This window comes from Cervus canadensis, chromosome 22 (assembly GCF_019320065.1).
Source record: "Cervus canadensis isolate Bull #8, Minnesota chromosome 22, ASM1932006v1, whole genome shotgun sequence".
NCBI lineage: Eukaryota > Metazoa > Chordata > Mammalia > Artiodactyla > Cervidae > Cervus > Cervus canadensis.
The window spans coordinates 4,316,082-4,445,457 of NC_057407.1; the positions used below are offsets into that span (position 1 = coordinate 4,316,082).

Here is a 129,376-nt window from a genome sequence, read left to right on the forward strand (position 1 = left end):
TCAGCGGAACGTGCAGCTCACCTAGCCAACCAGCCAGTCAAATCAACCCTGGCAGTCAATGGGGTGACAGATGACACGGCCAGATCATCCTCACAGAAGGTGTTTTTTAATAAAAGTATTTTTATTAATTGGGCTTCCCTAGTAGTGGCTCAGTGGTAAAGAATCCATCCACCGACACAGGAGATGCAGGTTCGCGCCCTGGGTCAGGAAGATGCCCTAGAGGAGGAAATGGCAACCCACTGCAGTATTCCTGCCTGGAGAATCCCCATGGACGGAGGAGCCTGGTGACTTACAATCGACAGGGTTGCACAGAGTTGGACACAACTTAGCGACTGAACAGCAATGGTATCATTTTCTACAGGAAGAGAGCAGAAAGTCTAATCTTCCCTCAAGCAAAGCTGATACAAATTTGCTTTATATTGTTGGTAACTAAGAAGAGTTTTTTTCCAACTTCAAATCACATTTCATTATTGGAAAGTCATATACATTTAAATTTTTAGGATTGTTGTCAAATAACAATTTATTTTTTCTTAAAAAAAAAAAAGCTCTTAAAACATGTTCCAGCACATTCCGTAGCAAAGATCTACCAGTGGTACACACATTAAGAAAACACGCAGCAGGTTGGTAGTAGCTGGGCTGATTAAAACCCATACGCCTGGAAAGGTGGTTGTGCTTACTGTAGCTCTGAAGAATCAAAGTGCAAAGCGATGTAAAACAAGTCTGAAAACTTCAGAGACTCTTTAAGATAGACTTAATTTCTCGTGATTTTCCCAAAGCCAGTCATGATATTTATTTAACTTATGGTCTTCAGGGTGTACCTGGAAGAAACACAACACAGAAGACAGATGCCTTATGTAAGTTTGTCAGAAATGCATTTATTAAATTGGCTTTTTAAAGATATAGTGGTGGTGGTGGGGGTGTGTTTTCTCCGGTGGCGCAGTGGATAAGAATCCACCTGCCAATGAAGGGGACATAGGTTTGATCCCTGGTCTGGGAAGATCCCACATGCAGAGCAACTAAACCCACACACCACAACTACTGAAGTCCATGCACCCTAGAGCCTGTGCTCTATAACAAGAGAAGTTGGTGTAACGAGAAGCCCATGTACCGCAATGAAGGCTAGCACCCATTCATCGCAACCAGAGAAAGACCACACAAGGCAGTGAAGACCCAGTGCAGCCAAAAATAAGTAAGTAAAATAAAAAATTGTTAAAAAAAAAAAAAGATACGGTGGGGGAACACCATATGATGATATACCTGAAAAATTATAATAATCTGTACCCTAACAGGATTCACAAATGTTTAGAATTCTATCTTACATCAAAGGAATCATTCACAGTTTACAAGATACTTTCCAGTTTGGAAATGATCTTCCCCAGGACTCAGTGTGTGAGGTGGTGATAACGTGAGTCAAACATTAATAGGCTATTTTTCCAGAAGGAGGTTGTAGACCCTGAGAGTTTTAAACGACCTGCTCAGGTCACAACAAAGGGTAAAGCAGGGCTGGGCTTGGCCAGACCGAGCAGCTAAACGCTTCAGGACAAGTCACAGACCAAGGGGGCAGTGTGCCAGGCTCTGAGGCAGTGCCTACTGGCGGCCAGGATGCCTCCCGGATGCCTGCAGGCTGGGCATGCTCAACAGAACAGGTAGCTGACGAAGGACCCATCGTCCATACAAACTGAGACCACCTAATCCAAACCTGCCTGCTGTCCTTCAGGGGTGGGCTTGTGACGGCGAGTACGACTGTGACATGAGGAAAACAACATCGGGCCTGGAGACGGTATGTGAATGGGGACGACAGGAACAGGCCCAGAAGAGGCATACCAATGCGGGTCACTCAGAGGCCAGGGAGTCTTCATGAACTTGGGAAAACCTCTAGACCCTCTCCTGCTGTCAATAAACCCCAAGCCACCACTACCCCTCCAGCTTGGAGTGAAATTGGTTGTGACCGTAATAGTGAGTTATGTCCAAGAAATAGTTTGAACCACCATGGTGGACTTATTTTGCCCCAGAGACAAAATGTGCTGGAGCTGGGCCTTACCTGCTTCCATTCATTGACGCAAAAAATTCGGTAGGAGTCATTGCCGTATTTGCCAATCCCGTGAAGCTCGATCGGGTACCTCCACTGCTTTGTCAGATATTCATCTGAGAACACAACACCCCACACATCAGGTTAGCTTCTAGAAAAATCCTTTCCCTAAAAAGGAGAAAGGGACGGGAAAGCATGTCTCCTAATAGCCTCAGTGGTGACTGCTTCCTTCTGAATTCCTGCAGTGCCAAGTCCTGTCGGCTCTGCTGTCTGCCATGAACTCATCTCTATTGTTTTGAGCTGGGCTAACTGGACAGAGGGAACATCCCGAGGTCAGCTGGGCTTTCTGCTTCCCTGCCTTCTTCCTCTAATCTTGCTCACACGGCCTGACCCAGCGCTGGGCAAAGATCTACCTCCTGGGTCAGTGGGAGACCGTGGTTTGGGGCAGGCGAACAATTTTCAAATGCCTTCAGAGCTTGGGCAGAAAGATCTCTATTAATGTCACAACTGAAGACATTAAAATTTAAGGTACGGCCCTCTCTTAAATAGGCACATTTTTATGTTTTCTCCTTTGGGTGTATGGGTAAAGTTACCAGAGAACTTGATAATGGTTTTCGCTCGATGATCGTAGAGACCAAGAGGTTTAAGAAGTTCTGAAACATCTCTCCAGTCTGCGGTCCTTGCTGCCTCAGCGGAAGGGTACTTCTCCAGAAACTGCCAGAGCACAGGGATGGCCATTTTGCCTGGGAAGTAAAAATAAGGATGTGATTACATGCCTCTGGATGGGTTGATTTTAGGTGCAGATACTTCCTTATCTACAAATCTCACATCAAAGTGAAGTGAAAAGTGTCTCTTGCGTCTCCATTGAGCCACCTGGGAAACCAATGTCTTCTAATCAGTGGTTTAACAAGAAAGAAAGAATGAAAACAAAAAACACTCTCTTTATGAAACGTGCCCGGGTGCCTCAGATGGTAAAGAATCTGCCTGCAAGGTGGGAGACCTGGGTTCAACCCCCGGGTCGGGAAGATCCCCTGGAGAAGCGAATGACAACCCACTCCAGTATTCTTGCCTGGAGAATCCCATGGGCAGAGGAGCCTGGCGGGCTACTGTTTATGGAGTCGCAAAGAGTCGGACACGACTGAGCAATCAAGCATGAAGGAGAAGACATTACCTAAATAAACAGCAACCACTTTCAGGGTCCATACCTAACATCATTAACCTATTTGGTTAGTTGTCCAGATTATGCTGAAACCTGGCCTTGCACGATGTCAGTGTTTAAATAATCAGATCATCAGAGAACTAGTGTAAAAGCACATCTAACACAAACACGCCACTGACATTAAAGAAAGCATCCAATGAAAAAGAAGTGCATTTATACATGACAGAGAGATGAGGAATCTTAAGTAACTGATTTTCACTGATGACCAAAAATAATTTGGAAGCAGAAAATAAATGACAATTTGCTCCTTAATGCAAAAAAAAGGCTGGTAATAGAGACACAGACATAGTACTGGAAAGCAATTATCTTTCAATTAAAAGTAAATTTAATTATTAAAAAAACAAAAAAAGCTGCTGGAGGTTATCTAGTCTAACTTTCTCACAGGTGAAAAATTTGAGGATTAAAAGGAGGCCTCACCTGAGGTAAAAATCAAACCTGAGGCCAGGCCGCCTAACCAATTCTCCTCAACACACAGTCTCTACTAAAGACAAAGATGAAAAGAATCCACAAACCTGTGGTTCGATTGAGAAATATAGTTGCAATGAGGAGCTTCCATGGATCATGAAAAAGAGTTTCCTGGATGAGATTAAAAGGTGACCGCGGAGGTGTCCACTTCTTAAAGGCCTTGCGTCGTGGGGGGCTAAGAGCTAAACAAACACACTGTATCAGAGCTGAGCACCTGAAACAGATTTAAAGTCTGGCTTTCTGATGGGAAAAGGGATACCTTCTTTGTTGTATTTGCTGGAAAAATACAGGCTTGTTTTCCTTTTTTCTATTTGTGTCCGTTGGATGGTGTCTTCTGAAAAGGAAGAGTGAACATTGTTTACAGAATCTATGGTTCAGTCTACAGAAATATTCAGGACTGCAAATAACAATACACTACTACTAAAAAGCATTTAGAATGTCCCAGGCGCTATTTAAGAACTTCACAAAAATTAACCAATTTGATCCTACTAATGACCTAGGAGCTAGGCAGGTACTATTTTATCTCCACTTTGAAGATAGGGAAATTGAGGAACAGAGAAGCTAGGTAACTTGCCCAAAGTCACACAGCTAGTAAGTATCAGAGCTGAAATTCTTTTTTTTTTTTTATTAGCTATACTTCTTTGTTCTATTTAATTAGTGGTTAGAACTGAAATTCTAATCCAGGCAACCTGGCTCCTGAGTCCATGCGTTTAACCACTCTGTTATACTAGTTCTCTTTGATTTATGTTCAGAGTTCACTATTTTCAGAAACTGGAAATAATATAGAATATTTTAAATTATGATACTTGTACAATGTGGTCATTAAAATATTTTAAGACTAGATCATGAGTTTTTTCCCATGTCATTAACTTTTACGTGAAAAAAGCAATACTCAACACATGATTCCAATTTAGAAAAAAAGAAAAAATGATACCAAATAGAAGGAAATAAACCAAAATGATATAACGGTTGTTGTTAACTTTTCTTGTAATTTTCTGTATTTTTCAAATATTCTGCAGTGAATACTTTTATCAGGAAAACAACAAAAAAGGATACACATAAAACAGAACCTGCAGAAAAGTCCAAAGATTTGGACCTTACGGTACCGGAGGCCACTATCCATTGGGATGTTCAATTTAACAAAGACTCTTTAACCACCATTATTAGGCTTCTCAAGTTTCTAAAATCATCTCATTTAATAATCCCTAGAGCCATACCCTCTAAATTTGCATGTCAGTTAATAATACCTTGTGTTTGTCTAGCGTGAAGCCATCTTTTTCACTTCCCATTTTACTTTACAACATTCATGATGTGAAAAACAGGACTAGTAAGGGTTACTGCTTGTATTTTACAGGTGAAGACTCTTAAGGCTTAGAAATTAAGCAACTATCTGAACAACAGCGAGATTGACTATAGATTGGGATGTGTATCCATGTCTCCAGGTAATCAGTCTGGGGTTTTTTGCTATTCTAGCTTGAATAGGCAACTGCTGCTGCTGCTAAGTCACTTCAGTCGTGTCCGACTCTGTGCGACCCCATCCCTGGGATTCTCCAGGCAAGAACACTGGAGTGGGTTGCCATTTCCTTCTCCAATGCATAAAAGTGAAAAGTGAAAGCGAAGTCACTCAGTCATGTCTGACTCTTCGCAACCCCATGGACTGCAGCCTACCAGGCTCCTCCGTCCATGGGATCTTCCAGGCAAGAGTACTGGAGTGGGGTGCCATTGCCTTCTCCGCTGAATAGGCAAAGCCCAGTGGAAAGTAAAAAGAGAACAACGGAAACTGCTCTTACTACCTACTTGCTAATTTCTTCTGCGGATTCCTATAAGTATATGCTGTCTAAGCCTTCTTATTAATAGGAGACTAAGTTCAGTTCACTTGGCAGTTTATAACTAAGACAATGGGAAAGTCTTTACTACTCCGTCAGACACTTAGTATTACCTACAGTAAACGTATCATTTCATGTTAAGAATAGACTTTATGCATGCGATGAATAGAATACTTGCATTTTAGTCACTAAAGGATGTTTTCAATATTTTATTTGCTCATTGTACTAACAATAAACCTACATAAACTTCAAGACTTTAGGATGCTCAAGGTCTTTAATGGGCAGATTTGAAGAATTTTTATGCAGTTCCTAGGTGTATGTGGTCATCTTCTATTTAAGGCAGAGAAACTCCAGGCAGAGCAAAGACATAATAAAACCATGAGGAGGACTAAGAGAAGGAACCAAGTCTAACCACCTGCTCTACGGGTCTGTCCCACGCTGTCTCCCCATAGGACTTTAAGTAAAATTACTATTCTTCTTTAAAGGAGTTATTCATTATATCATAATGGCATAATGAATAACTAAGAGAGGGCTGCTCAAAGGTCTCCTTTTCATCTCCTATTCACTGAAGTATCATTAAGGCAAAACTGCTAAGCTCTGAACTCTGTATCAAGAGCATATTACAAATAATAGATGAACTATGTGATTAGTTTTGAATTATTTAGAGCTCTAAAGCATTTTAGAATAGCATTACAACAGAAAATAAAAATGATTGTGATACATGCAAAATTATGATACATGCAAAATTAAACTGGAAGTCACATATCAGTAATGAGTAACAAGAGAAGATAGTGGCTAATCTCAAACAGTTTATGTCTAAAAGGAGTCTTCCTCAGACCTCACAAGGGAAGCCTTTTCTTCCCCTCCAACGTTCTAAGATTACTGGCTGGACAAAAGGGAAGAAGGGAGAGAACTGTTGACGAGAGTCCCAGGTGTTGTACTAGGGAGCCACGGTAGCAACTGTCTGTGGCACAACTGTCCTCTGCTGGGGTCATCAAGGTGGCAGCCCGCCACTCCTTCTCTGCCATGCCAAAGGGCTTAAACACCAGTCAGACAAAGCACTAGGACCAACTGGTGGGGTGTATCTGATAACACGGCTCAAGAACTTCATTCTATTCCCACATCCTAACTGGCTACAGGCAGGAAGTGCAAACTCCTCCGCGCATTTAACAGCACTTTAGCGCACTGAATACCTTGGGATACTTTCGCAGACGTAGGGCTTTTCTCTGTTTGTGAGCTGTCCTCTGTTTCAGAGCCACCTTCCGAAACGTCCATATGCAAATGCTCCTTCCTCTCTCCAGCTTCTACTCTGGTTCTTATTTCCTCAGATTCTAAAACGGTGTCCTCACACTTATTGTTGGGTTCTGCTTCTTTGGCCGAACATAATTTGCTTACGATGCCAGAAGAGATCTGTTCAACATTTGGTTCCAAACACGACGATTTTTTTTTACCAAGCCTCTCCTCTTCAGTGGTCACACTGAGGGCCTGGTCGCTGGCTCTGGCATCAGAGATGCAAGTACCCTCAGGGTGACTTTCCCGCGCAGCAGGTTCACTCTGAGACTCCCCGTTACTTTGGACAGGATCTGGAAGACTCTCACAGCACCTTGTTTTCTTAGTTTGAATCTCTTTCAAAACAGTCACCTTTCTTTTGGACTTTCTAACCTTTCTGGAGGCAATATCATGAACACCCTCATCCTCTTTCAAGTTAGGTAGTTCTCCACTATCCTGCAATTCCAAACTAGCACTTGGCAGGGGAGATGCATCTTTTTTCCACCTGCTTCGTGTCCTGAGGTTCCGGTTTGAACCGTTACTTTGGTTTTGCAGTTGGGATGTCAGAGCTGCTGTGTTTCGGTCTTTACATCCTGATTTGATGCTCCTTTCAGGACGTACACTAAAATCAAAGTCTTCTGGCTTAAGAGTAGTCTCTCCACTTTGGTGAAGATAATTAACAAGTGAACTTTTGGATCTGAACTTCTGTCCCTGTGGGCTAGAAAATGATATTAAAGAACACTTACTGCTAGTAAATAAAAGTGATTTTTAAAAAGAACTGGGTCACGTTTCAGATTTTTTTTTAGTAATCTCCAAATTTTGCCATGGACATTTGCTATTTAAAATAAAAAACTGCTAAAATGGTGCTTTTAAATAGCTTCCTCTTTGATAATAAAATACAATTTTACAAATATAATTCAAGCGCAGTCTTACCAGTAACCATTCAAGGTAGGAGAAAAGGTTAAGTATTTGTCCCCAGCTCACTGGCTATAACTAACCAGTGACAATGAAGGAACAAAATCCATGATGGTTTTATGCTAAAGACAGAAAAAAGTCAAAATTTCTGCTATGCTTCCCTACCATCCGTCTAGACAAAATTATTGGCTGCACTGTCTTTACGACCTTGCATGCTCACCTGATGAAATATATGTCGTATTTGCCTGCTGTTTTCCCAGATAACCTTTGCTTCACAACTCTTTCCCATCCGCACGATACAGACTTTCGGCACTCTGTCACTGCATTCCCACCAGATTGAGCAGAAGCAATAGGCTCTTGTAGCGGGGGATTACAATCACTGCTGCTTTTCATCCCCATTTGTTTTTCATCCTCTCCCACTCTCCCTGACCCCAGAGCAACATCTTCCTCCCTGAAAAAAAAAACAAAAAACAAAGGGCAAGTGATTAGCTCATTTAAAATTAATTTGATTCTGCTTATTCAGTTTCAGTCAGTGACAGAAAAGGAACTACATGGACTATGGGAGAGGTTAGAGTCAGTATGGATCAGTCACGCTATGAGAGTATCTTCCTATTTCTCAACACCTTCCTGTCCTCCAATATGGATTAAAAAGGGTTGGAAATCACTGCACAATGAAAAACTCAAGCACTTTGCTAGAAAAAAAATTTTTTTTGTTAATCATTGAATAGCGCCATTATAGAGGTTTCTGGTGACACTTGGCATAAATTGAAACATATGAACCAAGAGCCAAGTTTTTAACCTGGGGATACACAGAAAGGCTTAAAAGAGTTAGTGAGACAGCCTCTTTCACCCTCCCCCCCAAATAAGTGAGGTAAAATTTTTAATATATGTGCGTTTTGGGGGTGGTGGGAAAGTATCTATTACTTTCATCAGAAGTTGTAGCCCTCAAAAAGGTAAAGAACTTCTGATATAGAATTTTCAAATTCTCATTCATTCTTGATCTGATAACCTTGTTAAGGTAGGTAGGATAAGGATTACTCTCATTTTATTGATAAAACTGAGTGACAGGAAGATTGTTACTTGCAGAAAAGATTCCAGAACCCACGTCTACTTAAATCTTGGTCTAATACTTCTGTTCCTGTACTACTGTCGAAAAACTTCAGTAGAGGGTATCCTAATCATTCAATCATACATTTTCAAAGTTGGATGAGTGTCTAGAGATGTCTGTCTAACCGACTTCTTTTCTACAAACAGGGAAACTAAGCATGAATCAGTGATTAACTAGGATTAGAATAAAGGTGTTCCGATGCAATTTGGGGTTAATTTGTGGAATATGGGTGGATCTTGAGAAATTTCACCGTTCAGTTTTGGTGAAAAGGAAACTGAATCCTGGTGGAAACAGCACAAACTTTAAAATCAACAGAATGGATTTAAATACCAGCTTTTCCATTTACTACCTGTGTGATCCAAGAGCAAGTTACTTAACCTCTCAAAGTCTGTTTATCTACCTGTAAAAAGGAGGTGATACCTCTTTTAAGGTAGTTCTGAAGATTATATTTGGGGCGGGGGTTAGGTAAGTCATCTTAGCCTCACCCCGCACATACACAAGTACTCAAACAATGACTGCAGCTTCCTGTGTTACTTTCTCACAGTATCCATTTCTGGGGCGCTGCTGGCTGCTTAACACATCTCCTCCAAGGTCTTCCTCGGATCCTCAAGATGACTGATGATGACTGATGACTGATGATCCTCCTGTCAGATGACTGACTGACTCCCAGGCAGTCATCTCCTTGCACCAGAAAACCGCCCAGCTCCCTCGTCCAGCCTCTGCTTGCAGGAATTAACTCTGCCGGCCTCCAAGGCTCCACACCCCCTAGCTGAGAAAGGCCCAGCCACCTTCTACTCCCCCCTCCCCCCGCCCCATTCTCATTTTACAGGTGGTGAAGCAGAGGCCCGAAAGGGGACAATGACTTGCCGGAGGTCACACAGCCGGTCTGGGACTAGGCGCTCACAGTCGACGACCGAGGGGGCAGTTCCGCAGTCCCCCAGGCTCGGACTCTCCATCCCAGACGTGCCCCTCAAGCGGGCTCCGGCGGCAGCAACAGGCCAAGAGGGTGCGTCGCTCTGGGAGTGCAGCGGAGTAAGAAGTGAAAACCTCTTCAGTTCGGAGCACTAGGCTGGAATCAACAGATGAGCGCAGTGAAAGCCTGTCTGATTCCTCTGCAGCTTTCCGGCCGCCCCCTCGACCGCAGCCACCATTTCTGCGGCTCAGCCAATCAAGTCCTTCGTCGAGGAAGACGCACCGTTCCGACCAATCGCGGACGCCTCTAGGTTCCCGTTCCAGCGTTCCAGCTCTTTTAGACATGCGCACTCGAAACCCCGTCGCGCGCGCAGCTCACTGCGCATGTGCGTTGCCGCGGTAACGCAGGTAGACAAAGTGGCTGGCCGAGTGAGGCCTGTTGCTGAGGTGGGGAGGAGGGGCCCGAGGCTTCAGGGAAGCCGCGATGAGGGCCGTGTTGACGTGGAGAGATAAAGTCGAGCAGTGGTGAGGAGCGGGACATTCCGGGAGGAGCGGGAGGCCGAGGGCCAGAGGGATGGCGGGCGCCTTGGCGTGAATCCCGGTGGTTGCCAAGGGCAACGGGCCTGAGGCCCGGGCTGAGGACACTGAGCCCCGGGTCTGGACGACTCCAAGGTAGCCCTCCCACCATTTTGCAGATGGAGAAGCTGAGGCCTGGAGTGGGAGCGAGGGGATGTATCACGTATGAGGTAGCGGCCTTTAGAGGCGGCTTCACAAGTCCTCACAATCGGATCTTGTCGTTGTCTTACTCAAAAATCCATCCAGGGCTCCTCGGTGTTTTTCCAACTTGACAACTTTTTGCCACATCCACGTGTTGCCTATACTCTTGTTTGTTTTCTCTCAAAATTGTCTGACTTATTTTTCTTTAAATATGGTTTTACATTCTACAGGGAAGCGTTATTACTCAGTATATGAAAACCAGTAGCAATTGCTTTAAATGTAAAATGACTAGGACTTAAGGCAGGGAGAAACAAAAGGGGGTTAACAAATTGTACTTAGATACTGTTGCTAGAGAACCTTTGAGCCTCAGGGGTACTGTCTTTAAAGCCGGAGATTTAGCAAGTGTGGGCAGAGAGGTGCTTGAGATGAATAGCCTCAAACCAAGACTTTGTCCTGTGTCTTGTTAGAAGGTTTGAAACAGTCTCTAAAGAGAATGACTTTCTCACTTTATGATTCATCATTGTTTAATGTCTTGTTCCATTTTTATCACCTAAATTCGTCATTTTATCACCTAAACCATCATTGAGCGGTTCTGTGAAGACCTACAAGACCTTCTACAACTAACACCCAAAAAAGATATCATTTTCATTACAGGGGACTGGAATGCAAAAGTAGGAAGTCAAGCGATACCTGGAGTAACAGGCAAATTTGCTCTTGGAGTACAAAATGAAGCAGGTCAAAGGATAACAGAGTTTTGTCAAGAGAATGTACTGGTCATAACAAACACCCTCTTCCAACAACACAAGAGAAGACTCTACACATGAACATCACCAGATGGTCAACACCGAAATCAGATTGATTATATTCTTTGCAACCAAGGATGTAGAAGCTCTGTACAGTCAGCAAAAACAAGACTGGGAGCTGACTGTGGCTCAGATCATGAACTCCTTATTGCCAAATTCAAACTGAAATTGAAGAAAGTAGGGAAAAACCACTAGACCATTCAGGTATGACCTAAATCAAATCCCTTACTGTTATACAGTAGAGGCGACAAAGAGATTCAAGGGTTTAGATCTGATAGAGTGCCTGAAGAACTATGGATGGAGGTTCATGACGTTGTACAGGAGGCAGTGATCAAGACCATCCCCAAGAAAAAGAAATGCCAAAAGGCAGAATGGTTGTCTGAGGAGGGCTTACAAATAGCTGAGAAAAGAGAAGCTAAAGGCAAAGGAGAAGAGGAAAGATATACCCATCTGAATGCAGAGGTTCAAAGAATAGCACCGAGAGATAAGAAAGCCTTCCTCAGTGATTAATGCAAAGAAATAGAGGAAAACAATAGAATGGAAAAGACTAGCGATCTCTTCAAGAAAACCAGAGATACCAAGGGTACATTTCATGCAAAGATGGGCACAATTAAGGACAGAAATGGTATGGACCTAACAGAAGCAGAAGATATTAGGAAGAGGTGGCAAGAATACACAGAAGAACTGTACAAAAAAGATCTTCATGACCCAGATAACCACGATGGTGTGTTCACTCACCTAGAGCCAGACATCCTGGGATGTGAAGTCAAGTGGGCCTTACGAAGCATCAGAATGAACAAAGCTAGTGGAGGTGATGGAATTCCAGTTGAGGTATTTCAAGTCCTAAAAGGTGATGCTGTGAAAGTGCTGTATTCCATATGCCAGCAAATTTGGAAAACTCAGCAGTGACCACAGGACTGGAAAAGGTCAGTTTTCGTTCCAATCCCAAAGAAAGGCAATGCCAAAGAATGTTCAAACTACTGCACAATTGTACTCATCTCACACGCTAGCAAAGTAATGCTCAAAATTCTCCAAGCCAGTCTTCAACAGTACGTGAACCATGAACTTCCAGATGTTCAAGCTGGATTAGGAAAGGCAGAGGAACCAGAGATCAAATTGCCAACATCCGTTGGATTATCAAAAAAGCATGAGAGTTCCAGAAAAACATCTATTTCTGCTTTATTGACTATGCCAAGGCCTTTGACTGTGTGGATCACAACAAAACGTGGAAAATTCTTCAAGAGATGGGAATAGCAGACCACCTTACCTGCCTCCTGAAAATCTGTATGTAGGTCAAGAAGCAACGGTTAGAACTGGACGTGGAACAACAGACTGGTTCCAAATTGGGAAAGGAGTACCTCAAGGCTGTATATTGTCACCCTGCTTAATTTATATGCAGAGTACATCAGGCAAAATGCCAGGCTGGATGAAACACGATCTGGAATCAAGATTGCTGGGAGAAGTATCAATAACCTCAGATATGCAGATGACACCACCCTTATGGCAGAAAGTGAAGAAGAACTAAAGAGCCTCTTGATGAAAGTGAAAGAGGAGAGTGAAAAAGCTGGCTTAAAACTCAACGTTCAGAAAACTAACATCATGGCATCCAGTCCGAGCACTTCATGGAGAATAAATGGGGAAACAGTGTAAACGGTGAGAGATTTTATTTTTTGGGCTCCAAAATCACTGTAGTCAGTGTAGCCATGAAATTAAAAGATACTTGCTCCTTGGAAGAAAAGCTATGACCAACCTAGACAGCATATTAAAAAGCAGAGACACTACTTTGCCAACAAAAGTCCGTCTAGTCAAATCTATGGTTTTTCCACTAGTCACATATGGATGTGAGAATTGGACTATAAAGAAAACTGAGCGCCAAAGAATTGATGCTTCTGAACCGTGGTGTTGGAGAAGACTCTTGAGCGTCCCTTGGACTCCAAGGAGATCCAATCAGTCCATCCTAAAGGAAATCAGTCCTGAATATTCATTGGAAGAACTGATGCTGAAGCTGAAACTCCAATACTTTGGCTACCTGATGCGAAGAACTGAATCACTGGTAAAGACCCTGATGCTGGGAGGGATTGGGGGCAGGAGGAGAGGGGGATGACAGAGGATGAGATGGTTTGGATGACATCACCGACTCGATGGACATGTGTTTGAGTAAACTCCGGGAGTTTGTAACGGACAGGGAGGCCTGGCGTGCTGCGACTCATGGGGTCACAAAGAGTCGGACACGACTGAGTGACTGAACTGAACTGAACTGATTCTTTTCTGTACTGCTCTTTTCTTGAAACATATAGCCCTTCCACTGTATCTTTCACTTCTTTTTAAGAGATTTGGAGAAAAAAAAAAAGATCTGAGTAAAAAAAAATTTTTTTAACTTATCTTTTAACTCTTATAAAAGTGCTCACAGCACAGGCTGCTGATAGCTAGCAGCTGAGCACTGGATTTGAATTCCGGCTCTAACTGCATTGAGTGCTTGCCCAGTCCACTCAGTAGCTGTTTATTTTCAAGCAGGTTAGTTAATTTCTTTTTACCTGTCTTCTCATTTGTGAAACAGATATAGGGTTGTTATGAAAATTAAGGAAGTTAACATGTGTAAAGCATTTAAACTGTGCTTTGCACACATGTAAATAAATGTGCTTAATAAATATCCGTCACTGTTTTTAAAGTATTGAGAGCACACATGTAAATAAATGTGCCTAATAAATATCAGTCACTGTTTTTAAAGTATTGAGAGCAGCCAAAATTTGTTAAAATTGATAGCAACTCAGGAGAGTGGAAGGAGGGATAGCACAGACTCTAGAGTCAGATCTGAGTTAAAATTCTGGCCCTTTCACTTCCTGACTGTGTGACACTGGGAAAGATACTTGACCTCCCTGAGCTGTGGTGTCCTCAAGTGAAAGTGAAAGTTGCTCAGTTGTGTCCAGCTCTTTGCGACCCCATGGACTGTAGCCCATCAGGCTCCTCTGTCCATGGGATTCTCCAGACAAGAACACTGGAGTGGGTTGCCATTTCCTTCTCCAGGGGATCTTCCTAACCCAGGGATCAAACCTGGGTGTCCTGCATTGCAGGCAGATTCTTTTCCACTAGCACCACCTGTAATTGAGTAGTAATTCTTACCTCACAGAATTGTGAGGGCGACATAAAATAATGCATTTGAAGAGATAAACATGAGGTATCTCTCTCTTTTTTTTTTCATTTATTTTTATTAGTTGGAGGCTAATTACTTACAATATTGTAGTGGTTTTTGCCATACATTGGCATGAATCAGCCATGGGTTTACATGTGTTCCACATCCCAATCCCCCCTCCCACCTCCCTCCCCATCCCATCCCTCTGGGTCTTCCCAGTGCACCAGCCCTGAGCACTTGTCTCATGCATCCAACCTGGGCTGGTGATCTGCTTCACCCTTGATAGTATACTTGTTTCAATGCTATTCTCTCAGAACATCCCACCCTCGCCTTCTCCCACAGAGTCCCAGAGTCTGTTCTGTACATCTATGTCTCTTTTTCTGTTTTGCATATAGGGTTATTGTTACCATCTTTTTAAATTCCATATATATGCGTTAGTATACTGTATTGGGAACATGAGGTATCTCTATGGTAAATGCTCTTAAGTAGTTACCAGAGAGTTTTTTTTGTGTTTTTGGCCACACCTGAGGCTTGTGGGATCTTAGTTCCCTATGCTTAGTCCCTCAGTCGTGTCTGACTCTTTGTGACCCTTTTGACTGTAGCCCTCCAGGCTCCTCTGTCCATGGGGTTTTCCAGGCAAGTATACTGGAGTGGGGATTTTCCCAACCCCGGGATTGAATCTGTGTCTCCTGCATTGCAGGTGGATTCTTTACCGGCTGAAGCTAGTTCCCTGTTTGCTGTTCCAGTCACTAAGTCGTACCTGACTCTTGGCGATCCCATGGACTGCAGCATGCGCGGCTTCCCTGTCCTTCACTGTCTTTTGGAGTTTACGTAAACTCATGTCCTTTGATTCAGTGATGCCATCCAGCCATCTCATCCTCTGTTGCCCGCTTCTCCTCCTGCCCTTAATCTTTTCCTGATCAGGGATCAAGCCCATGCCCTTGGCAATGAAATCTGGTCTTAACCCTGGTCCACTGGGGAATTCCCCACGGTGTCTAGTTTTGGATCACTCACAGGTACCAGGTTAATTTACCCCATGCTTAGCTTTCACAGGAGGCTGTCAGGCCGTGCTGTCTGACACATTCTTCTTGGGTCACTGGAACTAATAAAATCATCTGCCTGGGGGCATTTGAGAATCTTTGTAGTATGGCTCCAGTCTGTTTTCTCCAGCCTTATCACTTGCTTCTTGTTGCCCTGCACATAGCCATGTGTTTCAGTCAAATTAGGTTATTTGGATGTTTGCTGTTCACACCATCCTGTCTTTGGTTTTCTCTGCCTGAAATGCTGCGCTTTCTCCGTCTCCCCCTGCCTGTCTCGAAAGCCCTACCTTTTTCACAGATTGTGTTCTTCATGAAGCTTTTTCTGATCCTCTCTGAATCAGAACACTCTGTCTTCCTGCTTGGAATCCTACAACATATGCTTTAATGTATCTCCTAAAGCCTTTATCACAGTATTATTCTATACTCCAACCAATCTAAGAGGTCACTGTTTGTAAAATATTATTTTCTGTTTGATTTAAGAGAGCAAAGTATGCTGCCAACTAAACTGACACATTATCAGTTATAAGACACATCCCAGCATCAGAAGTGTTAAAATGTGAAAAAAAATGTGTGCTTTAGACTTGATGACATGTGGTTCTCTGTGAGTGTGTCTCAGCCTCACCTTCCTGCAAGGGTGGTCATTTCATGACAGCAGGGAGGGACTGATTTTGTCATCTTGTAGCTGCTAGTTCTTAACATGGAAGAGGCACTTGATAAATATTGGATTAATTGGAGGAAGTAATGATATTTTAGTAAATGTCCTGTGGATTTTCTGGCTCTCACATACTCATTTGTGTAGCCTTTATGGTTTCATGATGAGATAGTGCCCCCCACTGTTGACCCTTTGAATCGAGTCTGGCGTCTGGCTTCTGGACAAGTGCTAAGTGGGATACAGTCCTAGCTGCCAAGTGAATTGTGATGGAAGGTGTGGTGATTGAATGGAATTTGCAACCAAACGCAATTCTTAGCTATTATTTTTCTTCCTCCTACACAAGCGGTGCTTCATAATGGACATAACATTTGCTTTCCTGGCCATTAGCCGACCTCATCATTTTGGCTCCTAATTGTCCTTTTGTCTTGTCTTGTCTCCTGTAGTGTGTATGACCTCGCGTTCAAGCCCGATGGAACCCAACTGATTTTGGCTGCAGGAAACAGATTACTGGTGGGATTTTGTCTGAGTTTCCTTTTTAAGTGCTTTTTTTCCCCTCTCCCTCGTGTAAGTGCTCTGAAATTTGACCCGGTTTTTAAGATAAAAAAGGCAAGGGCGGAAAAACCAGTCATTACTTTTTAATAGGGAAGGAAATGGGCTATTTAAAACAGGTAGGTAAACTGTCTATCAGCTAGGAACCTGTGAACAATACCTCCTTTGGAGTCATTAATCTTTCCCTTTCTACCGTGAGACACCCATGAATGAGTTGAAAAATAATTAATCAAAATGCCTTTGAAATGGAGCTGTTGTCAGTTCACATTTTTGTCGCCCTGAAAAAATTCAAGCAACAGGACTGAAGGGGCTCCCTCCATGAAAAGCCAGACGGCCTAGGCCCTTCTAAAGAGTTCCATATGGATGTTGTCCTATTTTTCATATTTTCAAAGAGTATAAGCTCCCACTGGAAGCTGTCCCAGTGTATAAAAGTCGTTTTCAGAGAACACTTGAGTTTGACCTGAGAACCTTTGCCTTCTGCCCCTTCCTCCTGCATTAGCCCGCTTCCTCTCGCTCTGGCATCTCTAGATGTGCAGACGGCTTGCTTTCCACTGTCCGCTGGGAAGCCACATAATCTTAAAGCCCTGAGTCAGTTGTTCCACAGACTTCTTCTCTCCAGGGTAAACAGTCCAAATCCTTTTAGGTTTTTCCAATAGGTTATATTCTCCAACACGGATCCTTTCTGGAGGGTCTTGCCTTTATTTCTCAGATGGTGTGTTTTTTTCAATCTCCACAAAATTTATAGATGTCACACAGCTGTAAAATTCTACGTCCACATTACAGCTGGGTTTTACAACACTCCTTCCCACTTACAGACCCAGAGTCCAGGTCTGTGACTCTCAGACTCTTGGTAGCAAGTGTGAGATGCCTCTCTGTGATGTCGCAGGAGGCACAGGGTCGCACTGGCGTTTAATCCTGCTTGCGCTGGGCTCTTAGTGCTGGCTTTCTCTGGGAGGGTCTAGCTTGAATGGTCGTAGATCCAGATTCACACAGGGGAGTGAACTTTGCAGGGAAGTTTCACGGACCGAACTTTGGTTTCCCGAGCATTAATGGTACATTCCTAGCCACACAACACGCGGAATCGTGGCCTCTACTTCTTGGGTTTCTCAACTTTCACAGTTAGTCTGGTTTCTCGGTGTAGTTTTTGCTTGGTACAAACTGAGAATATTGACACGTTTTGTTATGAAAATAAAAATAGCAGCAACGACCTGCAGGAATTCTGACCCTTGGATGCCATGTGGGTAATCTGTAGTTTGGTCTCTTCTTTGCCAGGTTTATGATACATCTGATGGCACCTTGCTTCAGCCCCTAAAGGGACACAAGGACACCGTATACTGTGTGGCATATGCGAAGGACGGTAAGAGGCCGCTCGGCGTTAGTCTCTGTCGTGGCCTCACGGTCGCTCGTCTCTCTCCTTGGCTGTGCCCACATCATGTTTAGTGAGCTCGAGCACCGCGTCCAGTTACAGAAGACAGTCAGTCTCTTAGACTTCAGTCATTCAGCTTAATTCAGTCATTTAAGTGTTTATTGGAGCCTGTCTGTGTGCCAAGTATTGTTCTAGCTGCTTGAGATACTTCAGAGACCAAAGCAAAGAGCCCTGCCCTTGTGAGACTCATGTCTATGTTGGGGGAGGCGGGGGAGAGAGTATGAGGAAAGACATACAATGAATGTACTAAATAAGTAGATTAAACAGTACACTGGAAGGTGGTGAGTGTGGGGAAGAAGATACAGGGCAGAATAAGAGGGCTTGAGAGTGCTGGGCGGGTCAGGGCGCTGGGTTCAGTATGGGGCAGGGTAGTCAGGATGGCTTGTTGAGATGGGGACCAGTAAGCCAAGATTGGAGGTGGGGAGCTAGGGAAGTGAGGACAGCTGGTACTAGGGGGAGGAGAGCTCCTCGTAGAGGGAACGGCTGTTGCAGAGGTCCTCCGGTGGGTGTGCCTTCCTGGGGCTGGGACAGAGAGGCGGTGGGGAGCAGTAGGGGACGAGGGCAGAGAGGGAACAGGCGTGCTGGCTGGTTAATGTGGGCTGCCATAGGATTTTGATCCTCACTGAAAATGGGGAACCATTTCTCTGAGCAGAGGAGAAATCTGATCTGATTTCTGTTTTAAATACTGGGAGCAGCCTGCAGGGGGTGAGGGTGGAGGCAGAAAGACAAGTGAAGAATCGTCATCTGGGCAGATTTTATCACACTGGTGATGGCGGCTCAGATCCCTATAGAAGCAGAGCAGGTGGTGAGGAGTGGATAGAGCTGGGAGGTAGAAGCAGTAGGATTGGCTGATAGTCGCATGTGGGATATGAAGCAAGGAGTCGGGGTGACTCCCAGGTTTTTGACTCGAGGGACTAAAAGGATGGAGTTGCCCTCTGCTGAGATGAGGAAGGCTGCAACTTAGAGTGAAAGGTCAGGAGTTCAGTTTCGGACACGCTGAATTTGAAGAAAGTTGATGCTGTAGAGAGGGGGGAGGGAATTGCTGGAGCAGTGTGTTGAGTGAGGGGAGGAGAGGGGATCCAGGGCAGAGATGGCATGGCGGGGAGCTGGGGGTGTCGCTGCAGATCCTGGAGCAGAGGCCATGGAGTTCGGTCCCATCCTTTCAGTGAGGCAGGAAGCAGCAACATCTGAGAGCGAGGATGGGGAAGGAGGTGTCTGAGAGTTTAGGGCAGAGGAAGAAAGTCGGTCACCACCTGCCCAAGGGGCTGAGTAAATGGCCCCAGGAGGTGTCGTGAGACCCCAGCTCCATGAAAGGCCCACCCGAAGCTGGTGACCGTGGATTGAAAGTGAACTCAGCGGTGTGATGACGTCTTTTTCTCCATCACTTAAAGCTGTGTGGATACGGGAGGGGCAGAGCAAGTGGAGAGGGGGGTTTTACCAGAGTGGTAGGTTTACGGGCTCCTCTTGAAGATGAAGTACGAGGGCAGGGGCAGAGGATGTATGCAAAAGAGTGATTATCTACATTGACCTTGAACTGTTGCTGAGTCATAGGGGAGAGAGGACCACAGGACTGAGGGGCAATGGAGAGGGAGGTTTTAATGGAGTTGAAGGGTCATTGGAATTAGGGCACCAGGTGGGGTGAGGAAGTAGAGAGGTGGTCCTCATACCAGCTGCGTGAAACTGATGCGGAGGGTTAAAGTAAATCCATGCTTCCCCAGCTGGGCGTCTGGGGGAGGAACATGGGCTTTGGGATGAGACAGTTCCAGCCCAAAAGCTCTGTGAGTTAGAGGTGGTGGTTGACTCTCTGAGTCTCACCTTCCTCCTGTGTCACGTGGACCTAGGATTAGAGACGGGCCTCTCTGAGCGCTGCTGGGAGGGAGCAGGACCAGGGGTGCAGGGCGCGGATGGACCGTGATCACTCAGGCGCCAGGGTTTTCACTTCCTTTAGATGACGGACCTCTTTGAGAATCTGATGAAAGCTACAGACCCCTCTCTAGAAAAATGCACATACTGCATGTATACGTGCCATTTCACGCACCCAGCGTTAGCCTGACCTAGTCCATCCTCTTCACGTTAGACCTGCATAATGACCGAGCGAAGTCACGTGAGTTTCTGTCACATGACAACAGGTTAGCGGCAGAGACAGTGCTGGCTCTTGCCTGGTAGTCAGGTGTGCTGTCCCATGGTAGTCCTGTTTTTTTATATGCCAAGTTCTCAGTGATAACAGGGAGTGACCTGTGAGGTCTCAGAATTTATAAGTCTAGGGCCTCTGGCCTGCGGCACCATGACGGCCCTTGGGGATGTCAGAGCAAACTCTGCGGTCAGGGGCATTTGTCAGCGTTTTGCAAAGTCCTGCCATACGTGTCATCTCACTTGATCTCCCAGTAGCCTCTGAAGCAGGCAGGGAAGGGGTGAGAAGATAGGCTTGGAGCCATTACACTCCACTGTTCTTGCCTGGAGAATCCCATGGACAGAGGAGCCTGGCAGGCCATGGTCCACACACCACAAAGGGTCGGACACGACTGAAGCGACTTAGCGTGTCACAGGAGACTTGGCAGGGCCGGGCCTGACCTGGTCCTCTGGCTGCGGAGCCCGCCTTCCCCGTGCCTCACGCTGCCCCTCGGAACACTTGGGTAGTGATAACAGTCCCTCCCCCTTGGATCTAGAAGTAAAGATACACTGAATTATGGTTTTACTCTTTAAAATATGATGATTTCGCTTGTTTCTGGTTTCTCCCTTAAGTTTACTAAATACTTAATAAGCAGCCATGATACACAGGTGTGTAAGAACTAGTTTTATTTCCTCAAGGAAAGCAATACAAGATGATGTGAGGAAGTAATAGTGATAATAGTAGCTGATTTTGTTCAGCATCGATCCCAGGCCAGGCCCAGTCCTAAGCACTGTAATCTCATTGCCTCCTCACAACAGCCGAGGGGTAAACACTGTTGTTGCTTCCGCTTTTGCGATGAGGAAGCGAGGGCCTGGAGATGCTCAGTGGCTCCTGCCAGGTCCTGCAGCTGGCGGGTGACGTCAGGGGGAATTCCGGCTCAGACTGAGCCCAGAGCCCACTCTCTCCCTCCCCTGCTGCCTGCCGGGGTGGGGGAGCAGTGACAGGAAGAAGAGACAAGAGCCGCTTCTCTGACTTAGTATTTGTAGCGGTGCCACCCAGTCAAAGTGTGAGAGCGAAAGCCTCACCTGGCCCTCATTTGCTTGAAGCCTTTCCTTGGGACAGAGAGCAGGGTCTTAATGTGGCCCCGAAGCCCCAGGAGATCCCTCCACCACCCACCTCGCCCTTTGCCCATGATGTTCCAGGCTGGCTGCTCTCAGCCTGCCAGATGTGCAGTGTTTTCCTGCCTCAGAGTCTTTGCACATCTGTTTGACCCATATGGATGGGCCTTTCTGCTCTCTTTGCACCTGGCTAGGCTTTGGTCAACCTTCAGGTCTTTTGTTTGTTTTTCCTAATAATTATATTTATTTATTTTTGCCTGTGCCGGGTCTTTGTTGCCCTTTGGGCTTAGTTGCCCTGTGGCGTGTGAGATCTTCCCAGATCATGGATCGAACCCAGGTCTCCTGCATTGGCAGGCGGGTTCTTATCCAGTGAACCATCAGGGAAGCCCTCAGCCTCCACGTCTTAATGAATGATCCCATTCTCAGAGAAGCCTCCATCACCGAAATGAGGTCCCCATGTATTCTCTTTCATAGAGCTGCTTTTTTTTCTCTCCACATTGTGTTTGAATTGGATTAATTTAACTTAATGCCTGCTTTACCCACCAGACAAACTCTATGAAGGTAGGGATCACGTATGCTTGAATCATGACTTAATTCTGAGTGTAGGACGTGATGCTGGCTTGCGACAGGCTCTCCATACATCTCCGTTAGTGCCAGACAGAACTGGAAATGAGCTCAAACTTCCTGACTCCAAAGTGCTGCCACCCAGCACTGATAAGAAGGGTTGCAGAAGCAACTGATACTTCCTAGGGACCTTAAAGAAGCAGCTTTCTAAGAAATACTGTCTGCAAAATGCCAGCCTAAAGAAATGTGAAATTTATTTTCTTTTTAAAAACGCTTTCAGGCAAACGCTTTGCTTCTGGATCGGCCGACAAAAGCGTTATAATCTGGACGTCAAAATTGGAAGGCATTCTCAAGTACACGTAAGTGATCGTTTAGGGGCACGGTATTATTACTTGGCCTCTTACTGAGCAACTGAAGCACAAACCCCTTAGAAAAGAGATCAGGAAGGACTTTTTTCCTTGGGATTGAAGTTCAGTTGTGGGGCTGTGTGCTGAGAAGGTTGGGGAGTGAGTTAGTGAGGGAGCAGTCTTGAGCTCTGCTGGCCCGGCCGGCACTGGGTGGTGCTTCTGTGTAGCTCAGTTCAGTTAGTCTGACGTTGCACATTCTACCCCACCCTCTGGCCCCCTCCAGTGTCCCCACCTCAGGGAAGGACCCCACATCCACCCAGGGTGGCCAGCCCGAAACTTGGGCTCCGTGTGCTCCAGGCCGCTCTCTGTGCCGAGGTTCTGCTCATCCTCTGCAGATCTCAGACGTGGCTTCTTCTGAGAAGCCTTCCCTGCCCCTCTAGCCTCCGTCGGGTCTCCTTCATGGCGTTTCTCACAGCTGCACTTTTATTTTGGGGGGTGGGGTTCGTGCTGGGTGGCATGCTGGATCTTAGTTCCCCGACCAGGGATCCAGCCCGGGCCCCCTGCAGTGGAAGCGTGGAGTCCTAACCACTGGACCGCCAGGCGAGTCCCTCACAGCTGTAGTTTTACACTTACCCTGATGACTGATCGATTCCTCCCATCAGCCTGGAGGCTCCATGGGGGCAGACACTGCCTGTGTTTTGTTCACCATGTGTCTCTGGTGCCCGGTGCCTTGCCTGGCCCATTGTAGGTACTTGACAAGTGATGGTTTTCCTTTGAATTGTGGTGAAATACACATAACATGCAGTTTGCCATCCTGAGCATTTTTAGGTGTGCTGGTCAGTGGTGCTAACTAAGTACATCCGTGTTGTTGTGCACTGAACCTCCGGGCTTCTCTGCATCTCGCAAAACTGAGACTCCTCACCTAAAAACAACCACCTCCATCCCCCTTCCCCAGCCCTGGGCACCGCAGTTCTACTCTCTGTGAATTTGACTCCTCTGGGTACCTCATATGCGTGGAATCCTACGGTATTTGTCCTTCTGTGACTGGTTCATTTCACCGAGCCTAATGTCCTCCAGGTTTATCCGTGCTGTAGCATGTGTCAGAATCCCCGTACATTTTAATGCTGAACAACACCCTAGTGTGTCTACAGACCATATTTTGTTTATCCATTCATCTGTTGCTGATGGGCCTTTGGGTTGCTTCCACCTCTTGGCTGGTTGGAATAATGCTGCTATGAACATGGGTGTACAGATCAACATTTGAATGAGTGAATAAATGAATGAAGTAGGTCACGAGTGGAGTAGACCTGAAGGTGAGGCGTCACGCGTGGGACACGGCTCCCTCAGCCTTCACGGTCATCTCAGGTGTTTCCAGGTCTTGGTCTATGACAGTATCTTCATTGTACCTGCATCCTGTGTCAGTGAATGTATTTCCAGGCCTGCACAGAGCATAAGAGGAATGGCCATTCATACGGCGCTTCCAGTGCGCCTGGCGAGGGGCTTCCCGTCATTCTCTTACCAGCTGACACCCCAGAGCCGTTCAGCGCGTTTATCTTGGAGGAGGTGGCCGGCCTGGGGGGTGGGTAACGTGTAGAGAGGAAGATGGTGGCTGAGAGGCACCCGAGGAGGGGGGCGTCCACCCCCGTGCTTTTCCCTGGCCGCTGGCAGCAGGGCTCCCGGGGCGGAGCAGAGAGGCTGTCTGTGGGCCCGTCGTTACGGCCTGCTGCTGGAGCCGCTGCAGTGTTTGTGGTCTGCCGTGTAATCATCTGCAGCTGTTTACTTCCAGGCACAATGACTCCATCCAGTGTGTCTCCTACAACCCCATCACCCACCAGCTGGCATCCTGTTCCTCCAGCGACATCGGTAGGTGCTGGTTCCCAGCGTCTCGTCCTGGAATGACTGGAAATTGGGAAAAAGTGCTGGAATCCATCCAGAATGTGGTGACGAGTCAGTGCGCCTTCTTCTCCCTTCAGTGGCTGAGGGGAGGCTGAGACTTGTCTTTAAAATTGTGTAGAAACCAAAGGAGTGAATGAGGCCATTGAGTCTGGTCAGAAATGGGTGGGTAAGATGGCAATTTGGGAGAAGGCCCTGGGAAGGGAGGTGGGGAGAGGAACGGGAGAGCCCCGGCGTGATTGGCGTTGCTGCCTCTGAGAGGGGACAGTTCAGTTGTCCCCACCTCTGTGTCCCCCAGCATCCGTGTGCAGCGCATCCCCCTTTACTCGTTCCGTGGTTGTGGCTGTCCTCCCCGAGGAGCACACCCGCCCCGCACACGGCACTGGTGGGGTCCCGGCATAGAGCAGAGGCCGGGAGAGCGGGTGGAGGCTTGCAGGTTCAAGGTCCAGTCTGGCTTTCAGTTCGTCAGTTCTGTTTTCCTTGCTGGGAGATAGTGTGTACACAGAGCAGCCATCACTGAAGTCAGGGAACAAGAGATCTGACTCCTCTGTTTCCCTTCCTGACCTAAAGTGAACATGTTCTTTCCGTCCACTGATAGAGTTCAGAGGTTCAAAAGAGAGGATGGGATTGAAAGCACGTTATGTACATAAAAGGGGAAGGGACTGTCATTAATGAAAAATTTAGCACTTTCTCCATGTGAGGCACTGGTTTGGGTGCTTACTTTTGGGGTGAAAAAGACGGTAGAAATCCTGCCCTCAAAGAGCTTGTGGTCGGGGGCAGGTAGGGAGGTCGAATTTGTAAAAATACACTATGAAGTAATAATATTTGTTGAGCGTTTGTGACGTGGTGGGCGCTGAGGGTGTGTATGTGTGCTCAGTTGCTGAGTCATGTCTGACGGTTTGCCACCCCATGGAGTGTAGCTCGCCAGGCTCCTCTGTCCATGGGATTGTCCAGGCAAGAAAACGGGAGTGGGTTGCCTTTTCCTCCTCCAGGGGATCTTCCCGACCCAGGGATCAAACTTGCATCTCTTACATCTCTGACGCTGGCAGGCAGATTCTTTACCACTGAGCCTCCAGGGAAGGCCAGTAGGCACCGTGCCAAGGGTTAAATGAATCCCTCTGTGAGCTCCGTGGCAACCCTGAGGTCAGGTAGCATTCTCATCCTTGCTGTGCCGATGAAACAGAGCTGGGGCTCAGGGTGGTCCAGTGACGTGCCTGAGGTGGCCCCGCTGGTAAGGGATGGACCCAGGCCATGTGATTGCATCTAGCGCCTGCTCTGGACAGCACTCCCGAGAGGCCCCAGAGGGAGGGTGCGGTGAGGGGAGACGGCTGGAGCACAGGCGGAAATGCCGGAGGAGGCCTTCCAGTGCCGGAGACCAGGGAGGCAAATTGCTGGATGTTGCATCTTGCTCTGCAAATGTATTTCTGCCCTAGATTTTCCTTCTTGGCCATGCTTCGTGGCCCAGACCCAGAGCAGAGTTTGGTGCTGTTGCCCAGACATAGACCTGTTGTGCGGCACTGAGTCAGTGGCAGGAGGGAGCAAGTCCAAGGCAACCAGCATGTGGGGACAGGGCACGGCCCGGAAAGCCTAGGAGCAGAGGCTGGGTTTTTAGGAGGCATCATTCCTTACTTTGACCTCTAAGTTGTATCCTGGTTACAGTGTAATAACTATGAAAGTTACCGTTTCTTTGAGTTAAAGGTTGGCTAGAAATTCACCAATGTCTCTTCCTCTCTTTTTTTCTTTTGAAGTAGTTATAGACTCACAGTGAGTTGCAGTAATTGTAGACTCACAGTGAGCTGCAGAGATAGTAGAGAGGTCTCAGGTACCCCCCTTCCTCCTCTCTCCGCTGTGGACACGTCTCATGTAACTGTCGTACAAGATCATGATCAGGAGGCTGGCCTGGCACAGTCGGTGTGTATAGATGAGTCATGTCATCACCTGTGTTGGTGACCATCACCGCAAAGATGCTCCTTTGTCATCAGCTTCCCCATCTCCTGTGGGCTTCCCCGGTGGCGCTAGTGGCAAAGAACCCGCCTGCCAGTGCAGGAGACACAGGAGACTTGGGTTTGATCCCTGGGTCAGGAAGATCCCCTGGAGGAGGAAATGGCAACCCACTCCAGTACTTTTGCCTGGAAAATTCCATGGACAGAGGAGCCTGGCGGGCTACAATCCAGGGGGTTGCAAAGAGTTGAACATAACTAACACTTTCTTTCCCATCTCCCATTATAGCTAACGCCTTGTGCCTGGTAACCATTAATGTGTTATTCTCTATATGAGATGGGCTCATACAGCATATGACCTTTTGAGATTGACTTTTTAAACTCAGCATGAAACCCTAGAGATCCATCTGAGTTGTAGCGTGTGTCAGTAGCTTGTTCCTCTTGGTTGCTGAGTAATATTCCAACCACCGATGCAATTGACATGAACTTGGGCAAACTTTGGGAGATGGTGAGGGACAGGGAGGCCTGGTCTGCTGGAGTCCATGGGGTCACAAAGAATCGGACACAACTTAGTGACTGAACAACAACAATAGTCCAACCCGTCTCTCGTTCTTATTTTGCATTGAAGGCTTATGGTCTCCTGAGCAGAAGTCTGTCTCTAAGCACAAATCCAGCAGCAAGATCACCTGCTGCAGGTAAGTTAAGGGGCAGCTCTGAGGGTGGTTTTCTGTTCCCCTGCTCTTCAGACAGACTCAGAATGTGGTTAGTTCACACAGTAGAGAAGGTCTTATGCTTCCTAGTTGGTCTGGGCCCCATGTTTCCTCTCTTCTTCTCTCGTGGCCTCCTTGATGGGAAGAACCCGTGTCTTGGGTGGTGGAGCGAGAGAGCACTGCAGGTGGCTTTTGGGCAGCTGTCTGGCAGCAGGCGTCCCTGCCTCAGCTGTGCTCAGGGCAGGCTCTGGGGGCGCCAAGCTCGCCTTGTCTAGGTGGCACAGCGCTGGAGGAAGCACAGGCTTTGACGTTAGATCTGGATTCAGATCCAGGTTCAGCAGCTGACAGGCTCTGTGACCTCAGGAGGTTCCTCATTTGATAAATGGGAATTAAGATGATAGAAAGAAAAGAAAATATACTAAAAAAAAAAGAAATTTGATGTTTGCAGTAACATGTAACACTTCAATATATGGAGTCATTCACTCACATTTTTTAATTTTAAGCTACAATAAGTGCTTTTTCCAAGCATCAGGATATTCTCATTTTAGAACAGAGTGGAGGTTTTTAATGAAGAAGAATCAGTTGTTTGTAAAACATAGAAAAATGAAAAATATATTTCAATTTTGTATGTAAGGGAAAAAAAAAAAAGACGCCGTCTTGATGGGGCTGTTGTGAAATGCACACGAGGTAGTGAGTTGAAAGCAAGTGGCTCCTGCAGATGGTAGATGCTCCCAAAGGGAGGCTGTGCTCGCCGAGCGGCTTCTCAGCGCAGCCTTCCTTTCGTTCAGCAGCTGGCAGGCACCTGCCCGGGAGACTGGCAGTCACCGAGATGCAGGTCCTGTGCTCAGGGGGATCTGGAGGCGGGGGGAGGCTGACACGGAGAGCAGGGAGTGGGCTGGCCCCGCCAGCAGCGCAGGCGGAGCCTGGGGCCCTTGGGGCGGCGCCGACAGAGACCGTGGGCGCCCAGAGGAAGGTGTTCCCGCCGTCATGTCTTGCCCTCCGCGCTGGGAAGCAGTGGGACTCAAAGTGTGGCCTCCTGAGCTTTACATCAGGGCCCAGGTGCATCCGGCTGTGGCTGCCTCATCAGGCGGTCTGAAGCCGGGCCCCACCCTCACTGCGTTCACCTGCGTGTTCCCTTTCCCCGCCCCACGCCCTCTGGCGGTTGTCTGAACAGCTGGACCAACGACGGGCAGTACCTGGCCCTGGGGATGTTCAACGGGGTCGTCAGCATCCGCAACAAGAGCGGCGAGGAGAAGGTGAAGATCGAGCGGCCGGGGGGCTCCCTCGCCCCCATCTGGTCCATCTGCTGGAACCCGTCCAGGTGACCGGTCCGCCGCCCTCCTCCACCCTCCTGCTCCTCCACCATCCTCCTCCTCGGTCAGGAGCCCTAGGAAGCCCTTCCTCAGCGCGCTGGGTTCTTCCTCTCCTCACGAAGGCTCCCTGATTCAAAGGCTTCTCAGCCCGTGTGACTGATCCGTTTTGGAACCTGTTCCATTTGAATGGAATTTTTAAAAAGCCCATCTTGAGTTTTGGAATGCATCCCAGAAATATAGCCGAGCAGATGAGCTATCTAGGCCAGCCCAGAGTGTGTGTGTGACAGAGTGTGCATGTGACACAGGAGAGCCACTCCGTTTGAATCAGTAGCTCACCTCTGTGCCGTGGCTTTATTTTGGTCTTTTCCCCTTTTCAGTTCTTCCCTCCAAGTCCGAACAGAACACGTGCTTTTTCATGAGCCCTTTTTGCCTTTTCATGAGCATTTTTTGCTGCCCTTGGCCCCACAAATGTCAGTATTAAGTATAAATATCCCCAAAGCCTACAGCTCCACAAACAAGTGGCATCTACCTTCTCCAACCTTACGCACATTTTCTTTACTATGCTCATGTGACTTTGATGGGGGCCTAATAACTTTAGATCTCCTTGTATAATCCTATAACATTATTAAGCCACCACTATTCCCCACAGAGTCCTCTGAAGGTAAAGGACTTAATTGTTTACCAGCCCAATGTCATTTTAAAGGTGGGACCTACTTGATTTAGAAGGCCGTTTAATCTCACGGCCTTTCTGACATCAGATGATTATGCTGCTTCTTGAATAATTTGGTCCAGCCCAGGGCTGTGGCATGCATGTCTGATGGCTTCAGAGCCCATTAGCCTACCCCAGAGTTCCTGCTGTTTGCTTTTTGCGGCCACAGATGACTCTGTGGCTTCGGGGGCCCATTTTTAATTCATGAGATGCAGGATGCCTGGTGTACCTGGTCGCTGTCCTCTTCCGGACAGGGGGCAGGGGCTCCTTGACAGGCCTTGAAATTAATAGCCCTAGTGCAGTTCTAGGCAATGCGATTGAACAACCCCTTACCGTCTGCAGCCGATGGGAGAATTTCTGGATGAACATAGAGATGGAGGATGCTGAGGAAGTCACTGTCAGCAGATACTTTCAGGAAATCCCTTCCAGTCTGAAGTCCGCAGTGTACAGTAGTCAGGGTAGTGAGGCAGAGGAGGACGAGCCTGAGGAAGAGGACGACAGTGCCGGGGACGACAGCCTGTGAGTGTGTCCCGAGGAGCCGAGCCCGTCCCAGAAGGGCCCGCCGCCAGCCTCGGCCGGCCGGGCTCCCTTCCCAAAGAGACCCGGGGGCATTGTTGGCGCAGGCTCCTCCCGCCGGGGGGAGCACTCCCCTGAAGCTCGTGTGTGGGTCATAGGACTCTTCTTAGAGGAACTCTGGCAAACACTGAAAAGTCCAAAGGAGAAAGTTCAGCTTTTCTGTAAAACCCCATCCCCAGTGGAAACCACGGTCGGCATCTTAAGTGTATTTCCCCTCAGTCTTGTAGCGCATTCATACTATGAACCAAACCATATCCTACTCCCTTTTTGTCCACTTAGCATCACAGAGTGAACTCTTTACAGTAACATTTAGGGCTCCTTTGAAAAACATGACATTGAGCGCCTGCCCGCGTGCCCTGGCCTGGGTGTACCGTAGTTCATCAGACACCTCCCCTCTTACTGGACACCTCTCTTAGCCTGCTCCCACACCACACCTCACCTTGCATTTGCTAGGACACGCATCGGAGAGGAGCTCCCCCGTCTTACCCGCAGTCCTCACGTCAGACCCTCGCTGTCCAGTCGTCCTTCCTCCTCTTCAGCCCAGATTACCTGTAGGGAAACCACTGCAGGCTGTGCTGTGGGAGGCAGGACATTCTGATTGACGAGTCCTAAGCTAGGTCACTTCATCCAAACCGTTGTGTGGTGCCCGAACTTCCTTGGGAAAAGAAGGTGGGAGACGGGGGGCCAGGAACGGAAGAGAGGGTGGGCTTCACGTCCCAACCTGTGTTCAACCAGAGCAGACCCTTTAGTTACTAACACAAGTTTTTGTTTTGGTGAAGAGTCCCACTGCCTAGGGTTTGTGGCGGGGGGGTGGTAAAAGGGGGAGAAAGGAGGTTGGAAACCACCCTTCCAGCTCATGGAGGCTGAAGCCGACCCAGAGCTGTACGAGGTCTCCCCAAGAGGGCTCGCCGCGGCCTGGGCCCCTGGGTCATGTTTGTATGTCAGTGCTGACCACACGGAGCTCACCTGTGGGCCCCTTCCACCCCCCTCCAGCGTCGTCTCTGTCCCCTTGGTTCTCGACTCGTCCCCGTGCGAGTTGCCATCTTGTCACCCTTGCCCGGGTTTTGCTCATAGGGCTGCACCGTGCTTTGCCTGAGTGTCTCATGGTGCTGTCAGATGACCCCAGGGCCTGGGCTCAAAACGCTGGAGTTAATGAAGAAGCAGCAAGGTTAGGTGGGTTCTGGCCAGTGCCCGAGGGCTGGGAACCTCTCTCGAACTCGGCTCCTGAGGAGCCCGATCCGCAGCTTTGGCCGAGGAGGTTTCTCCTGTGCGGCTCCTGCAGCCGCAGTTCCAGGACGCTGATGCCACTGGGCAGTCGGTTTCAGAGACAGCGGCTGGTCGTGGCAAGCCACCTTTCTTTCCTGCTAGGTCCAATCAGAAACCATTCCACCTGCGCAAGAACCCCAACTGCAAGGGAACCGAGCTTTGGGTGTTAGTTTCCTCTTGAGGAAGAGCAAGCAAGGTTCCCCTCTGTCCATTAAAAAAAGAATCAGACGATCCATGCCTTCCCACCGTCGAAGACACGTCTCTCCACCCCTCCCCATCTTGTGTGGTGTGTAAGAGAAAGTACTCTCGGATCTCCAACCTCGCTATGTTAGCTCTGCTTCCAGGAAGCTGTGAGACAAGGGGTCTCACCTCTTCACGGTGGCAATGTCCCCGCACCATGAGCACCCGCATGGTAGGGCATCCTGTCGAGATACAGATCCCGGGAGGGCTGACCTCACCTTCCCCTTCCTACTGGACCGGTTGATGGGTAGGCCCACGTCACAGCCCTCTGGCCTCTGTCCTCCTGTCCGGCACTTGGCAGTCTGACCGCCTGACCAGGGCTTTCTCTTTCCTGTTGTTTGTTAAACCCTTCAGGCCACACTCACCAGCAGGCCTTGGACCCACGTAACCTCTTTTGTCTTCTGTTGATTAGAGAGGAACGTAATGACATCCTGGCTGTAGCTGACTGGGGACAGAAGCTTTCCTTCTACCAGCTGAGTGGAAAACAGGTATGCGGGTCTGTGCCAGCCTGGGGGAGGTACCGGTTTGGTCACGCCTGTTGGTTTTAGTCTGTTTCACGTTTGGAGATTGCATTATTAGTAACTGTTCATTATTTGTGTTAGCTCCTGTTCACTGAGCGTTTCCTATGACACCACGTTCTGGGCTCAGTGCTGTGCATTCTTTATTTCTTTTAATTCTTACAAAACTTTGCGAAGTCGGTACTCTGATGATCAACTTTTTACATTTATTGAGCCACACTGAAGGCATGTGGAATGTCCTCTTCTAGGGATAAAATCCACGCCCTCTGCAGGGGAAGTGCAGAGTCTGAACCGCTGGACCGTCAGGAAAGTCTGATGGTCTGCTTTTTAGATATGAGCAGACAAGTCTCGGGGCAGTGGAATAAATATTATGCCCAAGGTCCTACACTGCCAGTAAATGGTCGAACTGAAATGCAGCTTGGTCTGTAAAGTCTTTGTCTTAGTCGTGACCCTGCCTACCTGTATTTGCTTTATTTACTCCACATTTATGAGCGGCTGCTAGGCTAGCCCTTCAGGCCTTGGGTGAGCAGGGAGACATGAGGATGTGTCCTGGAAGAGATGACACCTGGTGGAGAAGAAGGGGGAAAGGACACCCTTGTCTAGTGCTGGGGTGCTGTGGAGAATGGCTGGAGGTTTGAAAGAGCATGGGCCACTTAGGAAACTGTGAGAGGCTCATTTCGACAGAGAAGGATCTTGGGAACCAACCTCAGGAGTGTGACCTTCACCCTAGAAGGAGAGGCGGCGCCGTCAGCAGTGACGAGACAGCACACGGAGTGGGAGAGAAAGTTTTCAAGTCGTTTAGCTGATAAGGGGCTTGCATCTTAAATATGTGAAAAAACTCTTCAGTTCAATTGCTCAGTCGTGTCTGACTCTTTGTGACTCCATGGACTGCAGCACGCCAGGCTTCCCTGTCCATCACCAGCTCCTGGAGCTTGCTCAAACGCATGTCCTTTGTCAGTGATGCCATCCAACATCTCATCCTCTGTCGTTCCCCTCTCCTCCTGCCTTCAGTCTTTCCCAGCATCAGGGTCTTTTCAAATGAGTCAGTTCTTTGCATTAGGTGGCCAGAGTATTGGAGTTTCAGCTTCCGCATCCATCCTTCCAATGCATATTCAGGACTGATTTCCTTTAGGATGGACTGGTTGGATCTCCTTGCAGTCCAGGGGACTGTCAAGAGTCTTCTCCAACATCACAGTTCAAAAGCTTTGATTCTTCAGTGCTCAGCTTTTTTTATAGTCCAACTCTCACATCCATACATGACTACTGGGAAAACTATAGCTTTGACTAGATGAAGCTTTGTTGGCAAAGTAATGTCTCTGCTTTTTAATATGCTGTCTAGGTTTGTCATAGCTTGTCTTCCAAGGAGTAAAAAACTCTTACAAGTCAATAATAAAAAGACAACTTAATTAAAAAATGGAAAAGAGATCTGAATGGACATTTTTTCAAACAAGAAATACATGTGGCCCAATAAGCAAATGAAAAGATGTTCGACATCATTAGCTACCAGGAAAATGCAAATCAAACTTACAATGAGACCCACTTCACACCCAGTAGGATGGAGAAATTGGAATCCTTGTGTACTACTGATAGGAATATAAAATGGTATACCCAACCTCTTTTTAAGTAGTTACTAAAAGGTTAAATGCTAAGTTACTATATGACCCAGCAACTCTACTAGGTATCCATATCTAAGAAAGATGAAAACGTACATCTGCACAAAAATTTGCATGCAAGTATTCATATCAGCATTTTTCATAATAGCCAGAAATAGAACCAAAATGTCCATCAACTGATGCATGGAAAAATAAAATGGGGAATACCCATACAATGGAATATTCCTCAGCAGTGAAAAGGAATGAAGTACTGATGCATACTGCAGCAAGGGTGAAGCGGTCACAAAAGGCCACACGGTCTGTGTTTGCATTTATGTGAAATGTCCAACATGGGCAGATCTATAGACAGCAAGTAGATTCGTGGTTGCCAGGGGGTGGAAAGAGAGGGGGAAGGGGATTGATTGCTAACAAGTACAGGGCTTCTTTTTGGGGTGTTGGAGTTAGTGATGATGGTTATACAACTCCAGATGTATTAAAAGTTAATGAAGTGTACACTTGACATGGGTGCATTGTATGGTGTGTGAAATACCTCAATAAGGTTGTTCTAAAGAGAAATAGGATGAGTGTAGTTTCAGAATAAAGAACAATTGTCGAAAAAGAATGGACTTAGTTTTGTGAAGTACTAAAAAAGGAAAGAAGGAGGGAAGGAAAAGAGAAGCCAAAAGAAAAAGAAATTTCCTTCAGGATTGAGGGAAATCCTGAAGCCACGCAAGGGCTGTGAGCAGAGGGGGAGGCCTAGTGGGAGAAAAACCATCTGGGGTGTAGATTGGCTGCAGAGCTAAGCCACAGCCCTGGGGCCGTTGGGTGGGACTCGGGGAGACCCCGGAGGGTTTGTCCGTGTGGAGGGGAGAGGGGTGTTGTAGAGGCCTGGGCTGTATTCGTGATGGCGTCAGTCACACCCGGAAGAATGCTGGCCAGCTCTCCCCAACCTTCCCAGCTCCCCGTGTAAAGGACAGAGGGAAAAGCCCTTGATTGTGTTGCAGTGATCTTGAATTCAGCGTGGATCTTCCTTGGTGTGTTCTCTTTGTTCAGATCGGGAAGGACCACTCCCTGAACTTTGACCCCTGCTGCATCAGCTACTTTACTAAAGGGGAGTACATTTTGCTGGGTGGGTCAGACAAGCAAGCGTCCCTTTTCACCAAGGACGGCGTGCGGCTCGGCGCCATTGGGGAGCAGACCTCCTGGGTGTGGACGTGTAAAGTGAAGCCCGACTCCAACTACGTGGTAAGAAGCGGGAGTTGGTTGGTTGGGGCACCGCCCGAGTAGTCAGTGAACGTCAGACGTGTTTAGCCAGTGAGATCGCCGATGTTTGTTCCTGACAGGCAGGTGGGAACGGTCTGTCTCCACAGCAGGCTGAGAACTGACATGCTCGCTCTCCGCAGGTGGTGGGCTGCCAGGATGGCACCATTTCCTTCTACCAGCTGATTTTCAGCACGGTCCACGGGCTCTACAAGGACCGCTACGCCTACAGGGATAGCATGACGGATGTCATTGTGCAGCACTTGATCACCGAGCAGAAAGGTGCGCGTCAGCTGCGGCCCCTCTGCCCCCAGATGCTGGGAAGAGGGGCAGGTTGACAGGGCTGCTCACAGGGCACATGAGACGGTAGGGCGTGTTGCTCCTTGGTGTTCTGGACACATGTTGGACCACTGGGTCTTGCTGTTTTGTGTGGTGGGAGCGTGGAGAGGATATAGATGTCTTTGAAGCAATAAACCCTCTCTCCCAAAAAAAAAAAAAAAAATTGCAGCTAATACTAAGGGGAAGTGGACTGCCTGGCTAAGGGAGGGCAGCATATAACAAGTCAGAGCCGGGGGCTGGGGGACCTGCGTGGTGGGTCTCTGCGGACCTGTGTCCTCTCCGATCACAGTCCCTTCTGGGGTGCTTCTCCCCGGCTCTGTGTCCACTCACCTCCTAGCGGGTGCTCCCCCCAGAGAGAAGGGGGCAGTGGGTTGCACGGGCTTGGTCAGAAAGCCAGGGTTCCAGGCCTCGGGTAGCCAGTCCCTTCCTCTGTCCACTCAAGTGGCCATGCTGGTTCAGTGGGCTGAGAACCTGCTTATTTCAAGGGCATTTGTTTGCAGGTGTCCCGGCCACAGTGCACTACGGGGGCCTGTGTGTAGGGGTCCAGGTCGAGGGGTGTCTTGGAGAGTCAGGTGGCATCCTCTGGTCCCCTGCCTGGGAGCACCTCTGATTGAAGACTCCACCTGAGATGCTGAGGGCGCACCCGGCCGGGCAGTTCCCCGCCATCCTTGCTGAGGGACTTTCTCCACGTGTAGCGCGAGTGTGAGGCCCTGCTGTGTGCCAGAGACTGCCTTCGGCCCCCTGTTGGCAAGAGTGCTGGGTGGCGAGTGTCCAGGGCTGTGGGCAGTTACCCAGACGCGTTCCTAATCATCAGGGGCTATTAGTGCCATTCAGAGGAGATTTATCTTCAGCAAGCGATGGTAGCACAAAGACTTTCACTTTGCAGACTCAGATGTAAGCTCGGGGCCACAAAGATGGTATGCAACTCAGTGTTCAGCAGGGTTGATTGCGTATTAGATACTCTGTAAAGGTGTTTTGATGAGTGTGTCTCCTTTAATTGCCACTAGCATTAAGTAAATGATGGCTTTTAATTTCTCTGCCTTCTCCCTTACCGAATAGCCTCTTGTTCGAGCTGGTTGTTTTTTTTTTTTTTTCCTCCTCTTTGACAGTTCGGATTAAATGCAAAGAACTTGTCAAGAAAATTGCCATCTACAAGAATCGATTAGCGATCCAGCTGCCTGAAAAGATCCTCGTCTACGAGCTATACTCTGAGGACCCGCTGGACATGCGCTACCGGGTGAAGGAGAAGATTGCCAGGAAGTTCGAGTGCAACCTCCTGGTGGTGTGTGCCAACCACATCATCCTCTGTCAGGTGGGCGGCAGGGGCACGGGGGCGGGCTGCATCCGCTTCATCCCCCCTCCGGGAGCGGGGTGCCCACCTCCCGGCTCTAGAGCTGGTTGCTAGGAGAAAGCCCTTATCCGTCAAGCTCAGTGGCTGTTGCTTTCATGCTTGTTGGCATCTGGACAGGTCAGACTCTACCAGAAAACCATGGGCCGTAAACTGGAGAACACGGGGACTACCCTGTTGGTCTTCCCCGGTGGTGCTAGTGGTAAAGATCCCACCTGCCCACTCAAGAGACACATGTAAGAGACACGGGTTCAACCCCTGGGTCGGGAAGATCTCTTGGTGAAGGAAATGGCAACCTCCAGTAATCTTTTCTGGAAAATCCCATGGACAGAGAAGGCTGGCAGACTACAGTCCACGGGGTTGCAGAGTTGGACACGACTGAAATAACTGAGCCCTGTTGGTCCAGTGGTTAGGACTCTGCACTCTCGCTGCTGAGGGCCCGGGTTCAATCCCAGGGAGGGGAACTAAGATCCTACAAGACTTGAGGCCAAAAACAAAAAAACTGAAAAATACATTTTTCTATTGCACAAAGCACTTTGTTGAACTGGGGTTGTATATATTTTAATGACTTGAAGCATACACTGATATCCCACAAAACGAAGATCAATGTCATTTAGGTAAACGTATACACACAGAAATTTATGCTCACTTTCAGTTAAACAACAAAAGAATTTATTATATCAACTCAAAAGAGTAAAGGAAGTTTTTACTTCCTGAGAATTTTTTTGGCAAAACAGGATTTGTCAACTTAGGGCTTCCTAGAAGATGTCTAGGTTGATGCCAGGAAGGTTTGGGAAGACAGTAAGAGAAAGCCAGCCCAGCTGCTTTCCTGGAAGTAGAGGTGGATTTGGTTTTGCAAAACTAGGCCCATTGGAAGTGATAAAATGAAAGGAATCCTTTAGGAATCACATATGTAAGATACTATTAAAAAAAAAAACAACTCTCTAAAAATCTCGAATTAAAGCAGTTGAGGGGTTGTTGTTGTTATTTAGTCACCAAGTCATGTCTGACTCTGTGACCCCACAGCCTGTAGCCCACCAAGCCCCTCTATCCAATGGGACAGTCCAGGCGAGAATACTGGAGAGGGTGGTCGTGCCCTCCTCCAGGGGATCTTCCCGACCCAGGGATCGAACCCACGTCCGTTGTGTCGCAGGTGGATTCTTTACCACTGAGCCACCTGGGAAGCCCAGGGGTAGGGTACCACAGGCTGTAGATGTGCTTCGGTGCTGCCCCTGGCTGTGGCTGCCCCGAGGTCTGTTGAAGATGGAGGCTGGGCTGGGCTCCGCGGGGAGGCTTGTGTGAAGCTGCCAGGCACAGGGTCTGGATGGGGTTCAGTGGGTACTGAGTGTGGAGGTAGTTTTCACCCTGCAGGCAAAGGCAGAGCTCCTTGGGCACCCGGGCACGCCTGTCCTGCTGGCGCTCACCTGGAGCTGCGCTTGTTTTCTAGGAGAGGCGGCTGCAGTGCCTGTCCTTCCGCGGCGTGAAGGAGCGGGAGTGGCAGATGGAGTCTCTCATCCGGTACATCAAGGTGATCGGCGGCCCCCCAGGAAGGGAGGGTCTGTTGGTCGGCCTGAAGAACGGACAGGTGAGTGCGCCCTCGCGTCTCCCATTAGGCCAGTCATCTGCAGGCAGACACGGGCAACCAGACTAGTGGTGACCCCGCGGTGGGTTCCCGGGGCAAGAAAAGGACTCCCCCGCCGCACCCCCACCCCTCGCCCCACAGGCACGTTGGAGGGCAGCCCAGGATCCTGTTTTATGGGGACAGTGTCAAGCCAAAGCCGTGGTGGCCTCCACTCAGCATGCCACGTTCTGGCAGAGCTGGCTCTGCAGCCTCTGGGCTGCCATGGAGGCTTCGTGGATTTAACGTCACCCAGGAGGTGGGAGACTTGGAGATTCAGTTTCAGTGTCTTCACAGAGAGGGAGATGGAGCTCATTCCTTAGATCAGATGCCTGTTAGAGCAGTGAATGGATCAAGTAATGTGTTCTAACTTGCATCTCAGAGGATGCTAGTCCTCAGGCTGTTACCAGGTGTTTCAAGGAAAATGGGCCCTATGCTCAAATAGAGGTGGAAAATCTAGGTTACAAAAAGTTGAACAGACATGTGTGTGTGTTCTTTGCGCAAAAGAAGAAAGTTCTAAGTGGGTTACATGGAAATTTGAAAGGGAAAATATAACTGCATAAGCCTGAGAGCCAAGCTGTCTAGCAGATGGCTGTGGCTGAGGCTTCTTAGGCCTTTCCTGGGGCTGAAAGTCGTAGGGGATGAGATTAGCAGAGGCTGCAGAGTGTCAGCACCACAGTGAAGGAGAGCTGGCTTCTTCCTTGTCAACTGTCGCTTCCAGTGCAAGACTGGAGGGCTTGGGCTCTGTGGGCAGGTGATCCTGGGGCCGTGTGCATGCTTAGCAGCTCACGAGCTGTGTGATCCGGGCAAGTGCCTTCACCTCTCTGAGGCTCAGATTTTAAAATGAGATTCCCACATGGCTCACCCGCATGTTTCGCAGCCCATGTTTCATAGGACTGTCAAACACAGTCAATATATAGTAGTTGTTAACATCCTCATCCTCCTCCTCACCATCCTCCTCACCGTCCTCACTATCCTCACCATCCTCATCCTCCTCCTCACCATCCTCCTCACCCTCCTCACTATCCTCACCATCCTCCTCACCATCCTCCCCATCATCCTCACCATCCTCCTCTCCATCCTCACCATCATCACCGTCATCCTTACTATCCTTCTCGCCATCATCCTCACCATCCTCCTCGCCATTGTCCTCACCATCCTCCTCGTCATCATCCTCACCATCATCCTCACCATCCTCCTCAGCATCATCCTCACCATCCTCCTCAGCATCATCTTCACCATCATCCTTGCCGTCCTCCTCCCCATCCTCACCATCATCCTCACCATCCTCCTCAGCATCATCCTCACCATCCTTGTTGTCATCCCATCATCCTCACCACCCTCACTATCATCCTCACCATTGTCCTCACCATCATCCTTGCCATTCTCACCATATTCCTCTCTATCCTCCCCATCCTCCTCCCCATCCTCCTCCCCATCCTCCTTTCCATCCTCCCCGCCATCCTCCTCTCCATCCTCCCCATCCTCCTCCCCATCCTCCCCGTCATCCTCAACCATCTTTCCCGTCATCCTTCCTATCATCTTCCCCAGCATCCTCACCTTTCTCTTCACCATCATCCTCCCCATCCTCCCCATCCTCACCATCACCCTCTTCTTGCTGTGGTTACACCAGAAGTCTGTCACTGTTTACAGGAGCCTTTTCCTGCGTGAGTTGGTGACTCAGCTCTTGCTCTGTGCTGTCTTCTAATCCTTCACTCTGGGTGATGTTGTTGACTGTCCCCAGTCAAGCAGACCTTCGAGTGGGTCGGTCGGGTCTCGGGGCCTGTCTTTACTTAGGCAGCCTCTGTGGACCACACTCAGTCCCCTGTGGGGAACGCCCTCTCCCTTTCCTCGTCTCCACAGAGCCTCTGGTGCAGTTAGTGGCGATGGCGCCTGTAGAGCACGTGGGGTTCCAGCAACCTGCCGGTGTTCCAGGGTGTTGTGGCCATGGTTACTCACACTTTGCCCTCTGAAATTTTGCCAGATCCTCAAGATCTTTGTGGACAATCTCTTCGCCATCATCCTGCTGAAGCAGGCCACCGCCGTGCGCTGCCTGGACATGAGTGCCTCCCGCAACAAGTTGGCTGTGGTGGACGAGAACGACATGTGCCTGGTGTATGACATCCACACCAAGGAGCTGCTTTTCCAGGTGACCCCGCGGTGCCCAGGACAGGATCCTCGGGCTAGAGACCCTCCCCTCGCTTCCCAGTCCCGCAGGAGGGGCTCTGGGGGAGCAGGGAGGTGCAGAGGCACAGAGTCTGAGAGCCCTGGCCCAGCCCGCCCCTCATACACGAGCTGCAGGAGCTGGGTGAGCCCTGTGGGCGTTGGCTTCCACACTGGGGAAGTGGGCAAGTTACACCTTTCTGATAAGATTACTGTGAGCAGTAAAGGAGTAATAGTAAGTCGCAGTGGGGCCCGTGTGGGCTCTCCGTACATCTGAAGAAGCAGAAAAGTCTGCTTCTCACGGACCGGAGGCCCGCCTGTATCTGCGATTGCCCTGAGACACAGTCAGGGAACAGGACCAGTTTTGTCACCTGAAAGGGGCGAGGGGGGAGTCCTCCCTCAGCCATTTCACAGGGATCCCCTGGAGCAGGCAGATGTGGGGTATTTGGGGGAATAGGCACTGCTTACACAACGCCTAGGCTGGAGGACGTGTCAGCGGAGAAAAGGGCCCCCAGGCTCCATGCTCAGTGCTGGCTGGCTTTCTGCGGGACTGGGCGCTGCGCTTTGCCTCTTGAGGGCTTTGTAAGTGGTCAAGGCCATTTGCCTGAAGCGAGTTCCGCGCAGAGCTGAACCCTCCCCTGACTGGCTTCCTCAGCTGCTGCGGCTTTCCCTGTGTGGTGGGCAGAGTGAGGTCCCTTCATCAGGGCGCTCTGTCCTCGGCAGCGGCATTAACACGGCAGAGGGGTGCTGCCTCGGGTTGGGAAGGGGATGCCTGGCTACCGCTGGGCTGAGGCCATTCCGTCATAGCTACTCGCCCCCATCACCGGGAGCCAGAGTGGTTTTGAGGAAAGAAAGAGCACAAGGCTTATCTTCAGACAGACCTGCCTCCACCCCTGCTTTCATCACTTACTGTGCACTCTCGAGCAAGTCAGTGACCATCTCTGAGCCTCGATTGCCCTTTACCTCTAAAATGAAACTGGTACTTGCCCCTCACAGAATTGCTGCAGGGCTAAACAAGGTGCCATAGAACCTAGCTCAGCGCCTGGCACAGAAGAGGGCCCTCAGCGTTATTCTCTTCTCCCCAGACTCAATGCCCATGGCTGGAGGTGTTACTAGGTTAGCAGGGCCCCAGTTGTGAATCTGCAGCTGAGCCTCAGCAGGAGTGGAAGAGCCTGTGTCCTTCCCAGCCCTGCTGAGGGCTCTGCAGGAGGCCAGGGGAGGTAATTCTCCAAGTTGCCAGAGACATGAATGTTCTCAGCTATCTGTTTCTCCTCTCTGCTGCCCCGGCCCCCTGCAAAGGAAAACACTTACATTGATTTTTACTCATTATGAAAGTAATCCATGTTCACTATAAACATTATAATGTTTGTATATTATAAACTCAGTCATTATAACAGGTTCTAGCAGAAACGTATGAACATCTACTGGTCCCTGGGGCTCCAGAGCTGAGCAGAAAACTTTGAGGGGAAGTGAAGGGCGGGGGTGCCTCCTGGGGTGACTGTAGTTTAGTTGTTCAGTTGCTAAGTTATGTCCAACTCTGTGATCCCACGGACTGCAGCACCCCAGGCTTCCCTGTCCTTCACCATCTCTTGGAGTTTGCTCAAACTCAGGTCCTTTGATTCAGTGATGCCATCCAACCATCTCATCCTCTGTCGACCCCTTCTCCTCCTGCCCTCAATCTATCCAGCCTCCGGATCTTTTTCCAGTGAGTTGGCTCTTCGCATCAGATGGCCAAAGCATTGGAGCTTCAGTCTGTCTAATGAATATTTAGGGTTGATTTCATTTAGTATTGACTAGTTGGCTCTCCCTGCTTTCCAAGGGACTCTCAAGAGTCTTCTCCAACAGCACAGTTCGAAAGCATCAATTCTTTGGCGCTCAGCCTTCTTTATGGTCCAACTCTCACATCCATACGTGACCACTGGAGAAACCATAGCTTTGACTAGATGGACCTTTGTCGGCAAAATAATGTCTCTGCTTTTTAATATGCTGTCTAGGCTGGTCATAGATTTTCTTCCAAGTAGCAAGTGGTGTTTAATTTCATGACTGAAGTCACAATCTGCAGTGATTTTGGAGCCCAAGAAAGTAAAATCTCTCACTGTTTCCATTGTTTCCCCATCTATTTGCCATGAAGTGATGGGACCAGATGCCATGATCTTAGTTTTTTGAATGTTGAGTTTTAAGCTGACTTTTTCACTCTCCTCTTTCACCTTTATCAGAAGGCTCTTTAGTTCCTCTTCACTTTCTTCCTTTTGAGTGGTATCATCTGCATATCTGAGGTTGTTGATATTTTGTCTCAGCAGTTTTGATTCCAGCTTGTGCTTCATCCAGCCTGGCCTTTTGTATGATGTACTCTGCATATGAGTTAAATAAGCAAAGTGACAATATAGAGCCCTGATGCACTCCTTTCCCAATTTTGAACCGGTCTGTTGTTGTAAGTCCAGTTCTAACTGTTGCTTCTTGACCTGCATACAGGTTTCTCAGGGGACAGATAAGGTGGTCTGGTATTCCTGTCTCTTTAAGAATTTTCTACAGTTTGTTGTGATCCACAGGCTTTAGCATAGTCCATGAAGCAGAAGTAGATGTTTTTCTGCAATTCTGCCTTTTCTGTGATCCAGCAGATGTTGGCAATTTGACCTTTGGTTCCTCTGCCTTTTCCAAGTCCAGCTCGTACATTTTAAAGTTCTTTGTTCATGTACTGTTGAAACTTAGCTTGAAGGATTTTACATGTGTGGATTGTCAGCGCAGAGACAATATATTATTTTCTACTTTTAAAATAACTCACTGTTCTCTTTCTTATCATAAAAAACAATAGACATTCATGACCAAAAGGAAATTTGAGGCAAACAAAAAAATGTAGAAAATAAAAAATTACCCACAATCTCAGCTACCCCCAAACAATCAGTGGTAATTGTTTGGGATCTATCCCTTTAAATCTTCTTCCATGACTAGCTTTGTTTATTCATTCTTTAATAGAACTAGATCCCACTTTGCTGATTTTCTCACTTCCTATGTAACGATTAATCTTTGGGGATAATAATTTTTTCAGAAGTGATGCTTACCTGAAGAATTCCAGCACACGCAGTGCAGAGAGGAGCTTGCCCCTCCTCTGTGCTGTCCATTTTGTGTCTGATCCCTTCTCTCCCAACCTTCCCTCTAACCCATGTTAGCAGCTTAGTGTGATGCAGGCTTTAGGGAGCCAGTCCCTGGCGGAGTGTAGGACTGGAGCCGTCCCCTCACCGTCCCTTGCCCGCAGGAGCCGAACGCCAACAGTGTGGCCTGGAACACCCAGTGTGAGGACATGCTCTGCTTCTCGGGTGGTGGCTACCTCAGCATCAAGGCCAGCACCTTCCCGGTGCACCAGCAGAAGCTGCAGGGCTTCGTGGTCGGCTACAACGGCTCCAAGGTCTTCTGCCTCCACATCTTCTCCATGTCGGCTGTGGAGGTGCCACAGGTAAGCTGGCAGCCTGTCGGCCCCCAGCCGGGGCAGGGCCTAGGAGCCCGGGGCCGCCAGGGAGGGAGTGGAGAGGAGACAGGGTGGAGAGACGGGCGTGGCAGCTGCAGCCGCAGTCCGGCGGGAGGCGCTCTGGACCTGGACCCTTCGCAGCCTGCGTGTCTGTGGGCAGGCAGCTCAGCCTCTCTGAGCCTCCATGCCTTTCTGACCCCCTCCCCGGGAGGGACAGGGGAGGTAGGACGGTCGTCTGGTGGCAGACCGCGCTTCACTGAGAGCCGTGCATGCGGCTTGTGAGGCCTTAGTTCCCCAGCCAGGGAGCCACCCTGGGCCCCGGCAGTGAACGCGCTGACTTCTAATCGCAGCTGTGCTCTGCTTAGTCGCTCGGTTGTGTCTGACAATGATACCCTTGTTACTTACTGTTACTTACTGTGACCCCGTGGACCGTAGCTCGCCAAGCTCCTCTGTCCATGGGGTTCTCCAGGCAAGAATACTGGAGTGGGTAGCCATTCCCTTCTCCAAGGTATCTTCCCAACCCAGGGATGGAACCAGGATCTCCCGCATTGCAGGTGGATCCTTTACCAGCTGAGCCACCAGGGAAGCCCTCTAATCACTGGACTCCAGGGAACTCCCGGGAATCACTCTTTTATTTATTTATTCATTTTTGGCTGTTCTGGGCCTTCATGGCTGCGTGAGCACTTCTCTAGTTGCGGCGAGCGAGGGCTGCTCTCTAACTGAGGCGCGGGGGCTTCTCTTGTTGCAGAACATGGGCTCCAGGGCATTTGGGCTTCAGTGGTTGCGGCTTCCAGGCTCTAGAGCACAAGCTCAGTAGTTGGGGTTCACAGGCTTAGTTGCTTCTCAGCATCTGGGATCTTCCTGAACCAGGGATTGAACCCATGTCTCCTGCATTGGCAGGCAGATGCTTTACTACTGAGCCACCAGGGACGCCTCCTCCCGAGAGTCATCTTAAATATTGTAGAATATACGCCCTAGGCCATTTCTATATGTATATATAATAGACGCATGATACACACTTCTGAGTATATGATTTTATGTAAACATTTTGAAGCAAAAGTGGAACCATACTGTAAATACTGTTTTGTGATTTTTGTCTCTAAGTATTGCTCCTGTAGATGAAACCTCAGCTTTACCATATTTTCACTGAATGCAGATTTTAAATAAGAGAGAGAGACTTGTAATCACCTCCCCTCACCTCCGTCTTCTAGTTAACCTAATCTTACATGTTTGCAGACCCATCACTTTGTAGGCGTTATTGGCCATCACCTAGTAGTTGGGCTTTTCCACCCAGCGATCTACTGGAAACACGGCTCCACATCAGTAAACATGCTTCTCTAGCATTTAGAATACTGAGGTGATTGTACTCGGAGGAAGTCAGACGGACATCTTTTGTAACCACTTGCTGAGGTGACCTCACTGGTAGCAGTTTGCAGAACCACTGTACAAAATCTATTACTTGGGTAGCCGCGCGGCAGCGGCACTTCCAGCTCACGAGGCCCAGTGTTGGGTTGCCCTTTGTTATAACCACACCGGCTTCCCGCTGCCCCATTGGTTTTTGTTTTTAATTTAATTACTTAATTTTTTCTGTCTGTGTGGGTCCTCGTCGCCGCGCAGGCTTTTCTCGAGTTGTGGAGAGCAGGGGCCACTCTCTAGTTGGCAGTCCGTGGGCTTCTCATTCTGGGGGCTCCTCTTGTTGCGGGGCATGGGCCCTAGGGTGCGCGGGCCTGGCCGCCGTGGCTCTCAGGCTCTAGAGCACAGACAGGCTCAGTCGCTGTGGCGCACGGCCTTAGTTGCTCTGCAGCATGTGGGGTCTTCCCAGGTCGGGGATCGAACCCCGTGTCTCCTGCCTTGGCAGGCGGATTCTTCACCACCCATCCAGCAGGGAAGCCCTGCCCCCTGTTTCTGATGCTTGCTTTCTGTTCTGTCGCACAGTGTCCACGATGTACTCAGCCAGTTGGACAGTCATGCCGTTTATAGCTTCTTTGCTCCTGTAGGTGGCGGGCATCTTCCCAGCCAGGTCTTTGCACCAGTCGCACTAGAGCTCACTGGTATACATTCCTCGGAGTGAAAATTGCTGGGTCAAAGGTCACAGCCATGTGGAGGATTTGTAGACATGTCTCCAGATCGCCCTTTAGCTGGGCTCTGTCCTTCTGCACCCCCTCCAGACGTCTCACCTTCACTCACGCTCCCTGCTTTGGCTTTGTTTTTCTTTTGCTGTGCCAGGAGGCATGTGACATCCTAGTCCCCCCAGCCAGGGATCAGACTCACACCCCCTGCCCTGGAAGTGCGGAGTCTCAACCACTGGACCACTAGGGAGGTCCCTTGGCTTCTTGTACAGGGCGGGGCTGGGGTCTGCTTCTCCCTCTAAACTGACGATGATACCCTTGTTACTTATTGCTTCGGAATGAATAGAGCCTGACACAGGGCAATTATTCAGTACATGGTAGTGGAATTCAGATCTGAGGAAGAGGAGAGCGCAAACAAGAAAGCCAAAGAAAGGAGGGGAGAGATGGGTGGAATCGGGGCAGGAGGAGGGGCAAGAACTGCTCCCCCCACCCCGCAGGACCATTTCCCCGCAGCCCTCGTCTGCCCCCCAGCCCACGCCCTGGCCCCACAGCCGCTAGAAACTCAGCCTTCCTCCATCGAGCAGACAGGCCGCGCTGAGCTCGAGTTTTCCTCCAGCGCTGCCGCCCTGACCTCGAAGATAAAGGACAGTTCACTGCTCCCTGATTGTGGCCGGCCCAGAGGAGCTGGAGGGGCAGCCCTGGGCACCTCTGCCAAGCCCTGCAGATTCAGGAGCCAGGGCCCCCGGGGCCGCACCAGGGCCGTCCTGCTGACGCAGCAGCTCGGAGCTGCCAGGGGTCAGGAGAGGCAGCCCCAAGACAAAGGCGATTTATCTGTCACCCCTGCCTCCAGCCAGCCTGTGGTTTTGGCCTAGAGGCGAGGGAGAAAGCAGCAGGCCCGCTCTGGGGATTTCTGGTTTCCTTTCGAAATTGACATCATCTTGTGCAAGAATGGGTTCGTCAGGGCTGCCAAGTAGAGCGGCGAGCCCCGGGTTGGGCCGGCTCCTTGGGACGGTGGTGACTTCATGCTTGGAATGCGACAGTGAGATGGAGCAGAGCTCAGAGGGCATTTGTTCGGTTTGAATACTTTTAAAGCGCCTGTTCTCAGATGGCGCCTCCCAGGCCGGCCCGTGTCTCAGCCACGGCTTCCGTGCTCATCTGTGTCCCCGTCCCACCCTCGTGGGGCTCCACCTGGGGGGCCCCTGAGGGGAGACAACCAGCTTTGAGTTCTGACCCTGCCCCCTAACCAGCCCCGGCCTGGAGCAGCCCCTCTCCCTCTGGGGGCCTCACTCTTCTGTGCAGTGGAGCTCAATGCGTCCATCTTTCAGATTTTGTCTGGTCCAATTCCTATGATTATTATTCCTGATCTTTAAATAGCAAACACTACAAAACAACTAAATTGGAACAAAGGTGGTCCACCAGAGGAGTTTAGAAAGGAAAGCTCCTTGTTCTCGGGGAGTTTGCAGAGGCTTCTGTGAGGCGGTGACGCTTGATCTGAACCCAGGAAGGCTTGGAAGGACAGAGGAGCCGCAGGTGTGTTCTGTGCTGAGAAATGCAGCTCGGGAGGGAGCAGGCTCCCTTTCTCCCGGCACCTTCCCATTCTTAACGCGCTGGTCGCCAGTGGGCTGGGCAGGGCATGGAAACAGAAGCTGATCCGTTGACCCCAAATCCCTCAGCTAGGATGTGGCCTCGCCAGGCCAGGATTCTAGCTGGACCACTCCCGGTTTCACGCCCTGCTGCCAGCCTCCAGGGAGGAGAGCTGGGTGGGGCCGCTGGGCGGAAAAGGTGAGCGTTCAGAGCAATCTTGCTGCTGTTTCCTTCAGTCTAAAGCTAAGAAAACAGGCCAGGAAATTTCTAAGATAAAGGCCGGGAATGGAGAAAACAGCACTTCCAGCCCCACATTTGGGAGTGATTAGCACAGAAGTGCTGGCTGATTGATGTCCACTGCCTGGGAGGCCTGGGCAGGGGCAGCGCCTCAGCCCACTGACTGGCCTTTTGTTGTGGAAGCCACCAGGGCCCAGTGTACACTTGTTTTCATGTGCAAGAGAACACACACACACACATGAAGCGGAGAGGGGCATAGAACCTGGTCAGGTTGCCCCCAGTCCAACCCCCAGGCTTCCACGCTCCACTTCTGGGTCCTTAACAGGTCACTTGAGCCTCAGTCTCTGGGCAGTAATCAGGGGATAATGACACCTGAGCACCAAAGAACTGATGCTTTCAAACTGTGGAGAAGACTCTTGAGAGTCCCTTGGACAGCAAGGAGATCCAACCAGTCAATACTAAAGGAAATCAATCCTGAATGTTCATTGGAAGGACTGATGCTGAAGTTCCAATACTTTAACCACCTGATGCGAAGACCCGACTCATTGGAAAAGACCCTGATGCTGGGAAAGATTGAAGGCAAGAGGAGAAGGGGGCGACAGAGGATGAAGTGGTTGGATGGCATCACTGACTTAATGGACATGAGTTTGAGCAAGCTCCGGGAGATAGTGAAGGACAGGGAAGCCTGGCGTGCTGCAGTCCATGGAGTCGCAAAGAGTCCGACACGACTGAGGTACCGAACATCAACAACACCTACCACCCAGGGCTGTGGGACTCCAAAAGCACTTCGGAAACCTAAAAAGAGAAGTTGTTAGGAACCATTCACAGGTGTCAGGGCAAGGCAGCCCTTCCCAGGCGAGGGATGGGAGAAGGGTTCCCAGCGCCAGGGATGAGGAGAGGGCAGCCTTTCTTGGGATCCGCAGGTTTCTCAGCCGCCTTCATAGGAGGCCATCCCAGGCCCCTTCCTCTTGGTAATGTCGTTCATTCCTTCAGCAGAGTGAACAGGCATTAGACGGAGACTGAGGGCCTGCTGGGGGAGGTCAGTCAAACGCCGCTGCCACCCTCGGGTTGCGCAAGCCTTGAGGGCACAGGCTGGTAATTAAGATAGAACCTGAGGTCGGGACAAGGAGAAGACCTCTTTCCTTGAGGGGTCAGTGAGGACCTTCTGGGAGAAGTGACATTTTAACAGAGCCTGTGAAGTGACTTGAGCTTCCCTGGTAGCTCAGATGGTAAAGAATCTGCCTGCAGTGCGGGAGACCCAGGTTGGATCCCTGGATCAGGAAGTCCCCTGGAGAAGGGAATGGCAAGCTACTCCAGGATTCTTGCCTGGGAAATTCCATGGTCAGAGGAGCCTGGCAGGCTGCAGTCCATGGGGTTGCAAAGAGTTGGACACAACTGAGTGACTAACAAATTGACTTAGGTACTTTGCAAAGAATGAGGGGGGCAAAGGCAATCCAGGTGAGGGTGACATCGTGTAATGAGGCCCCCCTCTCACCCCCGACCCTGGAGGTGGGGGCAGCCAGTGAGGGTGGAGGGGAGGCGAGCGGAGGCTTGTGCTGTGAACACGATGCTTCAATGGCTGTGAACAGAGGGGCCGGACGGAAGGCTGTCAGCGGGGCCGGGGGGAGGCCTGAGCTGGGTGCGGCAGGTTCCTGCGGCCCAGCTCTGCAGGGTCAGGCTTCGTGTGCCTCTGACTCTGCGCGTTGCTCTGAGAGCAGTCTTCTCTCTGTTGCCGAACCCTCCAGTCCGCGCCGATGTACCAGTACCTGGACAGGAAGATGTTCCGAGAAGCCTACCAGATTGCCTGCTTGGGCGTGACAGACACCGACTGGCGCGAGCTGGCCATGGAAGCCCTGGAAGGACTGGAGTTTGAGACAGCGAAGAAGGTGAGCGTCCATCCACACAAGCCAGGGCCCCTTGTGGAGGCCAAAGCCTGCTGTCCTGGGCTCTGGGCTCAGACTGGCCTGTGCCGGGGCCCCAGCTCAGCTGCTCGCAGCCTTGCTGAGGTTGCTCATGTGTTTGAACTGGGTGACCACAGGCCCCCTTCTCACAGACTTGTAGGGACCTATAAAGCCCGACACAGAGGGGCATCCTCTAGCGTCTGCCGTCAGCCTTGTTAGCGCTCATCCGCGCCCAGCCAGTGCCTGCCCCGCATCGGCACGCAGTCAGAGGTGGTAGAGCACTTACCGGTATTAGGCCGTTTATTACACGGTGTGGTTCTTCTCGGGGCTCCGCTAGGGCCACTGGACGAAATGGTCGAGTTCTCTGATTCTGACCCAGTGTCACTCCACAGACACCTTTCCTCTCTGGTTCACGGCCTCTCTTCACGATGGTGTTGCCTGGCTAAGCCTGTTAAAACTCCAAAAATGCTTGAAGACGTTTGCCCCCTTTCCACACGTTAGAAAAAGCCCGGCCACGTCTCTGAGACAGGTTTTCATCTGGAACCTGAAGCGGGGGAATGGGTGGCTTCCAGTCGTGTCCCTCCCCTTCCCCCTCCCCTCTTTTTCTTCCCACGGTCCATGGACCAGGTCCTCAACCCGTACCCCCAGCTGGCGGGCAGGGGGCTGCAGAAGAGGGTGGTGCCCGCCCTGTGCTCGGCTGAGGCTGCTGCCCCTGAGAAGAGAGTGGACGGAGATCGGGCCGGGGCTGGGCGGGCGGGCTGGGGGCTGCAGTGCCCGCGTGGGCTGGCTGGTGACTGGGCAGCCTGGCTGGGCACAGCTGTGCCCGCTCGGGCTGGCAGGCCCCAGGGAGCCTCGTGCCCCTACTCCCTCAGCAGCACGGGGAGAACACCGCCTGACGCCTGCGTGACCTGCTGTCCTGAGGCTTCACCCCCGCGTGGGAGAAGGGGTTCTAAAACTGGCAGTGGTTGGCCAAAGGCTGGCCGTGATTAAAACGAGTAAGATTATCATGATGTAGTATCAGTCTTAGATCTACTAAGTGTCAGAAAAGTGGTAACAGGAGGGAGGGCTGTTAGGGATTCTTGAGAACTCATAGGACAGAGGAGGCAAGTCCGTGGAGGGGTTTCCACCACTACCAACCCTCCCCCCCACCCCCCGCAGTCCCCTAGAAACGCCAGGAGGGGTGAAGGATGACACAGGAGTCCTAGACGGTGTTTTGTTTGTTTTTAGCCTGGATTGCAGTGAGAAGTCTTCCTTAGAGGTCGTCAGTTCCTTATGCCCAGGAGCTAGGCATCAGTTTCTTCCCAGACTCAGCCAGCACTGCCTAGCGCAATTGTTCAGTTGCTCAGTCGTGTCTGACTCTTTGCGACCCCATGCAGTGTAGCCTGCTCGGTTCTTCTGTCTGTGGAATTCTCCAGGCAAGAATACTGAAAGGGGTTGCCGTTTCCTTCTCCAAGCGATCTTCCTGACCGAGGGGTTGAACCCCCTTGAACCCGCATTTCCTGCCTTGGCAGGTGGGTTCTTTACCCCTGAGCCACCTGGGAAGCCCGCTTAGCACAGTACCTCAGACCATTAGGAGCTCAGCAGATGTTTGACTGGATAAGAACTAACCTGAGATTCCTCCCTCCCCATGTTGTATCCCCCAAACCCTCCCTGGTAATAGAGATTATTGTGTGAAGCCCACAGAATTTTAACCCTAGTCTGGAACTTGATCATTTTAGCCAGATTCCGAACCGCCAGCCTGCGATTTGCTGCTTTGCAAAGACTCCCAGGCGCTGGAGGGTGCAGGGTGGGTCCCTGTGATAGGCCAGCGCCTCCACTAGGTGGCGCAGGAGAGCTGCCTGGCCTGCCAGCTGGCGGCCTCAACAGAACTCTGTTCCCACACCTCCCTGAGGTTATCCGGGGCCTGTGACTCTGACCACTCCGACCAGGGCACCCTGACTCTGCAGAATGTGTCAGGGCTGAGGGAACTGGGAGACAGGTTTCTCACGGTGGCAAGGCCTGGAATCCCAGCAGAGCAGACCTAGACGGCCCGCAGAGAGGACCTGCTACTTTGCCCCGTCTGGAGAAAGCTGTTGGCAGCCTGGAGGTGGGGCCAGGGCAGGTTCAGGCCCCCAGCCAGGACTGAGACCCTGAGGGCTCCTTCTTTCCTGTCTGCCGCTTGGCCGGACGTTCCTGTCACGTTGCTTCTGGAAGCCCGGATCTGGACGGTGGCTTGTGAGAGCCTGCGTGGAGATGGCTGTTTTGAGCCGTCCCTCCCTTTGCTCACGTGATGCCTGCCTGGCCCCTTCAGGGGACCCCTCTCCAGGGGTGCCGTCTGTCAGCTTCCTGCCCCTCAGAGCTTTGCTGAGTCCTGCCTCCCGCCACTGCCCGTTGCCAGTCAGTAAGTCTGCGTTCTCCAGGGCGTCCAGTTTGCAAGTGTACGGCTCTTGGCTCAGGCAGGCTTCGTGGTCTCTTTCACCTGCCTGCCTCCCCTTTTAGAATACGGGCCCCTGAACTGCAGAAGGGAGCACAGGCCAGGTCGTAGCGGGCTCTGGGTCTCCAGCCCCTGACAGGACGCCTGGCCCTGCAGGGTGAAAAGATGAAGTCGCTCTGTGGTCATCCATGAGGCAGCTGGAGGCCGGATGACCTGCCCACTTCCCCGGCCTTTTAGGATGGAGGGTGTCATGCAGCTAAGCAGAGGGCGGTCGGCTGGGGTGGTTGTTCTAAGGCTCCTGGATCTGCTGCCTCCTGCAGGCGTGTGTCAGCCCGTCTCCCATGGGATGCTGCCCAGGAGCACTCCTGGGAGGATGCTGGCAGCAAAAGCCCATGAAGAGCCTCCTGACGGGTGGGCCCTGCTCCACTCCAGCCCTTGCGGGATCTGAAAGCCGCAAGAGAGGCTTAACAAACAGCCATTCTCCTGCTGAAGGCTGCCTAGAGTGTTCTGGTAGCCCATGGGTTGAAACCTCTGGCCTTACAGTGAGTCCACGGCAAGTTGCACCTGTCAGGTTTACGTAAGAGTTTGCTTCCAGGGACGAGGAGTGATTCATTGCCTGCCTCCCCCTTCCTTCTAGAAGCTGTGTCTGTTCCTCCTCAGCTCTGCCCCCGTCCCCTCCCTCAGTGCCGCCCTGTGTTTGTGCCCTGCAGAAGGCACGGCTGTCTCCCGCGCTCCGTCCCGGTCACTAGGGTGGACATGGTCTCTCCTCGGTCAGTCCCTGCCCCCCCCACCCCCCTGATATCGCTGCCTCAGAGGCTTCGTACACCTGGTCCTCCCTTGTGCATAGAGAATCCCCCAAGCCAGCCCCACTGCCAACTGCACCATCCGGGTTTTGTTGACCTAATCCCAAAGCGAGTGATGCGTCCTTTGCGTGGACTAATCCCGTGGAGAAAGCCCCGCCTCCATGAGTGGCAGAACCCTCCCAGACGCCGGGTGATTAATCAGTGCTCGCTTCTTCCCCAACCCCCCTTTCACTGGCTCACTTTCTAAAGCTCGACTTCCCGCCCCCAACCAATCACCCACTTTTGAAGCCCAGAAGGCAGCTGATTTTCTTTCATTTCTTCCCCTGTAGGCCTTCACCAGAGTACAAGACCTCCGGTATTTAGAGCTCATCAGCAGCATTGAGGTAAAGGATGAAGTGTTCTTCCTTCTCAGGGCAGCACACATGCGCCGTCAGTGGTTTGCAGGCGGTCGCCTGGAGGACACGTGGCAGGAGCCCACGGGTGTCCGGGGGAGGGCAGGGCGCCACGCGGAGGGGGCCGGCACGTGGGAGCCGGGAGTCCAAGCTGTCCCTTGGGAGCTGGGTGAGCCAGGGGGGCGCCTCGTCTGTCTGAGCTCAGGTTTCTTCCCTGGGAAATGGGACGAGACCTTCTTCGCAGGGTTGATTAAACAGGTCCTCGGGAGCTGGATTCCATGCTCGCAGTGTCTGTTAGCTCGTTACCACCCTCTCCAGGGCTCTACAGCGTGCCCGTGGAGGCGGCATTTCCCAAACGCACGTGGTCTGCGCCCACCCCCGGGACAGGCCCTGGGGAGGAGGGCTGTACCCTCGGAACACTGAGCCCTCCCCATAGCCCGCCCTCCTCACCGGCCACCCTGGGGGCCATGGGAGCCCCAAGAGGCTGGTTCCACCTGCACCATTTGCTGGGGGATGGGAGACTGCTCTCTATCCCGGTGTCTCTTCATGCCGTCTGTCTGTGAAAAGGTGTACGTATTTCTGCTTCAGAACAGATTTATTGTGAGGCTCTGGGAATGTGAGATACATTTGAATTCACATATGGAAGCCGCGAGAAATTCAGCAAATGTCTCGTCCCTCTGGCTCAGTTCAGCATCATAAACCCCTGTCGCAGGCCAGGCTGCATGCTGCGCCCCTGGGCAGAGAGCCCCGTGGAGGAGAGGCCTGCAGAGCTCACAGCCGACCCGGCCTGGTGATCGCTGCCGTTTGTCGAGTGCCTGCTCCCTGCCGCACGCGTGAGCCGCGTGCACACGATTTTGCAGCCTCACAGCAGCGTCACAAGGCAGCTGCTCTTTGTGTCCCTATTTGAGAAATAAAACTAAGGCTCGGGGGGCTGCGTCTGCCCCCCCAAGGCAGACGGCCAGGTGGGGTTCAAGCCAGCTCCGTCTTCCAGGCCCCTGCGGTCTCTAGTCTGGGCCATGTCGCCTTCTAAGAAGCTGCTCCCGGAGGTTGCCCTGCAGACCCCCGCCCTCCTCCAGCGCGTCTTCTGTGCCATCCCTACCTGCACGGGGCAGGGGGTGTTCAGAGCCGCCTACCCATGGTGGCCAGGGCTGCTTATGACTAGCAGGGGCCGCGTTTGTAGGTCAATGGTCTGGATCTAGGCATCTTAAGATGAGGCCACGGTGCAAAAGTAACTGGCCTTTGTGAGGACCAAGTCTGGCCGTTTATCACGTCTTCCTGAGATCACATGTGCAGTGTCTTCCGACGTGTGCTGAGCTGGGCAGAGGAAAGTTGGAAGAACTACCTCTGGGCAAAAAAGAGCAAAGGGCCTTTGAGCGAGGATCCGTTTTGTTTGCTTGGGGGCCTCAGTGGCTTGCTTCTAGGCATTCGCCATTATTCCAAAGAACCCGGGTTCTTTACTGGGCACCTCTTGGGTCAGTGAGCTGCCGCTGGGCTGAGAGCAGGCGGGAGAGTCTGTCCATGCGATTCTTACTCGCTAAGCCTGTGGAATCGTTTGCTCTGATCCTAGTGAGGTTCTGGGGCCTGCAACGGATTTGGCCTAAATTCCACACCCCGCAAAACCTATTTCTTTATCTCACTGCGAGATTTTAATTTATTTCCTACTATTAGGAGTCGGCTTATTTGGCTGACTGGCGTAAACTATGTACAGTTTGGGTTTGTTTGCCTTTTGGTTTTTATAAATTCTTCTCTGTCAGTGGGGAGGCTTGTTGCCTCCAGCTGTTGTAACTTTCACCAGCGTGTCTAGGAGTTTGGTTCAGCGTCTCGTGTTCCTCCTCTGCGGTGCACTTGCTGGAATACAAGCAAAGGGGAGCTGCTGGGGATGAGAGACTGGGAGCCACCAAGTGTTTACAAACAGCATGAGCTGCAGGCTAATGGCTGTCCCCCACCATGGCGGGAGGAGGGCCCCGCTCGCTCGTCAGCCTCAGCCACTGTGCCTCTGCGTGTGTGTGATCATGTACGCATCGATCACGCGTGCCGCGCGGGGCAGGCACTCGACAGGTGTGTCCTTGGGGACGGTCACTGGTCTCCGAAGGCAGGATTACGTACAGCAAAGAGCATCTGGAGTCAGATGAAGTCCAGTCCCAGCCCCGTGTGGCCCTGCCTGCCCCCTCCCGAGGCTGGGCTTCCGGCAGCGTGGCCCTGGCTGAGGGGTCCCCGACGTCTAGTGGGTGCTCAGCACCCAGCGTCGCTGACCTTCTCTGCAGTGAACGGGATGTGAGCCTCGTTATCCTGTGTTGCTGGTCTTTTTCTCAGGAGGAAATGCTAAAATTTCTCTCCCTGTCCACCATGATCATGAGTCACAGCCCAGCCAAACCAGGCCTGGGAGTTTGGGATTTCTTGGAGCTTGGGGGGTCCCCAGGAGTGGGCAGGACACCCCATCCTAACCATGCAGTCATTTCCCTGGAAGGGTATTTAAGGAAGCTGCTGTGAGGAATTTCCATTAAACAAACAAGTTTGCGTCTCTTTTGATCTTCCCTCATCTGGGCGGGGGGAAATCTGCTTTTGTTGTCAGGCATTCCCACCAGAAACGGAGGTGAGAGACACAGTAGCCCAGGAGCCAAGCGTAGGTTCCAGTAGGAAGGCCCAGGGGCTTAACTGGAAATAGCCACGGCGAACCTTTGTGAAGGGCGCTTCCTGCCACGGCTGCGGAGACCATTTCCTATGCTTCTAATTTTTCCAGGAGCGGAAGAAGCGGGGAGAGACCAACAATGACCTGTTTCTGGCAGATGTGTTTTCCTACCAGGGGAAGTTCCACGAGGCCGCCAAACTGTACAAGAGGAGCGGGCACGAGAACCTCGCGCTCGACATGTTCACGGACCTGCGCATGTTCGAGTACGCCAAGGTAACCGCCGCCGCCTCCAGGCTGCCTTCCCAGACGCGGCGTGGGACGGACCGTGGCCGCGGCCTCGGAAAGCGCGTGGGCAGGTTGGTCAGCAGGGGGACCGTCGGCAGCCACTGGGCAGAGCTGGCCCACCGCTGGCCTTGTAGGCTGACGTCACAAGGGGCAGAGCGTGGCGGTCCAGAGCCAGTGGACGGTGCGTTCTAACCAGCGGAATCCCCTTGGTAAGGGTTGGGGGTTCTGTCTCCCAGGAGTTTCCCCCAGCCTCTGTCGGAAGCCGCTGAGCGTCTGTGTCCTCAGGCCTGAGCCGGCTCTGCTGTCGTCACGGGGGCCCATGTGGTTCCCTCCGGCCAAGGCCTCCTGAGTGCCAGGTGCTGTTAGTGCCGGGCCTCGTGCAGGGTGTCAGAGGCGCCACGACGGCGGCCCTGCCCACGTGTGGGCCCACCACCCTCGTCGCGCGTGTGGGGTGGAGGGCTGATGTCCTCTGCACGTGGAGGCCCTGGTAAGCCTAGTCTCCAGGCCTGGGCCTTCCAAGGCATGCAGGGTCTTCCCGGAGCAGCTCCTGAAGGCTTGTGTGAGAATGAGCCCCCCAGCGGTGCGCAGGACACCTGCAGGTGGGCCGAGCGCAGGTGGAAGGACGGTGGGCGCCTGGGGCAGCCAGGTCTGCCTTCCACAGCTTCTCATTTGGTCACTCAGTCGTGTCCGACTCTTTGTGACCCCCGGATTTGGCAGCACGCCAGGCTTCCCTGTCCTTCACCATCTCCCAGAGCTTGGTCAGTCCCTTGAGTCGGTGCTGCCATCCAACCATCTCATCCTCTGTCGTCCCCTTCTCCCCCTGCCTTCTAGCATCAGGGTCTTCTCCTCCTGCCTTTCCCAGCATCAGGGTCTTTTCCAGAGAGTCAGCTTTTCGCATCAGGTGGCCAAAGTGTTGGAGCTTCAGCTTCCGCATGAAGGTACCCTTGTTACCCTGTCTGCCAGTAACCTCATGGCCTCAGAATGTTCAGTGAGCCATCAGCCACAGCAGTCAGAGGCTGTTCATGGTAATTATCTGGCAAGTTCAGGACGGAAAGCCCTCCGCGCAGTCCACCTGCGCTTCTGTTCCTGAGGACGGCTGCGCGCTCTTCTTCGGCGCCTCTGTGAGGCCCCGGGCGAACGGCGGTACCTGGGTCGCTGTGATGCAGCCCTGGACTTGCAGGTCCTCAGCACCTGGCCGAGCACCGGGCCCCAGCGCATCTCTTCCTTGGTGATTCCTTCATTCCATTCCTCAGGTCTGGCTGCTTCGGCTGCCCCCATATTGCCCTCCTCAACTCTTGTACCCTCCACTCTCGCGCGCGCACACACACACACACACACACACACACACACAATGTAACAGCACGCTCACACTGAGAACACCTACCTCAGCGTGTCTCTTTCTGGGGATAATAACATTTAAAGCAAGGATAGAACCTGGGAGTAAGGGAGCGAATCCCTGAGGCTACAATGTGGGTATTGGGATCTGCTGGTCGTGGTGGTTCTTCTGGGCCAGCTGCCCCTCCCGGAATCCCTGAGAAGCCCCGGTGGGCAGCCGCGGCGTCGGAGACAGTGCCTTGCACTGCGGTCCAGGGAGCGGGCGTGAGGCCCGGCCTCCCTGTGGGTGAGCTGGGGAAGGAGCTTCACTCTGCTTAGCCTCCATCTCCTTCTCAGAGGGCGACCTCACCCAGCTCAGCTCAGCAAGGTTGGGAGAACGAGCGAGGCCAGGCGGGACCACGGCGTGGTTGTCCTTCAGGGCTGCCCCCTGCCCACCCTGCCCTGCCCCTGCACGGGGGCACCCCCATCACACTTCCGGCGGGCTTCGTGGGCCTACAGTCTCCCACCCAGAAAGGCAGCCATTTACACAGTCCATCTGGTCTGCCTCTCCACGAAGGTAAATACGCTGGGCGTTGTTTTTGGTCTCAGTCTTTGGTAAAATTCCAAGTAGGATCCAAGTAGGTTGGTTCCATTTCAGCCGCCCTCCCCACCCATAGTCTGAATTTGAGAAAATGTGTACATACACATTATGTCGGGGGGTGGGGGGGCGGGTGAGATACAGTGCTTATTAACGTGGTATGTTTTTGTTTACTTGAAAATTGCTTCCCAAGATTCAATCTGGTTTTCAGAAAATTTTTAAATTACATTCCCACGTACAAATAAATTGTATGCTTTCCGGGTAAGTGACATGTTTATGTGGTGATAAAGGGAATTATAATGCTCTTAACTCTCATGTGGCATGTCCTTATCAAAATCACCGAGCATGAGAACACTGTTTAGTCTCCTTCATCACTCAGCACGGCCTCTTTCTGTCCACTCCAGGACAAAGCCTTTGCCACGGCCCCAGATAACGTGTAAATCAGCGCCATGGAACCAAAGAACCTTTAGAAGGCCATCTTGTTAGAGGAACCATTTAGACTCAACTTCAATTAGGTCAGAGCTTCTGGAGCCGGGCTGAGGGGCTGGGGCAGGCTCCGTCACGAAGCCTGTGAGTCGTGTCCCTGGCTCTGCTCCTCACCGACCAGCCAAGCTCCTGGCTCGCCCTTGGCTTCTGGCCCTTCTCACCACAGATACACCACAGTCCATGAGCCCTCACTCTGAAGGACATTTCTGTTCTCTCATGATGCCTGTTTTCTCCAGCCGCTCACCTCCTTTAACCAACCAGGTCAGCAGAGCTTCCGGCTTTGCTTTGGCATAAAGGGTCAGCGCTGTAGCTACTGAGAGTAAAGGCCGTGTCCTTAAGGGCCCAAACCAGGCGTCTCCGGCACGTGCAGCCACCGTCCTAGCCCCTTCCCCTCGTGAGCTGCAGCGAGTTGTCTGTTATTGGCGCCTCAGAGTCAGGGTCGTGACGCTCCGTCCTCCCCTTAAAAGAATCGCTCGTCTTTGGCCCATCTAATGTGTTATTTTAGAGGCTACCCAATTACCCTGAAAGCAAATGGAAAAAGAAAAGAGAACGCTAATTGTTCGAGTGGGTTTTCAGCGTACATTGACTGTACTTTCCTGACAAGTGAGTGCTAATCAGGGGAAAGGCGTGCTTTCTCAGGCTTTGTGAGCTCCACACAGCGCAGACTCCGCAGGGCACTTTATTCCCGAGACAAACCGCTGCTGAGGAGGCACGTGGGACTGTGCTCTTAAGCTCTTCAACTTCCCTTTGTGACAAGCCCCACCTTTAAAATTGTCAGCACCAAAGCTGCCTCCACTCTGGCGGCCCCCACGCACGTACTTTGGGTAACCACATTCTGAGAAGAGGTGCTCTTCTGAGGCTGTTTCTCGTGAATCCTCAGGCCAAACCCAGGGAAGCTGGGCCTGGCTCCTCAGAGGCCCGCTGTGGTCGAAGGAACACAGGCTCCGAGCCCCCCAGATCCCCCGGCCTCTCCCCCCTTCACGGGGCCTCTGCAAGCCCCTTCCCTCTGCCTCAGATCCCCGTGGCCTCCTGTTGTCCCCACCCCCACAGACCCGAACCCAGGCCTGGTTTCTGAGCATCTGGTTGAGAAGTGGTTCACCAGAATCCCTTGTGCTCCTTACCAGGCAAGCAGCCAGGGCAGAGCCGAGGGGAGCATGCCCCGAGTTCAGGGGGCAGAAGGTGAGCAGAGTCAGGAAACAGACACCCTGCAGCGCGGCGGCGGCTGAGGGGCCGTCCGGGGACTGTGGAAGCCATCCCGCCTGCGTTCAGGGGACCCTCGGCCTCACTCTGAGGCGCTGGTGGGGGAGGGGGCTCGTCCTTACTCTCTGAGTGAAGGGTCCACTGGGTCTGAGTATCTGAAATTGTGTAAAGTCACAGCTACATCAAACTCTGCGTGAAGGAGAAACAGCACCTTGACCGTGAGCCTCCCGCACCGTGGAGTCTGCACGGTGCTCCCCGAGTCTGGAAAGCGCTGTCCAGCTGAAGGACACGCGGCCGTTAGCAGGACGGGCAGGAAGCGATGAGGGCCGCCGTCCTTGACACTGCCCTGGCCCCCGCCCGGAGCACCTGTGGGGCGGCCCCTGGCCGTCCCCCCACCGGCCCCGCGGGGCCTGGCCCACGCCTGCATCCTGGCTGCCGGCCGCCACCACCTCGCTGCAGCCTCCGGCAGCTCTGCTGTCACGCTGGCAGCAGGAAGTCCTAATCCGGAGTGTTTTTGTTTGTTGTGCTTCCTCAGGATTTCCTTGGATCTGAAGACCCCAAAGAAACAAAGATGCTAATCACCAAACAGGCCGACTGGGCTCGAAACATCAACGAGCCCAAAGCCGCCGTGGAGATGTACATGTTGGCGGGCGAGCACCGCAAGGCCATCGAGATCAGCGGCGACCACGGCTGGGTCGACATGTAGGTTTCCAGCCTCGGCCGCGAGAGGCACGTGGGTGGCGGCGTGTCACATCCTGTCAGCGCTCGGCTGTGACTGACAAGGGAAAACACAGTGTTTCTCTCAGTGTCTGATCACAGGTGGCGGTGACTCGATTTGGGGGAGACAGAGATACAGCAGTCGCTGCCTTTGAGCTGCTCAGCAAGGCCGGGGGAAGGGGTGGTGGAGGGTGGGGGGCCACCAGGCTCTGGGGGTGCCATGCCCTGAGCCCCGCCTGAGCGGCTCGGCAGCTCCCTGCGGGCATGTGGTTCCCCCGACACCCTCAGGGTCGGTGTCTGCATGCCCCCCTTCAGATGAGGAAACCGAGGTTCAGGCACTGAGTGGTCGCACAGGGCCAGCCAGGCAGTCGTGGAGCAGTGCCCGTGGCCTGTATCACGGTTGGCGCTGAAAGGAACAGGAGCAGTGCCAGGCACCTCGGGGAAGGAGATGTGCATTCCCCTGGGGGGAACCGTGGCTGTCTTCTCCCGGGGGGTGGTCTTCGCCGGAAGGGCCTTTGACAACTTTCAAGTGGTGGAGGCGCAGGAAGGGAAGGGCGTGCGGGGGAGGAACAGCACAGACAGGACAGGTCGGCCGCCTTCGGATGATGGTCCAGGAGAGGGGCGGGGAGGATGCTGGCAGCAGCAGGGGCTTCCGGGCTGGTCTCATGGCCTCGGGGGCCAAACTGAGGTGTTTAGACTTGTCAGTAGGTGGGTAGGACCCCGGGTCAGGGCCGTGCTCCCACCAAAGGTGTAGGATGGGGGGAAAACTGGAGGAAGGGAGACCAGGTAGGTGTCCAGTGCAATGGGCCAGGGGGGCCATGTGGCGGCGGAGGGAACGAGAGAGACATGGGAGAGCTGAACTGGCAGGAACCGAGGCGGTGGTGTCAGGGCGGGGCCGACTGGGGAGCTGGAGTTGGACTCGCAGCTCTGGCCGGGCGGTCGGCAATGCCATAGACGGAGGCAGAGAACCCAAGCGCGGGCTTCGGGTGGAGCTGCCAGACGGAGGATGGGCTCAGTCTCAGGACCCTTTTTGGACGGGGCGGCCTTTCTCCTCCCACCATCAGAAATGGGCTTCGGGCTAACACGTGTGTGTGTGTGTGTGTGTCTGTGCACGAGTACATGCGTGCAGGCTGCCGCAGCTGGCAGAAAAGGTGCGGGAGCGGCTCCTGGGGTCGGCTCGGCCTGCGCCCTGAAGGCTTTCGGTTGCCCTGGAAACCACTCTGTGGTCCTTGGGCCGCAGTGGCCCGGGACCCAGGAGGGAGAGGGGCTGGTCAACGACTAAGTCACGTGGCTGGTGTGGTCCCTCACAGAGGGCCCTGGGTGGTGACCCACCGCCCCATCATCCTCTTGTCCCAGAGTAGCGTTTCTTGGAGATAGAGGTGCAGATTTCGCCTGTACCACCCCCCCGCCCCCACTAGGTTTTTCTCTTCATGAAAAGGGATGGGACAGGAGAGAGCCAGGCAGGTTTAGGGCCCCTACTCACTCTAGGTTTTCACGTCACCGTCATTTGCAGCTGATATGTATCACGTTACCCCTGGGATACTCAGCTCCTTCAGAAGAGACATCAAGCACGCTTTGTCCTTTCTCTGGGGACATTAGGTTTAACGGGGGGGAGGGGGCGGGGGGGGGGCTCCCAAGGCGTTGCCTGCACCAGCTTTCCCTAAAAATGCGTCCTGTCTCTGCTGAGAAGTGGTATTTTTAGAGCCATTATTCTTCTCAGTGCAATTGACAGGCCTCCCTGAGCTTGCCGATTTCTGAGATGTCTCTTTTAACAGCTGCTTCCCCATCCTTTCTCTCAAGGAGCAAGCTGGGTAGATAGAACCCCTCTCCCCCGGGAGAGCCGCTTTGGCTCCAAAGCCCGGCCTCTCCGGAGGGAAGAAGTGCTCTCCATGAGGCCCCATGTGCCCATGAGCTGTGGCAGGGCCAGGTGAACCTGTGGTCCCGGGGCACCCCCCACCCCCGCCCTGGCCCGGTCAGCACTGTGGCCAGGAGAAGAGGCGCAGATCCCCGGAGGCTCTCCCCCCAGAGCTCAGAGCATTAGCGCACTGGCCCTTCCTCCAGCGGTCCGGTCCCCAAAGGCTGCTCCCACCCCCACGCCTGCTCCCCTGCGAGAATTCCTCTAATGGTGCTGGAGAGGGCACTCGGCCACTTCCCGGCTGCAGAGGCGTGGTCGGGTGGCTCCACCTTCCACCCTGGTCTCTGGTGTCCTCATCTGTGAAATGGGAATAACAGTACTACCCCCCAAGGGCAGAGACGATCCAGTGAGATCACACGTGGGAAGGCTCACGGCGCTGAGCTGATGCGCGTAGGTGAGCCGCAGACATTGCCTGCTACCCCCAGCGCTTGCTGGACAGGGCCGTTACTCCCGGGAAAGGCACATGAAGTGGGGGATACGGTGTCCTTCACCAGGCGGCCTTTCTGGGTGAAGTACTCCCTCAATGAATAACCTCGCATCAAGCGCCAGGGGCCGAGGCACCATACTGAGCCGGGAGGGTGGTGGCCGTCAGCATGATGGGCGCAGAGCCACCCTCGGGGAGACCCAGACGCCATGGGGCTTCCCCCCACCGGCCGCCTCCCCAGAGCCCACCTCCTCCCCACGCTCTTGCGGCTCCAGGCTCATCGAGATTGCCCGCAAGCTGGACAAGGCCGAGCGGGAGCCGCTGCTGCTGTGTGCTCACTTCTTCAAGAAGCTGGATAACCCTGGCTACGCCGCGGAGACCTACCTGAAGATTGGTGACCTCAAGTCCTTGGTTCAGCTGCACGTGGAGACCCAGCGCTGGGACGAGGTGAGCGCCGGGGCCCTCCCTGAGCCCTGGGACCCGGGGACTGGGGGCGGTTCTCACGGAGAGCAGCTGCCCTTGACATGAGTGCTGGCCTAAAGGTCAGGAGACCTGCCCGCGAGTTCTCTGAGCCCCGAGTGTTCTGGAGAACACTCCAGAATGGAGTGCCTCTCCGCGCTCGCTTTCTGCCTTCACTCACTCGCTCATTCAGGAAACCCTCACGGCCTGCTGGCTCTGATACATGTGAGGGACGCTAGAGTTAACATGATAGCCCCCACTGCCTGCCATTGGTCCTGGCTGACGCGTCGCTGATACGGACGCCACACCTCTGTGACATTTAAACCCTGCTCGGTGGTGTTTTTCTGCCAAACTGTGGCGGAAAACGCCAGCCATGCTTTCCAGGTACAGGCTGCCAGAGCCATTGCAGGGGCCTCGCCCTCTCCCCCGACTCCTGTGTCCTAAGGGCTGGTAAGAATTAGCCAGGCCAGCAGGAGAGACGGCTGCAGGGGGCTGACCGTGTACTGCATGGGGAGCCGCCACTGTACTCCCCCTCTGTGGCTTGACTCCCAGCCTCTGGCTCCCTGGCTTCCTGTGCCCTGGATTGAAATCCATCTTCAGGGGACTCAGCGCTGGGCCCACAGTCCCCACCCGCTCCACCCACCCGCTGAGGTCTGGTCTGCAGGGCCATTGCGAGGCTTTGCTGCTAAGAGCCGTCTGACCCTCGTCTCCCCTCAGTGGCTCCGTTCGCTGAGGTGACGAGGTCACTGATGAAGAAGGGTGGGGCTGAAGACAGAGGCAGTCATGGCTTCTCAAGAGGCGTCTGTCAGCTCTCCCAAGCAGCAGAAATGGGTGCGTCAGGCAGGCTTTCTCCCCATCACCACATCCTGGCCCCCTGACTCATTTCTGGTTCTCCTGGCCCGACAGGTGGTTCTGGGCTCAGACGAAGCAGACAGCGGGTGCCACACAGCACCACGTCCACAGTCATCTCTGACAGCTAATAAGCAGCAGTGATGATAATGTCAATTCTGTTTCCTTAGGTGTCGCCTGCAATTAAAAGAAATCTGTTTGCTGCGCTACGGGAGCCCACGCAAAGCCTCAAAATAAAATGTTTCCGATTCTGTGCCGCTTCTGTGGTCCAGAAACAGACTGTGTTGTTATTGAATCCAGTCGCTTGCATATTGCTGTTAATTGCCTTTTGTTTTCAAAGAGCTGATTTGTTTTTGCGTTTCTGGGGGTGGCGGGGGGGGAGGCACTCCCCCCGTCTGAGTTGTCAGGCCGGCAAAATATGACATCCCTAATGGATTCAGCCAAGCGCCGTGCTTTCATGGGGGCGGCGGGGGCCGGGTTCTGAAAACTGCATTCACTCCTTCCCCTAGGCCTTCGCCTTGGGTGAGAAGCACCCCGAGTTTAAGGATGACATCTACGTGCCCTATGCTCAGTGGCTCGCAGAGAACGATCGTTTTGAGGAAGCCCAGAAAGGTAGGCAGCACGGCCTGGCACCGCGCACTAACCCTAAGCCCAGAAAGGTAGGCAGCACGGCCTGGCACCGCGCAGAAGGGGCAGGAGAAAGCGCTGGCCACGCCCACGCCCGGGAGCCGCCCAGCCCTCCCACTGTGGCCCTGAGTGACAGCTCCCTCCCGCAGGTGTGATGGGCCGGGTGGTGGAGACCGTGGGGCCGTGGGAAGGAGACGGGCTTCCAGTGGGATGCTCTCGAGCCCACCACTCACGGTCGAGCCCCAGGAGCTTTGGCAGGTCCCGTCGCCTCTGAGCAAAGCCCCGTGTGCGCCGGTGTATCATCCCGTGTTATCCTCACAGGAGCCCTGTGATGTAGGTACCATTTTATAGATGAGAAAACTGAGGTTGGAGGAGGTAGAGGATTTGTCTGAAGTCCCACAGCAAAGAGGTGGCACAGAGGGAGTTTGAGGCAGGGCGCAGTGGGGGGCAAGGATGGAACAAGAGACCTCCCGTACTGTGAGTGGCACGGTCTCACCTGCCACTTTTCCTCGCCCAGAAGAGAAACTTGGGTTCTATCTCTGGCTCAGGGAAACGGAGTTTCCTCTGCTCCTCAGTGCACCCACTGGGAAAACAGCTGCACACAGGAGTGAAAGGACGTCTAGAGCTTTAACTGGTAATAGTTTTAAATGTGACGGCCTTCTCTGTGCCAGGCACTGATGGGGCACTTAACCACATAAGCCTGCATCTCGCCTGCAGCACTGCAGAGACGCAGAGGCTGATGGTGCCCTGCAAAGTCCCAAAGCCCCAAACTGGAGAGCCAGCATCGGACCAGGGGTCTGCCTGTCTGGGAGCCTGGTTCCCCCGACTCGGGTTTGCTGCCTCTCTGGGCAGGGCTCCGATTGCAGCTGGGCGTGTCATCTTCCACAGCATCCCATTTGCACTTCTCTGTGGGAACAGTGGCCACTTCTGCACATATTTGGGGGTGTCTCCCCGCGGAGCTCCTCAGCCGAAAGGCCCCGTGGCAGGACAGTGTGTTCTCCACGGCTTCAGCGCTTCCAGAGTGCCCAGGTGCTGAAGTATGTGCATGTTTGGGCAAAACACGTCAACCTACCCATCTGTCTGTGTCTACCCGTCCAAGAATCCATCACCATAGTAACTTGGTACTCAGACAAGAGATTGGAGATGAGAATGGAATAAAGGCCAGACCTCTTTCTTCCCTACCGCAGGGAGCTTGGATCATCCCAGCGCCCAAGTGTGGGCAAGTGTCATAGCTAGGAGTGCCTCCCCAGGCGCCCCCAACGCCCCGAGACTCTGACCACATAGTTGGGAGTCTAGAAATTTCTGTGAAGTGGATGGAAGAATGGTTGAGAAATTTTTTGCTGGTTTTTACAAATGTTTGGTTGCTAGAACAAGCCAGATTTTCCAAGGTGGTCATCCAAAAGCCCTCAGTTGAAGACCAACCAAGGGCTTGCGTCGGGCTCGGTTCTGTGACCTTGGGGGTGCCAGCCTACCCTCACCTCGTGAGCCCATGTCACAAAGTCTGTAGGTCTGTTGTGATGATGCAGCGAGGGGACTGGCAACAAAAGCCCTGAGCCCCTCACGGTGTCACCTGGGGAGTGGCCAAGCTTTGTCCTGGGATGGGGCAGGGCACGCGGTGAGCGGTGCTTCGGCCCTCAGACTTTGCCCCACGGCGTGGCCCTCAGCCTTCTCTGTCTCCCATGCCTTCTCAGAGTGGGTTGCCTTTTCCCAGCTCCCCAAAGGAGTATATGTCTCACTGTACTTTTTCAGGATGTAGCCTCGGTTATTTATAGCCTTGGGCCTGAGAGGCGCATCCCGGCAGCGTGGGGCTGCAGCTGCTCCGATGAGTGTCCCACTTCTGCCGCGCCCGCACCCCCGCCACACCCTGCGAGCCCCGCAGAACCTCCCCACCAACTCCCCCGCACGGGGCGTGGTCTTGTGCCCCTGCAGCGTTCCACAAGGCCGGGCGGCAGGGCGAGGCGGTCCGGGTGCTGGAGCAGCTCACGCACAACGCTGTGGTCGAGAGCAGGTTTAATGACGCCGCCTATTATTACTGGATGCTCTCCATGCAGTGCCTCGATATAGCTCAAGGTAAGCAAACATCAGCTGGGCCCCTTGTTTTCCCTGGCCCCGCTCTGGCACCAAGATAAACATCGGAAGAGCTGGGAGGCTTTAATTAAAGCCCTGGGCTTGTTTATTGGGTGTATTGTCCATAACCCTGTCTTGCAGCAGCATAATCTCGCGTGTCATCTCTTCCCAGTTTGCCCGTCAGCTTCAGGATGGTATGAGGGCCATCCCAGGGTTACGGTTGGGAGGTCTGGGCCTGCGTTGCTAATTCAGAACATGTCTCTACCCGACTACCTGGGAGCCCATAATGAGCTGGCTGAGCACTGGCTTTTAAAAAAAAAAATGGAATTAAATGAAAAGGTGAAGAAGAGATCACTTTGTAGGAGCACACTCCGGATCCTCACTCGTCCCAGGTGGGAGGGTAGTTTCGATGTGATTTCCTTCACGAGACTTCGCATGGTGCGCCGCGGGCCTTCTGGAAGCGGACGGGGCAGGGAGATGCCGTCCCCTGGCCGAGGCCCGCCTGTGGGCGCAGGGGGCGACGCTGGCATGGGGGCCGCCAGGGGACTTGTGACAAGGCACAGTCCTTCCCCAGCGCTGCCCCCCATCTGTGGAGCAGGGGTGACCCGCTCTGCTTCCCGCATGACCGCCCAGAGCCGTGGGTATAGTTAGAAAACCATCGAGCCCTGGTGTGAGGGGGCACTTTCTGTTCTGGCCAGGGGTGTGGGCTTCGAGGAGGAAGGATGGGGAGGGAAAAGGTGTGAGGTGAGCGTGAACGCTCCTGATGTGTGCCCACCCTCCCCGCCAGGGGGCCCTGGCCTGTCTGGGTGCTGGTGATCAGCCTCTCCCACACCAGCCCTCCCCCAGGGAGTGACCCTGAGAGACGTCCTGCCTTGGTGGGCTTGGCCCGCCGGGACTTGCGCTGCCTCGGGACAGCAGAGCGCCTCCTCCATCGCCATGGCTCAGGCGGGCCCGGTGTCGGCAGAACTGGCCCAGGCTGACGCGCCTGCTCCCATTCCCCGCAGACCCTGCCCAGAAGGAGGTGATGCTCGGCAAGTTCCACCACTTCCAGCACCTGGCCGAACTGTACCACGGCTACCACGCCATCCAGCGATACGTGGTAAGGTGGGCAGGGGCGCCAGGCATGGGGCGGGGCCTGGGCACGCCTCACAGAGCAGCAGCCCTCTGCATGGGGCAGAGACCCACCCTCAGGGCGTGACGACCTGCGGAGAAGTCGGGTCTCCCTGGGGAGACAGGTTGGAACTTCGATTTTCCGCTTGTTTGACGTGCAGTATCTGGGCTTCAGAACCAGCCAGCCAGAGCTGGAGGGGGCCTTCTGGTCCTCTTGCTTCAGGTTTGGATGACTCAGGTGGACTCTGGCTTCACCACTCAGAGGGCTGTCTGTCTAAATGACCAGTGGGGGATGTTCCAGGGGCCCCTGTCTTCTAGTCAGGTGAAGGTCCAGCTCTAACCAGAGGCCCGAGGTCTCTCCCTGGCCCTGCCACTGACTTTCTGTGTGCCCTTGAGCAATGCACTTCCCCTCTCTGACCCTCAGTTTCCTTCTTTATAAAGGAGAGGGTTGGTTTGATCTCCAGAGGCCCAAACAGCTCTTAGTTACTCCCAAATCCTTTGTTTAAGCTGTTTCAAATCTGCCTCCTGATGGTAGGGAACAGGTGACAGGCTGTCCTCAGCTTCCTCGTTTGCTTATCCTCAGTCACTCAGCAGTGTGAGCGTACCCAGTGCTGAGAAGTCAGAGGGTAATAACACTAGATGAGCTTTACTGAGCACTTACTGCATACCAGGCAGTGTGCCGAGGGCTTCGTTGTATCAGCCTTTCGACCATGCTGTGAGATCCATACTGCCATCCCATTTCACAGATGAAGAAACTGAGGTGCTGTACAGAGAGATCTCACAGCTAGTGAGTAGGAGAGCCAGGACTTGAACCCAGACAGCAGCCTGACTTGGAGCCTCTGCTCTTAGCAGCCCCCACCCCCCGACCCCCGCCTACTGATTTAAGGAAGGCAGACCGCTGGCCTCGTGCCCCAGCTCAGCCATGTGACCTTGGGTGGGTCGTTTACTCCCCTCTGTGCTTCAGCTCCCACCTCTGCAAGATGAGGGTCATAACAGTGCCTACTTGACGGTAAGGATCCAATGAGTTGACACTGGGGAGCACTTGGAAGGGGGACCCTGGGTGAGGGGGACCCATGTGGAGACCTCATGCCAGCCTTCCATCAGCCTAGAAACAAGCAGTTGCATTTTAGTTCCCTCAAAGGACCTGCTTAGAGGACTAAGAAGACTTCCTGGAGGAGGTGGCCCCCAAGCCTGGAGGTGGGAGATGAGTAAGACAGGGGCAGGTGAAGAGGAGGGCACTCCCGGCAGAGGCGGGCAGCGTCTCGCGGTTTGGTGTCAGGCCCAGCAGAGCAGCTCTGGTTTGGAGGTGATGGCTCCTTTCCCAGGGGAGCCCCCCGCCTCCTCTCCCTGGGACACTTCTGAGCTCCCACACCTCATGTGGTAAAACCAGAGGCAGGCCTCTCCCTGGCTCTCACCCAGGAGAGGATGCAGGCTCAGGTTTTCTTGGAACTGACAAAGACTGTAGAAATTCAAGTGAGAACTAAGGAGAGAAGGCTGGGCTCTGGACCAGGGAACTGGCGTAAAGCGAGTCCCTGCAGATGGAGACCAACTGGGGCCCGAGTCCCGGTGGCTCAGTGCTGAGTGCGGCCCGGCAGGACCCTTGAGGAAATGTCAGTTTGTTACCATTGAGTGCTCGCTGGCAGGGGAAGCTGGCCTGCTTTCATCTTGTCATCTGAAGCAGCGTGCCAGAGTCCTTCAAAACAGGGATCTCTTAACCTCTTATAGGCCCCTCCTGATGGAACATCCCCTGCGGGCTATGTGTGGAGCTTCTGGCGGCCTCGGTACAGGAGACCTGTGCATTCAGCTCGCGAGTGCTGAGCCCCTGTCTGATGGGAGGGCCTGTGCCAGGCGCGGGGGCAGGGACATGCGGCAGGGACCCCAGTGCCTGGCATGTCTGTGGGCGTTGCCATCAGACTGCTGCTGGACGGCAGAGAGGAGGCCTGCGCTCTCAGGCTACAGAGGGTCAAGTGCCCCCGTTTACGGAGATGCTTGTATGCAGGTCACGTCTCAAATTGCCTAAAGGTCTCCCCTTTTAGAGCTAATTGGCAACAACCTGAGCTCAGGGAGAAGGAATCGTTAGCCACCCCAGAGGCAACGAGCTTCAGAGAAACACTTTCAGTGGGTTTGGATCCCAGCTCCACACCTTTCTAGCGGGTGTCGTGGGCAGATGGAGCCTGGGGGCCTCGGTTTTGCCCTCACTGCAGCGAGGGTGAAGGTGCTTCCCTCACCGGTTTGGGCTGGGGATCACGCAAGTGTGGCCGCAGGCTCCCACGCACACACAGTAGGTGCCCCCTGGGCGATCGCTCTTCTGTTGAAGTCGCTCCGAGTTCCTGGCGTCGGCCTCTCACCTGGCCCAGCGGTGGCTCTGCTGAGAAATTCGGTTCTGTGTGCTTTCCTCGCGGCAGGAGGAGCCGTTCAGCTTCCACCTTCCCGAGACGCTCTTCAACATCTCCAGGTTCCTGCTTCACAGCCTGACCAAGGACACGCCCCTGGGCATCTCCAAAGTGTATCCTTCCACCGCCGTCTGCCCGCCCCTCCCATCTGATGGCCCCAGGAGTTCTTCCAGAGCACTCTGCTGCCAGAGGCTCCCCACTCTCTGCTCTCTCCGGCAGCCCTCGGGGACGGGTGGAGGGCCGCTACTGGGGAGGCCGAGGCCAACGCCAAGGGTGGGGTAGTTTTCAGGGCTCTCTGGGCCCGGCAGAGGGTCTCTGGCCAGCACACTGGGTGGACCTCCCGTAACCCCCAGAGGAGCGTGTGACTGGAATGTAGGAAGCGCCAGGCCTCTGAGCTGGGGACCTGGGGGCGGGCAGAGCTTTGTTCAGCCCAGGTGGATGAGCACCTGCTGCATCCCCGGCGTGCAGCCAGTATCAGTGTCAGGGCCTGGTTCAGTGGGATGGGTACTGTGTCCAAGGGCGAAGGCTGGGGCCAAAGTCAGGGAAGGCTGCCTGGAGGAGGCGACATCTGTCCTGTAGACTGAGGTAACCAGGGGAGGCCTGAGTAGATGTTCCAGGGGAGCGCCCGGCGCACAGAAGGGGCTGGAGGGAAGTGAGGTGGGGGAAGGGAGGAGCTGAAGCCCCCTGCCTGGGAGCCGGGCTCAGCGGGCAGCAGCCTCAGGGCCTGCATGGGAGCCGGCCTGCCCTCCTCTGGCTGCCGGTGAGGGCCGCGGAGGAGCCTGAGGGCCTGTGCTGCCAGAGACTGCAAGGACATAATCCCAATCCTGAAGGTCCTGAGAGGGACAGAAGTCACAAGAAGCCCCTGTCCCCTTCTGAAGGAGGGGTCGTCACTATCTCTCGGCCTCTGCTGAGCCCCCGCCCTGCCTTCTTCCTGTGAATCACAGACTCTCCGAGGAAAGGGCTCAGCTTCCAGTTGGTGAGAACCAGCCTCTCTAAAGGGGTTCAGGCCCATCCTTTACATTTCGGGGGAAGCTGCCCCCATCACGGGGCCTCGGACCCTGCACGCAGCGCCTGCAGCAAGTTGCTTGTTCAAGTCAGCAGAGTCTGACCGAACCCTGCCCTGAGCTTCACCCTCACGTCCACTGGGGATGTGGAAACGGCTCCTGACACAGTCCCTGACTCCGGGGAGGATGGGGAGGTACAGACAAGGAAACTCCACGTGAGGACTGTTGGAGGGGCCACGGGTCGGGGCAGGGCGTGGGTAGCAGGAACGTCTGGGAGGGGCAGCTCGGAGGAGGCTTGGGACACCGGCCTCGTTTAGCTGAGGCTCGGCAGAGGGCAGTAGGGAAGGGCATTCAGGGTCAGGGTGAGGGGAGAAAGGCAGACCGGCCTGGGCACAGCCGGCACTTGAGGTGACCTGAGGTGGAGCATGGAAGCCCGTCGGCCCCAGACCAAGAGCTCCGAGAAGCAGGCCCCGAGCCCGCTACGGCCGTGGTGACGCACAGGCAGAAGAGCGTTCTGCACCGGGGACCAGGCTCCTCCTGGCGGGGCTGGAGTGGGCGGCACTTGGTGCCAGGCAATCTAGGGGCTGGCTGGCAGGCCGGGTGAGGCAGGGATAGCCGTTTTGGCCCAGCCAGGGTCCAAGATGAGCCATCAGCAGGCCCAGAAAACCTAAGCAAGGTTAAAATATTAATGCAGACGACGCTGCCTCGATCTCTGGAAAAATCTCTGGGCCTTGATATCCGAGAAATCCACTTACCTCCCACAGATGAGCAAAGCAGTCCTCAGGCTCCTTCCCGTGCCCTCTGGCACGCGCACAAGCTGCGTTCCAGCTCGGGGCTCGCTCCAGAGGTGGGCAGTGCCAGTGCTCGGGCCTGCTGTGGCCTCTGTCGTCCTTAACCTCGTCATCGGCAGGAACACGCTGTTCACCCTGGCCAAACAGAGCAAGGCCCTGGGCGCCTACAAGCTGGCCCGGCACGCCTACGACAAGCTGCAGGGCCTGCAGATCCCCGCGCGGTTCCAGAAGTCCATCGAGCTGGGCAGCCTGGCCATCCGCTCCAAGCCTTTCCACGACAGTGAGGTGAAGGCCCTGGCCTTCGGGCGGGGGCCTCTCCTGACATCTCTGCGCCCGGCCTGGGCTTCACTGAGAGATGGCTGCTGCCCTCCTGGGGCTCTGCACCCGCCCCCCCCCCCCCCGGCCCCTGCCTGAGCCCTCTTGTGCCAGCTCCTTCTGCCCTTCCCTCCCTGCCGCCTCTGTTCATCACAGCCCCCTGAGCCCCACAGCCCTGCCCGCCTGCTTCCCAGCCGTCCTGGGGCTCCACGTCTGCTCTGCCTCAGCCGCAGGGCCCAGTGTCTCCACCTGGGCCTCATCCTAGGAGCCCCTGGTCTAGTCCCCCGCCTTCTGGAAGCAGGTTATCACTCACCCGCAGATCCACCCCAAGTGTCTGCAGTTCCCTCTGTGCCCCAGCCTCCCTTCCCCCAACCCAACCAGCCACTGTCTCCTCCACAGCCCCCTCCTTCAAGCTCAGAGCAGAGACTTGGCATCAGACAGATCTAAGTTCGAATCCCAGCTCCCCCATTCCCTAGCTGTGTCTCAGTCTTCCTGAGCCTCAGTCTCCATGTCTATCAGATGGGGATGCGTGTAACAGCTTTCCTGCGGAGGCTGTGAGGAGGAATGAGACTGAAGTGGGCCGCGTGCTTGGCACAACCGTGGAGCACGGTGACTGGCTGGTAGATGGTGGCTGTGGCCATTGTTCCTGCCGGAAGAGCCGCAACTGCTGAGCCCTGCCTGGGCAGGGGGTGTCCTGGGCAGCGGGCCCCAGCGGGCAGGGCCTCTGTGGTCTCCGTAGGCCCTTATTTACCCTGCTTCGTCACCGGGCAGAGCCCGCGCACTGTGCCCCCCGCCAGGGCCCCTGCCCCGCCCGCCCGGGTGGCCTCTCCCCTCGGCCTCCAGGCCCCAGGAGGCGGGAGCCAGAGTCCAGGCGAGGAGGCGGGGCCATGCCCGCAGCCCTGTGGGGCCCTCAGCGGCCGTGCTCTGTCCTGCAGGAGCTGGTACCCCTGTGCTACCGCTGTTCCACCAACAACCCGCTGCTCAACAACCTGGGCAACGTCTGCATCAACTGCCGCCAGCCCTTCGTCTTCTCCGCCTCTTCCTACGGTGAGCGCGGCGGGCAGGCGGGCGGCTGGGCTGCAGACGGCGCGGCCTGTGTCCTCATTTGGAAACTGGGGACAGTGAGACCCCCCACCCCGACACATAGGGTCACTCACGGTTCCCAGAGAGAGGGCCAGTGCTGCCCAGACCCCTCAGAGCCCGGAGCACTGCTCTGCCTGACGAGGGGCCCTCGACCCGGGCAGCTGACGTAGCTCTCAGGCCCAGCTCCTTCCACATCGACGGGGATCAGAGGCCCCTTCCCAGGAGCTGGGCAGAGGCCTCTCTTCCCCTGGAGAGGAGTCCGTCCAGGTACTAGGGCGATGGTGGAGGGGTCGAGGCCCCTTGCACACACACGCCTGCTTTCCCCTGCCGCCCCGCCAGCTTTCAGCGAGGCCTGTGCTGGGCGGGAAGGAGCTCTGGGACCCCCCTCCCCACCTCCTAGCCTCCCCCTTGCCTGTGTCTGCAGAGGTGCTGCACCTGGTTGAATTCTACCTGGAGGAGGGGATCACGGACGAAGAAGCCGTCTCCCTCATTGACCTAGAGGCGCCAAGACTCAAGCGGGAGAACAAATGGCAAGAGATCACGACCAACAGTATCCTGGGTGCCAGCTGGACCCTGTGTGTGTGTGTGTGTCCGCTGGGAGCTGGCCTGGAGGCAAGGGGGCCTTACGGGGTTGCTGGGCCAGGGAGGCGAGGGCAGGCCAGGCCACTCTGCATGCTGGAGAGACCCCTGTGGCAGTAGGCTCGGGGCCAGAGCTGGGCGGGGCACCGGCCAGGGTGCAGAGTTGCTGCAGAGGCAGGGAGGACGGGGGGCAGGAACCGTGTCCACGCGCCCACGCCCGCCCATGAGGCTGGGGTGTGGCTGCTGTGGGGCATGGCCCGCCCTGACCCCGCACCTGCAGCCTCCCTTCCCTGGGGGGCGGGGGCCTGGGCACCTCTGGCCCAGGCTGGCCGGCCCCGGGATCCCCAGGCATGCTCACCCTGCTCTGCGAAGAGGGTCTGCGAGGCTGCCCAGCAGCTGTGGGGAGACACTGCAGGAGCCACCGGCCGTGCTAGGGGCTGTGGCTTCCCGCCCAGCCCACCTGCTCCAGCTCCCACAACCCGCAGGCCTTGGTTCCCATGCTGCATCTCAGCGGCCTCTGTGGGCCATGCCGGGTCTTGGGGGCTGCAGTGGAAGCCCTCAGAGCTCCTCGCTGTCTCCCCCATCTGCGTGCCGGGCTCCATGTGAGCAGGCCTCTCCTCCGTGGGGAAAGCCTCTCGCGCGCCTTGCCGTCCTTGCCTGAGCCGTGGGGAAGGTCCCACACAGGCCCAAAGGGAGCCCCCGGCCTGTGAGTCTCAATGCGTTGGGTGGAGGGGGGGCTCTCCCTTGGCTTCAGGCCCTGTCCTTGACTAGCGCCCCCCAGATGCCCAGACCCTGAGGCTGGACGAGAGCATGGACTCCGTGGGGGACAACGACCCCTTCACGGCCAAGCTGAGCTTCGAGGTGCGGGCACCCCTGTGTGACGGGCTGCTGAGACCCCCCCCACCACCCCAAGGCCTGGCTCAGGTCCCTTTGCTCTGCACACTCCCCCCTGGGGCCCCCGGGGGAAGGAGGCGGGCTCCCGGTCACAGAGACGGCCAGCTGGGTTCTCCCGAGGGACCGGACAGGCAGGGGAGGGCTCAGGGGTCCTCTGTGGGGTCGCCTGTCCCCCCGCCGGCTGAGCGAGGCCCCGTCCACTCTCCCCACCCGGGCTGCAGCAAGGCGGCTCGGAGTTCGTGCCCGTGGTGGTGAACCGCTCCGTGCTGCGCTCCATGAGCCGGCGGGACGTCCTCATCAAGCGCTGGCCGCCGCCCCTGCAGTGGCAGTACTTCCGCTCCCTGCTGCCCGACGCCTCCATCACCATGTGCCCCTCCTGCTTCCAGGTACCCGGCCGCTGCCGGCCGCGCGCGTGTGCTCCCCGGTCCTTCCCTCCAGCTGCTGCTGCGCTTCCTGGACGGTCCCTGTAGGGAGGCCAGGCAACCGGGGGGGAGCACACGTGTCCCTCAGCGGCCAAGGCCAGGGCCCCCTGGCTGGAGGAGAGGCTTGGCCATCCTCAGTCGCCTCCCCAGCCTCACGTGCATCCCTGGACCGTCTGCTGTGGATTTGCCCCCTGACCTTGTGCTCCTTGCACCTGCCCTTCGTCCAGGAGGGGCCTCAGACAAGGGTGGCCAGGACTCGGTGTTTCTGGCCCGACTCACTGCCAGGCCGCCTGCCCTCAGCAGGGCGGTGGTCCCCACCCGGCTCGGGGCTGCTGCACGCTCAGGGTTGCGGGGTCACGGCCGTCTCTCCTCAGATGTTCCACTCGGAGGACTACGAGCTGCTGCTGCTTCAGCACGCCTGCTGCCCCTACTGCCGGAGGCGTGCGGACGACCCCGGCCCCTGACCAGCCCCCTGAGGACCGCCGCCCCGCTCAGCTGGGCCATCGGGCCATCGAAGGAAGAGTTAAACTCAGAATGTGTCTTCTGCCCTGATCAAGTGTGCATCTTAGGGAGGGGCCTTGTGTAACCACGAACCTCCCTATTTATGGCATTTTGTGTCTTGTGAATAGCACCAGGAGATGGAGAAGAGAGCGAACATGTATTTTCTAAGAGAGAGAGAAAAAAAAAATCTGTTCCTTTCAGAACGGCTCTGAGTTGTTCACGGCAGTCTGCCGGAGTCCACGGATCTGTCAGACCATTCACATGTACAGTTTGCGAACAGATTGCCTCAATAATTACAAATAAAAGGGCTACTTATTTTCATCAGTGTCTGCATTTTAGCAAATCTTCATATTGTCTGCAACTTAATTTCCTTATGCAAAAGTGCACCTGTTTTTTTTCTAATTTGATCCGAGAGGAACATTACGTTTGTGTGCTCTTAAAATATAATCTAATCAAAATGGCAATATGGGAATGGTAGGGGAACAGGTTTTTAAAATATATATATTTATTTATTTATTTATTTTGGCGGAAAGGGGCTCCATCTCAAGGAGAAGATGAGATACCTGGCTGTAAAGAAGGTGGCTGACAGGGCTGCTCCCGGGGGCTGCGGAGTCCTCTACTTCCCAACTGAGACCAGGCCCCCCCTCCTCCCCAGCTGCCCCCAGGTCCTCCACGTGACCTGAGCTTGCCCCTTCCTGCAGCGCCCGGAGCAGGTGGGTCCCACATGAGGTTCCAGGAAGGGCCCGTCCCCTGAGCGTCAGCAAAGCGTCCGATTTGGCAGCTCAAGGGCAGATGGGAAGCCGGGGAGGGGAGCTGACATTTATTGGGGACCTTTTTCTTTGCCAGCCCTGTTTCATATGCTGGCTCGGTTCTCACTCAGCTCTGTGACGGAGGGCGGGTGACTTCCCATTCTGCAGCCCTAGGGGCGGGCGGGCGGAGGTGCTGGGGTCGGTCCTTCCCCGAGGCCGCTGCCTTCACCCTCCTCCCGGCTGGGGCAGCGAGCAGTCCAGAGCTTTATGCAAAGTCCTGACGGCAGGAGGAAGGGGACTGGGCTGCCAGGGAAGGTGTGGAAAACCACCCTGGTGATTAGATACTGATCCTTTGCAGGGCGTCCATGAAGCAGGCCGAGCAGGGCAAAGGTCCCCTCCAAAGGGAGGGATGAAGACACTTGAGGAGAGGGGAGCGGCTGCGGGGTGGGGGCCCCCCAGGGGTGAGTCCAGGGCTGGACCCCGGCCCCTCCCCCTGCCACCCCCTGCAGCTCTCTCAGGAGGTGACGGGGAAAAGAAAGAGATGGAGCCAGACAGTTGTGCCAACAGAACTCCTCCGTTGAGCGTCTTAATTACTTACGATCATGCATGCTCTCTCGCGCGCTAAACATTTATTAATGTGTTAGGATTTCCATTAGCACGTTGCTTGAGCTGAAATCACTCGCATGTGGCTGGGAAAGAGGAGAGGGAGCAAACAGCCCCCCACCACCTAACAGGCGTCAATCACAGCGACAGATCAGATGGCTCACGGCTAGAGGCGGGGGGGGGGGGGAGGGGTCCCAGCCTGCGACTCCAGCGTGCGTCCTCGAGGCCCACGACAGCGCAGACGAGGGGGCGCCGAGCCGGGTTCTGCCGCCCCAGAGGAGCTGAGCTCCAGAGGCCTGAGTCCGAGCTCCCTGTTAAGTCTGGCCCCGAGTGAGGACTTTGAGGCGTCTTCAAGGATGCCCACTGAACACATGCTGAGACTGAGGCTCGGGAACATTCTCTTTTCTTCCGTTCATCAAATATTTATGGAGCCAAGACAGGGTCACAGGCAGGCACAGCCTCTGCGTGTGAGTGTCGCATCCTGCTCCTCTTGTGTCCTTACTGGGCAGGGCCCTGGCAGGTCCAGCCCTCTCTCCACCGCTGTTGGCCCATCCGTGCAAGAGACCCCTCCAGCTCTGACACTGAGGTTCCAGCCTCGGTCTGTGTCAGTGACCACGACCCCTTCCCATGCCACAGAAGGCGAGGAAGGAAAGGCCTCAGCCGCGGGCATCCTGAGATGTCGCCCCATCTCCCCACGAGGACATGGGGTCCTGGCAGAGAAGTGGCGGCCGCAGGCTGGGCCAGCCGCGACTGCATCCCGACCTCCTGTCTCAGGGTCTTCAGCACTGTTCCTCGTTCCTGGAAGGAGTAGGTGAGGAAGAGGGGACTGGGCGGCCAGAAAGAGCCCCTGGGCCAGACCTCAGACGGTCCCAGCTCGAGCTCAGCCTCAGTCAGCCGGCCAGCCGGCGCCCGTGTCCACCCCCAGCCAGGCTGCCGAAGCCGGGGGCCCCTTGGGGCTCCCGGACAGGTGGGCATGCGCCAGATGGTCTTCCGCGCAGGCCAGCCCCGCCGTCAGATACTCAGGAGCCCTGGCAGAGGGGCCACCGCCAGGCGGGGCTCCCACCCTGGCCCAGCACTTGCCCGAGCACACCCTGATGTCCTCCACCAGACCCCAGGACATCGAGAATGGGCTCCACCATGCCACTGCCCTGCCTGTCATAACTTCAGCAGCTCTGCTGGCCGCCACCTGGCGCCGAGACCCCTGGTCTCCCCTGCCAGCCCATTCCAGGGCCCCAGCGCCTTTCCACCAGCCGGGGGCCTTGGCCCAGCTGTCCCCTCCCTCCTGGCCCTTGATGTTTCTCCTCTGGGCTCCCGCAGCACCGAGGCGGGAGCATTTTCTCACCTCTCCCGGTTACCCGTTTTCCCCGTGGCTGCTGCCCCTGCCTGAAGATGGGGAGCTCCTTGAGGGGGGACCAGGGGAGAAGGGACTGGCCTAGGATTCACCTCCATGTCCCCAGCCCCCGGCCTCGGCCAGACTCTGGGGAGGGTGGTGCGGGAGGAGAGGCAGATGGAAAGCAGAGAGCCGGTCTCCCCTCCGCTCTTCCCCCCTTGAGTTGGCAGCTCAGTCTCAGGCCTCACTCGGCTGTGGTGACGCAGGTGGTGGGGCTCAGCAGTGAGGGGAGATGGGGGGGCCGTGGAGAGGATGCTGCTGACCAAGCAGCACCTCCACGTGGAGGCTTAAGAGCTATTTGTGCGCCACTGCCCACTAAGCCCTAATCCTTCGCCACACCTGGCCTCCCAGAGGGGCCGAGGGGCCGGGATGGGGAAGCAGAGACCAACCAACACGCCCACCCCCAGCCCCGCCGCTCACCGCCCCTCACTGCCTATTCTGCGCCTGGCCGAGAGGGGGCGGAGGCTCGGAAGGTCACCCACACCGCGCTTGCCGCCCCCCACCCCCCCGTGTGCTCCCTGCTTCCCTCCGGCCGGCCCCGCAGTGGGGACGGCAGAGCCCAAGCGGAAGGCTGGACCTCCCCCCGCCTCTACCCAGCTCTGCCGAGGAAGCTCGTTTCCCCGGTGGTCAGAGGCACAAGGCCTCCTCGCGGGACTGGGAGGAGCTGTCCCTCCCCTGGACACTTGTTCATTGAGCACCTACCCCGGGATGGGCAGGCCGTCGGGAGACAAGTCAGATGCGGCTGGCAGTGTCGGGTACCAAGTAGGACAGGCACGTTGAGAGCTGGAGGGGCCCTCCACGGCTGTGAACTGAACCAGGTTCCGAAGAGGGTTCCCAGGTGGTGCTGGTGGTGAAGCCCCCGCCTGCCAGTGCAGGAGATGTAAGAGATGCAGGCTCGATCCCTGGGTCGGGACGATCCGCTGGAGGGGGGCACGGCAACCCGCTCCAGTGTTCTCGCCTGGAGAACTCCATGGACAGAGGAGCCTGGCGGGCTGCAGTTCAGAGGGTCTCACAGAGTCGGACAGGACTGAAGGGACTCAGCGCACCCACGCAGAAGAGGGTGACAGTCAGCAAAGCTCACTGGTCCCGGCAGGAAGCAGGCTCAGGGAAGGGAGGGCTGGGCTGCCCCCAGCCTCGTGGCCGACAGCCGCGGTCCCCTGTGGGAGGACAGGGGGACCTGCTCCTCGGGTCTGTAGGTCTGTGAGCCGGGCCCGGGCAGGGACAGCGGGCAGCTTTGCCCTTCAGGTGGGGGTGGATCCTGGAGGTTCCTAGTCCCAGCGAACTGAGGAGGGCGGCGGGCCTTTGCAGGCTCTCTTGGCGACTGAGCCCAGTGCTGTCCCCGCCGCTGCTGCCCAGGCCTGAACAACTGAGTCGGGCCCTTTCCAGCACCCCAGCGCAACCCACTTTCATCACTGGCACCCGGTGTGGATGATGGACGGTCTTCCTGAGAGCTGCCTTTGGGGCAGGAGCGGCCAGGCCCTGTGGCCTGGGGGCCTTGGTCTCCCCACCTGCAACGGAGGGTCAGAGTAGGTGACTTCTAACGACCTTCCTGTCGTTCTGTGAGCCCACTCCTCCAAGCGGAAGAGCATTCTTTGTTTTTAATTGTCTATCATGCATTATAGAGCAGACGTCCATCATGTCAGGGATGACCTTTAATCTCCTATATCACCACCGTGATAGAGTGGAGTATTAGACTCTCTTACGGAGGGTGGGCCTGAGTCTTAGAGGAAGGCAGCACTTCCTGTGATAACCTAGATCCATCTGCTCAGTCCACAGACAGTTCTTGGGCACCTGTCATGTGCCAGGCCCTGGGCACCAAACAGAAATCCCAGCTCATTCAAGTAGGGCAGGTGTCCCTGACCTCCAGGCCATGGACCAGTACCTGCTGAGAGATCAGTGGCAGTGCTAGATTAGAAATAAAGTGCACAGTAAATGTAATGCACTTGAATCATCCTGAAATCATCCCTTCCCGCCAACCCCTGGTCCATGGAAAAACTGTCTTCCACGAAGTTGGTCCTGGTGCCAAAAAGGTTGGAGACCGCTGAAGTAGGGGAAACAATTTACATGCACCTGCCGTGTTCGAGCTGGGCTCTGGGGCCCTGTGATGAGCAAGACAGACCCCAGCCCACCCTTGGGGGCTCGGGTTACAGCCTACGAGACCCATGAACAGAATAGGAATTAAAAGCTTCCATGTTGTCATAAGCATTAGGGGGTAACAAGCAAGGTCATGAGTTTGAGGGTTGGGGGCTCAGCCTGGCCAGGGCAGGGCCGCGTGTGCTGGCCTTGACCCAGGGAGTCCGTCGTCTGTCCCTCTGTCCGGCCACCAGGGGCCGTGTCAGAATCAAATGCTTCACCTTGACCTCTTTAGCGATGGGCCTAATCACTGCGCCAAGCACCTTACACCTTGAGCGGCCGCGCCCCACCCACCCGCCACGCCTGCCTGCCCCTTGCTCCTCCCCGCAGCGCACATACCACTAGGCTCCCCATGCGAGTCCTGACGCTGCCCGCTTCCCGGGACAGCAGGGCTCTGGAGCCCCAGGTGGGCTGCAGGGAAGGGGGCACGTTTCTGAGCAGACAGGTGAGGACATCCCAGGTGGGAAGAGAGACAGCACAAGGCAGCCTCGGCCACGGAGGTCCCGGACACTGGGACGCTTCCTGGCCAGCCTTGCGTTCCCTGCCTCAGGGCCTTTGCACTGGCCGCTCTCTCTCCTTGATCAGCTCCACCCCTCAGCGCTCCTTCCATCCTTGAGCTCTCAGGCCCCCCTGGGCAGCTCCAGGGCGACTATGTGTCAGGAGGACGTCACCACCTGAATGTACCCTATTGTCATTTGTTTCATGGTTTGTGGGGGCCCCCTCCTCACCCCCACAGAAGGACACGTCCTACAGGCAGGGGCTTGGTCCTTCTTGTCCACTGTGTCCCCCAGAACTGAGTATCTTGTGTGGAACACAGTTGGTGCGGGATAAAATTCACAGCTGGGCCGTGGTCATTGGGGACCCCGAAGGCCAGGCTGCCCATGACCCCACTTTACTCCTGGGAGGGGTCCTCATGATCCTATTGTAGATGGGGCCCTTGTTCGTACCCTGAGCTCATCATGCTGTCCTGGGGTACGCCATCATGGCTTGTCGATCACGTGGCGCCCAAGGCCCACGGCCCCAGCCTAGCCTGACCCCAGTCCCGAGCCGTGGCCCGTGTGCTGTTCCCAGGGCCCACCTCCCCTCCACACAGGAGCGCCCAGGACCACACCTCCTTGCTCACCGCAGGGATCTGGTGCCCGGCACAGGCTTGGCCCCATTCACCTCCTGCAGGCAAGGCCTTGCTTCAGGAGCCCTGAGAGCCTCCCTGATTCGGTCACCTCTGCCCTGGGCCCTTCCTCCACCATCACTCCCTTCAGTTCATCCTTGAGGGCTTTTGAGACACTTTTTTGTGCCCAAGATCTGCCCAAGTTCCCCTGGATAAAGCCCCTGTCACTAAGCCCCACCCCAGCTGACCCCAGCCCACATCCCAGACGGGCCTCAGGCCTCTGCCGGGCCTCTGTCTTCAGTCTATGCTGACATCCCCACTTGGCAACCTGGCAAAGTGCCCCCCTCCCTCTAAACATTGTCCCCCTGGACGTCTCCACGGGCCGGTGGCCTCCCCTCCCCAGGTCGGGAGCGAGTCTTCCCACACGGAAGTCCTCCCCAGCCCATAAGCTCCTCCTTCCTGGAGCCTCGGCTCCCCCAGTGGCCTGCACAGAAATGTCGGTTTGAACAAGTGAGTGAGTGAACTCCAGATCAAGGGAACAAATGCTTTTTGAGCTCCTGGGCAACGTGGGGCTTGCGTCCCATCCCCAGAGTGCCCCGCTGCACTTGTGAAGCTCACAACCTTGTCAGTGGGCACTGTCAGTGTGTGGTGACTGGATAAGCCCAGAGGTGACCCAGGTGGGGAAGGGATGGCTCAGGGGCTGAGAGAGGGGATGACAGAAGAACCAGCGCTCTGCCCTCCGGGAGCTCGTGGGCCAGGCAGGAGGAAGGCGAAGTTTGCTGGCCCTGAGCTGGAGGGAAGTGGGCCTGGAGCCGGGGGTCCCAATGCCAGGCCAGGGCCGTCAGCTGAGATGACAGAGGGGGACAGGGGAGTTGGAGGCAGGCCTCTGCTCTTTCCCAGGGTCCCCAGCACCCCCACCCCCTTCTCCCCAACCACAGCCTTTTACCTGGAGTCACCTTGGCCCCACCTGGAAGCCAATTAGGCCCCTTGTTGCAGCAGTGAGGATTAATATGATTAATAACGCCCCCAATCTCCCAGGTGCTGATTCAGCCGGGAGCTTAGGGAGGGGAGGTCACTTTATAAGGGCCTGGGGGGGTAGTCAGAGCCCGGAGTCATCCAGCCGGAGCCCCGTGTGGCTGAGCTCCGGCCTCAGAAGCATCCTTGGGTTTGCGCCGCCGGCGGGCAGCCGCGAGGGCCGCAGCCATGAACGGCACGGAGGGCCCGAACTTCTACGTGCCTTTCTCCAACAAGACGGGTGTGGTGCGCAGCCCCTTTGAAGCCCCACAGTACTACCTGGCCGAGCCGTGGCAGTTCTCCATGCTGGCCGCCTACATGTTCCTGCTGATCGTGCTCGGCTTCCCCATCAACTTCCTCACGCTCTACGTCACGGTCCAGCACAAGAAGCTGCGCACGCCCCTCAACTACATCCTGCTGAACCTGGCCGTGGCCGACCTCTTCATGGTCTTCGGGGGCTTCACCACGACCCTCTACACCTCTCTGCACGGATACTTCGTCTTTGGGCCCACGGGCTGCAACCTGGAGGGCTTCTTTGCCACCCTGGGCGGTATGAGCCGGGTGCAGTGGGCTGGGCAGGGGCGGCTGTGTGTGTGCAGGAGCCAGGAGCTTGGGTGTGGCAGGGGGGTGTGTGGGGACAGCCCCAGCCTTGCGGATGGTAGACGAGAGCCCAGGATCCAAAGCCCTCCCTTACTCAGTCAGTAAACGCTGGGTGAGCGATGACGAGCTCGGCCAGCGTTGGTGGACGGCGGCCACCGAGCACGTGATCTCACTGGCACTGGGGTCACTGTCTCGCCCTCCAGCCAGGAGACAGATGTGAGGAGTCCGGGGCCTCGCTGGGGTCGCAGGCAGTCTCTGGCAAGGCTGAGTGGCAAGCCCACTCTCTCTGTGGCCCCTCAGGCCACGGTTCTGGTCCCCTTGGAGCAGCGGGGCTGGGTGAGACCCACGCCGGGTCCTGGGGACAGAGAGCTGGACAACACGGGTGTCTGTGCTCAGGGCCCCAGCCCGGGGCGGGATGACAGTCCTCAGTCCTCCAGGCACCGGCCTCTGCCTGCACCGGGCGCCGGGCGCGGTCCCTCCCCAGCTTCCCTCTGACTCCCTCCCAGCCTGCCTCCAGGCTCTCTGCTCTACTTGAAGGCTTTCCGCCTTGAGGAGTCCATTCACAGGGAGCCAGTAGACCTGGTGAGGTGATCTGTGTAGCTGTGAGCCATGCTTTTAAAATATTTTCACTGAAAAACAGATGAATAGATCCCATTTAGCCGATGGAGAAGGAAATGGCAACCCACTCCAGTATTCTTGCCTGGAAAATCCCATGGACGGAGGCCTGGTGGGCTACAGTCCATGGGGTCGCAAAGAGTCGGACATGACTGAGCGACTTCACTTTCACTTAGCCGATGAGAAAACTGCAGTGTGCAGAGGGGAGGAGTGATTCAGGAATGTGGCAGGCCAGTGCCCAGAGCCTGGGTCTCCTGGCTCAGACCCAGGAGTGTCCCCCGGGGACACACGCCTCTCAGGCAAGCAGGAGACACGGGAGGTTGTCGTCACAAAGCCTGGGGGATGGAGAGAGCCCGGCACCAGACACAGGAAGCTCTGTCTCCTCTCTCCCACGTGCGCCCAGGCCCTGCCTCAGCCCTGTTCCCGGGGCGCTGGCCATTGCTGGGTGACTGCGATCCCCCAGTCTCAGGCCACAAGGATGCCACACACAGGTGGGCACACCTCTGCGACAACCACGGGCCTGGAGTACCCACTGGCGTTCCCTTTAACTCTGGGAAATGCCCCGGTTGGTAAACCCCAGGGCCATCTCCCTCCTGAGTTTCTGAGGGTGATGTGCGGGGCAGATGTCTGAACCCCATCATTATTATTCCTCCTCCTCCCTCTGAGCAAAACACTCTCCAGCTCCCTGGCTCCCAGGAGAGGGTCGCCCATGCCCAGCGTGTCCCATGTCCCTGGAGGCGAGAGGCCCGCTGCCCAGGAGGAAAGGGAGGCCTCCCCCTCTTGCTCCTGCTGTCTCTGCTGTCCCCTGTGACTGGAACTCTGCCAGTGGCCCCAGGAAGGACACATTCTTCTGTGAAAACTCCATGCCGGGCTCCCAGTTCTCAGCCATGACCCCAAGAGTCAACTGCCGTGTTCCCGGTGAACCAGAACTCTGGCTGCACTAACCTTCCTGGGAGTTACTCCACGTGGCTTATCGGCCCGTCTGCCCCGCCATCTCCCCTCGTCCATGTCCAGACCCTACGCTCCTTAAGTCCGTGCTCCGGGACTGCTCCCCGGGTGCCTTCCTGGTCGACCCCGCCCTCCCCATCCCCAGGAGGAGCACACCCCCTCCTTAGACAGACAGGTCCAGCCACACGGCGGGTTGACTGATGGCCGGCCGCCTTGCAGGTGAAATCGCCCTGTGGTCCTTGGTGGTCCTGGCCATCGAGCGGTACGTGGTGGTGTGCAAGCCCATGAGCAACTTCCGCTTCGGGGAGAACCACGCCATCATGGGCGTTGCCTTCACCTGGGTCATGGCCCTGGCCTGCGCCGCGCCCCCCCTTGTCGGCTGGTCCAGGTAACATCACTGAGCAGGAGGGGAGGAGGGTCTCCGGGGCGCTTCCTAGGGTCCTCCGGCTGGGGGGGGTGGGCTGCTGCCTGGTTTCAGGCCCCCCGAGCTGGCAGCTGTCATAGGGTTGAGGTTTAGGGCAGGGAAGAGAGGGTCAGCCCCCAACGTCGCTACGGGGCTGCTCCCCGTGTCAAGGAGACTCCAAGACGCCCCAACCCTTCACCTTGGCTGTGCCCCTAATCCCCAACTAAGCCAGGCCAGATCCCAATCCTCTTTGGTCCAGGACCCCGGGAGCGGCTCCTCTGACCTCAGGCCTCTGCCCCTGCAGAGGCAGAGCCCCCCCTCGTGCAGGTGTGACGGTGTGGCCCTGGGAACCAGTCCTGGCAAGACTCTCAGCCGTTAACCCCCAACGGGCTGAGATGAGATGGCGGTGGGGTGGAACGTGGCTTGGGAGATTGGACTCTGTGGGTTCCCAGAGGCTTCGTGCCCTTCTACTTCCAGGAAACGGCCATCTCTCTCCCCTTTCCTCCTCTCTCAGTCTTCCTGGGGCCAGTGTTTTCTCTCCCGAGCAATTTAGCAAGGGGCAAAAAACCCCACCCCTGCCCCCTGTCTTCTCCAGTCTGGCCTAGTTACATCCTCGTGGACGCAGCTAATGGACACTGGGTTTCCCGAGGTCAGTTCAGCGTCACCATCCTCTGAAATCACACGCTCTAACCACACGCCCCAGGGCCTCTTGTTTCCAGAAACTGTGCAAAGATCCCTTAATTACCCTGAGTGGCCTAGAAAGATCTGGGTGCCTGCAATACAGACATTGGGAGCTTTTCCCTTCTCCCCACCCACCTCATGGTCCCAGGCCTGGCCTCCGGCCACTCGGGAGTGGCAGGCTGGGTGAAGAAGCTCCAGGCAGGGAAGCACAGTGGCAGAGTAGGGGCGCTGGGAGTGAGAGACCGGGAGAGACCAGGGTCCCAGGATAACACGGTGCCAAACAAGGCAACAGCACTGTTTCCACACATCTGAATCCCTTATCTCAGTAGATGTGAGCCTCACAGCCAGGGAGAGGTTTGTTATCCCCATTTTACAGAGAGGGAGAGTGAGGCCCAGAGTGAGACCAGCCCTGCCGCGGGCGTTGGCAGAGGACTCTGGTCAGCTGGGCCCAGCCCCAGCCCCTCACATGCAGGTCTTCTTCTGCCGCTGCGGTCCCTTCCCCTCCCCGGTCCTCAGGTACATTCCGGAGGGCATGCAGTGCTCATGTGGGATTGACTACTACACGCTCAAGCCGGAGGTCAACAACGAGTCGTTCGTCATCTACATGTTCGTGGTCCACTTCACCATCCCCCTGATCATCATATTCTTCTGCTACGGGCAGCTGGTGTTCACCGTCAAGGAGGTAGGGCCCTTGGGGGGCCAGTGCTGTGTGGGGCGGGGGACAAGAGCATGGATGAGGCTGAGCACAGCCCCCCAGCCCAGAGGAGCCTCGAGCCCGGACACCAGGCGCTGTGTCCCCGCAGGCGGCCGCCCAGCAGCAGGAGTCGGCCACCACTCAGAAGGCCGAGAAGGAGGTCACCCGCATGGTTATCATCATGGTTATCGCTTTCCTGATCTGCTGGGTGCCCTATGCCGGAGTGGCGTTCTACATCTTCACCCATCAGGGCTCTGACTTCGGCCCCATCTTCATGACCCTCCCGGCTTTCTTTGCCAAGTCTGCCTCCGTCTACAACCCCGTCATCTACATCATGATGAACAAGCAGGTGCCTGCTGGTGGGGCGGGAAGGGGCCAGGTTCCCCCAGGCGACAGGCGGAGAAGCTGCAGTCTTAACTGGGCCTCAGTCTTCCCACCTGCAAAATGGGCAGGGGAGTTGGTCTTCCCTGGGGTAATCATGAGTCATCCGGGAGAAATGCACATTCCTGGACCAACCCCCAGATCTTCTGATTAGAAGCTCAGGGTGAGCCCAGGAACATGCATTTCTAGCAAGCCCTCTGATGCTGGCTCAGGAGACAAGTGGCAGTTCAGAAGGTTCTGGAGGCTAGCTTTAACAGTCCAGATGGTCAAAGACCTGGGCCTGGGAACAGGTGCCAGTCTCCACAAAGCCCCAAAGGATGCTAAAACGTCTCGTTCTGAGGGATGAAGGGATAAAGTGGTCCTTTTAACAGAGACCAGTGGTTCCTCTGCAGGTTCTTTGGTCGTGGGGAAAACCTGGAGTCAGACAGATTGGGTTCAAATCCCACCTCTGCTAGGTTTTAGTTGTGTGGCCTTGGGCAAGTCACTTCCCTTTTCTGGGCTTCACTCTCTTCATCCACGGAAAGGATGAAATCCTAAACTCTTGGGTTCAATGGGATAATCTCCAGATGGCCCTTGGCATGCTGAGGGCATTGTGGAGCATCACCAGTGACAAAGCCCCTTTGGGTTTGGCCCCAGCGCCTCTGGGTGGGGCTGGGGAGGCTTAGTAAGTTCCTGCAGGGAGCCATCTGACGGGTGGAGTGGAGGCTGGGAGGGCCAGAGGCAGGAAGAGAGAGGAGGCACACCTCGCTGACGATGCCATTTCCCACCCAGACTCTGGGGGACCCTGACCACCCCTCACCCTAACCCTACCTCTTCCTTCCAGTTCCGGAACTGCATGCTCACCACCCTCTGCTGTGGCAAGAACCCACTGGGTGACGACGAGGCCTCCACCACCGTCTCCAAGACAGAGACCAGCCAGGTGGCGCCTGCCTAAGCCCCTCCAGGGATTCCGTGGCCCGCCGCAGGAGTCCCCCAGCCCCCACCCCTACCCCAGCCTCAGCAGCTCCATCAGGAGCCGCGCCTGTTGGAACCAGCTCTCACAGGCTCCCTGAGTGTAAACACAAAAACCAACCAACCAAATGCAAAAGAATCAATGAGAGAAACGGGAGGCGCCTCACTTTGCAGGGGCGCCCGATAAGGAGTCCTGATTTCCCGGGGGCCCGCTGTAGCTCCGCTCCCCCTCAGCTCATCTCTCAGCTACACAAGAACTCTTGCTCTGGAAAAGTGTCCCAGCTTAGGGATAAGTGAGTAGCACACGACGGGGCACGCCGTAGGTGCTTATTAATAAATGCTAGGTGGAGGAAGGAAGGAATGAATGGAGACGTGAATGGAGAGATGAACGGGTCGGGAGGGCACAGCCATCCTCTCACATGTTAGCAGCAGCAGCAGCAGCAGCTTGCCCTTGGCTGATGGCCTTGAGCAGCTGTTTTGTCCTTGGGCCTCACTTTCTTCCCCCATACAATGGGAATTCCAAATCTCTCCTCACACAGCTGCTGGGAAGATCAAATGAGATTGTGTGTGTGTGTGTGTGTGTGTGTGTGTGTGTGTGCATGCACTCGTGTGTGTGAGCTCTTTGTAAATAGTAAGGAGCTGGACAGACTGTAGTTAACATTATGAATAATATCAATTAATATAAGTAATTCATTCCTATGATCATCTCCTCTTGATAGCGACCATTTTGAGATTGGGCAAGGCCCTAAGTAAGCATCCAGCCTCGTCAGGCTTATAAACATTAGACAGACGGCAAGGCCAGACGAGGGCCGGGTGGTGGACCACAGGGAGGGACAGTCAAGGAAATGCAGAATGCAGTCATCAGGCCTGAAAAAGAAAAACAACATCAGAGGACCAGAGTCTGCGGCCAGTACATAGCCCCCATGATGCGCAGGCCATTCCCTTCCAATGCAACCCACAGAGAGACAGGTCTTGCTCTCAGCTTCTGAGAAACCACTAGCTCTCCTGCCCAGCACCCAGGCTGCAGCATCTCTGGGCCCGTATGGAGCTTCTAGAAGCTATGTTCACCTGCCCACATTTAATGAAGAGCTGGGTCCCCAACCTCACCTTTGTCTCAAAAAGAGCTTAAAAACAAAAGCATGGGAAATCCGGCTGGACCCACCTTCCCCCGGGGAAGTTCACAGGTCACAGATCTTAGCTCCCTTGCTGGGCAAGCCTTCAGCGGCTCCAATCCATTCTCCCCCTCCAGAGAGTCCTTGCTGCTGCGAGGCTGGCTGGGACTCTGGGACATCAGAACTGAGCCGCCTCATAAATGCCCCTCCTCCACTATATAACCAAAGTGGGAAGCTCTACCTCTCCCCAGCTCTGCCTGGAGACGAAGGCAAATTGGGGTATTAAAAGCTCAGCTCCTATCCTTGGTGTTGGTAGTGGTGGTTTTTGTCACTCTCAAGCTCTTTATCTACAGGATGGATGGAAACGGGGCAGTGTTCATCTGATCCTTGACCCTGGGGTTTCTGGGTTTGGGCAACCATCACAGCCCCCTGGGAGTGCTTTAGGCTGTGGGGAGCAGGCCCAGGAATGGGAAAAGCGCCATCCTTGGAGTCACAGAGATCCAGGTGGCCCGTGAAACTGCAAGCAAATTTTGTCACCTCTTGGAAGCCTCCTTATCTGCAAAAAGGGATCTTAAAACTGACTTTAATGAGATTTCAGGCTTTATGCAGCCAGTGTGCTTCCTGGACTCAGCAGATGATGAGAGACTTTTTGCATTACCAGAGCCTCGGCTCCGGGCTGGCCCTACCAGGGACCTCATCTGAAGGGGGAATGGGATGAAGGTGTAGCTCCCAAATGACCCTCCTCCTCCAAGGCGGGCAAAGGCAGCAGGAGTCTGAGAAGGGAGATCCTTAGTGCCATGGAGGGGCTGGGGCAGGTAAAAGCTGGGATCTCTATCGTTGCCCCTCTCTACTCTGTCTCCCTAGGTGGGTGATGTCAGTCAGGATTCCTTTATCTGTAGGAGACAGGAAATCACACTCAATAGTACCGAAGCAAAAGGAAGACACGATTGGCTCCCATAAATGAAAAGCTCAGGACTTCGGGCATGACTGGGTGCAGGTGCTCAGATAAGGTCACCTGGCTTTTGAGGGGGCTGTACTGGGTCTTCCTTGCTGTGCGCTGGCTTTCTCTACTTGTAGTGAGCGGGGACCACCCTTCCCTCTGGCGCTAGGGCTCCTCATCACGGTGGCTTTTCTTGTTGCTGTGATCGGGCTCCAGGGCACTCGAGCTTCAGTGAGTAGCTGTGGCTCATCCGCTCAGCTGCCCTGGAGCCTAGACCAGAGATGGAACCCACGTCTCCTCCACCGGCAGGGGGATCTCAACCACTGGATCGCCAGGGAAGCCCAGGCTATCTGGCTTCTAGGTCTCCCTTGGGCTGCACTTTCCTCTGTGTTGCCTTTCAGTTCAGTCGCTCAGTTATGTCCGACTCTTTGTGACCCCATGAACCGCAACACGCCAGGCCTCCCTGTCCATCACCAGCTTCCGGAGTTCACCCAAACTCATGTCCATCGAGTTGGTGATGCCATTCAACCATCTCATCCTCTGTCGTCCCCTTCTCCTCCTGCCTTCAATCTTTTCCAGCATCAGGGTCTTCTCAAATGAGTCAGCTCTTCACATCAGGTGGCCAAAGTACTGGAGTTTCAGCTTCAACATCAGTCCTTCCAATGAACACCCAGGACTGATCTCCTTTAGGATGGACTGATTGGATCTCCTTGCAATCCATGGGACTCTCAAGAGTCTTCAACACCACAGTTCAAAATCATCAATTCTTCAGCATTCAGCTTTCTTTATATAGTCCAACTCTCACATCCATACATGACCACTGGAAAAATCATAGCCTTGACTAGATGGACCTTTGTTGACAAAGCAATGCCTTTATGTCAGGTTAACTGTTCCAACGACGTAAGCATAGAAATCACCAGTAATTCCAAGCTCAACAAACCCTGCAGAAATGGACCTTCTCTTCTCCATCTGTTAGTCGTTTCCAGGTAGGGCTCTCATTGGCCAGGCCTGGGTCACCTGATAGCTCCTAAGCCAATCACCAGGCTGGGATGGGCATTCATCCTCTGATTGGCCTGCCCCCCGGTCACCTGATTGCATTTGCTGAGCCAAGTAGTGTTGAAAGTGAAAGTCGCTCATTGGCGTCCGAGTCTTGGCAACCCCATGGACTGACTCTACAGTTCATTGACTTCTCCCCCAGGCCAGAGTACTGGAGCGGGTAGCCTTTCCCTTCTCCAGTGGATCCTCCCAACCCAGGGATCAAACCCAGGTCTCCCGCCCGGCGGCACTGCAGGCGGATTCTTTACCAGCTGAGCCACGAGGGAAGCCCGGTAGTGTTAACCCTACGTTAACCGAATGGTCTGAGGGTGGGGATAGGAAGGAGCCGAAAGGAAACTTCAGGAGGTGGTTGCCAGAAGGAGGAGGGCCACAGGCAAGGGGCCCGGAACCAGCAGCCGTCCAGAGGAGGTGCGCTTCGTGTCGGTGATACCCGGCTAGTTCGCCCTCCATCCACAGCGGTGAGAGAGGATTCCCACGGCCGGCGGGTGTGGATCCCACCCTGTGTTTCAGATACTGTGTGGGACCAGGCCCAGCAGTGGTAGGCACAGTAGCATTGCAGCCAGTCTGCCTCGCAGGCAGCCCTGCCCCCTCACTCCCACAGCCCACTTATTGTGAGGATTCATCAGCCTCACATCCAGAGGGGGAAAAAAAATTTCCTCTAAAACCTGAATATTCTCTGACTTGTTCCTGGTAGAGAGTAAACCCTACTTAACTTCCTTCAGTTCAGTCGCTCAGTCGTGTCCAATTTGCAGTTGATTTGACTGCCATTGGTGGGGAAGCCGCCGTATATAAAGGCAGAGGGTGTTACCCACCTCATCTCCAGGCTCCAGGCAGCTAACGTCCCTAGGCCAGGACACGCTGGGGACTCAGAGTTGGACTGGAGGGAGCAAGTCTGGGCTGTGACCTGGCCAGGGTCAAGGCCACAGAGCTCTCTCTCAGCCCCTGATTTTTTGCCTCTGGAAGGAGAATGCAAAGAGTTTAGAACTGTAACCTGCAGAACTGTAAGTTCACACGTAGAAGGACCCCATTCAGTGTCCCAAGATGGCAAAAAAAAAAAAAGTTTTTGGCAAAACTTAAATTTCACACAGCTCTCAGCAAAAACATCTCATGAGTACCCGAAGCAGTCCATCCTCTCTCCAGCAGCCTGATCTTCACAATTACCATTTCCCTGTGAAAAGGCAATCCTCTAGAAGAATTTTTAGATCATGCAGCACATTTTAGAACTTCTTCCCTCCAAATGCAAAACTCTATCCTGGCACAGACCTGGAGCAGGGTTTCAGATGAAGCTCGTGGGAATGTTTGTATCCCTGAGTCTTTCTCAGTTCTTGGAAACGTGATCAAAATTGCTGCCCCCGTTGGCACCAGCTTCCACACGCCTCTTTGCCTTATCTCGGCTCCTGCTCTAGATGGTTCCCGCAGATGGTTTTCAGGCCTCCCTCCACTCAGCCGAGCTCCGCTCTGGCACTGGGACTGCTACAGCAGTCCTGCTACTGCGTGCCAGGTATTGTGCTGGGCATGAGGGACACCACCAGGAACTAGACAGACACAGCCCTGCCCACTGCCCCTCCCTCCCAGAGCTCAAGGAGACAGGTAAGGCAGTGTTTTAACCCCAGGTGCTGGAGGCTGCTGGCAGCCCGAGGAGGGGCCCCTAACATCTTAGGGTGTCATGGAGGGCTTTTCCGAGGACGTGATGTCTACACTGAGGCCAAAAGGATGAGTGAGAAACAGTTCAGATAAGGTTGTTGTCATTGTGGTGTTGTTGTTTAGTCGCTAAGTCAAATCTGACTCTTTTGTGACCCCATAAACTGTAGAGCCCATCAGGCTCCTCCGTCCGGGGATTCTCCAGGCAAGAATACTAGAGTGCAAAGTAGTACAGCCGCTATGGAGAACAGTGTGGATTTCTTAAAAAACTGGAAATAGAACTGCCATATGACCCAGCAATACCACTTCTGGGCATACACACCGAGGAAACCAGATCTGAAAGAGACACGTGCACCCCAGTGTTCATCGAAGCACTGTTTATAATAGCCAGGACATGGAAGCAACCTAGATGCCCATCAGCAGACGAATGGATAAGGAAGCTGTGGTACATATACACCATGGAATATTACTCAGCCATTAAAAAGAATTCATTTGAATCAGTTCTAATGAGATGGATGAAACTGGAGCCCATTATACAGAGTGAAGTAAGCCAGAAAGATAAAGGCCATTACAGTATACTAACACATATATATGGAATTTAGAAAGATGGTAATGATAACCCTATATGCAAAACAGAAAAAGAGACACAGATGTACAGAACAGACTTTTGGACTCTGTGGGAGAAGGCGAGGGTGGGATGTTTTGAGAGAACAGCATCAAAACATGTATATTATCTATGGTGAAACAGATCACCAGCCCAGGTTGGATGCATGAGACAAGTGCTTGGGTCTGGTGCACTGGGAAGACCCAGAGGGATTGGGTAGAGAGGGAGGTGGGAGGGGGGATCAGGATGGGGAATGCATGTAAATCCATGGCTGATTCATGTCAATGTATAACAAAAACCACTACAATATTGTAAAGTAATTAGCCTCCAACTAATAAAAATAAATGAAAAAAAAAGGGAAAATAAATAAATAAATAAAAGATTAAAAAAAAAAATACTAGAGTGGGTTGCTATTTCCGTCTCCAGGGGATCTTCCCGTCCAAGGGATGGAATCTGCATCTCCCGCGTTGGCAGGCAGGTTCTTTACTACTGAGCCACCAGGGAAGTCCCCCGGAGATGGTAGATATAGATAAAAAAGGGCCTTGTAGGAAGAGTGTATCAGCTACACTGACAACAACCTCCAAACCTCATGCTTCAGACAACACACCGTGTACTGTTGCTTGTGACTCTGTGGGTCAGCCAGGTGATCCAGACCAAGCTTGGCTGATCTCTGCTGGGTTCATTCACGCATCTGTGGTCAGTTGGAGGGCTGGCCGCTTGGCCAGCGTGGGCTGGGCAACAGGGGAGACTGGGCCACGGGCCTCTCCACATCCAGCAGGCTTGTTCACGTGGGACTGGGACCAGACATCCCTTCCCTCATACTGAGTTGGTCACAGCAAGTCCCAAGGTGAGCTCAGATTCCAGGCACGTGGGAAGAGCTGCAAACTTACATTGCAGATGGGCATGGATATGGGCAGGGGTGAAAAACTGGCACTATATGTACATCAGTCTAACACACACACACAAAGGAAACCAAAGTGGAAAGCCCAGCTCTCAGCACCTAACCGGTTCCAAGAGCCTCAGTGTGGTTGGACTATGGGGTTTCAAGGGGGAAGGAGGCTTCATAAGCCAGACTGGAGAGGTCAATGGAGAGGTCCCCGTGGCAGTGGGGAGCCATGAAGGGTGCTAGGCAGGCAGTGGTATCTAGTTTCACTTTAGAACACTTTGCCTGCCTCAATCCAGACCTCTGGTAATGGAGACTCCCCTGGAAAAATCCCAACAGTAAGACCACAGAGAGAAAGATGCAAGTCTGTTCTAGACCTGCCCTGTTAAAATCCTACACTCTCCTCAGAGGTAACCACTGCTATTACCTTGTTATAAATCCTTTCAGACCTTCTTCTGGGACTTCACTCTCACTCACACACACACACACACAGTTCTACCTTCTCAGAAGTGGGGAACATATTCCACAGATACTTTCTGTCTCATTCATTTTCACTGCTGTGTAATATTCCACCATGTGAACAGATCTGCCTTGGTGGGCATCTGCCTTGGTCCAGTCTGCCCTTGGTGGGCATCTAGGTTGTTTTGCATTTTTGCCAGGATTGCACTGAGCACCCTTATGTATCTTCAGTGTAAGAAAGAAAGAGCACCAAGTCGTGTCTGACTCTTGCGACCCTGTGAACTGTAAACTGCCAGGCTCCTCTGTCCATGGGATTCTCCAGGCACGAATACGAGAGTGGGTTGCCATTTCCTTCTCCAGGGGATCTTCCAGACCCAAGAATTGAACAGGCCTCCCGAATTACAGGCAGATGCTTTACTGACCGAACTACGGGAGAAACCCCATCAGTATAAGAATTTCTCTCAAATTTATACCCAGAGTGACATGGGTAGATGTGGCCCAAATCCATCTTAGTCGTAATAGATGTTACGCAGTTGTTTTTCTATGTTGCTTCCCAGCAGCTATGTATTTCTTCACATCCTGGATGCTCAATTTCGATGGACATTTAAAAATTTGTCATTCTGGGGACTTCCCTGGTGGTCCAGTGGTTAAGCCTCCATGCTTCCAGTGCAGGGGGTGTGGGATCAATCCCTGTTTGGGAAACTAAGATCCCACATGCTACTTGGCATGGCCAAAAAAAAAAAAAAAATTGTCATTCTACTGCATGTGAAATACCACCTCATCCTTGTTTTAATTCCTCTCGTCATTTTATTTATTTTTATTATTATTTGTTATTATTATTCATTTATTTTTGGCCACACCACATGGCATGTGGGATCCTAGTTCCCTGACCAGGGATCGAACCCACAGCCCCTGAAGTGGAAGACGGAAGTCCTAATCCCTGGACTTCAGGGAAGTCTGCACCTCGTCATTTTAAATGGCTGCAGAGTATTCTACAGTAAGAGAGTAATTCCACCAGGCCCTGAATGATTCATTTGGAAGTTTTTTGTTTTTTTCCTTTTCCAAATAACACAGCAATTATTTCTTTTCCGACAAATGTGCTCCTAGAAGAGAGAGGCGGAGTTGCTGGGCTCCAGGGAATACCTTTCCATAGTAGGCTACACCCAATTTACACCCTGGCAGAGACAGCGAAGGCCTGGCTCCGGCATCCTCGCCAACACTTTGTCTTCAGTTTTTATCAGTTTGATGAGAAAAGGAGTAGCTCATCGTTGTTTCGGTTTAAATTTTCCTGAGTGCCAAAGAAGTCGAGGCTGTTCTCCTGTGTTTGTTTGCCTTTCTGGTAAATTCGTGTTCTTTGTCGGTTTTCCCAGTGGATGCTGTCCTTATTTACGGAGACTTTTGCTAAGTAATTTAAACATCGCTCTGTCACCCGTTAGAAACTCTTGCAACTCAAAAGGAGGTCAGGACAGGCTGACCTGGGGGTGTCTGCTCCAGGTGAACCCACTGGCTGGCCGCCACCTGCTGCTTCCTGAGACAGCGGAGGCCAGCTGGGGCCTGGGCACAGGGGTGGGCACTGGGGCAGGGGGCCCCTCCGGGCGGCTAGCTCCCTGTGGCCCAGGCGTGCCAGTTCCCCGTCTGCACCCCCCAGCCTCTGCTGCGAGGAGGCGCAGGAGGGATCAAGCATCTGAGCCCCCTTCCTTTCACCGTGGGGGCTGAGACCCAGAGAAGTCAGGCACATGGGCAAGGTCACACCGGAGCAGGTGCCTGGGCTGAGGCATCATCGGCGCTCCGGGCGGGGCTGCAAGGCCCCAGCCTCCCGCCCAATCAGCAGCCGCGCCTCCCGCCCAATCAGGGGCTAACTGGGGGGTATGTAAGGCGAGCAGGCGGCCCCGGGGTCTCACGCCAGGCGAGGGGGCCACCCGTAACTTTTTGCCTGCGGGATGGCTCCCGGGAGCGTCGCTTCCAGTGACACCTCTTCCTCGGCCTCCTCGGCCTCCTCCGCTTCCTCTGCCTCCTCCGCCTCCTCGGCCTCCGCAGAGGGGTCGTCCATGCCGTCAGGGTCTGAAAAGCCAGGTGAGCTCATGGAGTGGCCCCCTCAGTCCTCCGAGAGGGAGCCTGTTCCCCAGGGGTCCTGATCCTTCCCGCCCCCTGCTCCCTCAGGCTGGCCCCAGAAACCGCACCCCCCCACCCCTCCAAGGGGCAGAAGAGCTGATGCCAGAGGCGGGGGCGGGCAGGGAGGAGAGGGCAGGGGCCTCCCCAGCTGGAGCCCATTTGCTCGGGGCGCGGGCCTCTGCCCAGCTGGGGCTAATTGAAGGGCTGGAGCAACAGGCGGGCAAACGCTTGAGGCTCAACTGCGCTTTGGCTGTAAGGCCGCATCCCAGCTTTCAACCAACATACAGCGCCTCAGGATTCTCTGGGTATGGGGTCCACTGAGGCACACGGACCCGCTTCATCCCCTCCAGGAGCTCCCAGGCTGGGAGGCAGTCAGTTGCTTTGATAATGAGGCATGTGCTTGAGTGGTGGGGAGCCAGAGGGCTGTCGGAGCCGCTCTGGGTGGTCAGGGTAGGCTTCCCAGAGGAGGGTGGGACAGGGGACGTGTTCAAACGAGTATTTGCGAAGATGTCTTTGGAGAAAGAATGGGTCCAAGTGCCTGGGGAGCGCAGGGCAGAGGGGCTCAGTGCTGTTTGGGCCTTGAATGGTGAGTGACAGCGGCCGACCAGGCCGAGGGGACAGCCTGGCTCGGGCCAGGGCCTGGCGGGGAGCGTGCTGGTGGAGGGCTTGGTTTTCCTTTTGGTGGGTGGTGGTGCTGCATGACTTCCCTCCGGCTGGGGCAGAGTTGGGAGAACAGCAGTGATGGGGAGGCGCTGATCGGACCGGGCCTCCCAGGTTGAGGTCAGGTGTCAGGTCAGGTGGCTGAGGGATGCGAGAGATTCTAGATGCGCGTGGAAAGAGTGACAAAGGGGAGAAGTCTGCGCCCTGGGGATGGCGGCTGAGAGGCTTGTGGGGAGCAGGAGTGACCTCAGGGTTTCGGTTCCAGCCAGAGACAGGCCGGGCAGTGGCCGGGAGAGCGTCGAATCCTGGCCACCAGACCCCCAGGGACCAGTGGGCAGTGATGAGGCCCTAGCTTGTTGCCTGGGTAGAAGTGAGTTTCCACACAGAGACGGAAAGTAGTGAAGCAAGTCCAGCGTTTATTAGGAGGAAAAAGAGTACATGTGGATATAGACACACGGGCGGGCTCAGAGAGGGTCTTGCCCTCGTGGTTTGAATCACGTTTATGGGGCATTTCTCCTGGGTTTCCTCTGGCCAGGCACCTTGCTTGGCCTGCTTGTGTGTCTGTATTTGGTAACCTCAGTCTCCTCCCACGTGTGCGTGCGCATCTCCGAGCCGAGATGGAGTCTAGCGCGGAGGCCTGTGGGTAGCTGACATCACTTGCTATGGGGTGACACCCACTCCCCTTTTGACCTCCAAGCAGCCTTTCTGTGCCTGTGTCGTTGGGGAGGCCTCCTTAACTTCGACAACGAGGAATACGTGATCTTCTTTCTGGGCAGGGTCCAGCCTCCTCCGTCCGTGTGCTTTTGTGGAGTTTCTGTCCGTAGGGGAGAAACTGTTCAAGCCTGGGGCCCATCTGTGTCCTGCCTCGGGTGGGGATGGGGTGTTCAGGACATGCCCTGGGCACCTGTTTGGGTGTCTGGGTAGGTATGAGAGATAGGCACCTGTGGGGGAGAGAAGACGAGGGACAGGTTTGTAAGGAGCGTGAGCTCTTCTTTTGGACACCCCAGTATACAGCAGGCATTGACTAACTGCAGAATGAGGAGCTGAACAGTTTGGAGGGCCGGGGGGAGGATGGAGACGCGCGGGTGGCTCCCTGGGACAGGGCGTGGTTTGGGGGAGACAGGGCAGCAGTTAGAGCTGTCACCCCGGGCCAGGCCCCTTGAGAAACCCTCTAACCCTGCAGCTGGAAGGGCTCAGACCACGCTAGGGCTCCTGCCGGGGAGGCGGGGCTGGGAAAGCTGAGGCTCAAAGTGAGACTCCAAGGTCTGACTGACCTCAGCTTCTATGGACTCGCGGTCTCTGACCCCAAAATGAATATTCTCAGACACTGGGCTCCTCCTGGCCAGGAAACAACAGAGGTTGAATTTGATTAAGTCTCTCTACAAATGTTGCTAAGGTCTAGAGTTTTTAGATGGTGGTGGTTTTCTTTTTTTTTTCACTTTAAAATGTTTTAAAATATATATATATATATACTAGCCATTTGATTCCTTTTCTTGAGTCTTCAGGTTTTGCAGGTTGGTTGGAAGTCAACATTTCTAATCACTGGTTTCATATTTAAACCACTTTTATGTGCTTTATGGTGACTGATACATCTCTCCCTGGCTCCCTCCTTACCCTTGTATCCTACTCTCGTTTGCAACGTTTTAAATATAACAGCTTACTGAGATACCTCAATAATTCACATAGCACACCATTCACTCATTTACAGTGGCTTTTAGCACATTCACAGTTGCCTGTTTCCATAGTCAATTTTCATCTCCTCTAAATGAAAACCTATACCTGTTAGCAGTCACTCCCCATCACCACCCACCTCCCAGCCCCTGGCAACCATTAATCTACTATCTAGCCCTGATTTGCCCATTCCTGGCATGTCACATGAACTAAATCATACAATTGGGCTTCCCAGATGATGCTAGTGGTAAAGAACCTGCCTGCCAGTGTAGGAGACATGGGTTCAATCCCTGGGTCGAGAAGATCCCCTGGAGGAGGGCATGGCAACCCAATCCAGTATCCTTGCCTGGAGAATCCCCATGGACAGAGGAGCCTGGCAGGCTACGGTCTATGGGGTCACAGAGAGTCGAACATGAGGTATGTAGCTTGTCGTCTGTCCCTAGGGCTGTTGTGAGCCCCTGTGTGATTTTGGCTATAAAAGAGGGCCCATTATGGCTCTGGGGAGACTTGGGAAGTCCAAAGCGAGGAATTACTTCTTTTTAAAAGGAACTTAGAGATGTCCATAGCCTTTTCAGATCAGGTGGGGAAGGCTTCAACCCATCCTGTGAAAGTATCAACCAAGCCCAGACCATATTTATATCTTGATCGTGGGGGCATTTGGGTGAAATCTAACTGCCAATCTTCCCCTGGATGTGTCAGTCGGCACTGAATTGGCCTGAGTAACAGAGGGGGGATTGGATGGGTCTGGGCATTATTATGGGGCTTCCCTGGTGGCTCAGATGGTCAAGAATCTGCCTGCAATTGCAGGAAACCAGGTTTGACCCCTGGATTGGAAAGATCCCTTTCAGATTATTATGGGCACATAAGTCACAGGCCAGTGTTGCTTGCTTTACTGTTCTTGCAAGCCCCTTCCCTGAAAAAGCCTTTTGCCTCAAGTCCCATGGTGCATCCCTCCCATAGTGGAGGCATCGTCAACTCTTAGTTTCCATTGTTGGGCCTCCGGGACTAGAAGCTTCCCCTGCTCTTCATACTAACCTGTGCTTCCTCTATCCTAGCCCCATTTCTCAGCATGTTCTTGTTCCTATGGGGAGTACTGGAGAAGACCAGGGAGTTCAGGGCGGGCAATCACTAGGACCATAACTTGAGCTCTTGCACACAAGCTGTGTGTTTTGCAGTTCAATCAACTTGGGCTTCCCTGGTGGCACAGATGGTAAAGAATCCACCTGCAATGCAGGAGACCTGGGTTCGATCCCTGGGTAGGGAAGATCCCCCGGAGAAGGAAATGGTAACCCACTCCAGTATTCTTGCCTGGAGAATCCCATGGACAGAGGAGCCCGGGGCGGGGGTGGGGGATACAGTCCATGGGGTCACAGAGAGGCAGACACGACTAAGCAACTAAACAACAACATTCTAGATGGACATTTCCAAAGCATAATGATTCCTATAGCATTTACCAGAAAGCTCTTATCACAGTTATATTTGCCCAAAAGTTTAATTGCATAAGGTTATTCTGTTTGATGACAGATTTTATGATAGCAGAAACAACATGCACTTACTGACTTTCAGTAACCCTAGGTACAGTAAAAGTGTCATGTTGATAACTCTAAAGACAGGTCTGTATTAATTAAACCCACAAGCCTAAGCCAGATAAGTTAATTTCTACAGAACCAGGGATCTCATAGTTTTCCCGCTTGAATTCAAAAAGGTCTCTCTTCTTCTTCAGTTAGGGATGGATCAGGTAATTCTTGGAGCCCAGGCAGAAGAGTTACGTTGCAAAGGCAGAGGAGAGAGACCCAAGCCCCTCTCTTTTTCTTTTTTGTTCTTTAAAATTCTCCCCAAATAACCCAAGGCTGGAGTCTCAGGCAGTTTGGGCTATGTTTGTATTTCGAGGTTTGAATTCTCCACCATGTCTTGGCAGGGACTTGCAAGAGCTGTCAGACAGACAAAACTACATACAAGAAAGACACCAGTGACAAAAGTTTATAAAGATACAGATAAGACTTTAGGATGATTGGGATGGGAGTGTAGTGGGTGAGGACCGAGGGAGAGGTAAACGGAGGAGAGATAGGAAAAACCGGGAAAGAGGAAGATACAGAGAAATTGCCATTTCAACCTGCCCCCTGCCAGGTGTCTGTTCAGACACCAACCTGTGCGCCTCCAGAAAGGGCCGGTGAAGGAGGGGGCACCCTGGCCGCTGCCCACGGGGCTCATCAAGCCTGGAAACCAGCTGGGTGTCCGTCATCTCTGGGACTCTCACGCGCGTGTACACAAGTGTGTGGAAATCTGCTGCGTGGGCCCGTTCCCAAGGGGACGTCTCTTGGCGGCAGGGAAACAAAGGTGAGCATATTGGGGGTGATTGGACTTTGGGCCGCGTGCTGAGGTTTGAACATCTGTCACTTATGAGATAAACCTCCCATCGGGAGAGCCTCCCCACTTCTGCTCACCACCCATCAGGTGAGCCCTTGGCCAGAGGGAGCAGGTCTCACAAGCTGGGGGAAGCGATGCTGTAGCTGCCTGGTGTCCACTCTCTCGGAAGGATAAGACAAGGAGGAGAGGACAGAGATTTCAGGAGCTGGAAAAGGACACAGGGGAGGAGAAGGCATTGCCCAGGTGAGGGTCCCGAGATGCCCCGGGGCCGGGAAGGCAGACTTACCACCTGTGGTGACGCTGAAACGAGACTCAGGTGGGCGCGGGTCAGCCACAGGAAGGCTTCATTCCATGGTCTTGGACGTGCCCAGATCCTCTCCTGGGAAGTGGGCAATTGTCCCCTACATGGCGTCACTGGATACTTTGCTACCGACCATGGTTCTTGGCCTCCTTAAACAGTAGAAATCGATCAGAATTCAGGCAAGGATTTATTGCAGTTCCTGCTGCAGAAGGAGGAATGAAAACAAGTAACAGGTCCCCTCGTTTGCTCTCTGAGGTGGGGGCAAATTGGTTCCTCATATGGGGTGAGGGTAGGGGTGTGTTCAGGGGTCAGGCCAAAGAGTGGCCTAGGTGGTCTGTCTGTCCCTTTAGAGGTGTGGAGTGCGGGGTCACGCACAGCACCCTGCTTTTGCTCCCAGCTCATCAGAAGTAGCAGTCGAGTTTTGGGGTTTTTTTTTTTTTGTATCTTCTTGTCCATAATTTGCCTCCACTGCTTCTATGGTGGCTCAGACAGTAAAGAATCAGCCTTCAGTGCAGGAGACCTGGGTTCAATCCCTGGGTCGGGAAGATCCCCTGGAGAAGGGAATGGCAATGGCAACCCACTCCAGTATTCTTGCCTGGGAAATCCCACGGACAGAGGAGCCTGGCGGGCTCCAGTCCATGGCGTTGCAGAGAGTCGGACATGACTGAAACAACTTGGCACACACCCATGCGTGTCGTTGTTTGCAGTCACTTAGAGTTTCTTTGTGCCCTGTTGCTGGAGAGGACGTTTGTCCGGGTGCCAGCCCTGCAACAAGCAGTCCCAGGTCGCAGCCTGTCTCAGAGCTCTCACCCCAGGCCAGGCCCCTCCAGAAACCCTCTCCCTCTGCTGCTGGGAGGGCTCGGACCTCCCTGGGGCCCCCTCCCCGCTGTTGGAGATGGGGGGTGGGGTGCAGTCGAGGCCCCCAGGTCCTGGCTGACCTGAGACTCCACTGATTTGCAGGCTCTGGTCCCAAAATGAATACTCTCAGACACTGGCTTCTTCCTAGCCAGGGGGCAATAGAGGGTGAATTTGATAAGGTCTCTTTACAATTTTTGCGGACATCTAGGGTTTTCAGGTGGGGTTTTTTCCGACTTTATTTTGTAAAAATGTATGAATTTCAGGTGTACGGTATACATATATCTATTCCTTGGATTCTTTTCCCGTGTAGTTGACTTCAGAGTATTGAGTAGAATTCCCTGTGCTACCCAGCAGGTCCTGATTAGTCATCTGTTTTATATATAATAGCGTGTATATGTCAGCGCCAATCTCCCAATTGATCCCTTTCCCCTTTCTCTCCTGGTAACCAGACGTTTGCTTTCCACATCTGTGACTCCATTTCTGTTTTATAAATAAGTTCATTTCTACCGTTTTCTTATATTCCACATAAAACCAGTATCACCTGGTGTTTGTCTTTCTCTGACTGACTTCACTCAGTGTGATAAATCTCAAGTCCATCCACGTTGCTGCACATGTCCTTATTTGGTTCTTTTTTAGGGCTGAGTGATGTCCCATTGTATGTATGTACCACATCTTTGTCCACTCCTCTGTTGATGAATATTTTGATTGCTTTCATGTCTTGGTTATTGTAAATAGTATTTCAGTGAATAATGGGGTGCACGTATCTTTTTGAATTATGATTTTCTCTGAGGACATGCCCAGGAGTGGGATTGCTGGATCATCCAGTAATTCTATATTTAGTTTTTTAAGGAACCTTCATACTGTTCTCTTCCACAGTGACTGAGCCAATTTATATTCCCACCAACAGTGTAGGAGGGTCTCCTTTACTCCACACCCTTGCCAGTATTTATTTTTTGTAGACTTTTTGATGATGGCCATCCTGACTGGTGTGACGTGATTCCTCACTATAGTTCTGACTTGCCTTTCTTTAATAATTAGTGATGTTCAGCATTTTTTCATGTGCTTTTTGGCCATCTGTATGTCTTCTTTGGAGAAATGTCTATTTAGATCTTCTGCCCATTTTTTGATTGAGTTGTTTTTGATATTGAGCTGCATGAGCTGTTTGTATATTTTGGAGATTAATCCCTTGTCAGTTGGTTTGTTTGTAAATATTTTCTCACAGTTTGTGGCTTGCCTTTTCGTATAGTGGTTTTTTTTTTTTTTGCTATGCAAAACTTTGAAGTTTAATTAGATCCCATTAGTTTATTTTTTAAAACTTTTTGTTGAAGTATAGTTGATTTACATTGTTCTGTTAGTTTCAGGTATACGGCAAAGCGAGTCAGTTATACATAAACATACATTGTTGTTATTGAGTCGCTAAGTTGTGTCTGGCTCTTTGTGACCCCATGGATTGTAGCCCACCAGGCTGCTCTTCCCTTGAAATTTCCCAGGCAAGAATACTGGAGTGGGTATCCATTTCTTTCTCCAGGGGATCTCCCCAAACCAGGGATTGAACCTGCGTCTCCTACTTGGCGGGTGAATTCTTTACCAGTGAGGCTCCTGGGAAGCCCACATATTCGTGTATCCACTCAGTTTTAGGTTCTTTTACCATACAGGCCGTTACAGAGTGCTGAGGAGAGCTCCCTGTGCTATAAAGCAAGTTATTGTTAGTTATCTATTGTGTAAATGGCAGTGTGTAAATCTCAGTCCCAGCCTTCCAATTTATGCCCCCCAAGCTTATCCTGTGGTAGCTGTCGTTTGTCTTCTACATCTGTGTCTCTGCTTCTGTTTTGTAAATAAGTTCATTTGTATTCTTTTTTTTTTTTTTAGATTCCACACACAAGTGATGTCATGTATTTGTCTTTTTGTGTCTGACGCACTTCATTCAGTATGACCTCCTCTGTGTCCGTCCATATTGCTTCAAATGGCCTTGCTTTGTTCCTTTTATATGACTGAGTAATATTCTATTGTATATATGTAGCACACCTTTCTTATCCATTCCTCTGCTGATGGGCATTTAAGTTGCTTCCATGTCCTGGCTGTTGTAAATAGTGCTGCAATGAAACTTTGGATTATGGTAGCTTTGTAGTAGTCTGAAGTCTGGGAGCCCAATTTCTCCAGCTCCGTTTTTCTTTCTTGAGGTTGCTTTGGCTATTTGGGGTCTTCTGTGGTTTCATACAAGCTGGAGATTGTTTTGTTCTAATTCTGTGAAAAGTGCCATTGATAATTTGTGAGGGATTTTGTTGAACCTGTAGATTGCTTTGGATGGTACAGTCGTTTTCACAGTGTTGATTCTTTCAACCTAGGAACGTGGTATATCTCTCCATTTGTCTGTGCCACCTTTGGTTTCTTTCACCAGTAGCTTACGGTTTTCTGAGTAGAGTTCTTTTACATCCTTAGGTAGGTTTATACATAGGTGTTTTATTCTCTGCTGCAGTGGTAAATAGAATTGTCTCCTTAATTTCTCTTTCTGATCTTGCATTGTTAGTATATAAGAATTTGAGATATATGTTTTTTTTGACTGTGCTGGATCTTTGTTGCTGCGCATGGGTTTTCTGTAGTTGTGGGCGGGGGCACACTCTCCACTTGTGGTGTGTGGGCTTCTCATTCCGGTGCCTTCTCTTGTCGTGGGCACTCGGGCTTCAGTAGTTCTGGCATGCGGGCTTAGTTGCCCCATGGCAGATGGGATCTTCCCAGACCAGGGAACAAAGCTGTGTCCCCTGCATGGGCACGTGGATCCTCAACCACTGGGCCCCCAGGGAGGCCCTGCAAGAGATTTCTGTGTATTCCTTTGGAATTCTGCAACAGTGCAGATTTCATTGATGGGCTCTCTTACATGGCCTCCTTAGAATTCTCCAGGTAATAATGTCACATCTGCAAACAGTAACAGCGTTACTTTTCCAATTTGGATTCCTTTTATCTTTTTCTTCTCTGATTGCCATGGCTAGGACTTTCAAAGCACTGTTGCATATAGTGGAGAGAGTGGACTTTCCTTGTCTTGTTCCTGATTTTAGAGGAAATGCTTTCAGTTTTTCACCATTGAGAATGAGGTTTGCTGTGGATTTGTCATTTGTGGCCTTTATTATGTTGAGGTAGGCTCCCTCTATGCCCACTTTCTAGAAAGTTTTTATCATAAATGGGTGTTCTGAATTTTGCCAATCATTTTTTTGCATCTCTTGAGATGATCATATGGCTTTTATTCTTCAGTTTGTTAATGTGATATATCACACTGGTTGGTTGGTGGAATACTGATGAATTCTTGCATCGTTGGGATAAATCCCTCTTGATCCTGGCGTATGATCCTTTAATGTGTTGTTGGATTCAGTTTGCTAGTGTTTGTTAAGGATTTTTGTATCTATGTTCATCAGAGATATTGACCTGTAATTTGCTTTTTTTGTGGTATCTTTGCCTGGTTTTGGAATCAGGGTGATGGTGGCCTCATAGAATGAGTTAGTGGGTGCTTCTTCTTCTGCAGTTTTTTGGAAAGGGTTTCAGAAGGATAGGGTGTTAACTCTTCTCTAAATGTTTGATAGAGTTTGCCTATGAAGCCATCTGGTCCTTGACTTTTGATTATTGGAAGATTTTTAATTACAGTTTTAATTTCAGTATTCATGATTGGTCTGTCTATATCTTCTATTTCTTCCTGGTTCAGTCTTGGAAGGTTGTACCTTTCTAAGGATTTGTGCATTTCTTCCAGGTTGTCCAGTGTTTTGGCAAACCTGTGAAAGTTGCTCACTTGTGTCCAACTCTTTGCGACCCCGTGGACTATACAGTCCATGGAATTCTCCAGGCCAGCATATGGGAGTGAGTAGCTGTCCCTTTCTCCAGTGGATCTTCTCAACCCAGGTCTCCTGCATTGCAGGTGGATTCTTTACCAGCTGAGCCACAAGGGAAGCCCATAGTTACTTGTAGTAATCTCTTTTGAGTGTTTGTATTTCTGTGGTGTCAGTTGTAATTTCTCATTTTTCATTTCTAATTTTGTTCATATGAACACTTTTCCTTTTTTTCCTGATGAGTCTAGCTAAAGGTTTACCAATTTTATTTATCTTTTCAAAGAACCAGTTTTTAGTTTCATTGATTTTTAATACTGGTTTTCTTTGTTTCTGTTTCATTTATTGCCACTCTGATTTTTCATGATTTCTGTCCTTCTACCTTTGGGTTTTTATTTGTTCTTTCTCTAGTTACTTTAGGTGTAAGGCTAGGTTCTTTGAGATTTCTCTTGTTTCCTGAGATAAGATTCTAATGCCATAAATTCTCTCAGAGCTGCTTTTGCATTAGAATAGTTGTGTTTTCATTGTGATTTGCCTCTCGGTATTTTTTTATTTCCTCCTCTGATTTCTTCAGTGATTGATTGGTTATTTAGTAACGTGTTTCACCTTCATGTATTTGTGTTTTTTACAGTTTTTTTCCCTGTAATATATTCCTAATCTCATAAGGTTGTGGTAAGAAAAGATACTTGATATGATTTCAATTATTAAAAATGTACCGAGGCTTGCTTTGTGACTCAAGATGTGATCTGTCCTGGAAAATGTTCCATGTGGATGTGAGGAGCAAGTGTACTCGGCTGCTTTTGGATGGAATGCCCTAAAAATACTAATTGAATCTGCCTGGTTTGTTGTGTCATTTAAGGCTCATGTTTGCTTATTTTCTGCCCAAATGTTCTCTCCATTGGTGACAGTGGGGTGTTAAAGTTCCCCACTGTTATTGTGTTATTGTTGATTTCCCCTTTTATGGACGTTAGCATTTGCCTTATGTGCTGAGGTACTTCTGTGTTGGGTACATATATATTTACGATTGTTCTATCTTCTTCTTGGATTAATCCCTTGATGATTATGTAGTGTCCTTCCTTGTCTCTTGTAAGAGTCTTTAAGATCTGTTTTCTCTGATATGAGTATTGCTACCCCCGCTTGCTTGCTTTCTTTTTAAACTGGGGTATGGTTGTTTAACAGTGTTGCTAGGCTCTACTGTACAACAGAATGATGAGGTGTGGGTACACCCACCCCTCCCGTCCGAGTGACTGCAGAGCCCTGAGCTGAGCATCTGTGCTGTGCCGCAGTTTCCTACTGGGTATCGCTTTACACATAGCAGTGCCTGCATGTCACCCCCAGGCTCCCCGTCCATCCCACTTCCCTCCCCACCCCCATGTCCACGCGTCCATCCTCTGCATCTGTGTCTCTGTTGCTGCCCATCAAACAGGTTCATCTAGACCACTTTTCTAGATCCCACATAGATACATTAATATACAATGCTTGTTTTTCTCTTTCTGACTTACTTCACTCTGTCGGATGGTCTCTGGTTCCATCCACAAATAACCCAATTTTGTTCCTTTTTATGGCTGAGTAATATTTCTGTCTGTGTGTACATACACATATACGCACACCCAGATCTTCATCCATTCATTCTTTTCATGTCCTGGCTATTGTAAATAATGGTGCAGTAAACACTGGGGTGCACGTGTCTTTGTGAATTACGTTTTTTTCACGGCATATGCCAAGTAGAAGTAGTGGGATTCCTGGGTCACATAGTAGTAGTTCCATGTTTAGTTCTTTAAGGAACCTCCTTACTGTTCTTCATAGGGGCTGTATCAATTTATGTTCCCACCAGCAGTACAAGAGAGTTCCCTTTTCTCCATGCCCCCTCCAGCATTCATCATTGTTCGTAGATTTTATGATGATGGCCATTCTGACTGGTGGGAGGTGATATCTCATTGTAGTTTTGACTTGCATTTCTCTAATGATTAATGATGTTGAGCATCTTTTTATGCATGTGCTGGCTATCTCATGTCTTCATTGGAAAAATGTCTGTTTAGGTCTTCTGCCCATTTTTTGATGGGGTTGTTTGATTTTTTGATACTGAGCTGCATGAACTGTTGGTATATTTTGGAGACTAATCCTCTGTCACTTGGTTTGTTTGTAAATATTTTCTCTCCTTCTGAGGGTTGTCTTTTCATCTTGTTTATGGTTTCCTTTGCTGTGCAAGTTTTTCAGTATAATTAAGTCCCATTTGTTGATTTCTATTTTCTACGATGTGGGTCAAAAAATTTCTTGCCATGATTTATGTCAGAGAGTGTTCTGCCTATGTTTTCCTCTAAGATTTTTGTAGTTTCTGGCCTTACATTTAGGACTTTAATCCATTTTGAGTTTATTTTTGTGTGTGGCATGAGGAAGTGTTCTAATTTCATTCTTTTTCATGTAGCTGTCCAGTTTTCCTAGCACCGCGTACTGAAGAGACTGTCTTTTCTCCATTGTATATTCTTGCTTCTTTTGTCATAGATTAGGTGACCATCGGTGGGTGGGGTTGTTTCTGGGTTTTCTATTTTGTTCAGTTGATCTATATTTCTGTTTTGTGCCGTAACATACTGTCTTGATTACTGTAGCCCTGTAGTATAGTCTAAAATCAGGGAGCTTGATTCCTCCAGGTCTGTTTTTTGTTTTTTTTTTTAATACAAATTATATAAATTTTTTGTTCTAATTCTGGTAGCCAAAGTCTTGGAGCTTCAGCTTCAGCATCAGTCTTTCCAATGAATATTCAGGGTTGATTTCCTCTAGGAATGATTCATTTGATCTTGCAGTCTAAGGGTCTCTCAAGAGTCTTCTCCAGCCCCACAATTCAAAAGCATCAATTCTTTGGGCCTTCTTTATGGTCCAACTCTCACATCTGTCCATACATGACTACTGGAAAAACCATAGCTTTGACTATATGGACCTTTGTCAGCAAAGTCATGTCTCTGCTTTTTAATACACTATCTACATTTGTCATAGCTTTCCTTCCAAGGAGCGTTATGCATAATATCATGTCATCTGCAAACAGTTACAGTTTTACTTTTCCAAGTTGGATTCCTTTTATCTCTCTTTCTTCTCTGACTGCTGTGGCTAGAACTTCAAAACTGTGTTGAATAATAGTGACAAGAGTGAGCTTCCTTGTTGTAGAGGAATTTCCTGATTTTAGAGAAAATGCTTTCAGGTTTTCACCATTGAGAATGAGGTTTGCTGTGGGTTTGTCATATATGGCCTTTATTTTGTTGAGGTAGGTTTCCTCTATGCCTCCTTTCTAAAGTTTTCATCCTAAATGAGTGTTTTGAATTTTGTCAAGGGTTTTGTGTGTCTATTGAGATGATTATATGGTTTTTGCTTTTCAATTTGTTAATGTGGTATATCACACTGGTTGACTTGTGGATATTGATGAATCCTTGTATCATTGGGATAAATCCCACTTGATCATGGTGTATGATCATTTAATGTGTTGTTGGATTCAGTTTGCTAGTACTTGTTGAGGATTTTTGTGTCTGTGTTCGTCAGTGATACTGGCTTGCAATTTTCTTTTTTTTGTGGTATCTTTGTCAGGGTTTGGAATCAAGATGATGGTGGCCTCAGAGAATTAATTTGGGAATGTTCTTCCTCCCAAGTTTTTTGGAAGCATTTCAGAAGAATAGGTGTTAACTTTTCTCTAAAGGTTTTATTGATGGGCTTCCCTGGTAGCTCAGCTGGTAAAGAATCTGTCTGCAATGCAGGAGAGCCCGGTTCGATTCCTGGGTCGGGAAGATCTGCTGGAGAAGGGATGGGCTACCCACCCCAGTATTCTTGGGCTTTCCTGGTGGCTCAGCTGGTAAAGAATCTACCCACAATATGGGAGACCTGGGTTCAATCCCTAGGTTGGGAAGATCCCCTGGAGAAAGGGAAAGGCTACCCACTCCAGTATTCTGGCCTGGAGAATTCCATAGACTGTATAGTTCATAGGGCCGCAAAAAGTCAGACACAACTAAGTGACTTTCACATCACTTCTCTAAATGTTTGATCAAATTCACTTGTGAAGCCATCAGGTCCTGGACATCTGTTTGTTGGAAGATTTTTAATTACAGTTACAATGTCATGACTTGTAACTGGTCTGTTTATATCTTCTGTTTCTTCTGGGTTCAGTCTTGGAAGCTTATACCTTTCCAAGGATTTGTGCATTTCTTCCAGGTTGTCCAATTTATTGTCATGTAGTTGCTTGTAGTAATCTCTTATGAGCCTTGCATTTCTGCGGTGTCAGTTGTAAATTTCTCTCATTTCTAATTTTACTGACTTGAATCTGTTTTCTTTTTTTCTTCATGAGTCTCTCTAAAAGTTTATAAATTTTATTTATCTTCTCAAAGAACCAGCTTTCAGTTTCCTTCTTCTTTTTTTTTTTTTTGCTATTCTTGTCATTCCCACTAACTTTGGTATTTGTCTCTTCTTTCTCTAGTTCCTTTAGGTATGAGGTTATGTTGTTTATTTCAGAGTTTTCCTGTTTCCGGAGATAAGATTCTATTGCTGTAAATTGCCTCTTAGAGCTGCTTTTGCATTAAGATTGTTCTGTTTTCATTGTGATTTGTCTCTAGGTATTTTATTTCCTCTTTTGATTTCTTCAGTGATTCATTGGTTGTTAAATAACGTATTGTTTAACCTCCATGTGTTTGTGTTTTTTACAGTTTTTCCCCATGTAATTGATTTCTTATCTCATAGTGCTATGAAAATATACTTGATATGATTTCAGTTTTTCAGAATGTACCAAGACTTGATCTGTGACCCAGGATGTGATCCGTCCTAGTGAATGTTCCATGTGGATTTGGGAGAAAGTGTATTCTGCTGGTTTTGGGTGGAGTGCCCTAAAAATATTAATTGACTCTATCTGGTCTATTGTGTCATTTAAGGCTTATGATCCCTTATTTATTTCCTGCCCGAATGTTCTGTCCACTGGGGTCAGTGGAGTATTAAAGTCCCCTGCTATTACTGTGTTATTGTGAATTTCCCTTTTTATGGCTATTAGCATTTGCCTTGTTCCCTGGTAACTTAGCTGGTAAAGAATCCACCTGCAATTTGGGAGACCTGGTTTCTATCCCTGGGCTGGGAAGATCCCCTGGAGCAGGGCGTGGCAACCCACTCCAGTATCCTTGCCTGGAGAATCCCATGGTCAGAGGTGCCTGGTGGGCTACAGCCCGTGGGGTCGCAGAGGGTGAGACACGGCTGAGCGACTAAGCACAGCTCATGGAGGTGCTCCTGTGCTGAGTACATCTATACTTCTTCTTGGATCGATCCCTTGATCATTATGTAGTGTCCTTCCCTGTCTCTTACTGCAGTCTTTATTTCAATATCTATTTTGTCGGACATGAGCATTGCTGCCCCAGCTTGCTCTCCTTCTTTTAAAATCGGGGTATAGTTGCTTTTACAATGTTGCTAGTTTCTACTGTACAACAGAGTGAGTCAGCGATATGTGTACACGTATCGCCTCCCTTCACCCACCCCACCCCTGTAGGTCACCGCAGAGCCCTGCGCTGAGCTCCATGTGCGGTCCAGCAGGCCCCCACTGGCTGTCTGTTTTACATAGAGGAGTGTACGCGTGGCAAACCCAACCTCCCAGTCCATCCCACTTCCCTCCCCCACCCCGTGTCCACACATCCATACGTCTGTGTCTCTGTTCCTGCCTTGCAGAGGGGTTCATCTGTACCTCTCTTCTAGATTCCACTCATATGCATTAAGACACGACACTTGTTTTTCTCCTTTTGACTAACTTCACTCTTAAAGACAGTCTCTGGCTTCGTTCATTTCTCTACAAATGACTCAATTTCTTTGCCTTTTATGGCTGATTAATATTCCATTGTGTGTGTGTACACACACACACCAGATATTCATCCATTCATGTGTCAATGTATATTTAAGTTCCTTCCATGTCCTGGCTATTGTCAAGAAGAAAATGAAGTTGCTCAATTGTGTCTGACTCTTTGCGAGTCCATGGACTAAAGCCTGCCAGGCTCCTCATCCATGGAGTTTTTCCAGGCAAGGATGCTGAAGTGGGTTGCCATTTCCTTCTCCAGGGGATCTTTTGCTCAATTGTGTCTGACTCTTTGCGAGTCCGTGGACTAAAGCCTGCCAGGCTCCTCATCCATGGAGTTTTTCCAGGCAAGGATGCTGAAGTGGGTTGCCATTTCCTTCTCCAGGGGATCTTCCAGACCCAGGGATCGAACCCAAGTTTCCCACACTGCAGGCAAACTCTTTACCATCTGAGCCACCAGGGAAGCCCAAAGTGAAAGTGAAAGTTGCTCAGTCATGTCTGACTCTTTGCGACCCCATAGACTGTATATAGTTCATGGAATTCTCCAGGCCAGAATACTGAAGAGGGTAGCTGTTCGCTTCTCCAAGGGATATTCCCAACCCAGGGTTTGAACCCAGGTCTCCCTCATTGCAGGTGGATTTTTTTTTTTTTTTTAAACCAGCTGAGCCACTAGGGAAGCCCAAGAATACTGGAGTGGGTAGCCTATCCCTTCTCCAGTGGATCTTCCCAACTCAGGGATAGAACCCAGGTCTCCTGCATTGCAGGTAGATTCTTTACCAACTTAGCTATCAGGGAAGCCATGGCTATTGTAAATAATACTGCAATAAACATTGCAGTGCCTGTGTCTTTTTCAATTAAGGTTTTTTTCATGGTATATGCCCAGTATTGGGATTCCTGGATCATATAGTAGTTCTATTTTTAATTTTTTAAGGAACCTCCATGCTGTTTTCCATATTGGCTGTATCAGTTTACATTCCCACCAACAGTGCACCCTCTCCAACATTTATTGTTTGTAGATTTTTTTATACTAGCCATTCTGACCAGTTTGAAGTGATCTGGCATTGCAGTTTTGGTTTGCATTTCTCTAATAATTAGTGAAGTTGAGCGTATTTTCACGTGCTGCTTGATCATCTGTATGTCTTTGGGGAAACGTCTAGTTAGGTCTTCTGTCCATTTTCTGATTGGGTGTTTTTTTTGATATTGAGCTGCATGAGCTGTTTGTATAGTTGGGAGTTTAATCCCTTGTCAGTTGCTTCATCTGCAGATATTTTCTCTGATTCTCAAGGTTGTCTTTTTTGTTTGTTTATGGTTTCCTTTGCTGTGAAAAAGCTTTTAAGTTTAATTAAGTCCCATTTATTTATTTTTATTTAAAATATTTTATTATAGTTGCTTTACAATGTTGTGTTATGTTCTACTGTACAGTAAAGTGAATCAGCTGTGTGTGTGTGTGTATAGATATCTTCTTTGGATTTTTTTCCCCTTTAGATCACCACAGAGCATTGAGTGAAGTTCCCTGTATTATACAGTAGGTTCTCGGTCAATTACAACCTCTCCATTCACCCCATTCTCCCCTACCCCCTTGGTATCCATACATTTATTCTTTATGTCAGTGTCTCTATTTCTGCTCTGTACAAAATTTTTCAGACTCCACACATGCATTAACATACGATATTTTTCCTTTTCTGACTTCACTCTATGACAGTCTCGAGCTCCATCCATGTCTTTACAAATGACCCATTTTTCATTCCTCTTTATGACTAATAGTCTGTCAAAAAAGATCTTGCTGTGATTTATGTCAGAGAGTGATCTATGTTTTCCTCTAAGAGTTTTATAGTTTCTGGCCTTATAATCCATTTTGACTTTAATTTGCATATGGTGTTAGGAGGTGTTGTAATATTATTCTTTTTCATGTATTTGTGCAATTTCCCCAGCACCACTTATTGAAGAGACTGCCTTTTCTCCATTGTATATTCTTGCCACATTTGTCATAAATTAGGTGACCGTAGGTGTGTGGGTTTATTTCTGGGTTTTCTATTTCATTAATCTATATTTCTCTTTTTGTGCCATACCATATACTGTCTTGATTACTGTAGCCCTGTAGTATAGTCTAAAATTAGGGAGCTTGATCCCTCCAGCTCTTCTTTTTTTTAATACAAATTATAAATTGTTTTGTTCTAATTCTGTGAAAAATGCCATTGGAAATTTGATAGGGATTGCACTGAACCTGTAGATTGCTTTGGGTAGTGTTGTCATTTTTACAGTATTGGTTCTTCGAACCCAAGAATGTGGTGTATCTCTCTCTCTGTTTGTGCCGTATTTGATTTCTTTTATCAGTGTCTTATTAGAGTTTTCCAAAAGCGTGTCTTTTGCCTCCTTAGGTAGTTTTTTTTTCTTGCTATTTTATTCTTTTTGTTTCAGTGGTCAGTGGGATTGGTTTCTTAATTTCTCTTTCTGATCTTTCATTGTTAGTATACAAGAATGCAAGAGATTTCTAGGTTTTCATTTTGTGTCCTGCAACAGTGCCAATTTCATTGAGCTCTGCTAGTTATCTGGGGGCATCTTTAGAATTTTCTATGTATAGTATCTGTCATTTGCAAACAATGACAGTTTTACTTTTCCAATCTGAGTTTCTTTTATCTATCCTTCTTTGCTGTAGCTAGGATTTCCAAAACTATGTTGAATGTTTAGAGTCAACTTCCTTGTCTTGATCTTAGAGGAAATGCTTTTAGGTTTTCACCATTGAAAGTGACGTGTTCTGTGGGTTTTGTCATTTAATGGCTTTTATTATGTTGAGGTAAGTTTCCTCTATAACTACTTTCTAAAGTTTTTTTTTTTTTATCATAAATGGGTGTTTTGAATTTTGTGAAACTGTTCTGTGTCTACTGAGATGATCATATGGTTTTTATTCTTCAATTTGTTAATGTGATGTATCACACTGGTTGATTTGTGGATACTGAGGAATCCTTACATCATTGTGAGAAATCCCACCTGATTATGATTTATGTTCACGTAATGTGTTGTTGGATTCAGTTTGCTAGCATTTGTTGAGGATTTTTGTCTTTGTTCGTCAGTGATACTGACTTGCAGTTTTCTCTTATTGTGGTATCTTTGGCTGATTTTGGAATCAGGGTAATAGTAATGGTGACCTCATAGAATGAGTTTGTGTGTTCCTTTGTCCACGAATTTTTGTAAAGAGTTTCGGAAGAATAGGTATTAGCTCTTCTCTAAATGTTTGATGAAATCCACAGCCATCTGGTTCTGGACTTTTGTTTGTCGAAAGATTTTACATTACAGTTTCAACTTCATGGCTTGTGATTGGTCTGTTGATATCTTCTATTTCTTGCGGGTTCAGTCTTGGAAGGTGGTACCTTTCTTAGGATTTGTGCATTTCTCCCGGTTGTCCAATTTATCATCTTAGAGTTGCTTGTAATAATGTATTATGAGCCTTTGTGTTTCTACAGTGTCAGTTGTCATTTCTCCTTTTTCATTTCCAATTTTATTGATTTGAGTCCTCTCCCCTTTTTTTTCTTGATGAGTCTCTATGAAAGTTTACCGATTTCAATTATCTTTTCAAAGAACCAGCTTTTAGTTTCATCGGGGTTTTTTTTGCTGTTGTTGTCTTCATTCCCATTTCATTTATTTCTGCTCCAATTTTTCTGATTTCTTTCCTTCTACTAACTTTGTGTTTTGTTTCTTCTTTCTCTAGTTGCTTTAGCTGTAAGGTTAGGTTTTTTTTTTAATTTATTTTTTTATTGAAGGATAATTGCTTTACAGAATTTTGTTGTTTTCTGTCAAACCTCAACGTGAATCATCAGCCTTAGGTTGTTTATGTGAGAGTTCCTTATTTCTTGAGCTAGGATTAAATTGCTGTCTATTCCCTTTTAGAACTGCTTTTGCTACATCCCACAGGTTTTGGGTGGTAGATTTTGTGTTGCTGTGTTTGCACTGTGATTTGTTTTAATGTATTTTTTCTTTCCTCTTTGATTTCCTCAGTGATCTCTCGGTTATTTACTAGTGCATTGTTTAGCTTCCATGTGGTTTTTTGTTTAGTTTTTTTAAATGTAATAAATTTCTAATCTCATAGTGTTGTGATTGGAAAAGATGCTTGGTACAATTTCAATTTTTAAAATTTACCAAGGCTTGATTTGTGACCCAAGACATGATCTATCCTGGAGAATGTTCCATGTGCATTTGAGAAGGAAGTGTATTCTGTTGCTTTCAGGTGGAATGTCCTATAAATATCATTTAAGTCTATCTGGTCTCTTGTCTTTTCATGCTTGTGTTTCCTTATTAATTTTCTGTCGGGATCATCTATTCATTGGTGTAAGTGGGGTGTTAACTTCCCCTGCTATTATTGTGTTACTGTCAATTTCCTCTTTTATGGGTGTTTGCCATTTGTACTGAGGTGCTCCTAAGTTGGGTGCATAAATAGTTACAATTGTTATATCTTCTTTTGGAATTGATCCCTTGATCATTATGTTGTGTCCTTCCTTGTCTCTTGCAACAATCTTTATTTTAACATATATTTTGTCTGATAAGAGGTTAGCTCCTCCAGCTTTCTTTTGATTTCCATTTGCATGGAGTATCTTTTTCCATTCCCTCACTTTCAGTCTATATGTGTCCCTAGGTCTGAAGTGTGTTTCTTATAGACAGCTTATAAAGTGGATATTGTTTTTGTATCCATTCAGCCAGCCTATGTCTTTGGTTGGAGCACTTAATCCATTTACATTTAAAGTAATTATTGATACATATATTCGTATTGCTATTTTCTTTTTTTTTTTCAAGTTTCCTTGATTTCTTTTTTTTAATTTTTTTTCATTTATTTTTATTAGTTGGAGGCTAATTACTTCACAACATTGCAGTGGGTTTTGTCAGACATTGACATGAATCAGCCATGGAGTTACACGTATTCCCCATCCCGATCCCCCCTCCCACCTCCCTCTCCACCCGATTCCTCTGGGTCTTCCCAGTGCACCAGGCCTGAGCACCTGTCTCATGCATCCCACCTGGGCTGGTGATCTGTTTCACCATAGATAGTATACATGCTGTTCTTTTGAAACATCCCACCCTCGCCTTCTCCCACAGAGTCCAAAAGTCTGTTCTGTACATTCTGTGTCTCTTTTTCTGTTTTGCATATAGGGTTATCATTACCATCTTTCTAAATTCCATATATATGTGTTAGTATACTGTAATGGCCTTTATCTTTCTGGCTTACTTCACTCTGTATAATGGGCTCCAGTTTCATCCATCTCATTAGAACTGATTCAAATGAATTCTTTTTAATGGCTGAGTAATATTCCATGGTGTATATGTACCACAGCTTCCTTATCCATTCATCTGCTGATGGGCATCTAGGTTGCTTCCATGTCCTGGCTATTATAAACAGTGCTGCAATGAACATTGGGATACACGTGTCTCTTTCAGATCTGGTTTCCTTGGTGTGTATGCCCAGAAGTGGTATTTGCTGGGTCATATGGCAGTTCTAGTTCCAGTTTTTTAACAAATCTCCACACTGTTTTCCATAGTGGCTGTACTAGTTTGCATTCCCACCAACAGTGTAAGAGGGTTCCCTTTTCTCCACACCCTCTCCAGAGTTTATTGCTTGTAGACTTTTGGATAGCAGCCATCCTGACTGGCGTGTAATGGTACCTCATTGTGGTTTTGATTTGCATTTCTCTGATAATGAGTGATGTTGAGCATCTTTTCATGTGTTTGTTAGCCATCTGTATGTCTTCTTTGGAGAAATGTCTGTTTAGTTCTTTGGCCCATTTTTTGATTGGGTCATTTATTTTTCTGGAATTGAGCTGCAGGAGTTGCTTGTATATTTTTGAGATTAATCCTTTGTCTGTTTCTTCATTTGCTATTATTTTCTCCCAATCTGAGGGCTGTCTTTTCACCTTACTTATAGTTTCCTTTGTTGTGCAAAAGCTTTTAAGTTTCACTAGGTCCCATTTGTTTATTTTTGCTTTTATTTCCAATATTCTGGGAGGTGGGTCATAGAGGATCCTGCTGTGATTTATGTCAGAGAGTGTTTTGCCTATGTTGTCCTCTAGGAGTTTTATAGTTTCTGGTCTTACATTTAGATCTTTAATCCATTCTGAGTTTATTTTTGTGTATGGTGTTAGAAAGTGTTCTAGTTTCATTCTTTTACAAGTGGTTGACCAGTTTTCCCAGCACCACTTGTTAAAGAGGTTGTCTTTTTTCCATTGTATGTCTTTGCCTCCTTTGTCAAAGATAAGGTGTCCATAGGTTCGTGGATTTATCTCTGGGCTTTCTATTCTGTTCCATTGATCTGTATTTCTGTCTTTGTGCCAGTATCTCCTATTGCCATTTTCTTAATTGTTTGGATTTTTTGTTGTTGTTGGTGTTCTTTCTTCCCTCGTCTATCTCTTGTGGTTTGATGACTAGTGCTGTGGGGTTTTGTTCTTTTTATTATTTTTTTTTAACTATACTGGGTCTTCATTGCTGTGTGAGGGCTTTCTCCAGTTGCGGTGAGTGGGGCTACTCTCTAGCTGAAGAGTGTGGACTTCTCACTAGAGCGGCTCATCTCATTGTGGAGCACAGGCTTTAGAAGGTGCATGGGGTCAGTAGTTGTCATGCATGGGGGTGCCTCACAGCATGTGGGATTTTCCCGTACCAGGAATCAAACCCAGGTGTCCTGCATTGGCAGGTGGATTCTTGACCACTGAGCCAGCAGGGAAGCCCCCTATTGTTGTGTTTGGCTGACTTTTTCTTTTGTATTGGCTGATTCTCTATTGTAGTTTTTTGTTTTGTATTAATAGTTCCCATGAGATTTTGATATAGCAATCTGCACATGTACAAAGTTCTATCTTTCCACTTTAAGATGTGAGATATATATAAAGGGGCGTCCCTGGTGGCTCAGTGGTAAAGAATCTGCCTGCAGTGCAGAAGTCCCAGGAGATGCTGGTTTGATCCCTGGGTCGGGAAGATCCCCTGGAGAAGGAAATTGCAACCCACTCCTGTATTCTTGCCTGGAAAATTCCATGGACAGAGGAGCCTGGTGGGCTACAGTCCTTGGAGTTGCAAAGAATCAGACATAGTTGAGCAGCTGAGCACATTTGCCTTCATATATGTATATTAATATTAGCTACTTGATTCCTTTTCTGAGTCTTCAGTTTTTATAAACTGGTCAGAAATCAACATTTCTAATCACCGTGTTTAAATTAGGTTTCATATTTAAACCACTTATCTGTGCTTTATGGTGACTGACAGCTTCTAACACTCTCTCCCTCCTCACCTGGATCCTAGTCTTTTTTGCAGCAATTTAAAAATAGCAGCTTATTGGGATATCTCAGTAAATCACACAGCACGCAGTTCACCCACTTAAAGTGTACAGTGGCTTTTAGCACATTCACAGTTGTGGCCCGTCTCTACTGTGAATGTTAGAATATTTTCATCTCCTCTAAATAAAAACCTGTACCCAGTGGCAGTCACTCACCGTCTCCACCCACCTCCCCAGCCCCTGGCAACCACGAATCTACTTTTTGGCTCTGATTTGCCCATTCCTGACATTTCATATCAGCTAAATTATACAATATGTGACTTTTTTGTGACTAACTTCTTTCACTCTGCATCATCTTTTCAAGGAGGTTCTTCATTCCTCCTGTTCGCTGTGTGATGTTCTGGCCGTACTACATCTTGTTTATCCATTCACTAGTTTATGAACTTTGGGGTTGCTTCTGCTCTTGAATTATTATAAATAATGTAAGGGGCTTCCCTGGCGGCTCAGTCCATAAAAAATCCACCTGCAAAGCAGGAGACAAAGCAGGAGACGCAGGTTCGATCCCTGTGTCAGGAAGATACCCTGGAATGACAACCCTTTCCAGTATCCTTGCCTGGAAAATCCCATGAACAGAGGAGCCTGGTGAGCTACAGTCCATGGGGCCATAAGAGTTGGACTCAGCTTAGTGACTAAATAATGCTTCTATGAACATTTGTGTATATGTTTTTGTGTGGACATATATTTTCTTTTCTCTTGGATATATACCCAAGAGTGAAATTCTTTTTACTTGTTATGATGAAAGCTTTCAAAAGGACACAAAAGCAGGCTGATGGTATGGTGACAGACCCGCCCCCACAACTCCATGCAACCATCAGTCAGCTTCAGCAGCTAACAGTTCATGGTTACCCTGTTCCACCACTGTGTTATTTCAGAGTAAATGCCACACTTATCGTTTCATCTGTAAACTGTTCAGTATTTATCTCTAAAAGATGAGAATCTCTTAAAATAATTGCACTGCCATTAGCACACCGGCCGGAAGCAATATCATCCTTAATGTCATCAAATATCCCAGTGTCCACGTGTCTAGTTGCCTTTTCTGCCCCCAATTGGATTGTTCAGATCATATTCTGAAGCAAGGCCCCTACGTTGCCTCTGGTTGAAGGGTCTCGTAGGATCTTCGCTTTCTGGGGCCTTTCCCACGTTTATTTTTCCTCCTTGCTTATTTGTAGGAGGCTCTGTATCACGTGTCCTGGAGAGTTCCTCATATCTGGGTTTTACTGATTTCATGTGGCCCTTGCATTTCCTGTAAAATGTTAGATCTAGACAACTGACCTGGTGTAGTGTTTGTTCCTTTAGTTATTTATTTTGGCTGCACTGGGTCTTGGTTACAGCGCGTGAACTTCTCATTGCTGTGGCTTCTTGACACGAAGCACGGGCCCTGGGACACGGGCTTCCGTAGTTGTGGAACCCAGCGCTGAGGTGCCCCAGGGCATGTGGCATCTTACTTCCCAGACCAGAGGCCGAACCCATGTCCCCTGCATTGGCAGGTGGCCTCTTAACCCCTGGACCACCGGGAAGAGCATCCCAGTGTTGTTTATTAAAAGGACCTTTAATGCCTTTTAATAAGCCTTCGTGGAGGCTGTTGTGTGCCCAGCCCCACGGCGGGCCCCGGGAGACCGTGGCTGGCCAAGCAGTGCACCCCCACCCTCTGCTCCCAGATCGGGGTGGATGGGGCTGGGGGAGCGCATACGTGAGTCCCTGGGCTGCTTGCCCACCGGCCGCGGGGACCGGCCAGCACCCAGCGGCACTCCCCTGGGCGGGTTTGTCGGCGGGGGGCCTGGGGACGGCCTGGGCCCTGGCTGAGGTCCTGCCGCCCCGTCCCCACAGGCCTGGCCCGGGGCGCCGTCCGGGCGCCGCGCCGCCACCCTCCAGTGCTTCGCATGGTGCTGGAGGCGCTGCAGGCCGGGGAGCGGCGCAGGGGCACCTCGGTGGCGGCCATCAAGGTCTACATCCTGCAGAAGTACCCGACGGTGGACGCCCTCCGGCTCAGCCACCTGCTGAAGCAGGCCCTGGCCACGGGCCTGCACCGCGGCCTGCTCGTCCGGCCCGTCAACTCCAAGGCCAAGGGGGCCACCGGCAGCTTCAAAGTGAGTGGCCCGGGGGATGCGGGTGGTGGGAGGTGGCAGGGGGCCCCGGGGCGTGGCGAACTTGGCCCCGGGCTGGAACTCCAGCTCCAGCTTTCTTTCTGAGCTCTGGGTGTTGTTCCCTCTCTCCTCCTGTCTCTTCTTCTTCTTCCTCTGTCTTCACCCAGACTCCCCCTTCCCCACCCCGGGGAGGCTGAGCCCAGACCCGGCCCCCGTCACCCTGCCGCATCCACCTCGTTCCTTGTTGGGTGGGACCCGCGACCAGAGACCGTCTCAGCTGTTTCACTTCCGGGTCCTTGGCGCCCGTGACCCCTTCCTGGAATTCCTTCATCAGGGGCGGCCCAGACCCAGCCTTGGCCCCTGCGAGGTCACAGCCTTGGGGTTAGCTCCCCACGCGCCCTGGCTCCTGACCCAAGGTCTCCAAACCCGGGCTGACACCCCCCTGAGCCAGCACATCCTCCTCTCTGAGGGGCGAGTCACCCCGAGCTAAGAGCAAATTTGGCACAAAAGGCAAACCCCAGCATCGTGACTGCCAGCTGCCACCAGGGACATCTCGGATCCCAGATCCCAGGGACCCGGATCCCAAGGGACCTGGGCCGGGGATACGTCTTGTCACTGCTGTGCCCCTCTGACGGTCGCCGTGGAACTTGGTGGAACATTCTCTAACTGCCCGTTCCAGTCCCTGTGGGGACAGGCTAACTGAACCCAGGGAGACCTCCTCCTGGAACTCCGCGTGTGTGGGTCTGAACTTTGGCAGCTGCCATGGCAAGGCCAGGGGCACGGGGTGGGGTGAAGGGGGAGCAGGAGAGGGGATGCTGAGGGTGTGTGTGATGGGGAGGCAGTCAGGAAACTGGACCAGAGGGTGGGAGGCAGGGAAGGGGGTCTCGGGTACCACAGAGTCAAGATGTGTGTGCGCTGGGAGCGGGGGTTGTTTTCTGGTCATGGTGGGAAACAGGGACCCATGAGGATTCAGGGATGTTGGGGAGCAGTGGCATCAGAGCTGGGCTGAGAAGGGCAGAGCCAGGCGTCCCTGCGTCCCCCTGCTGCTCACACTCTCCCTGATGACCCCATTGTAAAGATGGGAAGACTGAGGCCCGAGGGGGAGGAGAAGACTTGGATCAGACTTGGACAGGTCAAGTTGCACAGCTGGGGTTGGGGCCCATCTGCCCCATGTTCTTGGAGGCAGTTAGTCCCCAAAGACAAAAGGACAAGGCCCATCTGCCCTCTGTCCATGTTCAGCTGCAGAGCAGGAAGCGGCCAGGAGACCTAGGGATGCAGTGGCATGAGGCGGGGAGGGGGTGTCAGGGCCGCAGTCCACAGGGAGGTGTTGCGGGAGGGTCAAAGATGCTTCATGGGTTAGCATCAGAGGACAGCGTCAGGGCTCAAAGTGCGTGCTAGGCTCCGAGGAGCCAGGCTCCGAGGCTTCCGGCGGGCAGGGGTAGGAGGTATGTGCCTGCCACGTACTCAGGGAGGGGGGAGAATGCTGGGTGAGTTTTGCAAACTCAAGTCCCTTAGCTCCTCCATGGCAGCACCTCCCTCGTGGTGCAGGGCGGGGTAGCATGCACTACTGGCTTCTGGCTTTTAGGAGGCGGTTGTTCATCCTCTCCCCAAACCCTTGGCTGCCGCCTTCACCCCCTCCCTGGGAATGGGGTCTACTCTGAGCCTCCCGTAGGGTGTCGGGGTGTGAGATGCCCAGACCTTTGCTCTCAGTTCCACCCCGTTCTCTCCTCTGCCAGTTAGTCCCCAAAGACAAAAGGAAAATCCCACCCAGGAAGACGGCCCCCAGGATGCCAGGTCAAACTGAGGGGAAGGACCCCAAGAAGCTGAGTGAGTCAAAGAAGGACCCTGCCAACCCAGGCGAGGTGAAAAAAGGATCCAGGAAGCCTGGAGAGGGGAGGGCAGCTCCCTCCAAACCAGGCGCAGCCAAGAAGGCCCCCAAGAAAGGCACGCAGACCAAGGACCCAGAGGCAAGGCTGGGTGAGGCCAAGAAGTCCTCCCAACGGCCGGACAAGGCCGCTCAGGCCCCTCCCAGTGCCAGTGGGCCCGGCAGGAAGTCGAAGGTCAAAGAAAGAGGGAGCCGCCAAGGTATGGGTGTGAATGGGGTGGGCTTGGGATGGAGTTTCTGGCAGCCGCTGGCCATGAGTTGGGATGGAAGGGTCGGTTCTGGGGAGGAGGGTGTGTCTACTCAATGTGCCCTAAGCACTTGGCTTGACCCGGAGAGACAGAGAACTCAGGTAGCTGGTGGGGGTGGGAAGAGGGGTCAGCTCTGAGAGGGGTCCGGGGAGGCTTCCTGGAGGAGGTGGCGCAGACAGGAGAACAGCTTGTGCAAAGGCCTGGAAGTCATGAAGAACGTGGCTGTGCTGAGCTGTGCATAGTCACTCAGTCGTGTCCAACTCTGTGACCCCACGAACTGTAGCCCGCCAGGCTCCTCTGTTCATGGCGATTCTCCAGGCCAGAATGCAGGAGTGGGTTGCTATGCCCTCCTCCGGGGGATCTTCCCAACCCAGGGATCGAACCTGGGTCTCCCACATTGCAGGTGGATTTTCTACCATATGAGCCACCAGGGAAGCCCAAAAGGTGGAAGAAGTCTAAATAGTCCTGTCTGTGTGCATCGGGAGCGGGAGAAGGGGAGGCTGTGAGGGGCGGCGGGAGGCTGGACTTTATCTGGAAGATGAGGAGGAGCCATGGAAAGACCCTGAACAGGGGACAGTTAGGGCCCAAGGTGCTTTTTCTCTTACGAATCTAAAAAAAAAAACTATAAAAATTGGAATATGATTGTTTTACAATGTTTCTCTGCTCTACACCAATGTGAATCAACTATATGTACACATATATCCCCACCCTGGTGACCCCCCTCTGACCCCTCTAGTCATCACAGAGCACCAAGTCGAGCTCCCTGGGCTATATAGCAGCGTCCTGCTCGCGATGTGTTTTACACACGGTAGTGTGTGTATTTCCACGCTACTCTCTCAGTTCATCCCACCCTCCCCTTCCCCGACTGCGTCCACAGGTCTGCTCTCTACGTCTGCATCTCTGTTCCTGCCCTGCAAAAAGGTTCAATACCCGTTTTCTAAATTCCATGTATATGCATTCATATATATTTGTTTTTCTCATTTTGACTGACTTCACCCTGTATGACAGCCTCTAGGTTCATCCACCTCAATAGAACTCAAATGCATTCCTTTTCATGGCTGAGTGATATTCCTTGGTAGAGCTAGACCTCAACCCCTCATCCATTCATCTGTCGATGGACATCTAGGTTGCTTCCATGTCCCGATAGTTGTAAATAGTGCCGCGATGAACATGGAGGGTACATGTGTCTTTTTGAACTATGCCCAACTAGTGGGCTTGCTGGGTCACAGGGTCGTTTTATTCCTATTTTCGTCAGGAAATTCTATACTGTTCTCCATGATGGCTTTATCAAGCTATAGAAAGCCTCCCTGAACAGGGGACAGGTAGGACCTGAGGTATTTTTAAAAATGTGTCCTGGCCACCGCGTGGAAGATGGGTTGAAGACAAAGGGCTGATATGCCTGTGGGGGGCCTTTGGCGTGGATGGATGGGATGCTGTGAATGGAATGAGGGATGGTTGTCCTCCTTCCACTTAATCCTCCCACTGTCCCCTGGGCCAGAGGCTGCGACCTTCAATTGGCAGACTCAGGCACCAGGCTCAGAGAGGCTGAGCAACTTGTCCTAGGTCACACAGCCTGCAAGTGTCAGCGTGAGGAATGGGCCCTGGGCAGGCTGCGGGCTGTGGGGCCCCTCAACTCTTCTGCCGAGCAGCAGCTCCTCCGGAAAAAAGTCTGTCTCACATGGCATCCCTTCTTCCAGCAGATACCAAGGCCCACAGGAAGACACAGCCTGGAAGTCAGAGTTCAAAATCCACCAAGGTAGGTGTCGGGGTGACTTTCCTTGTCTTAATCTCCAGTGGCCAGAGCTTGGGTGTCCCCACCTAAGCCCAGGGAGGGTCAGTCGAGGAAGAGGGTAACTTATTTCACTTTCCTCTGCTCCCAGCCCTCCAGTGCCCGGAGGATCACCGTCCCCACCTTATAGATAGGAGGCTGAGGCTTAGAGAAGGGAGGGCATTTGTCAAAAGCAACCCAGAGCTGGGGTTTCAACCCTGAGTTCGTGGGCTCTGAGCGGTGTGCCCAGCCCTGCCACCTTCTCGTGGTTTGCTTTCTTACAGGGTGAGAATGGTGCTTCCCTGGCCAAAAAGAAAATGGGGGGCAAGGTCCCTAAAGAGACTGCTGGGGAGGGGCCCAAAGCCAAGGCCCCTGTTCCTCCCAAGGGCGCTGGGTCCAAGAGAGAGCCTGTACCACTGGCCAGGAAGGCTGAGGCCTCTAAGGGCCCGAGAAAGCCTGGCATCCCCACCAAGTCTTCAGCGTCCAAAACGGCCAGCAAGAAGGCAGAAGCCGAGGGCTAGAGGCAAGGTGGAGAGATGCAGATTCTACTTTTTTACTCCCCTAGAAACTATCACTCTATTTATTTCACTATAACCTATTTATCAATAAAGCTTTTTTTCCCCACTCATGGGTACGAGAGGAGGCTGAGGTCTAAAGGTTTGGCCATCCAGGGCATGGACCCAGATGGACAGGATGGAAGTTCCTGTCCTGGGAGATGCAAACTGCTACAGGGATGCAAAGGTATGCAGGGGCCTGCGGAGGCACAGGAGAGGTGCTCAGTCCAACCTGAGATCTGGGACTGCTTTCTGGAGGAGGCAGCTTTTGGTCTTAAAAGGATGAGCGGGAATTACCAGACAGATGAGGGGGGAAGGACTTGCAGGCAGTGGGATGGGACTGGAACGGGGGCGAATTGTGGCTTTGGGAGGAGCACAGGTTGGGGGCACGTAGCATGAGCCCCTGGGCCGTGGGGGATGGGGCAGCAAGGCGTGGAAGAGTAGCCTCGGGAAGGCAGGCGTCATCCTGGGGGCAGTGGGCGCCAGGGAGGGTTCCGGGCAGGCAAGAGGCTGACGTGTGTGTTGAGAAGGAGCTCTGCGGTTACAGAGAGGAAGGATTAGAGGAGCTGAGAGGAAGTATGGATCATCGGACTAGTCACTGAGCAGGACTGTGGGTCCAGCGGGAATCTGCATCAGGAAGTGGAAGTGCAGAGGCCCTGGGTTGGGAATGAGCTCTGGAACTACAAGGCAGCTCATAATGGGTAAAGCCCACACAGAGACAGTAGCCGGAGGTGCAGAGGTGAGGTCTGGCGTTTTTTTTAAACATATGCGACACTGCACGAGGAAAGGCTGAGCCTGCCTCCGTGCCCCTTGATTCTGGGCTTTGTGATCACTTGAATCGAGTACTGAGATGACACTGGGACACTTTCTGGGCCCAGGGCTCAAGAGGCTGGCAGCTTCTGCTTCCTGTGTGCGGGTTGTTTTTCCATTTTTTAATACTTGTGCTTAGAATTCAGCCACCACGCAGTGGGGAAGCCCAGACAGCCATTGGATGAGAATCGGGACACCCCAGTTCTCAGCCCCGGCTGAGCTCCTTGATCAGCCAGCACCAGTTTGCCCCCCTTGGGCATGTGCCAGCTAGGAACCGGATCTTCTGCCCCTGTTGAGCAGCCCCACTGACACCAAGGGACGGGCCTTCCCTTGCGAGCCCTGCCCCGATCACAGACACAGGAGCACCGTGAACGTGCTGAGGTGGTTTGTTATGCAGCAGTAGACACCATAACGAGAGCTGCAGGGTGGACAAGGGTTAGATCCTGAAGGGCCTCATGAGCCAGGGTAAGAATTTGGGTTTTAATTGTGATAAATGCCCATTTGAGGCCATTGAGCAGCAGGGTGCCCGCAGCGGGACACGGGCAGACACAGGAGGCCAGGGCAGTGTGCGTGAGTCGCTCAGCCATGTCCCACTCTGCAACCCCATGGACTGTGGCCTGCCAGGCTCCTCTGTCCATGGGACTCTCCTGGCAAGAATACTGGAGTGGGTAGCCATTTCCCTTCTCCAGGGGATCTTGCCGACCTAGGGATCGAACCTGGGTCTCCTGCATTGCTGGCAGTCTTTTACCGTCTAAGCTACGAGGGAAGCCAGGGTGGTGGCCCCTGCTGTGGTCCAGTGAGGGGGTCCGGCCACGGAGGGAGGGGTTGAAAGTGGTGGATGCTGGGTAGATGTTTACGCTTGGTGGATGGGATTTGTTGAGACTGTGTAGAAAGGGGTCAATGAGGCATCCACAATGTGGGGTCCACACGAGTACCTGCCCAGCGACCACCTGGTGGGATGAGACCTTAGCTTGCTCAGAAGGCTGCTGAGATGGTCCAGATGAGGGGTGACCGCTGAGCCAAGGAGGGGGGCAGAGACTGAGGAGTGGATTTGAGGGGCAGCAGAGGTCAGCTGGGGCAGATGGACACAAAGGGAAACTGAGGCAGCCCAGCGTCGTCTTCCCTCCCCGCCCTCCTCTCAGCCCCGCCCTTGCCGCGCCGATCCCAGATCCCACGTGAGGCTTTGTCGGGCTGTGCTGTCGGCTTCGCCGCTTCCCTGGGGCCTCTGTCATGGGGCTGCCGGCAGAGCCCCCAGGGGCATCGTGAGCAGCTGGCAGGGAGCGGGGCTGGCGCTTCCCGCGAGGGGGGGTCCGGTTGTGGGAGGCACCCCGGGCAGGCGCTTGGGGGGCGGGCATCACTGGGCACTTCTACGACCTGGGGGCCGGCCAGGAGTCACGACCTGGCCAAGGCCGGACAGCATGGAGCACCCACGAGACTCGGGAAAGCCTGCTCCCCGGCTTGAGGACAGACAGTCTGCCGAAGTCCCCACCTCCTGTGACCTGCAGACAGAGCCCACGGACACCTGGAGCTGCAAGGCAAGCCTTCGGGGGCCCAGGCAAGGACTGGGGGTGGTGAGCAGGTGATCCCAGAAACGAGAGATTTCCTCCACTTGCAAATGCGTCTTTAAACTTCAAGGAGGAATTGCATGTTAATCAGGCATTAAAACAGGCTGTGGAATATTTAATGGCACAGAAAGATGGTGCTGATGAAAGGCCGCGTGGGGAAAAGGCAGCTTGCAGGATGGAGCATGTCCTGATTCCAGTTCCTGCCCGTCTGCCCACCTCCCAGACGGGCACACGATTTGGGCTTTGGGACAACATTCTCTGAGATTCAAACCACGGGTGGGTTAGGGTAGCTTTTATTTTCTCCATGCTTTCTGTCCTCCTTGACAGTTCTGCAGAAAGCGTGTATTCATTCTAGAATCACACCTCCCCCCCCCAAAAAAAAACCCCATCAAATGTGTCAATAACTCACATTAGAAAATCTGCTGCTTAATAAAAACACATCAGTGATCAGAATAGAAAATTTGAAAAGATAATCTCTCTCCACCCAGAAGGCACGACAAGAAGAGGCTATTTTTAAAGCTAAAAATTGTTTACTTTTCTCTCCTCACTTTTCTGTGCTCATTAATTCTAGAACTGGTGTTGGTGGGGTTTTGTTTAAATTGTATACATTTCTGTCCTAGTTCTTACTCCTGATATATACGTGTGGTTATTTCTCCTTCCTGAAAGGAAAAAAAGACTTACTTAAGCTGCTTCTAATTTGGGGCTGGTCCTCTAGTGACCTTTCCTGGGGCTGAGTGACTTTCAGCCCTGGCTCAGGCCTAGAGCCAATTGGGGGGCAGGCAGGGCTGGGGGTCTCCGTGGTATTTGCTGATCCCACGTCAAGGACAGTGGCGAGGAAGAGTCGAGGGTTATACCAGCCCGGGATGGTCTGTGTTTCCTCATCTGAATAACGGGGTTGATGGTGCATGTTTGTCAAAAAGTGTTGAGTTAGTTGCTTAGCTGTGTCCGACTCTGTGTGACCCCCTGGACTGTAGCCCGCCAGGCTCCTCTCTCCATGGAATTCTCCAGGCAAGCATACTGGAGTGGGCTGCAATTCCCTTCTCCAGGGGATCTTCCCAACCCAGGGATTGAACCCACATCTCCTGCATTGCAGGTGGATTCTTTACTACCTGAGCCACCGGGGAAGCCCATACATATTTGTCAAGACTGATGACAAATTCAGGATGAGCACATAAACGTCCACTCTCTTCCCAGGGTGGTCAGCTTGGAGCTCCCCACACACTCCGGGGGCCACCGTGGACACACCAGCCCAGAGGAAGTGTGGAACAGAGGAACGAGGGCCTGTGCACACTGGTGTGTCGTCCTCACTTTCCCAAGACCTGGGAGAGTCCTCGGCTGTGCTGAGTCAGTTTCTCCATCTGTAAGATGGGGACACATCCTCACGGCCTGTTACACAGGTAAGCAGGTT

At 52.2% G+C, this 129,376-nt stretch overlaps 4 protein-coding genes across 8 annotated transcripts; 3 read left to right on the plus strand and 1 right to left on the minus strand.

Annotated features, from left to right (window-relative positions):
* Window positions 1-341: 341 nt before the first annotated feature.
* MBD4 (methyl-CpG binding domain 4, DNA glycosylase) lies at window positions 342-10,005 on the minus strand. The gene is made up of 8 exons (XM_043442167.1): window positions 9,699-10,005; window positions 7,944-8,174; window positions 6,733-7,526; window positions 3,973-4,047; window positions 3,761-3,895; window positions 2,623-2,772; window positions 2,042-2,145; window positions 342-818 (listed from the first exon to the last, which is right to left on the minus strand). Exons 1-8 carry the CDS (start codon window positions 9,785-9,787, stop codon window positions 741-743), a joined length of 1,656 nt encoding a protein of 551 aa, XP_043298102.1. The 5' UTR covers window positions 9,788-10,005; the 3' UTR covers window positions 342-740.
* A 113-nt stretch (window positions 10,006-10,118) lies between these two features.
* IFT122 (intraflagellar transport 122) lies at window positions 10,119-75,529 on the plus strand. 4 transcript variants are annotated; one of them, XM_043442166.1, is made up of 30 exons: window positions 10,119-10,268; window positions 16,529-16,595; window positions 17,907-17,991; window positions 22,133-22,211; window positions 23,986-24,062; window positions 26,661-26,727; window positions 27,917-28,063; window positions 29,107-29,283; window positions 31,259-31,334; window positions 34,010-34,201; window positions 34,360-34,498; window positions 35,665-35,867; window positions 37,351-37,488; window positions 39,506-39,670; window positions 42,938-43,135; window positions 48,783-48,923; window positions 52,484-52,537; window positions 55,287-55,448; window positions 59,594-59,760; window positions 62,390-62,561; window positions 63,932-64,034; window positions 65,979-66,119; window positions 67,121-67,215; window positions 69,632-69,732; window positions 71,534-71,699; window positions 72,665-72,776; window positions 73,237-73,362; window positions 74,173-74,252; window positions 74,507-74,671; window positions 75,082-75,529. In XM_043442166.1, the coding sequence occupies exons 1-30, from the start codon at window positions 10,228-10,230 to the stop codon at window positions 75,169-75,171; spliced, it is 3,726 nt and encodes a 1,241-aa protein (XP_043298101.1). In that variant the 5' UTR covers window positions 10,119-10,227; the 3' UTR covers window positions 75,172-75,529. The 4 variants fall into 4 exon arrangements, with proteins under 4 accessions (XP_043298101.1, XP_043298100.1, XP_043298098.1 ...); XM_043442163.1 differs by lacking the exon at window positions 29,107-29,283 and having other exon boundaries at window positions 10,120-10,268; XM_043442165.1 differs by lacking the exons at window positions 29,107-29,283; window positions 74,507-74,671; window positions 75,082-75,529 and adding an exon at window positions 74,672-75,075.
* Window positions 75,530-82,300: 6,771 nt separating this feature from the next.
* Window positions 82,301-88,881, plus strand: RHO (rhodopsin). Its single transcript, XM_043442909.1, has 5 exons — window positions 82,301-82,755; window positions 84,588-84,756; window positions 85,969-86,134; window positions 86,256-86,495; window positions 87,351-88,881. The coding sequence occupies exons 1-5, from the start codon at window positions 82,395-82,397 to the stop codon at window positions 87,459-87,461; spliced, it is 1,047 nt and encodes a 348-aa protein (XP_043298844.1). The 5' UTR covers window positions 82,301-82,394; the 3' UTR covers window positions 87,462-88,881.
* Window positions 88,882-96,089: 7,208 nt separating this feature from the next.
* Window positions 96,090-125,664, plus strand: LOC122424842 (histone H1.8). 2 transcript variants are annotated; one of them, XM_043443073.1, is made up of 5 exons: window positions 96,090-96,246; window positions 120,882-121,141; window positions 122,875-123,223; window positions 124,969-125,027; window positions 125,324-125,664. In XM_043443073.1, exons 1-5 carry the CDS (start codon window positions 96,114-96,116, stop codon window positions 125,558-125,560), a joined length of 1,038 nt encoding a protein of 345 aa, XP_043299008.1. In that variant the 5' UTR covers window positions 96,090-96,113; the 3' UTR covers window positions 125,561-125,664. The 2 variants fall into 2 exon arrangements, with proteins under 2 accessions (XP_043299008.1, XP_043299009.1); XM_043443074.1 differs by having other exon boundaries at window positions 124,972-125,027.
* Window positions 125,665-129,376: the final 3,712 nt, after the last annotated feature.

Coding starts and splice junctions, on each gene's coding strand:
- MBD4 (XM_043442167.1), bottom strand. CDS start 9,787: ATGGAGAGTCCGAGCCTGGGGGACTGCGGAACTGCCCCCTCGGTCGTC. Junction 8,175..9,698: donor GACCGGCTGTGTGACCTCCG/GCAAGTCATTGT, acceptor TTTTTTTTTCAG/GGAGGAAGATGTTGCTCTGG. Junction 2,773..3,760: donor ATTTCTCAATCGAACCACAG/GTTTGTGGATTC, acceptor TTTACTTCCCAG/GCAAAATGGCCATCCCTGTG.
- IFT122 (XM_043442166.1), top strand. CDS start 10,228: ATGAGGGCCGTGTTGACGTGGAGAGATAAAGTCGAGCAGTG. Junction 31,335..34,009: donor ACCAGCTGAGTGGAAAACAG/GTATGCGGGTCT, acceptor CTCTTTGTTCAG/ATCGGGAAGGACCACTCCCT. Junction 71,700..72,664: donor AGCCTTTCCACGACAGTGAG/GTGAAGGCCCTG, acceptor TCTGTCCTGCAG/GAGCTGGTACCCCTGTGCTA.
- RHO (XM_043442909.1), top strand. CDS start 82,395: ATGAACGGCACGGAGGGCCCGAACTTCTACGTGCCTTTCTCCAACAAG. Junction 82,756..84,587: donor CTTCTTTGCCACCCTGGGCG/GTATGAGCCGGG, acceptor GCCGCCTTGCAG/GTGAAATCGCCCTGTGGTCC. Junction 86,496..87,350: donor ACATCATGATGAACAAGCAG/GTGCCTGCTGGT, acceptor TCTTCCTTCCAG/TTCCGGAACTGCATGCTCAC.
- LOC122424842 (XM_043443073.1), top strand. CDS start 96,114: ATGGCTCCCGGGAGCGTCGCTTCCAGTGACACCTCTTCCTCGGCCTCC. Junction 96,247..120,881: donor GTCAGGGTCTGAAAAGCCAG/GTGAGCTCATGG, acceptor CCGTCCCCACAG/GCCTGGCCCGGGGCGCCGTC. Junction 123,224..124,968: donor AGAAAGAGGGAGCCGCCAAG/GTATGGGTGTGA, acceptor CCCTTCTTCCAG/CAGATACCAAGGCCCACAGG.